Source organism: Sarcophilus harrisii, chromosome 2 (assembly GCF_902635505.1).
Source record: "Sarcophilus harrisii chromosome 2, mSarHar1.11, whole genome shotgun sequence".
Classification (NCBI taxonomy): Eukaryota; Metazoa; Chordata; class Mammalia; order Dasyuromorphia; family Dasyuridae; genus Sarcophilus; species Sarcophilus harrisii.
Genome location: NC_045427.1, coordinates 134,140,732 through 134,284,910, shown reverse-complemented (window position 1 = coordinate 134,284,910; position 144,179 = coordinate 134,140,732). Strand labels below are relative to the sequence as shown.

Sequence of the window (144,179 nt, the reverse complement as noted above, 5' to 3'; positions counted from 1 at the left end):
AAATATTTGTATATTAGAGAAATAGGGTGGCAGAGTAGAAAAAGCTTTTGATTGCAAGTCAGGAGACAGATTCTGATCTTGGCTCTGAAGCTAACTAGTTATGTGACCTCAGAAATATTTCTCTTCTATAGGACTTGGTTTCACTACTTATAAAATGAAGGGGTAATACTTTTTGTTTTCTTTGTCTAGGTTTCTTTTAGCGCTAACATTCTACAATTATAAACTTATTTTCCTGAGAAGATTGATCTAAATTTTTTGAGCCTGCAACTCTTCATTTTTTGTGTGTCATGGACTCTTTTGACAGTCTAGTGAAGCTGAGGTACCCCTTATCAGAGTAAGATTTTTAAATGTATCGAAAAGGTCATCAAAATATTTTTAAAAATCCCTGCACCTCAGGCTAAGCATTTATACTTTAGGATGACAGCCAAGACCCTCCACAATCTGGTTTCAATATACCTGTCCAACATTACATGCCACGAATCCCCTATAAAGAATCTTCTTTAGCCAAATTAGTCTGTTTTATAGCCTATTAAACTAATTTTGTACTTTCTCACTTCTTTCCATTCCTTCTGCTTAAAATGCTCTCTCCTATCATCCCTTTTTGTCTTCTTTTGCTTCAGTCCAAACCCCATCTTTCCCAAGAAACCTTCCATGAGCAGCTCAACTCACAATATTACTCTTCTCTTCTGAACTGTGCTTGAAATTACATAATACTCACTACTCCTTACTTGTGTGTTGATAGTTGTTTTTTTCATGTTCATTTTCTTATCCCTTCAACTAGATGTCAGCTCCTCCAGGGCAGGGATTATGTTTTGTAACTTCTTTGTTCCACTCATAGTATAACATTTTTACTTCTCTGGGTATGGGTGAAGATGAAGCCAAAAGTTAAAAATTATTCCCTTCTCAGCCCCCCTTCCCCCTTTAGAATGTAAGTGTTGCCATGCAGGACCAGTCACACCTTTTCCTTTTCTGTCAGGTTGTTCTTGCCCTCCAGTCACTACACTATATTCCATTCCTATAGGGAGTTTTTTTTTTTTTTTTTTTTTTTTTTTTTTTTTTTTTTTAGCACACCTGGGGAAAAGAGAGGACTATTGAATGAGGCTACGTGACCTGACAACTCATTTTTGTCCCCGAATGCAAAATAGTGCTCTGTCTCATTTTAGCTTGAGGGGTAAAAGGAAATCCTGGATCCAATTTTTGGGAAGTTCATCCAAAATCAAAAAATCAAAATAAGATTCTCTTCCAATTTGGTTTTCCCTCCAGGCAGGATAAAGTCTGGTACATTTGGAATAGAGCTTAAACCGTGATCCTCTCTCTATCTCTATATATCCAAACATTATTCTTCTCTCCTTCAAGCCCCTGTTTGCAATTAAGGAAATAAACAAATAAAACCCACTTAAAATAGGTTAAATTTTATCTAGAGTGTGATGGCTTTTAGAAGCACTATTTAAAAAAATAAACACATAACTTCAAAGACCAGAAAACTGAATTATACATCTATCCTCTTGGAAAGAAAGGGATTGGGGAAGGGGGAAAGAGACTTCATTAGTTGCTTAATTTCTCAGCTCAGGGAAAGTTCACTAATGATTGGACACTTCCTACATTCTTTTTTTTTTTAAGCTCTCAGCTGCCATTTTTTGGGATCTTCCATACTCTTTTCTTTATACTGGCTCCCCATATACCTTTCCAGTCTTTTCTTATCTTTGTCCCTTCCATAATACTTTGTAATTCAGTAAACACTTGCTTCCTTGTTATTTCTCACATACAATACTCCATTTATACTTTGTGTAGGAGGAGGTCGATTTCCCTTTCCATACCTTTAAATGTCAACAATGATTTGCCATTAACAAAATCAAAAGTTCTTCTTTGTATTAATTTGGACCAAGGTTCCTAAGAGGCCTTTATTCATTTTGTGATTAAACCTGACCCTAGCTTAAATTCCTAGGATTTCCTTGGTTCTTATAATGTCATCCCTTAAGGGTATTATTACCCTGGTTAGGTCTCTTATTCTGTAAGGCTTTGCATATTTAGTTTTTAAGTGAACATCCTCACTTAGCCTTAAAGCTCTCATGCCTGCTCTACAATTTTTGTTCCTCCCAAGAGGAAAAAGGAGGACAGTTTTATTATAGTTAGGATCTGATCTAATCAATAATAGCTTCGCAGTATATTGTATTAATCCTGGTCTCTTTATATGCTTTATATACCTATTCTATCATGGCCATTTTAAATATTAGTTGTATTGCCTGAGGTATAGATTTCCAAGGTTTAACAGTGTTTTCATTATCATGAGATATGGGTCATCATCTTCTTCAAGCCTGAAAAAGTCAAATGCAGGAGAATATCTTCTACGAATCTTCTATCTTCCACTGGTATGGTTTTAATAAAATGAGTTAACTTTCATCCTTACTAATTATGTCCAAACATTTAACCTCCCCACGATCTGATCTAATGGATTTACCATCTAGTTGATAAACTCTAAATAACCAGACACTATCTGTTTCTTTATGTTTTTAAACAAAGTCATCATAAAATTGACTGTTTGTTTCTGACATAGGTTCTAGTTTTTTAGCTAGTGGCTATTTTCTTTCATTCCTTGAACATCTTCTGGGTTGATAAAGGACAAAAGATCCATCAAGGAGTTATACATATCATTGTATTTCTCTGACAGTGGATCACTTGACCCACTATCAAATGGATTACTATTTGATCTTTGCATTCTAATTCTTTGTTCTGGTTTCCCTGTGTCTGAAGACTACTTGACATAGTGCCTCTAATAAAATCAAATCATCTATTCACTGTTTTAAATTTTTTTTCTTTGCTTATTTTCTATTTTTATAAGGAGAGATATACTTTCCCTTCCCCAAACTATAAAACCAGGTCTATTTTTTAACTTTTTAAATAGGAAATTCTTAATGTTTTGCAAGGGGGTATTAGAAATTTTTTTTTTTTTAGCAGTTTTGACTTTATTAAAATCATTAGGTTTCTGACCACTACCCATTATGCTTGTTTTTATCACTGATGCTTTATGGAGCATTTTCACGTTCTGTATTCTACTGATGCTGATGCTTATCTCTATTCTTCCTGGAGAAGTAGGTTTAGTAGGATACTTTAAGTATATCTAAGCGTAGACAATTCTGCTTTTAGTGATATATATGAGTTTGCTTTCTTCCTTCATTTTTATAATGCTGGAAAAATGGGGTTTTATCTTCAAAGAAAATTTTAAATGAGAAAGCAAATTTTGTAAGATGTTTTTCTTTCAAGAACCCTCTCTCAAGATTCAAAAATTCTGTTTTGAGCTAAAAGATATAGTATTGACTTCAACCGAAAAGAAAGTTACCTGTTACTGGGACATGGTATTCAGTGACTGTCTTTATTATCTAGAGAGGACTGGAGGTGCTAGCCAAGTTGTTGAACTTATCTACAGAGGTTTGTCTGCCAAGGAATTAGTCCCAGTCTTCATCAATGACTTTATGAATCTAAATAGAAATAATCTAATGTCAAGTTTGACCTAACCTCTCTTTTTCTCTCTACCCTAAGAGGAAGCTTTTACCAGGAACCATCCTTGTCACTAAATGTATGTACTAAATCAGTTTACTATTATGTATATTTATTAGGGATGATTGCAAATTAATAAGACAAACTCATCAATGCATTCAATTTAAATTTATTAGCTATTTAACAATACAAACATCAGCCCCTCTAGAAACAAATTACCAACTTTATTCCTAAAGATCCGTCTAAGTATGTCTTATATCCATACCTCATGACCAAGTGTCATTTCTGCCTCACCCGGGGCTATGTCTCCCTCTGAGATGGCATTCTGACAATTCTCTACCAGTCAGCACAGTGAACACAGAATGTATGAATTTCCAAGTGAAGGGAATGCAGGAATCGCTTCTGGTGATTGCCCAAAAGCAGGTGGCTGGCTGGGGTATTTATGGTTCTACCTAAGAACATTTACAATTTATATATAAATTATGATGGGTAATAGATTATCAAAACTTTTGATAAAAGGAAGTTTTAAGTTCCTGATATTGCTAAGAGTTATTTGTTAAGTTGTTAACTAAATTTGGGCAATACACACTTCATTAGTAGTTGTTTACCAGATTTGAAGAATATGCAAGTGCATATGAATATGCAAGGAAACAACTTACACAAAAACTATTTAATCACAAAATGAAGGCTTAAAACAAAGTGGAGCTTCTAATTCTGAGATAAAATGCTTATTCCAGAATGCTCAGATCTATGAAGGATGAGCTGAAGTAGGGAGTCTGATTAAAAAACTGTTACAATAATCTATATAGGAGGTGATGAGGTCTTGAACTAAAGTGGTGACGTATGAGTAGAGAGAAGAAATCAGATGTGAGAAAAACTATGGAGGTACAAACAGAATAATCTGTTAACTGATGAGAGAGTGAAAATTGAGGATCATGGCAAAATGATGAATCTGGAAAACTAAAAAGATAGTGGTGCTTTCAACAGAAACAGGAATACTTAGGAAAGAGGTGGGTCTGGGAATAGATGGTAGTGTTTGGGACATATGAAATTTGAGATGTCTTTGGGTACATACATTTTGAATTGTCCAACAAACAATTGATGGAAAGGGATTGAATGTCAGGGGAGAGATTGTTTTTGTTATATATATATATATATCTGAAGATATACAGATATAGATAAATGACTATGTGAGGGATAGAAAATCCTATCCAAAAATGACTACTCAGAGACCTCTCGAAGTAAAAAGAAGAAAAGTTGTTTTATTTAATAAATTCTCATGAGAATAAGCAGTTCCACTGTGAGGAGGGAAAGAGAGAAAGCTCATGATAGAAGGGCTAAAGAAGGGGATAAGGTGTACAGTTTTTATAGGTTTTAGATACAAAGGATTACATCATGAGTTAGAGAACATTAAGAGATAGGTGCCCCCTAACCCCTTAAATGGATGTTATTTGTGCCAGAAACAGCAGATTCCCTAGTTCCGGGAGGAACCATACATCAGGTAACTAATTGTCCAGATGTCGGTAACTTGAAAAGCAATAAATGTCATCATTCGAGGTTAAATACATATGTCTAAAATCTAAGTACATATTGGCTACCACTCAACATACCCACACAGGTCACAGGGACCTAGAGAAATTAAAAATACAGAAGAGGAAGTTAAACGTTCTTGGAAGTTCAGCTACTGGAAGTTCTTCACCTTATCTTTACTACATACAGCTACTGGAAGTTCTTCACCTTATCTACTACTACTACACACACACAGATGGATAATTTGGCAATAATCAGCACAGAGATTCTGATTAAACCCATGGGAGCTGATAAGGTCACATCAAGAGAGTATATATATATATATATATATATAGAGAGAGAGAGAGAGAGAGAGAGAGAGAGAGAGACAGACAGACAGACAGACTAGGACTGAACTTTGAGGAACTCCCATCATTAGTGGGCATGATCTGGATGATAAACCAAATAAGGGAACTGAAAAGAAGACTTCAGATAAGACAACCTAGAGAGAGGTGTTGTGAAACCTTGAAGAGAAGAGAACGTTGTGGGAAAGTGGATGATCATTAGTGCTAGATGCAGCAGATAGGTGAACAAGAATGATGATAGAGAAGAGACCATCCGATAAGGAAATAGAGAAATCATTGACAACTTTCGAAAAAAGAGTTTTATTCTGGTATTGAGTTTGAAAGTCAAATTTTCTTATTTATTTATTTATTTATTTATTTTTTTTATTTAATAGCCTTTTATTTACAGGATTTATACATGGGTAACTTTACAGCATTAACAATTGCCAAACCTCTTGTTCCAATTTTTCACCTCTTACCCCCCCCCCTCCCTAGATGGCAGGATGACCAGTAGATGTTAAATATATTAAAATATAACTTAGATACACAATAAGTATACATGACCAAAACATTATTTTGCTGTACAAAAGAATCAGACTCTGAATTATTGTACAATTAGCTTGAAGGAAATCAAAAATGCATGTGTGCATAAATATAGGGATTGGGAATTTAATGTAATGGTTTTAGTCATCTCCCAGAGTTATTTTTCTGGGCATAGCTAGCTCAGTTCATTACTGCTCCATTAGAAATGATTTGGTTGATCTCGTTGCTGAGGATGGCCTGATCCATCAGAACTGGTCATCATCTAGTATTGTTGTTGAAGTATATAATGATCTCCTGGTCCTGCTCATTTCACTCAGCATCAGTTCGTGTAAGTCTCTCCAGGCCTTTCTGAAATCATCCTGTTGGTCATTTCTTACAGAACAGTAATATTCCATAATTTTCATATACCACAATTTATTCAGCCATTCTCCAACTGATGGACATCCATTCAGTTTCAGTTTCTAGCCACTACAAAAGGGCTGCTACAAACATTCGTGCACATACAGGTCCCTTTCCTTCTTTATAATCTCTTTGGGATATAATCCCAGTAGTAACACTGCTGGATCAAAGGGTATGCACAGTTTGATAACTTTTTGAGCATAGTTCCAAACTACTCTCAAAATGGTTGGACCGTTCACAACTCCACCAACAATGCATCAATGCCCCAGTTTTCCCGCATCCCTCCAACAATCATCATTATTTTTTCCTGTCATCTTAGCCAATCTGACAGGTGTGTAGTGTATCTTAGAGTTGTCTTAATTTGCATTTCTCTGATTAATAATGACTTGGAGCATCTTTTCATATGACTAGAAATAGTTTCAATTTCTTCATCTGAGAATTGTCTGTTCATATCCTTTGACCATTTTTCAATTGGAGAATGGCTTGACTTTTATAAATTAGAGTTAATTCTCATATATTTTGGAAATGAGGCCTTTATCTGAACCTTTGACTGTAAAAATATTTTCCCAGTTTATTGCTTCCCTTCTAATCTTGTCTGCATCAGTTTTGTTTGTACAAAAACTTTTCAGTTTGGTATAATCGAAATTTTCTATTTTGTGATCAGTAATGATCTCTAGTTCTGCTTTGGTCATAAAGACCTTCCCCTTCCACAGGTCTGAGAGGTAAACTATCCTATGTTCCTCTAATTTATTAATAATTTCATTCTTTATGCCTAGGTCATGAACCCATTTTGACCTTATCTTGGTGTACGGCGTTAAGTATGGATCAATGCCTAGTTTCTGCCATATTAGTTTCCAATTTTCCCAGCAATTTTTATCAAACAGTAAGTTCTTATCCCAAAAGCTGGGATCTTTGGGTTTGTCAAAGACTAGGTTGCTATATTTGTTGACTGTTTTGTCCCTTGAACCTATTCTATTCCACTGATCAACTAATCTATTCCTTAGCCAATACCAAATAGTTTTGGTAACTGCTGCTCTATAATATAATTTTAGATCTGGTACAGCTAAGCCACCATCATTTGATTTTTTTCATTAATTCCTTGAAATTCTTGACCTTTTGTTTTTCCATATGAACATTGTTGTTATTTTTCTAGGTCATTAAAATAGTTTTTTGGGAGTCTGATTGGTATAGCGCTAAATAAATAGATTAGTTTAGGTAATATTGTCATCTTTATTATATTTGCTCGCCCTATCAAGAGCATTTAATATTTTTCAATTGGTTAGATCAGACTTAATTTGTGTGAAAAGTGGTCTGTAATTTTGCTCATAAAGTTTCTGATTTTCCCTTGGCAGATAGATTCCTAAATATTTTATATTATCAGTAGTTACTTTAAATGGAATTTCTCTTTGTAACTCTGACTATTGGATTTTGTTAGTGATATATAAGAATGCTGATGACTTATGTGGGTTTATTTTATAACCAGCAACTTTGCTAAAGTTGTGGATTATTTATAATAACTTTTTGGCAGAATCTCTGGGGTTCTCTAAGTATACCATCATGTCATCGGCAAAGAGTGATAATTTGGCTTCCTCATTGCCTATTCTTATTCCTTTAATCTTTTCTCAGCTCTTATTGCTATAGCTAGCGTTTCTAATACAATATTAAATAGTAACGGTGATAGTGGGCAACCTTGTTTCACTCCAGATCTTATTGGGAATGGTTGCAGTTTGTCTCCATTACATATGATGCTTACTGATGGTTTTAAATAGATGCTGCTGATTATTTTAAGGAAAAGTCCATTTATTCCTATACTCTCAAGTGTTTTTAATAGGAATGGATGTTGGATTTTATCAAATGCTTTTCTGCATCTATTGAGATGATCATATGGTTTTGTTAATTTGGTTATTAACATGGCCAATTATATTGATAGTTTTCCTAATATTGAACCAGCCCTGCATTCCTGGTATAAATCCTACTTGATCATAGTGTATTATCTTGGAGATGATTTTCTGTAGTCTTTTGCTAATATCTTATTTAAGATTTTAGCATCAATATTCATTAGGGAGATTGGTCTATAATTTTCTTTCTCTGTTTTCAGCCTACCTGGTTTAGGTATCAGTACCATGTCTGTGTCATAGAAGGAATTTGGTAGGACTCCTTCATTCCCTATTTTATCAAATAATTTATATAGCATTGGGGCCAATTGTTCTTTAAATGTTTGGTAAAATTCACATGTAAATCCATCTGGTCCTGGGGATTTTTTCTTAGGGAGTTGTTTAATTGCCTGTTCTATTTCTTTTTCTGAAATGGGACTATTCAGGCAATTTACTTCCTCCTCTGTTAGTCTGGGGAGTCTATATTTTTGGAGGTAGTCATCCATTTCACTTAGGTTATCAAATTTATTGGCATAAAGTTGAGCAAAATAACTCCTTATTATTTCTCTAATTTCCTCTTCATTGGTGGAAAGTTCTCCCTTTTCATTTTTAAGACTACTAATTTCATTTTCCTCCCTCCTTTTTCTAATCAGATTTACCAAAGGCTTATCTATTTTATTGGCTTTTTCATAGAACCAACTCTTAGTTTTATTAATTAGTTCAATAGTTTTTTTACGAAAGTCAAATTTTCAAAGAACTAAGGAACAAATGAGAAGAGGACAAGTGGTGTGAAAGGGTCATGGTAAAAGATACAAGTTGGTGCAATTGAAAGAGGTCTGGATTTGAATCAGAAAATTTGTGTTTGAAACTTGGCTCTTCTTGAATGATATAGAGCAAATTCACTCACTAATTCTGGGCCTGAATTTCCTTATTTGCAAATTGAGGAAGTTGGGCTGATCTTTAAGATAACTTCTAGCCCCAAATCTATGATTCTAACAGGCTTTTAGCTTTTTAAGGAAGGGCTGTCATACAAAAGAGAGATATTTATTCATTTTGGTCTGAGGGTGAAAATTTGAGATAGCCACATGAATAACAAAGATTTTCTAGCAACTAGAGCTCTCCAACAAGTAGTGAACAAGTAGTGAGTTTCCTGTTTGTTACTGGAAATCTTCAAGCAAAGACCCAGTGGTCTTTTGCCAAGGATGTTTTAGAGCAGTTTTTTTTTTTTTAATCTAGATATGGTTTGAATTAGATTAGTGCTGTCAAACTCAAATAGAAACAGGTCTCTGCAGGCTCCATATTGATTTAGAAACTACAAATTAACATTACCTATGTTGTATTGTATTTGTATTTATTTTGTTAAATATTTCCCCAATTACATCTAGCTAAGGACTGGAATTTTGCTGGCTTGGGACTATTGCCCAAGTTTGACACCTCTGTGCTAAATGACAATTGGTAATTTCCAATTCTTAAATTTTGTGATTCTATGATGATCTTTCCTTTTCCTTTGCCTAGGCTGATGGTGATGCCTATAGTTTTAAAACCAGGTTTGGAAATTCAACCTAGAGTCACCCTAAAGGAAAATGCCCAAGATTCCAATTGGGCTTTCTCCACTCAGTGAATATCAATTAATTAATAAATGAATAAACATTTACCAAGCATTTCTTTGTTGCTTAAGTTCATTAAGTACTCTTTAACTCTGAGAAGCAAATTACGATATTCCTTGTCCTCAAGGATCTTATAGTTCATTTGGGGAAGAAAAATGTATATCTGAAACACTACAAAATAATACATATTAGCAGGTAATTAAGTTTTGGATTGCATAGAATAAATTCTAAGAAGAAAGGGAAATCATTGAGTACTGAAGTGGTTTGATGGAGAAGGTGGGTTGTAAGCTTGAAGGATTTAATAGTAAGAAGGCCCTATCGTACATCCATAGCATTTCTTGGACTTCCCTAATAAAGTTGGATTTCCTTCAGCAAGCATACATTCATGTAACCTGAAAATATGAAGGGCATTTACTCCATTCTGCTTCCACTCCTGCTCTGCTTCTGGCAAAGAACTTCTTGCTACAGAGACATCCCTCCATTGGATCCCCAATGTATCTTTTCAGTCACTGAGTCTTGGCCAGTCCTTCAATTATTTGCAGCCATTTTTCAGGGCAGGTACAGATTGTTGGCTGTTCGTCAAATTTGCAATTAACATGTAATTCATTAGGTGCCTAATGAACAAATTATTAACCTGGCAAGGCATCTTGAGCTCACCGTCTGGGGAAATGAAGTAGCTATTAATAATAAGATTTTAGAATGGCACACATGGTACAGTGGTTAGAACACTAGACTAGAAGTTAGGAGATAAAAATCCTAGGACTGGCTCCTTATATTGGCTGCTTGATTTCTGTCAAATCTCTTAGCTTCACTGTGCCTCACTAATAAAACACATATAATAATTATAAGTCTACTAAAGTCCTCCTTTGCTGTTTCATTATAGCATAGAGAAAACATCTAGTTCTTGGAGGCTATGCCAGTAGAGCTCAAGCTTTGGCACCGGAAAGATTTTAAGACTGGGACTAATATTGGACAATACTCTATGTCTGTTCCCTTTCAACAAACCAATCTTAATTTGCAGTGGCTCATCCTCAATTTGCCTTGAGGATGATATATTTTTCAGCTATATTTTTCTGCTTATGACTCAGGTTTTCTAGTTCAAAACCCAGTAGTCCCAATCATTCTTATGGCTTAGAAGGCATGCTTGTTTCTCTGAACTGAAGTCCCAGGATGCCAGTAAGTTCATAAACCCCTATTATGCTTGTTTTTTCTTGAGATAATAGATCTTACTGAATAAACTCCTTCCTCCTTCTAGAGTTCTTTCTTTAAATCTAAATTCTTTTTTTAATGTTTTCTAGACAACCTCAGAGGTTCTGGCTAGACCTTGAGAGGTGGGTCCAACCTTCCTTGTGGACAGAGTAAGCAGTAGAATCTGTGGAGTGATATGAGTGGATCTGAGCATGGATGATAATGGTACTTCACATTATGTATATGTATATATGATATGTATGTATGCATGTGGGACAACTAGTGAGTGTTTTGGTTGTGTATGTGCCAGTGGGGAACTTGATCCATTTCATGGTTTTAACAAGGGATGGTTCTGCTCAGAATACACAGTTCTGTTTTATTTCCTAGTGCTAGGAGACTGGTTTGTCTTATTTGGAGTGTTTTGTTTGCAGATATGTTTTCTTCTGTGACAGTAGTGTCAAACCTATGTTGGCTCTCACTGTGTCCTCTTCCAGGAGATTTTTGATTATTACAAATATGAACTATCTGAAACTACTCTTTGTCATCCATATGAAGGCAAGATCTGGGTTAGGGCCAAGGCTAGGACCAAGAGAAAAGAGGGGCTTTCTTTGCCACAGGCTTTTACTTTGGTCATTGTGGAGGGATTATATGACTAACAAGTAAGTACAAGGTCATTCACTGTGCTAATAGGGAATTCTAATGAGCTTGACTCTGGCTAATGCATTAAGTCTTTATAGAATTTGACTTTAAAGCTTGGAGCATAAGCCAATCTAGTTTTTATTAAAGTGACTTAAATGGGGAAAAACTCCTTTGGTCAGATTTATCAGTTCTTCCCAAGGAAAGCTGAAATGAGGGGAAGCAGAGGGGAGAAAAGAAGAGAGAGAGGAAATAGAAGCATTTACTATCACTTAGACTATAATGAATGAAATCCAGTGGATAGGAAGTCAGAATGAGAGCTAATATTCTTAGATTTGAAAGATGCAACATGTTTTAGTGAATATTGCCTGACACCTGAAGTCAGGAAGACCCAGATTCAAAACTTGTCCTTGCCATTAATTAAGAAATCATTTAACTTGTCTGTGCCATAGTTTTTTAGCTTGTAAAATAGAGATAATAATACAAGAATCTACATTATTGTGACTCAAAATGAGAAAAATTATGTAAAATTTTTCATAAACTAAAAGTACCATAGACATACCTCATTTTTTTGGCTTCATGATATTGCTTTGTTCTACAAATTAACAAATTGTGACAGTCCTGCATCAAGCAAGTCTGTGGGCCCATTTTCCAACAGTATGTGTCTGCACATTTTGGTAATTTTTGCAATATTTCAAAGTTTTTCATTATTATTATACTTATTACGATGATCTGTGATCAGTGATCTTTGATGTTACTATTGTTTTGGGTTACCACAAACCAGGCCAATAATAAGACAGCAGACAAGTTCTTAAAATTGTGTGTGGTCTGATTGCTCCACCAACTGTTCTCTTGTTCCTGTCCCTCTGCTCAGGCCTCCCTATTTCCCTAGACACAACAATGTTGAAATTAGGGCAATTAATAAGCCTACCAATTGCCTCTAAGTGTTCAAGTGAATGGAATGGCAAACTTCATTGTTGTTTTATTTTAAGAAATTGCCACAGGCACTTCAATCTTCAACAAATCACCACTCCATAAGTCATCAACATCTCGGCAAGATCCTTCACCAACAAAAAGATTCTGACTCTCTGAAGACTCAGATGATAGCATTTTTTTTTTTTAGCAATAAAGTGATTTTTAAATTAATGTATGTATATTTTTAGGACCTAATACTGTTGCACATTAAATAGACTATAGAAAAGTGTAAACATAATTTTTATATGCACTGGGAAACAAAAAAATTCATGTGGCTCTTTTTATTTTGATATTTGATTTATTAAGGTGGTCTAGAACCAAATCTGCATCTCTAACCAACAATATACCTGTACCTAAGTGTTGTTTATTATGTTAGTCCCTATTCTAGGCCAGTTGAGCAAAGTTAGTATATTGCCTTTCTGCTATTTGCTTCAATTTTCTCATCTCCTCCAGAACACCAATGGAGTTGAAATTTTTATTGCATCATAAGAACGATGTAGTCCTGCTCCCATAGGTCATATTGGATATGAACCACTGACTTCTCTAAACAGATGTACTAGGATGATTTCTAACATTCCCTGAGCAGCAAGGTAGCTCCCTGGTATCACTGAGATCATTACCAGGGAAGTAATAACCATTTTTGCACTTGTATAGTATTCAATACTTTTCGAAGTGGTTTCCAAAAATGTTATTTCATCTACTTAGAATGACTTCTACTTCTTCACAATCTTACTGATGGTGGGCCCTGAGCCTTAGAGTAGATACTGTCTTTTAGTTGGGGAATCCTCTGCTCTGCCCTTGGGGTCCAAGTGATAGGATGAGCTGCTTTCTAGTTAGGCTTGAGACTTAGTTCAGGGGCTGCCAGCGGCATTCTGATAAAAGCCTGCCTGGGACAGTGACACTCTGCCCAGCACTGCCAGTCATGGCTAAAAAAAGACAGAGCCCCAGCAGGGACATGCTAGGGCTGAGAGCTCTCCTATTGGTAATAAACAGCAGGATTTGGCTCCTCATGCATTGGCAGAAGCAATCACATTCCCTCCCATCTCAAATCCTGCTGGTGACCTCCAGGATTCTACTTATGCTTGGGCTTCAGGCGATGGAGAGTGGGTGGGGGTGGAGTGGGATAGGATATGGCTGCTTGGACCAAGTTATAGATATCACAGCATCATCCATAAGCTAAGTAAAATATACATGTATGGGCAAGAGGTGGGATAGGGGTAGGAAGCAAGGAAGAAAGGAGAAAATGCTAATCAAATGAGATAATATTTTTTAAAATTGCCTCGCTCTGTGTCTGGCATATAGAAGACACTATATAAATGTTTATTTTCTCCCTTCTTCCCCCAATCTCAGGACTGGAACTTTCATAATTTTTGAGCATTTTTCTTGAGCTTCTATTTGTTCACGCAAAAGCAGAGTAAAATACTCCAAGAACAAGCCCTAATTTAAGGATCTTGCTAGTTGGAAATGCATTTTTTTTTTTTGCTTGTTATATCTATACTTCTCTTTTGTACCTTCTATATTCCACTTTGATTTGAATTGAATTGAATTTTTACTTGTTTACACATGGAGTCCGGAGGATCCTGTCTCATTTATACAACTGTAACAAGGGTGTAACAAGGGTAACAAGGACTTTGCCCTGGGATATTAAATTTAGAAGATATGGACAACACTTGTTTTTTTTTTTTAATTTTAGTAATATAGAAACAACAGAGCTTAACATCTAGTTCACAAGAAAAACAAATTAAGCAAGTTCTAGTTGGGACTGGGTCCCTTCTACCTTTCTTACTCCATTGTATGGAAGTCTCCCTAGCACCTTTTCCCCCCATGGGGCAGTGTCTTGTGTCTTACTTCACATAAAGGTTCACTTCATGTTATGTGTCAAGTAGAGGGAGTTTGTAGTTCTTGTCCAGGTACAAAAAAATCCTAGTAACTGTTCCTCTAATTTATTTTTGTATTTGATCTGAAGAATCTTTGATTTCGTTGGTATGAATACAACCCATTGATAGTAGCTGCTCATAGCTTGTTACATGGTCTTTAAGATTACCGTTGCTGTCCTCCTGGTGCATACCTATGATCCCAAACTCCTTGGGAGGCTGAAGCTGAACGATTTCTTGAGCTCAGGAATTCTGAGCCGCAGTAGCCTCTCTTGATCAGGTGTCGCCGCCTGATGATATGGTAAGCCCCTGGGAGTGGGGCTTCACCTCTGGAGGGGTGAATCAATCTGGACTGGAGCAGGAGCAGATAAAAGCCCCTATGCTCAGTAATGAGACTGGGCAGTGAATAGACTCTGGGAGCTTCCAACTCAGAAGACATGAGGAGACACAGTCAAAATAATTATCATTTTGCAGCCAACCTCTCCAGACTTAGCCAAACTGGTCTGTGGATAAGAGACCTGCACTCAGAGCCTTTCTATTTAACAGATCCCACCAGATCTTGCAGTCTGGTTGGAAACCAGGTTCACCTCCATATTCCAAAGAAGCATCAGAGAAGGACTTTGATGGAGATGTACTGGGCATAGTAGGGCTTAAGAAAGATTTGTTGAACTTGTTCCACTGATATATAAAACAGGATTTATTTAATTCAGTTCAATGTAATAACCCTTTATTAAGCCTTGAGTCACGCTTTGAAGGCATTTAGGGGTTCTAAGAGGTGGTTCTAAGGTGGGGAGGGAATGCATTATGGACATGGGTTATCCCATCTGTGTAATGAAACAGAGATAAGAGAGAGAATTTGTGCATTGAGAATGACTAGCAAGCTGGTTTGACCTAAATGGAGAGAGTCTGTAAAATGAGATAAGGCTGGAAAAGTAGATGGGAGCCAGTTCTTGAAGAGCTTTAAAAGCCAATGTGAGGAGTTTGCATTTGAGGTTAGAGTCAATAGGAAACCATTAAAGATATTTGAGCAGAGAAGGGGCATCCTCAGATCTGTATTCTATTGATTTAGAAGCCGTGTAGAGGCTAGATCAGAGGTGGCAGAAACTAGAAGCAGGAAGACCAATTAGGTGGTTATTGCAATCATCCTGATGAGAGATGACAATGAAAGTCTGAGCTGAGATATCATTTTGCTTCCTTAGGATCCATAATTGCCAGATACAGTGAGAAGGAAGGTTTCTCATATCTAAATACCTATGATCCTTACTCTTATAATTCTTGTATTTACTTACTCTTCTTATAATTCTTACATTTCTGTTTGAATATCTGGCTCACTTTGTCATTGTGCTGAGTTTTTGGTCTCCTGGTTTGTGGTCTCTTATGTTGAATGGTCCATCATCCTTGCTACATGATCTTCCCAGTGTCTTTCTGCCCAATGTGTTTTCACACAAATACCTCCATTAGCCTTCTGCTCCAACAGAATACAGAAGTCTTTGTTTTTTGATACAATCAGGAGTTGTGTACTGATTCTATATTATTGTTCTTTCTGTTGAATTCTGGGTGACCATTATCTTAACTCTTCTATGTTTTCTGTAGACCAACATTTTAATTTTAGAGACATTATTCTGTGCCATTCTTGACTGAAAAAACAGAGCTGAGACTCATTTATGATGCATATACATATATGTATATATACACACATAAGCTTCTCTCTTTTTTCTCTCTCTTTCTACTCCCTCTCCCCTCTTCCCTCTCTCTCTCTCTCTCTCTCTCTCTCTCCCCCATCTCTCCTCCCTCCCTCCTCTCTCTCCTCTCTTTCCACTCTCTCCTCTCTTCCCCCCCTCTCTCCCCCTCTCTCTGTCTCTGTCTGTCCGTCTTTCTGTCTGTTTGTCCATCTCTCTCTCTCTCTCTCTCACACACACCTTTGACCAAAATTACATCTCTGTCATTGAAAAGCTGACCAAAAATTCTATAATTAGAACTGAATTTCTTGATTTTAAATGCAAATAAGATTGGGAGAGCTCACAATCAGATCCATTCCTGAGCTTAGACTTTGAGTTTATTTTTCTTTAACAGAAAACAAATAACAACAACAGGAAACTTCAAGTCATGACAGATTAAATGATTTGCCCAATATTACATAGCTAGGAAGTGAATGAATTAGGATCCAAACTCAGATTTTCTGATGCCAAAACCACTATTTTTTTTTTCTTTCTGGTATAACATGATAACTGTAGTTGTCCCATACTCTTTTCCCCCAAGATACATTTTCTCCTCAATGCCTGTCAATTGCTCTTAATAATTGGCATAGATATGTTCCCACCCTAGGAGGAGGTGAAGATATTACATGCAAGTAATAGAGGCCATTGAGCATTTTTGAGCAGAGGAATATTATGATAATATCTTTGTATAAGGAAGATTAATTTGACAATGCTTTGAAGGATGGGATTCAGGAAAAAGAAACTGAAGGGAAGAAAAACCTGTTAGTAGACTATCAAAATATTTCAGGTAGGAAGTAATAAAGATTTTTAATGAAGGGTTGTAGAAATAGGAAGAGAGAGAGATGCAAAAGATATTGCAGAGAGGGGAGGGGAGCCAAGCAAATTTCCTTTGGATGGCCTCAATTTCAGTGAAATAAGTTGATCACTGATGTAAGGGCCAGGGTTGGGAGGTATAATTGTGGGTTTAAGGAAAGAAGAAATGTTTTAGAACAGCTCAGTGTGTGTGTGTGTGTGTGTGTGTGTGTGTGTGTGTGAGAGAGAGAGAGAGAGAGAGAAAGAAAGAGAGAGAGAGAAAGAGAGAAAGTATGTGTGTGAAGATGGTAGAATGATAAGAAGCAATATAGCTGAGCTTTTCTCCACAAACTCCTCCTAACAGGTCTAGACAATGCTCTAGATCAAATCTTGAAGAAGAGATGCAAAAAAAGTAAAAAATGAATTTTTGGTATGCTCAGTTTGGCAGAGGGAGACAGGGAGGTTTGCAGACACGGAGATGGGTTGAACCAGAAGCATCGCAGAACTCTGTAGCCCTAGAGAGAGGCTCTGTACTAGGACAAGATAAGAGTCCAGACCTGTACCAGAGATTTCCCAGACCCACACTGGCCACTGCCACTAGGACATTATTTCATACTCTGCTATTTTCCTGGACTGTATCATCTCCAGAAACTAATTCTGTAAGATGAAATCACCTCAATGAGCAGGACCAGGAGATCATTATATACTTGAACAACAATACTATATGATGACCAGTTCTGATGGACCTGGCCATCCTCAGCAACGAGATCAACCAAATCATTTCTAATGGAGCAGTAATGAACTGAACTAGCTATGCCCAGAAAAAGAACTCTGGGAGATGACTAAAAACCATTACATTGAATCCCCAATCCCTATATTTATGCCCACCTGCATTTTTGATTTCCTTCACAAGCTAATTGTACAATATTTCAGAGTCTGATTCTTTTTGTACAGCAAAATAACTGTTTGGTCATTTATACTTATTGTGTATCTAATTTATATTTTAATATATTTAACATCTACTGGTCATCCTGCCATCTGGGGGAGGGGGTGGGGGGTAAGAGGTGAAAAATTGGAACAAGAGGTTTGGCAATTGTTAATGCTGTAAAGTTACCCATACATATAACCTGTAAATAAAAGGCTATTAAATTAAAAAAAAAAAAAGAAAATCCTAAAGCACTATTTAAAAAAAAAAGATGAAATCACCTCAGAAACTCATGACTTCTCATATAATTTCCTACCTCAACTACATAACTTCATCATGTCCCCACAGAGTAACATCCCTCCTTTCTCCCATCTTTCCCTTCTTTTTTATGTGTTGCTTCCTCCATTAAATTGTGAGTTTCTTGAGGTCAGGGATTGTCATATACCTTTCTTTATATACCTTTGTATACCTGGCACTGAACATAGTGCCTGCAACTTAATAGGGAATGTTTATTGACAGGTATCAACAGGCAGTTTTGTCATTCCTTAAGCTGGGGTAGCTAGGAGGTGCAGTGGCTAAATCTCTGGGACTGAAATTAAGAAAACCAGAGTTCAAGTCTGGTCTCAGACATTTAGTAGCTATGTGTTTCTAAGAAAATCACTTTAAAATGATTTTTAATCCTGTTTGCCTCAGTTTCCTCATCTGTAAGAAGAACTGAGCAAGGAAATGGCAAACCACTCCAGTATCTTTGCCAAGAAAATCTCAAATGAGGTTATAATGACTGAACACCCAGACTTAAAGCATAGTAAGAAAGGAGGGATCTATATGTTATGTGGAGAAAAGGAAGTTCAGAAGTCAGCAGCAGCAGCAGTATTATCAGTGTAGCAGACCTTAGGCATAAAGCAGAGTATCATTTCTCATGTCTAGCCCAGACTGCATAGAAATAACCAGAACAGAAATACCAGACCAAAGAGAAACCTACAATTTTGGCATCTTGAGTCAATAGAGATTTCCAGTTGGCCTACAGGTGTGGGGTTCAGTGAGCATCTACTTTTTCTCAAATACAAACTCAGATCGGGAATTTTGAGAACTTAGACCAAGGGGCAGCAATCAGACCCTACCTTGGATCAGAAAATTCTAGTAGATAGAAAGTTTTCAGACTGGCCCTGATCTTAGACCTTGGAATAACACAACACTCAATATCCCAAAAAAGCAGCAAGGGGACCAGCCCAGAAATTCCCTCTAGAAGTATAGCAGATCCCAATCCTAACATAAAATCCAAAGTCAGGAAGTACACTGGAAGAACGAGTAAACCAAAAAAGAAATTCAACATAATGAGCTATTATAATGGCAGAAATACTCAAGACACAAATGTGAAAAAGAATGATTCCAAAACCTTCCTCAGAGGAAAATAAAGTTTGGGCACAAACTCAACTAGAATTTTTGGAAGAGATAAAGCAATAATTTAAAAATGTTTTTATACAGTGGAATAAGAGTGCTTGAAGAAAAAAAATGGAAAAGAAAAAGATAAAAAACAAAGAATTGGAAAGGGAATTAAAAACTTGGCTAGGAATTACAAAACTCGGCCAAGCAACAAACTTCCTAAAAAATAGAATGGATTAATTTGAAGCCCATAATTTCACAAGGCAACAAGAGATATTAAAACAAAGTCAAAGGGCTAAAACGAAAATAGAAGACCATGTAAGTTATCCTATAATAAAAACAAATGACCTGGAAAATAGATTGAGGAGAAAAATTTAAAAATCATTGGACTCTCTAAATGAAACAGCTCTCCTTCCCTAAATAGTCATCCTATTTCAAAAAATCTTAAAACTGCCCAGATCTCGTAGAACTAGAGAGCAAAGAGGAAATAGGAAGAAATCACCAGTCACCTTCTGAAAGAAACCCTGAAATGAAAACTCCCAGGAACATCATAGCCAAAGTTCAGAGCTTCTAGGTCAAAGAAAAAATACTGCAAGCAGCTAAAATTTAAGTAACTGGGAGGCACAGTCAAAATCACGCATAACTTAGCAGCCACTACTATAAGGGAGCAAAAAACTTGGAATATGCTATTTCAGAAGGCAAAGGATATGTCTTATAGCCAAGTATAACTCACCTAGCAAAACTGAATATAATCCTGCAGGGAAGAATGGATCTTTAATGAAATAGAGGTCTGCCAAGCATTACTTATAAAAAAAGATCAGAGTGGTGGAAAAACTTTAAATTAAAAAAAAAAAAAAACAGGAGTGAAGAGAAACATAAGAGATGTAAAGATAAATAAGCAATGATGAAGAATTAAAGACAAACTGCTTACATTAAAATTTGAGGAGACAATACATATATCCCCTCTGATCCTTATCATTATCATAATAGGAGCCCAACTAGACAAGACCTGGGGGTGGTTCTGTTATGTCCTGATGATCTTAAAAAAAATAATGAAGAGAGGATGGAGGTTGGGGGAGGGAAAAGAAGCTTGGGGAAAATTATCTCAATTAGAATGTACAAGTATACCTCTATACAAACAAGAAAGAGGAACTAGGGGAAGCATCTGACACTTGAGCCTCTCTCTCATCTGAATGAGTCAAAAGAATGAAAAATAGACACATAGTTGGATACAAAAATACATACCACTCAACAGTGATCTAAGAGAAAAGGGGGAGAAAAGGGGAGGGGAAATTAGAGAAAGAGTGTATTAAGAGAGAGATCAACTCTGAGCAAAACAACTTTTAAGGATGCACAAAAATATTTATAGCTCTTTTTGAGGTAGAAAAGAATGGGAATTTGAGAAGGCAAAGAATGGGGGAAAGGATGAACAAGTTATGGTGTATAAATGTGATGAAATATTACTGTGCTGAATTCTTATCAGTGTTCATCCATTCAGGATTCCAAAGGACTACTGATGAAACCTGCCATTCACCTCCTGATAGAGAGAGGGGAAGAATTGAAAATGCAGAATGAGACAGATATTTTTAGGACATGGTTAGTGTGCTTTTTTTTTTTTTTTTGATTGACTATACATATGTATAATTTGTTTTGTATGTATGTTCTCTGTTTGCAAGGATTGGAGTGGAAGGGTGTGAAGGCAGATCTATTGTCTTATTAAAATCATGTATGTTGGTATGTATATGTGTTTGTGTATATGTTTGTATGTATAGTGATTCCTTCTACATTGTGGAGGTTAGGGTGTGACACCCCCATGACCTAGAAAATCTGTAAATTTTTTTGACCCTCCTTATGTACCTAAGAGGAAGTCTGAATTTTTTCTTTTTCTTTTATGGGGTGTTGACAATATTAAAAGATAAAATATGTTGATGTTATATTATACATATATTTTATGCATTTCTGAGTTTCTCAACTATTTACTCTATCATTTGCTGACTTCCCAGTATTGTCTGCTTCCAATTTTCCATTTAATTTCTTATCCCAACCTGTGATATATTGAAATTGTAATGGGAGGGATAATTCTCTCTCTCTCTTTCTCTCTCTCTCTCTTTCTCTCTCTCATTCTCTCTCTCTCTCTCTCTCCCTATCTCTCTCTCTCTCTCTCTCTCTCTTTCTCTCTCTCTCTCTCTCTCTCTTTCTCTCTCTCTCTTCTCTCTCTCTCTCTCTCTCTCTGTCTCTTTCTCTCTCTCTCTCCCTTTCTCTCTCTCTCTCTTCCTCTCTCTCTCTCTTTCTCCCTTCTGCTCATTCTCTTTTTCTCTGTCTGTCTGTCTCTTTTTCTCTCTCTCCCCCTCCCTCTCTCTAAATATATATTATTTATGTATACACACACATACATACACACACAGATAGATGATCAATCACAATTTCTGAGGCTTCATGATAAAATGTTATCTACCTCTTAACAAAGAGATGATGGTCCAAGAGCACAGATTTTTTTGAAACATATAGATATAATATATACATATATGAATATACATATATGTATATGTATACATACACTCATATATTTTAAACATGGCCAATGAAAAATTTTGTTTTGTTTGATCATACATTTTGCACTGAGCTTTTGTTTCTCTTACTTTCTTTTTCTTCTTTTTTTTCTTCTTTTTTACTTCTTTTTTTTCTTTTTCTGTTTCTCTTACTTTCTTTTTACTCAAGTTGGGAGAGGAAGGAGGGAAAAGAGAGGGAGAAAAGTTTGATCTTTGAAAAGAAAACAAAAAGTTAATTTAAAAAAGATATTATAGAACAGGATGAGATTGGGAGTCAACTAACAGAGGAGAATGATAGTTGGTAAAACTAAAAAGAAAAAAAAGAAAAAAAAGAGAATGATAGTTGAGTAGCAAAGAGGGACTAGGTGATGAATCCATGATGAATTGGACTTTTACATATCTATATTTGCATCATTGTAAGAATTTCTTCTACTAATGTAAATTACAATCCCTCCATAGCTTCTATTTTCAATCACTCTTATTCATGCCTTTCCATATAAAAGATTTGCTCAGGGTACTAGAAGTTATCCTTTAGTAGAATCCCAAGGGTACCAATATAGTATTCAGGCTGTTATTGAGCGTTCCTCATTCTTACTACACAATCAACCCATCTCCTTTTCCAGTTATATGTCCTTGATGACACTCTTCATACCACTTCTTGTGTGCGAGTCATCATTTGTAATATGTTGTAACCCACTCACACCTACCTTGTGTTTTCCCATTGCTTATAATTGTGAATCTTCAAAGCTCTTGGTGCACCATGATTCATAGCCATATTCACCACCAAAGAGAATGTTATTATTAGAAATAACAATGTGCTAACAAAATAAGTTGGGATACCTGAAAGCACTTCATAATTTCCCAAATGTGATCTAGTCTTCCTATTCAATATGGGACCAGTTAATTATCCATCTACAATGCCAATCCTAGTATAAGTTTATTGATCTCTCACAATCATTTGGGTTAAACTTGAAGGGTTCACAGGTCATAATATATCATTATGAATTTGTGCTCTTTCTTCTTAATACTTAGTTGGAAGAATGTCCATTATATAGTAGAAACACTGGATCTGAAGTTGGGAGATCTACTTAAGTCTTCTTTTTGCCACTTGCTATCTGACTAACTGTGGGCAAGTCATTTAACCCAATTGAATCCGTTTCATAATCTGTAAAATAGGGATTTAGATTAGAAAGTCTTTAAGGTCCCTTTTTGGTCCCTTCATGTTTCTATTAATAAAAGTTTTGGAGAGGGATAAGAGGGCAAGGAAGTTGCTTGGGAGAAGTTTGTTTGTTTAATTGAATCAGGATACTTTAAGGATATTTTCCCAGGCCCCAGCTGAATTAATAACTTATGGGTCACAGATCAAGGATCACAGATCAAAAGTAAATTTCCAGAAGGGCAAATAGGTCCCTTCTATAGCTTTAAACCACAATTAGTCTGAAGTTCAATGTTCTTTTATACCCAGATACCAATGATTTATTCATCTTTAAGCCTTGCCTTTATTTATTGACCAGTATTTATTTATATATTCATATATTTATTATTTTATGTTATATTATTGTTTGTATATTTACCATATTTATAAAGATGACTTTATTCTGGCATTGACTTCCCAATTTCTAGGTCCCCAACTTTTTCCTTATAGACAGAGTTTTGAAAAGATTTGTTTTTTTATTTATAAGAGTCAAGTTACAACTTATTTATATAATAAGTAATAAGCTAACTCAGACTGTTAACAAAATAGTGCACTCAGTGCCTGATAGCATGATTCTTAACTTACTAAATCTATGCTAGTTATAATCTAGAAACTCCCTGCTAAACATTTTTAGGATGTGGTCTTGACTTCCATACCCTTGACCCTACATAGTACCCTGGAGGTAGTCCCTCTGGGCTTGCTCCCCCAACTCTGACTGTATTGGTGGGTTAGGAAGGTACTACTTGGGTTCTTGGGCTAACGTTTTGTCTATATTTCTAATCCTGTAGTTCATGAACTCAACATATGTGATTTTCTGTTCTAATTAACCAGGAGACTGAATTAACTTTTCAGAAAAGGCATTTATTCAAATATTATTACAAGCACAGTAGTTTAAAAAAATCTCCTTTCCCCCTCCCCCAAGCCTGAAGTGTACTCTCCCACAAATATACATAGAATCCATGAACTCTACTGGATATATATCCATATGCCAGCAATTTAAAAAATACTGGGTTGAATAAATCAATTGACTACTGGACTCTTCAAAGTGTATGGTGTCTCTGCTGGATGGACTGATGCACAAGAATCCTGGGCTCACTCTTTGATGGGAAGCTGCAGTTTTCACTGTTTTCAGCCTCTAAGTTGGCTGGGTGTTGCTTGTTTTCAGCAAGGATAATGGTTTTTATTCTAGAGTTGAAAGAAGCCTCTTTTCTTTAACTTCCCCAGAGACTCCTCAGGTATGAGTTTTGTCACTTCCAAACAGGAAGTAGAACCTTTCATGCTCAACAATAATTCTGGTTCAGATCAAGGCTCTTTCAGTGAATGCCCTCATACTTCCTTAGGGTAACCATCTAAATTATACTTCTTGGATCTTTTTTAGTTTTATGAAAATGGGTGTCCAGGTATGGTAAGGGGGCACTGTGACTTAAGGGCATTGCTTCAACTGACCTTTTCACATAGATTTGAGCTAATCAAGCCTCAGACACTTTAAAAATTGTGAAGTCTTCTTCATCTGAAAGGACTCCCCTTTTCCATTTTGATGTTACTTCCAAGCTTTTCTAAAGTTCAAAAAATCCACTGATAAGTTTCCTTCCCAGCCCTCTCTCTACTGAACTTCTGTCTATCTCTTGAAGGTACCTTTAGATCTGTTTTAAAACCTTCCACATGCCCATGGCTTATTGGGAGTGGTTCCTGGCATCAGATGTAATTTTGGAGCTTCTTTTATACTGTCTTCAGGTAACCACTCACTTCCAGTTATGTATAACCCAAAGATTACTATAACAGAAGTCCAGCCTGTTTCTTCACTACCAACAAAGTGGGAGAAGGACAGATTGCTTATTCATGGGATAATAAAGTTCAGAGTAACAAGTGGCCTTTAGCATAATTACATCTATCCACTTACCTATCCATCCATCCATCCATCCATCTACATGCAGCTATTAAAATAATGGGTATAAAAAGATGAAACCTTATCTTCTGATGGAGACAACATGTATGCTTCTAAGTATAAACATAATTTATACACAGTAAGTAGGGGCACTAGGAAGACGAGAGCTTTCAGTATGTGAAGGGAGATCAGAAAAGCTTCTTGTAAAAGATGGGCCTTCAGCTAAGTGTCAAGGAAACGAGAGCTTCCAAGAGAATCACTATCAAGGAGGTAAAGAGAGAATATATTCTGTGCTTGAAAGACAGCCAATAAAAAGTCATAGTAAGAAGCAATGATGGTATATATACAGAATAGCAAGAACCTAACCAGTGTGGTTAGATCAGAGTTTAAAGAGAAGAGTAATTTGTAAAAAACTGGAAAAGTAGGAAGCAATCAACTTATAAAGAGCTTTCAACACACAGGAAATTATATTTCATCCTGGAAGCAATAGGGAGCTACTGTGGTTTATTGAGTGGAGGGCAGAGAGAAGAGAGTGTGACAGAATGAGATTTTTGCTTTAGGGAATTTACTTCAGTAACTATATGATGAATGAATTGAAGAGGTAAGAAACTTGGGGCAGGGAGGCACCTATATACAACAATATAGGTGACAGATGATACAATCCTGAATTGGGGTGGTAGTTGAGTAAGTGGAAATGAAGGCATATATGCAAGAAATGTTGTAAAAATACGACAAAAATTTGTCAAAAATCTGATATGTAGGTTTTGTGAAATTGAGAAATTTAGTATGAGTTAGGGGTTGGGAATCTGGGTGCCTGGGAAGATGGCAATATCTTTCAAACTCATAATGAAGCTCCAAAGAATAAAGTGGGATTGGAATTTAGGAGAGACTAGATTTGAGAATCATCAGCATAATGATAATAATTGAACCAATGAGTACTGATGAGATCACCAATGAAGGGAGTGTAGAGGGAATAGGGAAGAGGACTCAGGAAAGAACTTTAGGGCACATGTACAATTAGGAGGTATAATATGGGTGATGAGCCAGAAAAAGAGGCTAAGGAGGAGAAGTCAGATAGGAAGGAGGAGAACTAGGAGAGAGCACTGTCATAAAAACCCAGAGAAGAGATTATTCACCAGGAAAGTCCCACTCTTTTTATTTTATTTTATTTGAATAAACTTTAAGTCCAGAAAAATAAAGCTGAAGGCTAAACAGTAACAGAACTGGGATTTGAAATCAGATTTGCTGATTACAAATATAGCATTCTTTTCACTGCACTATTAAGACCAGGGCATTCCTCTCCAGGGGCAGAAAGAACTCCAAAAGGTCTCAGAAGTGGGAAGATCCTAAAAACACCACTTAGTAATTTTGTTCAGGGCTGACCTTGATCAAAGATAAAAGTGTCACTGCAGGCAGATGATCCTGTATTTATATATTTATTCCTGTGCTCCCCATCCCCATTGGTTATAGTTTCATTAGTTGCCCCAACTGATCTCTAGGCCATCTCTTGCAGCTCTCTTTGCCTCTCCTCCTCTTTCTGGTCTTAACACTTATTTTTGAAAGAAGCCAGGAGGCCCTGTTTGACATGACATGAAGTAATTTACTGGAATTAGGAAGGACCAGAGAAAAGTTAAAAAACAAAGTGGGGGAGGGAAGAAAGGGTGGAATGATTTTCCTTGTTTCTAATTATCTTCCTTTCTCAGTCTTCACCTCTGTCAGAAGCTGGGGAGGTCCATGATGACAGTTTTACTACCTGGAGCAGATTTTAACACCCCCCCCCCCACACACACACCTGAGAGTGTCACAGAAGAAAAGGCAGGTCCTAATGCATTGATCAGCAGCCATTTAAGTGAGAATAGAGGGAAGAGACCCAGTGATATATCCTGAGTCACTAGGAATTATGCTTAAGCTGATGGAAGAGACCAAGATTTCTTGTCTCTCATCCCAAAGGTCCCTGATCATTTTCCATAGTGGGGAGAGTTTCTGGCCCAGAAATTGATTAAGCCTACAGAGATAGGCTAACCACTCCTTACTCAATTAGTTTTTTTCTGGCTCTTTCTTCCCAACACCTTAAATAGATAATTTCAAAAAGCGCCTTCAAATATACTGAACAAGTAATTCCAAACCTTTTGGCTCAGGTTGAGGGCAGCTTGGAAAGTTTTTGAAACACCCTAAAATACCTGCACTTATTGAGAGAGAGAGAGAGAGAAAGAGAGAGAGAGAGAGAAAGACAGAGAGAGACAGAGAGAGAAAGAGAGAGACAGAGACAGACAGACACAGAGAGAGAGAGGGAGAGAGAGAAAGAGAGAGACACAGAGACAGAGACAGAGACAGAGACACAGAGAGAGAGAGGGAAAGAGAGAGAGAGAGAAAGAGAGAAACAGAGACAGACAGACACAGAGAGAGAGAGGGAGAGAAGGAGAGAGGGAGAGAGAGAGAGAGACAGAGACACAGAGACACAGAGACAGAGAGGGAAAGAGAGAGGGAGAGAGAGGAAGAGAGAGAGCACGCGCGTGTCTGTGTGTATGTAAGAAAGTGGAGGATTACGTTCGGGCAGAGGACGCATGAATTTGCGTGCGTTAGAAACTCGAGAACAGCGGCCCCCACACGTAGACTACAGTAAGGGAATGAATGGGGCAACGGGGCTGAGGAAGCTGAGTGTGCACATGTGTGCGTCCGCGCGGAGGTGTGTTTCTAAGTCAAATGCTTCTCTGCGTCGACTAGGCTTGGAATAGGACTGAGCCCCTTTTTACTCTAGCGCTAGCCTTCGGTGAGCTTCCTTAGTTTCCTTCGGTAAGCCGGACGAGGATGATTATAGTTACACATCTATAAATACAACACACACACAAGCAATGACAGAAAAGGGGGCCCACTGGCGAAGGACTTATTCCCATCCCTGTCCCCCCCAAGGCGGGACTCACATCTGCGTTTCTAATAGCTCCCGCCGACAGTAGGAGGGGAGGTCACCATCGGAGAGTGAATGGAGCACTTTACCTGGGCTACCATCTCCCCGCTCCAAGTCCAAGGGAGAAAGGTCCCTACGGGTGTGTGTGTGTGTGTGTTTCTATCCCGAGCCCTTCATATCTTCAGCAGTTTAACCCGTTCCCATTCTCGTTCTCCCCTGCGAAGCCTCTTGGTCAGGTTCCCAAAGAGCTGCAGCCACCTCCCGATTTCCAGTCGCTCCGGGCAGAATGGGGGAGGGGAGGCACTTAGGGCAGGAGGAGAAATCCATCGGTCCCTGCCTGACCCCCACAGGCGCGCGGCTAAGGGGCTGCGGGCCAGCGCCACCATTGCTAAGGGGAAAGTTCCCATGTTCCGCGTGCAGGGCGCACGTGTGTGTGTGTGTGTGTGTGTGCGTGCGTGCGCGTATACAGGATGGAGGCTGGTGTGTGTGTGTGTGTGTGTGTGTGTGTGTGCGCGCGCGCGCGCGCCCGCGCCCGGGGGTTACTCCCTTTGGCTCTTTTCATTTGCTCCCTCTGGATCATACTTCGGACCCTAAGACTAGCCCGAGAGAAGAGGGTTAAATAAATGTGCTTTGGGTTAAGCCAGTCATTCAGGCTGCGCCGCCAAGAACAGCCCCTTTCAGTGCCCCCCGCCCTCGCCAACTCCTTTATGTTGCAGAAGGTGGGTGGCGAGGTCACTCGGGGCTCAGTCTCAGGGCCCTTCAACCTCTAGCTCGGGCATTCTCTGGGGTACCAAGGGATGGGCGTGGGGGCTGAGAGTGCAGGCTGCAGGGGCTTGGAGAGGAAAATCCGCTGGAGGGAGCGGTTCAGTTGAAGGAAGGAGAGCTGGCAGGCTGAAGCTTGAGGCAGTTGGAGAGGTCTGGCTCGCTGGTCAATTTCCGGCTAAGGAGCTGGTCAGTTTCAGGAGGTGTGGGAAAGAAAGCTGCTCAGTAGAAGGCAGACGGGATCGGCTCCGGAACTCACCTTTGCCTCACGGGCTCCAGCTCTCGCTGCAGCTGTAGAGCTGTAGCTGTTGCTCCGTGCTCTCCTAGACTCCCCTTCGCTTTTTCCCAGAGTCTCTTGCTTTTTCTCTCGCGCCGACTGAGATGCCAGAGTATCTCTAGCCTGTAGAAGAGAGCGAGAGTGGAAGGGGAACAGAGGGCAGTGGGAGAGACAGAGATTTGAGTGAGAGACAGTGTGTGGGGGTGAGGGAGGGAGGAGAGAGAGAGAGAGAGAGAGAGAGAGAGAGAGAGAGAGAGAGAGAGAGAGAGAGAGGCGCAGAGACATACGGTCACTGGAATTCCATCAGAAAAAAAAGTGAGGCGAGCAAGGCTTAGCGGGAGAAGATTTTTCTAACCCTTTCTTCATCTTGGTGAGAAAGAAGCGACTCTACTCTGTTTCGACCTAAGCTCCTATTGGATTGCTCCTTGGTTTAACCACCCGTTTTTTGGATTTCTTTCGGTTTTTGCATTTTATTGCGACCCCCGGCCAGTCCCATCCTTCCTTCTCCAACCCTATTCTCTCGCTCCCTTCCATTCCCTAGCCCCGTCTCTCTCATTTGGAGGGGCTCTGGAATAGTATTGGCTGTGACTCGCACATCCCTGGAGAAGGGCTAAAGAGACGTCTAACGGAAGGACTGGGATATCGGTTTCTTTCTTTTTTTTTAAAAATATTTTATTTATTTTTGGGGAAGGGACCAGCGAGAGATTCCCCAGCAGCCCTGCCTTTACCCCCACCCCTTCAACATCCCTTTCCAGCCAGAGGAGAAAATAGCAGGGGCACAAGATCGTCATCTGGTGGAATATCTGGGATCACCGCATTGGATTTGGGACTGATTATTGCTGTTTGACTATTATTGTTATTGGTTGTGTTGTTGTTGTTGATTTTTTTTTTTTAAAGCCCAGGAGGGAAAGGGCAAAAACTGTTGGATTTATTTAACATGATCTTAGCAAACACCTTTTGCATCCTCTTCTTTTTGGGTGAGTAATCGCGGGCTGGAGAGCTAGGTTCCTGGCCAGCTAAAGCCAGAGGGGCCAAGGTGGGGGCGGGGGTGGAGCAGCAAGCTTGGGGAGCGCGGGAGAGACGGAGAGTGAGAGCGAGGAGGGAGCGGGGCCGGGGACACACCGGCGGACAGCCAGACCTAGGCGGAGGGACGCGCGCCACGGGCCCGGGGTCCGAGCAGAATTGGGGCAAGGGGAGCAGAACTAGGGGACTAGAGGGAGCCTAGGGGATTTGGACCGGAGTCAGGGGAGAGCTCGTTATGGATGGACACGTAGAAGGAAGAGATTAAAAATATTTTTTAAAAGGACCCGTGCTCCTCCCTTTAAACATTATCATTACAATCACGAGACCAATTTATTCCCAAACAATGGCTTTTAATTGGGACAACTTTTTTTTTTCTTTTTCTTTTTTAAACGCCTAGTCAGAACGGGAGGCTAGGCAAAGGACTGAGGAATGGAACGTAGCGCAGAATCAAACCTGAATATAGATGCGGGAGATGGAGGGGAGGGCATGGATTCCGAAGCGTATTCCAAAGCTGCTGGTTGACTATCCTGGGAAAGCTCTGAATATCAAGGACCCTCCCCGCTACAGATCTTGGGACCTGCCAATCAATCTTTAGAAAATAATCAGTCTCTTTCTGCTCCAATCCCTTCCCTACAGATCGCCTTTTAAGACTTTGCAAGATACATCCTGCCGACCACTCTTGACATCTCTCGTCCCCTAACCTTTTAACTCCTTTTTGGGATCTTTGCTTCCAGGGTTATAAGTGCTAGGGAGGGATCCTTTTGAAGTGGGTGGGTGGGAATAAGATGGACTTGGAAACGATCCTTTCTGGCTCCTCAGTGAGTCTGAGTTGAGCCTGGGGGCCTGGTCTTTTGCCTAATGGTGGCAGAAGTGGGTGTGTAAAGTTTAGTTCCTTGGGCTACGAGGATCCAAGTTGCTGGGAGCAGGGGGGCAGTGATAGAAGGGGTAGGGGGAAATTGACGATGGACAGCGACAGAAACCACTTTTGCTTTTGTAGCCTTATGCTGGGGAAGCCTACCAGTGCATATGAATCTCAAGGGCTGTTCTCTCTCCATGGTCCCTCTCCCCCAACCTTTTCTCTCACCCCCACCCCGTTTCTCAGAAAGAGGTAACAGAGAAGAGGAAGGGAGGGAAGAGTGCCCAGGGTGAAGATGTGGGGGAGGGGAAGAAATGAATGTTTGCAAGGCCTTCAGTCTGCAGTGACCACAGAGAAGTGGTTCTTGGTTAATGGGAGTTTATATAGAGAGATAAATTAAAACACGCACACAACATACGTATCTGTATCTAATTTTATAGATCCTCATCACATTGGTATTGTTAAAAGAAAAAAATGAGCTAAACATGATAGCTCAAATAGGGTCCCAATGGATTCATGCCATGGTACACCCTTGGATTGGGGGTGTCTGAATAGCATGCCCCAACACGAGGTGTCCTTAGTCCTCTTGGATTGTGGTGCTCATCATCAGCCTAGCACAACAAAGAAGAAGATGTGGAGGTAGATATTGTCAGGGGTGACCATCTCACCCAGGGACTTAGGACAGAGACAAAAAGGACAAGAGGTCTCCTACCTAAGTGGGGAGTCTGAGGCCTCAGCAATCTAGTTGAGCTTTTGCCTAGAGGAAGCTTACCTCTCCTAGGTTATAGTGATCCTACTCTAGTGTACTGACAATCTGTGGGCTTCCTTCTTCAATCCCTCCCAGCCCCACCCTGCCCCACCCCAGAGGCATCCTGCTTTAAGAAGTGAGCCTTTTTGGGGTGATGGGGTCTAGGAGCAATAGGAGATGTGCTTTGGCTTGGTTTGGTCTTTTCACTCACTCCCTGCTCTGGGACATAGATTTAGATTACCATCCACTATTACTCATTCTTTTGGAGTTGAGAGGAGATGGTGGTGGAGGAGAGAAAAAAGTCTCAACTCAAGGATGCTCCTGTGGCTCTTTGCCCCCTTACTAGCCTTGTAGGCTTCCTTTATAGACCCAGGCAGTATATGAAACCCCTGCATGTAGCTTCTTTTCCCAAAGGGTTTTTCCCCCTCCAAATTTGACATTCTCCCATTTTAGTATTTTAGTAACTGGTTGAGTCTCTTCTGTGACCTCCAGGGCACCTAAGAGAGCAAGATTTGACAATACTGAATAATACTGAACTAAGATGGGGTAAATTTCTCCATCTCCCAGAAGAAGGCACTGAGATAGGGCTTTGAATCGGTGAATGTTTTGGGGAAAGGTACAAGATTCCCCCATCCTTTGCAGTTCCTTGGGGAAGATGAAAGGAATTATGAATGCTGGATTGTTCCTTGTGTGTTGGGTGGTGGGAAAAAGGAGTAAGGCAGAGATGGGTAGAAAGGGGATTGGAACTAGAGTCCGGCATTCTCTTCTGATCTCTACCTTTCATTTCTTTTCCCTTTCTGAAACCTCTTAATTTTCTATAGCAGGATTTGGGGTAGGAAGGAAACCACAATACAGGATAGTATTAAGTAGTCTGGGAGTTCAAAGGGGTGCAGATCAACCTAATTTTATAAGAGATCAGATTAATCCCAAGGAAACTCATCTAGGACCATCATTAAGTGGTTTTTCTTAGAGTTACGGCTTCCCTGCAGCTTGAAGAGAAAGTAATCCCAATCTGACCCTTTTTGGGGAATGCAGATAAAGAGGATTCTAATATGAGAATGCAGAGGGCTTGGTGGAGTGTGTTCTAAATAGCTTAATTTTGAGGGGTGCCTCCACAAAGGGATTGGCACCATTAACTGAGTGGCATTTATGTAGTGCTAGCCTCCTGGACTCTCAGTGCTGAATGCTCAGAGTGACTGTGAAATAGAAAAGAAGGCCAGCCGGGCTAGGCTGGTCAGAGGTTCCATTTCTGGCTGGTATTTGGCTTTAGGGGGAAGATACATCACTTCTTCATGGCATCCTCTCACTTTTGGGTTAGTGGAGTATATGTTTCTTTCCTTGGAGAATGTGAACCTCTTCCTGTTCTAGAATTTGAAGCTATCCCAGAAACCACTTTTACCCAGAGCTACACATCTTTGCTTGGTGACTCAGAATCAATTGCATATGCATTTAGAAGTTGTTATCCTTGTGAGGTGTTAATAGGTTCACCAAAGCAATCAGAAGGAGAAGAAGTAGATAGTAGACAAAAGGTGGGTGAATGAAGGAGGAACTAGTATCTTTCAGAGATGATCATCACACTGATCGTCTGTGGCTATGAAACTGGACATTTAAAGGACAACCAAGGCCTCTGCTGTAGACACTAAGGCCCAGAAAGAGTTGCCTTTTGGGGTTCTAGACACTTGTGCAGTATTCGAATAGGTCTGTTTTCCATTCTCTGCACATACTTCCCTGTCCCTTAAGAGAAGGGTTTTCTGAGCACCGAGCCTCTAAGGATTCAAGAATGTATCATTTAAACCTCATATTAGCAAAGATACTTTAGATCATAACCAGGGATGCAGCTTTGAGTCTCCCACGAAGGACTGCCCCTGTAGAGTGCAGGGAAAGGGAAATAAAATGAAACACAGGTCCATTTTTAGTTTTTTCAATTAAACTCTAGAATCTTCTTACCTTTCTAGACTCACCTCTCATTTATCCCCTTTAGGAACTCTTTCCTCAAGCCCAAATAAATAGACCTATTCCTAAGAAGCATCAAAGGTGCTTTCCCTTTGGGGCCATCATCCATCTTGTTCTCTCCAACAGGAAAGTCTTCATCTCTCCTCTCTTCTTATCCAACCTGGTCAGTCTTCAAGGACCAGTTTCTCAGTTACTCTAGCCCACAATGATGTTCCCTCTGTATGAACACATATCACTAACTAGTTATATGTTTAGGAATCAAACACATATTCATTCTCTGCATTTCTTCTGTGATCATCGTATGTTATTTTATTTTTGCACTATGACTTCTAAGTTAGACCATTCACCATGAAGCTTCATATATCCTGAAGTTTCCTAGGATCTCAGAACATGAAATATAAACATAATGGGCTTTTATTTATTTATTTATTTTAATAACTTTTTATTGACAGAACCCATGCCAGGGTAATTTTTTACAATATTATCCCCTGCACTCACTTCTGTTCCAACTTTTCCCCTCTCTCCCTCCACCCTCTGCCCCAGATGGGAAGCAGTCCTATACATGTTAAATAGGTCACAGTATATCCTAGATACAATTCGCGCTGTCTACTCAGAAGTCCCACTTCTCTTCTACCTGGACCAAGAGTCATCTGTATTTTAGATGGGGAGGAGGGAGTGGGTCCTGAAGGGCCAGGCAATCCCACCCTCTGCCTCTAGGTGTCGCTGTCTCCCTGCTGAAGCACCCCCCTCCTCCCCCGCCCTCAAGCAGGGCTGCAAAGGGAAGAAAGAACTGGGGTGGGGAAGGTGGAATTCACGGGGAAATCAGTTTTACTTCTAGTGGGTTTTGATGGGAAATTCAAATGTACCTTAAAGGATGTCCTCTAGAATTTTCCCCTTGAGGCAGGGCCTTGGAGCAGGGAGGGGCTGGGGGCCAGACTAGGGCTGGAGTGAGTAATTCTGCACAGTTAGGAAAGATCAGAGAATGGTCTAAGCAGGGAGCTGGACTCTGTGCGTGTGTGTGTGTGTGTGTGTATGTGTGTGTGTGAGAGCCTGGGAGTCTTGTAATCCAAAGGAAGGTGGTTCGGCCTCTTTGATGATGAAAGTCCAAAAAGAAGTCCCTTCCTCTACTTCCAGCTCTGATTTTAGAGGAAGTGAATCTTTTATATTTGATTTATTACTAAGGCCATTTAAGGGGGGGGGGGGAGAAGGGGCAAGGAGGTGGAGATAGAGAGAGGGAGAGAATGGGAGGGAGAAAAAAAGGGAGAGAGAAAGGGATGGAGAGAGAGTGAGAGAGTGGGGAAGAGAGCAAGAGGGAGAGACAGAGACAGACACACACAGAGACAGAGAAATGAAAGAGAAAAGGAGTAGGGAGAGGGTGAGAATAAGAATACTACACAGAAATTATTTTCCAGCAGGTTTGTTATACATCACAATCAGAAAGAAAAAGAAACATAAAGATAACAGAGAAAGACCAACAAGAGGGAGAATATAGGGGAGGGAGTGCTGTTGTTCTAGTGGAATATAGTAGTGAAGCAGGCGATGGATGAAGAGGATGTCTTGGGAAGGTCCCACAGAGAGTATTATAACAGGACTAGAAAAATAACATTTCTAGGCCTAAGAAGCTAGGGAAATGTGATCTGAGCATTTCTCACATCACATCGCTCATGGCAGCCCTCAGATCCTGGGACTTCTGTCCATCTACCTCAGTGGCTCTGGGTTCTCCGGGATTATATCATGTCCTGGGAGTTGGGTGTCACTAGTGACTATGAGCTGATTGGAGATTTACTGAGGCAGAACAATCAGAACCTCCCTCTTCTAGGTCCAGGGAAGTCCTATAGTTTCTAGCTTTTCTATGAAGGCCATGAATGAACTCTTTGGACTCTCACAAAGGACTTTGTCTCAGCTTGGAACTCAGGACCCAGGGGGAGACCTTTTCTCTTACGATTGTTATTATCTTGTGGTAACCTTGATATGGGTGCTGTTTTAAATACACTGTGATGTCAGATCATCTGGTTTTAATTCTCCCCTTGTTCTCTGCTTCATTCATTGGCAAGGCATTTCATTTCTCTGAGAGTCAGTTTTCTTATCTGTAAAATGGGTGACAGAAATTGCATTGTTACAGAGTTGTTTTGTTTGGAATAAACTGTCTTGACTCTATCCAAGTCAGAATTGTTTTCAGCCATCGGTCTCCCCATCTCCCATGTGAGCTCCATGAGGCAGGAGCCCTGTCTTAGTTGAGCCACTTATCTCTTCTAGTAGCTGATGTAGTTCTTTGCACACAATAGCTGTTTAGTAAATATATGTGAAAATAAGTAAATTGACAAGAGAGTGAAAAGAAGAGGCCAAAGTACCACGGTCTAGCTGCACTAGTTTGAGAGGTGGCGTTCTTGGATTTTGGATGAGAGCTAGTCTGGTGAATGAAAGGTAGCATTCTTGGATTTCTCTTTGTATTTTGGGTCAGAGCTAGACTGGTGAATTTATGAGTCGTGAATCTTCTTGAGCTTTAGAGAATGTGTGTCACTTCACTTTGTGGACAGAATCTCTTGAATTTTTTCCTCCTAGTCTTTCTAATGATTCTCTGTTGAGGTTAAGGGGAGGCAGAGCAAAGAAAGTCTCACTAAGCCTCACCTGTTGTTCCTCTATAATGGGTGTGAAGTCCCTGGTAGGGCCCAAGACCACCTCCCTAGACCTGCTCCCTTGGTCGGTGGTCCTGGCTGCTGTCATTCATACCTCTCTTCCCTCCCTCCCACCCCCAACCCACTTCTCAGACGAGTCCCTGCGTTCCCTGGCCAGCCCCTCCTCCCTGCAGGGCTCAGAGCTCCACGGCTGGCGGCCCCCCGTAGACTGTGTCCGGGCAAATGAGCTGTGTGCAGCTGAGTCCAACTGTAGCTCCAGGTACCGCACCCTGCGGCAGTGCCTGGCGGGCCGAGACCGGAACACCATGCTCGCCAACAAGGAGTGCCAGGCCGCCTTGGAAGTACTTCAGGAAAGTCCCTTGTATGATTGCCGGTGTAAGAGGGGCATGAAGAAGGAGCTGCAGTGTTTACAGATCTATTGGAGCATCCACTTGGGGCTGACAGAGGGTAAGTGAAAAAGCTGGGCTGGAGGTGGTTGGTGGAGGGCCTGTGGAAAGGTTGGCAAAGCCATGGGGAAAGTCTAAGGGGGAAGGGTCTGGAGGGTCTTGGGTGTGTGTGTAAGGGATGGGCCAAAGGAGTAGAGAGGTTCTCTGCAGTCTCTACAGCTGTGAAAGGTGGAAAGTGTAAATGTTGTCCCCATTTTATGGGTAGGAAATTGAGGGGGAATGAACTGCCTAAGGACACCCCCCACCAGCTGAGAAATAGTAAGGCTTGGATTTGAATCTGCATCTTCTGATTGTCTGACCATCACATTTACTTAGAACTGAGAGGGACTGGCAGTGTGCATGCAGAGGGGCAGCCCCTGCCTGATTGATAAGGCTTCAATGAAAGCGGCAAAGTAGGTGAGAGATGATGGGGAACTCAAAGGCAAGAGAGGTTGGAGATATTGGAGGGGAGAGAGGCAAAAAGAGGGGAGCAAAAGGGACCAAGAGGATGGAGAAAAGTCACCAGAGCTATGCACAAAGACATGGTGCTCTTTCCCTCATACAGAAATGATGGAAGGTAACAGGAAAGTAAAATGAGAACTAATGGGAGGAAGGCTGAGTGTGAGGCCCCCCACAGATAAAACCAGCAGGTCATCTTCAGATTTACACTCTAAAGAAAAACAGTTGTAAATAAGGGAAACTCATTCATTCCTCTGTTTAACCCAAACAGGAAATCTGCTATTGGAGATAGATCAATCAATAAATGGATAGATGGATGGATGGATAGACTGATGGATGAATAGATAGATGGGTGGATGGATGGATGGCAGTCAGATAGATGGATAGATGGATAAAAAGATGGATAGGTATATAGAAAGATGGATGGTGGAGAGATAAATCATTTATTAAGTTCTCACCAGCCAAGAATTATACTAAGTTCTGGGGATAGAATATAAACAAGTCAAAGAACTTACATTTAATGGGGGAAGACAAAACATAAAGGGAAACTGGAAAAGAGGGTGGTGGAAACAGCCCAGTGGGGAAACCTGGCTCCACGAAAGATAAGATAAGGGTTCACCTAGCACAGCTGAGGGACACAGGAGGTTAAGGTTGAGGAGAAATTAAAATGGTGGCCCTACTGCACCGTTGTCATTGAGAAATTCTCCTGCTCTCAGTAGTTCTTTTCTCAGTAGGCAACTCTTCTCATTTAATTATCCTGGCTTCAAAACAATGTTTGGTGGCAGTTCTAGGGACTTGAATCATTAAGCTGAGTGCTGTGCTATCGGTACAAGCTGTGGGTAAGCCAGTCCTTGTTCTGGATAACCTCTTGATTTGTACCCTGCCACAATGTTACTCTGACTTCTAAATCCAGTCTGGGGTCTCTCCCAGTGCCGAGTCTCTTTTTGGAGCTGGGAGAAGGGGTTGCTTAGAGGGAAGGCTCAGAAACCTAAGAGATTCATCCAAAATCCCACTTAGGTCAAACCCACCACAGAGGACAGACTTGGGGAATCTAAATTGAATTTGCCATAAAAATAGAAATTGGGGTTTATAGTTGAAAATGATAGTGAAATACCACAAAATACAGTTGCTTTGTTTGTAATTGACTCCAGGTTATGTTATATGGTGATCATTTTCAGAAATAGAGATGCTTAATCTAGGGGTGAGAAGATTTCCTGGGGTTTTCATATAGAAGAGAGATTATAGTGTTCTGCTTGGCCCTAGATGGAAGGATTAGGATCACTTGGTGGGAGATAAAAAGAGTGAGTTAGAGGAAAGGGGAAGTGAACCACTACTGTCTACAATCGAAAAGGGTTGCTTTGGAGAGACAGTGATTTCTTCCTTCCAAGAACTTTCTTCAGAATTCTTGGAAGGAGACCTTAGAGGCTCCCAAGTGCAACTTTCTTTTGATTTGCTTAGGATCACACATTAAATGACTTTTCAGGAGACCCTGCAAACAAATAATAAGTGTCTGAGGCAGGAGCTGAACTCAGAATTCTGCATCCCTCAGCTGCCTGGATGTACTGACCTATGAGGTACCTTATTTTATCATCCTCAATTCTCTGGAAGACAGTTCGAGTTAGCAGTGAGGAAAAAGCAAGAAAGACCTACTATAGATATTTTTGCATCTTATTCCCCAGCAAAGATGGAACCATCCCAAGGCTAAAGACAATTTGACTTAATGTTCCATGTGAATACAATCTTACTGAGATAATAAGCTTAGATATCTGGTTTCTCCTGGGAATTCTCAGTTTTGTCTTAAGTTAAATTGAAAGCAGAGGGGGAGCAGAGTGAGATTGGGAGTTGCAGGAAGGAAAAGAACAGAGAAGGTCTACTTCAAGTAGTCTCTCGTTAACTAGTGACAACTAACCTCTAGAGGGACAGTTAGGTAGTACAGTGGATAGAATGTTGGCCTTGGAATCAGAAAGAATCATCTTCATGAGTTCAAATCCAGCCTCAGATACTTCCTAGCTGTATTACCCTGGGCAAATCAGTTAATCCTGTTTGTCTCAGTTTCCTCATCTATAAAATATGAAGGAAATCACAAACCACTCCAGTATCTGGTATCCATAAATATACTTTTATTATATAAATATAATATAGTATAAATATACCGTATAGAACTCAATGCTTTTGAAAGTGCTTTTCTATCCATTATCTCTGGAGCTTCTGATTGGAGATGCTTCTTTTTTGACTTCTAGAAGGCCTAGAAATAATTTTTTTACTCCCTCGATCTTTATTGAATATAAAGTGGTCAGTGGGTATAATGTTGGACTTGGGGTTAGGAAGAGGAGATTTAAAATACAGCCTCAGACACTTAATAGCTGTGTGATTTTTACTTTATTTGCATCAAATTCCTTATCTATAAAATGGGAATAATAATGGTGCTTACCTCCCAGAGTTGTAGGAATCAAATGAAATCATATTTGGAAAGTACTTCATAACTCTTAAAGTGCTATGCAAATGCTAGCCATTGTTTTTATCATTATACAAAGGAGTCTAACTCTCTAATTTTACCAAAAAGGAAATTAAAGTTAAAGTAGGGAAGTGGTTTGCCCAAGATTACATGATTATGGGTTGAATTAGGATTCAAATCTATGTTTTCTGACTCCAAATCCAATTCTTTTCCTTGTGTGACCATTCTCCAGCAGCCTCCTAAAGCTTTTCTTTCTAAAAATTCTAAAGCATAGTACTAGTTCTTCAAAACTTAACTGCAATGAGATTCTTCCTCCATAATTCTTCGAGTAAATACAGATTTGTCCTTGCTTCCTCTTGTCTATATCTCTCTGTTTCCCCCTCCTTTCTCCTTGGAACAAGACTCTTTTTCAAAGTCAAAGAGGGTCCTCTTCTGGGCCCTGGGCTAGGGATCATTCACCCACTCTAAGCTGGGAGCCTTTGAATGGAAGGCAATTTTTCTGAGTGGCAAGGTTCACCTGGGAGTTAATTATCTATGGACTGGGTTGAATAGTCTCCTGAGGGAAGATCACAGTGACTCCTTCATGCCCCTTAATAGACCTCCTTAAACCTTGTCAGGGTTTGGGCAGAGGGACAGGGAAGAATTCTAGATGGGGGAAGAGCTTACTGGGATTTGGTTTCTTTTCCATCTCTAAGTGTTTTTCACCACCCCCATCTCCTTGATGTCTTTTTTATTGGCAGGGTTAGAGGGGAAAGCTTTATTTAATCTTATTGTTTTTAGCAGAGATAAAGAGAAGTTTGGAATCTGAGACTTTTGGAGCTAGGGAGATGACAGGAAGGTGGTAGAGAAGTGCTGCCTGATATGAATAAGAAATCAGAATTCCCTTGGGTGATGTTACTGTTCAGCTTGTGTTAATCACAGAATCAAAGAACCAGAGAACTAGTAAGATCTCTGAAATCATCTAGCCTAGAACCCTCACTTTATATGTAGGAGAACTCAGGCTCCTGGAGAGGTTTCCTTTGCCTAAGACAGAACCACTACCAACACCTCAGCACCCCATCCCCTTCCAGTGTGGTGCTCTATTTCTTTAGTTATCTTGTGTCCCTTGTCTACTGCCCCTTAAATCATTATTCTTCCTATTTTCTATTATCTACACAGTACAGGTTGCCAGTATTTGTACATTTCACTCAGCTCCTTCTGAATTGAAAAAAAGATGCTTCCACAACTAGGGGTTATACATTAGTCCCAAATGGAAATCGTGTAGCTTTTTCTCACAAAGTCCTCCGCTACTTACTCCCTATATCAGTACCCTGCCACAGTCTGGGTATGGGAGTTAAGTACTGGATTGGGAGCTTGGGTTTAAATCAACTCTGCTTTTTCCTGCCTGTGTGACCTTTGGACAAATGTTTTAGCTTTGAACCTCATCACTTTCCTTATCTGTAAAATGAGAGGGAAAGACTAGTTATCCCTTCTAAACCCTAAGAACCTATGAATCTATCATTGCTAGGTCTTGCTAATTCCCTTAATTTTCTAAGTATTCTCTTCAAACCTTATGTAATATCAACCCTCAATAGAGATTCCCCCTTGCATTTCATAAACAATGGAATTACCCATCTCAGAATGACATGTTAAAAGCCATCTTTTTTTTTTTTTTAATTTAATCTATTTTCAATTATTGAGCATTCACAGAGTTGTGGATGCTGTGGATCATACAAGGATGAATAAGACTCTGTTTCCACCCTCTAGGAGGTTACAATTTAGTTAGAAGAACACAGCATACATTAAACAACAGTGTCATGCATAAAAATAATTTGTATTCTTTTCAGTCCAATACTTTGCTTATAGCATCTTTGTGCTTTTGTAGGTGGTTCCTATTGAGTCTTGCAAATTAGCTATATGATATCTAAATAACAATACAAGGGATGTCAGCAGGCAGTGCAAGCTCAATGCCCACCATGATAATAAAGGTCCTAGGAATTCAGAGCTCCTAGGAATTCAGAGCAAGGAAGGCTCTTGTGGGCTGACTAATCAGGGTAGGCTTCCTGGAAAAGGTGGATCACCAGATGCCAGCCTTAGCCTCTAATGTGCCAGGAGCTTGGGGCAGATTGGAAATGGGTGTGTGAGGCTGTGAGTCATTCCCTCTGACTCTGAAACCATTGATTTCTCTTCTCAGTGCTATCTAAAGAGGTACTTTTCTTTCCAAATGAGAACTCCGAGTTGGGGTAGGGGGGGGTGTGGGAAGAAAGATTTCCAGCAAGTCATAGAGGGAGAGATGCTTTTAGACTAGGCTGCTGGAGGCGCAAATATGCCTGTCTTTTGTCACTCTATCTTTCCCCTGCCCTTCTCCCTATGACAGGGCTTTAGAGCTGGGGGAGTGTAGCGGTATGGGAGGGAAGCAGAAAGACATTCAGAGGTAGTTGATAGATGAAGTTATGGAGAAAAACAGGAGGAGGAAAGGATGAGTGGGGTTCAAGGAGGAGGACCTGGAACAAAATACTGTATGTGTATGTATGTGTATATATATATATATATACACACACACTATATTTGTATATATGTGTATAGTATATATATATACTTATATATAGTACGTAGTACACTGGCATATAGACACTCATGTATATATGTATGTGTATATGTTTGCTATGTGTGTATGTAGTATACTGTATATATATGTATAAACATATGTATATATGTATAGTGTATATGTATACTATGTGTGTATGTATATGCATATGTGTATAGTGTACATGAACACTATATGTATAGTATATATGTATATGCACACCCTCATCTACCTATATATATATATATATATATGTGTGTGTGTGTATGTATACATACAGGGGTTCAGAGAGAATCTGGATTCCTATTTGGTCAATGCTCTTGCCCTTTCTTGACAGCAGAAGTCTATGACTTTGTTATTTTGCTTTTAAAAACATTTTGATAATTCTCTGTTATATTGGTTTCTTTTGTAATACTATTGCATTTTTTTATTGACTTAAAAATATTACACTGAAAATGGGAGTGTAGGTGTCAGAGGGGCCCCTGACATACAAAAGAGGCAAGGTCTCAGATCTGTAGTTGGAAGGGACCTTGGAAAGCCACCTGGTCTAGACCCCTCATTTCACAGATAAGGAGAATGAATTCCAGAGAGATTTGGGTAACTTGTTCAAGGACCCACAAGTGGCAGAGGAATGATGTTGGGATCACACCAGACTAATGGAAAGAAAGCTCGCTGTTCTAACCTCCATCCCCGTACCCTGACAGGATTATCTCCATCCATGTCATTTTCTTCTCTCTCTTTTAGGAGAGGAATTTTATGAAGCCTCACCCTATGAGCCTATCACCTCCCGCCTCTCAGACATCTTCAGGCTTGCTTCAATCTTCTCAGGTAAGTGGACTCCTTGGGAAGCCCAGTTTTCAGCCTGGAATGCCTGGGTTTTCCTGCCCTCTCTCGCCAGCCTCATCTGCTCCCATTTCTGTGGCTATCTCACCATATGTCCCTCCCAGGTGTCCTTGTCTCTTGCCATCCTGCCCTTCCCCTCCACTTCCAGTGCTTTTCTTGCCAACTCATTCTTTCGTTTATGCTTTTGGATCTGTAACTGCTCAGAGGAATAGAGTAAGAGAACAAGTCTTTGGGTCTTATGCTTTTTCTAACTGATGGGCCTGCGACAGGGAACAAGGGAGAAAGGATACTTACTCCTGGCTTCTTCATCCGAGGCTGTCTGTTATTGGACCTGGACTAGATGTATTTTGGTTCTTTCATCTTATTCTCTTCTTGCCCCTGGGAACTAGGGAATGAAAGATATGAGTCTTGCCATGGCTGGAGGGAGGTAGGAACTCTTGCTGGGAGCTGTATCTGTGGGTGTTGGGGCTTAGGAGATATCTTAGATATCTTAGAAGATGTTTCTCAATGGAACTCTTCCTGGGGGAAAAAGGCAAAAGGATTGTACCAGAGCTTTCTTGGTGTGAAATTCAGTACCTAGTGCTGTTAGGCTATCTAAGGATAACTTTGCGGTCTTCTGAGGCTTCAGGGTATTTTTGACTTTGTAAGCAATGTCTTCCAGAATGATCTTGAAACTTCATGAATGAAGGCTTTTCTAGAGGGGTAGATAGGATGGAAATGACAAATGTGTGTGTGTGTGTGTGTGTGTGTGTGTAATTCTGGACCCAGAAGCAGAAGATTGCAGCAGTTCAGATTAGCCAATTCAGGATCTCTCTCTGGACTCCTATTGGGAATACCTCTGGAGACTGAACAAATGGATCATCTAATTTGAGTCCTTCTTTTTCTCCCCGCACTGTGCCTTCACATGTAATGTAATATAAGGGAAAAAGTTCTCTATGGAGAATTAGCAGACCTGGCTTATAGTATTGGCTCTGCCACTTCTGTGACCTTGACCTCTTTAAGGACTTAATTTTCCTTATTCATTGGGTGATTGAACTAGATAATTATTAAAGTCCTTTCCAGATGTGATTTCTTTGAATATTGTTTTAAATAAGATCTTGCCCTTGGGTCTCTCCCTTCCCCTGAGAAAAAGAGGCGTTTTGATAAGATTAAAGCCATGAGTAGCAGTGGCTCTCCTTCTTATACCTGTGGACACTCAGACTGCTTTTACTTGGCTACAACAAAGGTGTTCTTTCTGTCTTCTCTATCCTCTCTGGACCCTGAACGCCAACTCTAATATTAATACAGATTCCAGATGAAGCTTGTAGGTGAAATCAAATCAAAATGAAAATCATGGGAAACCTCTAGGGGAGAAAGAAAGACATTTTGAAGCCCAAGGTACTTGAAGGGGGCTTTGGGACTTTGGAGGAACACCAGGCCAACTGAGGTGGCGTCTGGTGGTCCAGCCTCCAGTGGGCATCAGTGTGCCTCCTTCACTATGAAACAGTTTGAGCCCATCCCAGCTCATACATCAGATGACTCTGAACTTAAGCCCAAGTGTCCTCTTAGTAGAAAATCTTTACTTAATGGACTTGACATTCTGCTAGACGAGGATGTCAACAAGACAAATGAGCAAATTACTGGGTCTCTAACCCACAGTATCAGCTCCCTATTATCTGCTGCCTACAGGCAGCTGGGTCAGACATACATTTTCCCCTTCTTTCCCCCTCCCCTCCCTCCTTGGCCACTTTTATCCGCCTCCTGCCCACCTCCTCTCCACGTATAAAAAAACACTTTAAGGAAATGAGAAGCAGTTTTGCATAGTGGATGCAATATTGATCTGGGAATCAAAAGGTATTGGGATCAAATCCTGCCTCTCATATTTACTGTGTGACCCCAAGCAAGTCATTTAATGTCTTTATGCCTCAGTTTCAGTATTGTGATGGAACCAGCTCTTAACCTCTTGGGAGAACTGATTGTTAAATTTTCAATGTGAGCATTTGTATCTCAAAGTCAGGGATTGATTTAGTGTGTGTTTAATTGTCTAGATTTTAAGGAAGTGTTGGAGAAAAAATTAATAATGTAGAAGAAACTTTAAAATGTGTGCATAAATTTGGACATATGTATATATGTATTTATATATGTGTGTATATATACACTTTTTTGAGAGTTGGTATTTAGACATTTACTGTTACATTCCTATTCTTTCCTTATCTATACAATTAGGAGGCCAAACTGGATTGCCTCTAAGAACAATTATGGCTCCAGATCTATGATCCTAAAAGTGAAGTTTGGACCCTTCTCATCAGGAAGGGCTTGGAAGGAAATAATGTTGCATTTTTATTTATTTATTCATTTATTCATTTTGGAGGCAATTGGGGTTAAAGGACCTGTCCAAGATCATACAACTAATAAGTATCTGAGGCCAGATTTAAACTCAAATCCTCCTGCTGTGGTTGTATTTAGGAGAGATCTCAATTTAAATACTTCCTTCAACATTTACTAACTGCTTGATCATGGACACATCAAACTTCTTTGGGGCCTCAATTTCCTTTTTTGTGTGATAAGGGTAATAATACCAATAGTCCTTTCTTCACAGAGATGTTTTGAGCTTCAAATCTGACAGTACATGTTCTTTGGAAGCCTCGATTAAGTACCTCTGGCTGGTGCAGAGGTCAGGCCTCCCTGCGACTCTTTGATCCTCTGTTTGCCTCTACCAGCTCACCCCTAACTGAAAGCCATCCCTAGGAGTTGGTGAATCAGTAGTCTTGGGTATTAAGTCTGAAGAGTAATGAGGAAAGGTGGCAGAAAGAAGGAAGAAAGGGAGATGATTCTGTTGGGGGTGTTAATCACCCCAGGACAAAGTATATCCTAACAGGGCTGTAGTAAAAGTGGGCATTAACAGCCCAGAGTAGTGGAATGAACACAGGACTAGAAAATCGGAGACATGGGGCTAGGAACCTTTTTGCTCCTAATTGCTGACTATTCCTGGGCAAGTTACTTCCTCTGTGGGTCCCTATTCTAAGTCTAAAAGTCTAGACTCTCTTCAAGGACCTGGGAGTGCTGCCATTTTGTAATGTGATGGAATTGGGTGGGACTTTCTCTCCATGCAAGGGTAAGGCTGCTTAAAGGCTTTCTTTCCACTTTAGTATTACTCTTGGGTATTCATTTATATTCTGGATATATGTGTGGTGCGAATATATGGGCGTATGCAAAATTGAGGCTACATACTGATTGTTTTCTGTTTCAAGGCTACTCTGGGTATTCATTTGTACTCTGTTTAAATGTGTTTTATGACTGTTCAAGTGTGCATGGAATATATTTGCACCGTTATCCGTATTATTCTTCAAGCCTGGGATAACAGAGATTTGGGGGAAAGGCAGTATCCTGGGCCTTTAGGTCAATTGCTCTCTTCTTTCTGATATCTTTTCCTTGAGAACTTTGAATTGATTCATTTAATTATATTGTATTTTACCTGGATCCTGGCAACCTTCAGTTGGACACTTGTGCCTTACTGTCAGGAAATGTGTTGAAATGGAGAGAATGCTGAACCTGGACTAAGGTTCAAATCCTAGCTCAGACATCTAGTTATTATGTGATCTTGGGCAAGTCACTTAACCCATTTTAAATCCATTTTTTAAAATTTGTAAAATGAGAATAATAAGATCTATATTACCTAGCTCAGAGTATCTGGGAGGCAAACATGGGATGCTGTATGTAAAACATTTGGCAAAGCTTGCTAGAAATGACGGCTATTATTGTTTCTTCAAATACCCCCTTTCCCCTCTTTCTCTCTCCCTCTGTCCCTTCCCTCCTTCTCCCCTTCCCCTTCCTCTTTTCTCTATTTTTGTCTCTGTCTCTCTGTCTGTCTCTGTCTTTCTGTTTCTGTGTCTCTGTCTTTGCCTCTGTTTTTTCTCTGTCTCCTCCTCTGTTTCTGTCTCTCTGTCTCCATCTTTCTCTGAGTCTCTGCCTCTGTCTCTCTCTTTCGGTCTTAGTTTCTCTCTTTCTGTCTCTGTCTGTCTCTCTCCATCCCCTTGTCTCATTTTCTGGTACCCCACTAGAATATGTCCATCAAGGGTTTTTTTTTTTTTTTTTTTTTTTTTTTTTGGAATGAAGGTACCCAGATCTCTTCAGAATATTACAAGGAAGTTTGGGGTGGGTAATTTATTTTTCATTCCTCTCTTGTTCCCAATGAACCAAGGCTTGGATTCAGTTATAGGACCTGATATGCCTTGACTAGATGCTCTATTCTTGGGCTCCAAAGTTTGCGAAACAAGTTGTCCTCCAGATCATTGGGGAAGGTTGTGTGTGATAACCCAGCATAATAATTATTATTTTAAACTCTCTCATGTCACATCTAAAAGAACAAAAATAACTATCACCCAATTTTTTGTTGCAATTTAAAGATTTCAAAGTAAATTTCTCATAATAACCATAGCTATTTTTTAGATAAGGAAACTGAGGCATAAAGAATTTAAAGCAATTTATCTTAAAATTGGAATAATGATACTTATCAGAGCTGGAATTCAAATTCAAGTCTCTCCATGCTCAACTCAGAGTTTAGCTGAGAAAGAGAGGGTGGATTGGATATGAAAGCAAGGCAGAGGCAAGAGGAAATTATATCAGAAGAAAAGGCTTTTTAAAGCACAGGGGGCTGTGGTTTTGGGAGAGACAGAGAGACAGAGAGAAGGGGAAAGAGAGAGATACAAAGACACACACACACACACACACACAGAGACAAAGAGAGAGACAGAGAGACACAGAGACAGACAGACAGAGAGAAAGAGAGAGAGAGAGAGAGAGAGAGAGAGAGAGAGAGAGAGAGAGAGAGAGAGAGAGAAGGGGGAACAAAGAATATCTGCTTGGGATGGGTTGAGGTAGGTACAAAGAGCTGGAGGAGCCCAGCCAGAGATCAAAGCTAGGATGAAAGGAATTCTCAGGAACAGCAACTGGGACTCAGCTTTGTGACAGGAGGGAAGAGACAGGCAGATGGTCTTCGCTTGTCAGTGAGAGTTGCCTTTGTATTCTCCTGGAGGGAGGGAATATAGTCATAGATCCCCTTCTTCCTCCTTTTCCTCCACTGGAAGCAAAACTGGAGGTTTCAGGCTGAGTCCTGGCTAATAGTCATAAAGTCATTGGTTGTTTTTAGGGCTGGAAGAGAGCTTAAGGAAAGTCTAGTCTACTGGTGTCAACAAAACTTTAAGAATGGAGTCCTGCAGTCTGTGGATTTTCTTAGAAAATGACAAACATTAACATTATCTATGTTCTATTGTTATTTTTATTTATTTTGTTAAATATTTCCCAGTTACATTTTAGTCTGGTTCCAGACAGTTCTTGGAAATGTTGCTGGCAGTCAGCCTGTTTGATATCTCTGGCCTGGGCCTATTTCCCTATTTTATAGATGAGGAAACTAATGGGGCCTAGAGAAGAGAGTAATTAGCTTGTGTTCCACTGGTCTATGAGCATATTCAGGGTATATGAATTTGGAAGGAAAAAAATTACATCTTGATTTAAATATATATATATATATGTATATATATACATACATATATATATCTATATATATAAATTGATTTCTGATGTAATTCTATGAATTTTATTTGATGCATCCAAAGACATTCTGAGAAGGGGGTCCAAAGGCTGGACTTCCAGAGAGGTCCATGTTATAAAACAAGTTAAGTGCTCCTGAATAAGGTGATTTGTCCACATTTACCCAGCAAGTTTCTGACTAAGCTATTCTGGAACCCTGAATTCCATCCCAATATCTTTTCTCCTGGTTCACACCACAGGCCCTATGGAGTCATGATCTTTCTTGGGGAGGAGAACTATGGGCTCTGTGCTGTAAGTGAGGAGCCCGCTCTGAGGTGGTGATGATTCTCGTTGGATTCAGAGGGATCTCTGAGGGTGGAAGAAATCCCACAATGGTGGACCTAAAACTTAGACATGCCTTAGAGCAGAGGTAACAAATTTGCAGTCTGAGGTATGTGACCCCAACCCAATATAATCGGGAAATATTTAACAAAATAAATATATAGTAAAACATAGATAATATTAATATGTAGTTTCCTAAGTCCACATATGCTCCATAAGAATCCTTATTTATGTATTTTTGTTGTTGTTGAGTCCTTTCGGTTGTCCCCAACTCTTTGTGATCCTATTTAGGGTTTTCTTGGCAAAAATATTGGATGAGTTTGTCATTCCCTTCTCCAGCTTATTTTACAGATGAGGCAAAAAGGGTTCACTGACTCACCCAGGGTCACATAGCTAATAAGTGTCTGAGGCCAGACTTCTCCTGATTCCGGTGCCATTTAGGGTTTAGTGGCTCCCCTTTCTATAGGGGCAAGAAACCATATTTCAAAGGAGATGATTGAGACTCACAATAGTGCTCTTTGGTCCCTTTATTGATGTCTCCCTTTAAAGGACTATCCCATGGGCTGCTGGGTGGTACAGTGGATAGATCTCAAGACTTGGAATCAGGAAGATGGTGAGTCCTTCCTTAAGACTCCTTAGCCATGTAATGCTGGTTTTACCTCTTTGGGCTTGCCTCAATTTCCTCAATAATAACTGCACCTAGATCATAGGGTTATTGCAAGGATAATCTTTGTAAGGCACTTTGTAAACCTTAAGGCCCCATTTAAATTCTAGATCTTATTAAGAGGGGTCCAAGACAGAAGGAAACCAGAGTCATCAATAAACCAGGTCAGGAATTGAGAAACTGAACCTGAGACTAGTTCCTGAACTCTAGGAACTCACAGTTTTGCTTGTGGGGGAAGCAGAATGTACTAAAAAAGATGACTAAAACCAAATCTCTATACGACTGGGGCCAAAGAAATGGCAAAGATAATACATGGGAGGGGAGCCAAAAGCAGGTGAAGGGCCCTGTGAAGGGCAGCGACTTCATGGAGAGAGAAGGTTGTGAGCTGGGGGTTGAAGGATAGATAGGATTCAGAGGCATGGGGCCAAAGTGAAGAGATGGGGATTGGCCGATGGGTTTGGGGGATAGGGAGTGACCTATGTGGTAGGAGTGGGGGAGCACAGAATCAGAGGAAGTGAGATCAGGCTCTTCACAGCACGCTCTGCCCATGGGTGTCTCCCCTTTTCACTCTGAGGTTCTCCTGGCATTTAGTCCTTCCTGCTCAACTCTCACCTACTATATGGCTTTTTATTCTGTCCCTCAGTTTTTCGGAACAAGGTCTTTTCCCTCTCTGTGCCTCTGAAGGGGAATAAGTCCTGCCTTTGTTTCCTCCCTGGGCTGTTTGCAGACACATGGAAAAGGGAAGGCTGGAGAGTGGGGATGGTATGGCCGGGAGCAGTGTGAATGGGGGGTTCCAGCTAATGGGGAGGGGAGGGAGTCAACCTTTGGAAGGAAGAGGAGAAGGAGTATAGAGGAAATCATTAGTCCTGCTCCCTGCCCACCTTTCAACGTGACTGGGGAGATAAACTGCTTATCCTCAGGTTGTCTCCCCAGCAGAATGCAGAAGTGTGTTATTTAAATTTCTAAATCACATTCCTTTTCCAACAGCTATCAGATTCTCTGAGTGTCAAGAAAAATTGGGCTTTAACACAGCTCTGTCACCTCTTGCACCTCTCCCTCCAGGGGAGAATCATCCAGGGGATTGGGGAAGGGGATGGCAGCACGGGGTCAAGAGAGACAAGGGTGGAACTGAGAGATCTGCTCATTTTTTCTCTTTTTCCATCAGTAGGACTTTGAGAATCCTGGGGGTAGTGTGGAAACCAGATGGTGCTGTGTTTATGCTGACCCACTGTGCCCCCTGAGAGAAACCTCTGGGCCCATCTGGGGGGGGGGGGAGCTGTCTGTCCACCAGGGCTGTCTTGGTTGTGAAGCTGGTCTTTGTAAGATGCTTTTCTGTCTCTTCTCTCCCAACCTTTGCCTTCAGGTACCTTGTGAGTACTTACAGGTAGACCAATAAGTTTCTTGTGGGAGAATGATGACAAAACTTTCTTTTACATGTGATGGGGACCTTAGCTTCCTCATCTAGAAAATGAGACTAGATGACCACTGAGGTCCATTTACCTCTAGAACTATGATCCTCATTGAGGTTCGACTCTGCACCTGTTCTCTCGGTCCCATACCCACATTCCTGGAAAATTCGGGTTAAGGACCCTAGGAAATTGGCACTACTTTAGTCAAAGGAATTAATTTCAACTAGTAGAATTCAGGCACAGTAGTGGAAGAGGTGGACAGGTGGGTGGTACAGTGCATGGGGTGGACTTCAAATCTGGCCTCAGATACTTCCCTAGCTATGTGACCTTAGACAGGTCACTTAATGCTGTTGACCTAAATTTCCTTATCTGTAAAATGAGCCTGGAGGATGAAATAGCAAACCAATCTGATATTTTTGCCAAGAAAACCCCAAATGTGGTTATGAGGAGTAGGACATGACTAAAATGCCTGAACAACACTAAGTGGGAGAGATATTTTTGGACTAAGAGATTGAGAGAGACTTTTAAATTCCCTTAAATTACATCACATAGAGCAGGGCTTCTTAAACTTTTTCTACTTGCACCTCCTTTTTACCTGAGAAATTTTTATGTGACCCTGAATATATAGGGATAGAAAATAGGTCTACAAGTCAAACATTTACTGATAATGAATCATAATTTCACAACCCCACATGGACTTACAAGATCCCACATAGGGTCACAAATCACAGTATAAGAAGCTGGGATAGCAAAGGTCACCCATTCCACTACAAACATGTAAAATCAGTGTTGATGGCAGCTGATATATGGTATGATTACTGTCTTCAAAGATCAAAATTTAGCAGGTACCTAGTTTCTGTCTGAGAGTCAGGTTTCTGTACATGCTTTGACCACTAAACAATATTATTCCCAGGGGTTATAACTTCCCTTCTTTGGGACTATTTACCCGTCTGAAGAATAGGATCTAAGTAAAGGAAAAAGTTGGGAATTTCTATATGGACATTATTTGAATACTTTTTGGTGAATTTGGAGGGATAAATGTCTATAGGGTGTGTGTGTGTGTGTGTGTGTGTGTGTGTGTGTGTGTATTGGGGACTAGAAGGGACATGGATTATGCATGGAGGGCAGAGTTTGTGTGTGGAGGCTAGCAGCATGGCACAGCAGGGGAAAAAAAAAAACAAAAAACCTGATTCTATAGTTAGGGGTCTTGGACTCAAAATTTGTCTTTGGGGCTAACTGCCTGTGTGACCTCGGGCAAGTAATTAAGTAATTTCACTTACTTTGCCTTCCCCACTCCCAGTTTCCCTATCTGTACACTGAAAGAACTGGACTAAGCACTCATTGAGATCTTTCTCATTTCTGGATATATGATTCTAAAAGGACATTCATCAGTGGCTTGTAGTTTATTGAGGGAGAAGAAAGGTTGGTGTCCCTAATGTGTCTCATCCTAATGCCTTACCTCTTTGAGGTAAACAAATGTTGCCTTTTCATATCCCGGCTTCTCCTTCTGGTAGGGAGGCTGTACAAAAGGATGGAGTCATTTCTTCCAGGTGCTCTGGGTTGGACTTGGAGAAAGAGAGAGGAATTATTCACAGTATGAAGGAGAGAAAGGAGAATAAACCTAGATCAGTAAAAGAGTTGTTTTTTCCTGCCAATGATCCCCAATTTTGTATGTGAGGAAGCTTCTTATATTTCATTTTTTGGTATGCAGGCTCTTAGGCACCCTCTCTGAGGGTAGTGTGTGAGAGAGAGATGGGAAGATCTGGTTATCCAGCAATTCATATGATAGCTCCCTGCTCTTAATTATGGATTAACACCTTAGCAGGGCTGAAAGAGAACCAGGTGAGAGCAGGAGGCAAGACACAGGTTGGGCTTGGGGGTGGGCTCGGGGTAGGATGCCAGGAGGGAATAAAGGGGAGTCGATGAAACAGACCAAGGACAAACTCAAGGATTCATCATTGCCACAAGCTCCCTCCTCCATCCCTCTTTTTCTCTTTGGGGTGGGGCTGGTAGACGCTGCCTGGTCTCCTGCAGACACAGGCTGGGGCTGGGAAGAAGCAACTTCAGGGGCGGCTGTTTACTATGATTCTCTTTGTTCTGGCAACCTTGCTGACTGCCGGCTGCCCTCAGCACATACTCCTGATGGTGGGGCTCAGGAGATCACAGCAGCATAGAATGTTGGAGATTAGAAAACATACCTTATGATTCAGGCCAGTTCCAATGATCTTGTGATGGAGAGAGCTGTCTGCACCCAGAAAGGGGATTTGGGGAACTGAGTGTGAATGACAACATAGTATTTTCACTTTTTGTTGTGGTTTGCTTGCATTTTGTTTTCTTTCTCATTTTTTTCCTTTTTGATATGATTTTTCTTGTGCAGCATGATAATTGTGGGAAAATGTATAGAAGAATTGCACATGTTTAATTTATATTGGATTACTTGCCCTCTAGGTGAAAGGGTGGGAGGAAGAGAGTTGTTGAAAACTACCTATACATATGTCTTGAAAATAAAAAGCTTTTTTTTTTTTTTTTTTTAAAGAAAACATACCTTACAGGTCATTGAATATCTCCCCAACCCCCCTTCATTTTTCAGGTGCTGCAGATAGGGATGTGGGGAGGATGGATTTGTTTGTTTTTAAAAATAATTTTATTGCTCTATCTTTGGTTTTTATAATGTCTAAATTTCTCCCAATACTCTTCTTTTTCCCCTTCCCAGAGAAAAATCCTAAATAGCAATGAATATGGGATGGTTTTATTTGTAGGCATGGGTGTCTGTAGCACAGATGCACACACATGCTTTGCATGTGTGTATATTTGTACATGTGGAGGTCTCTGGAGGTTTCTACCAGTATAGAGATGTATTTTGAGGGGATGATTAGTATATTGTTTTGCTCTGAGAAAGGATGGCCTATGGACTACATAACCTCTCTTGTCTTTTTGTTTTGGGATCCTAAGGAGATGGTGTTTTGTCATTTAGGAATGATTCATCACGACTGGTTTTAGGAAGAGTTGGGATGAGTTTAGGAAATTGGATTACTATAATGTGAGGGCAGGCTTTCTGCACACCCTCTCTTTCTCTCCTTACAAATATCTCCCTCCCTGACCTGAATTTTCACTTTAAGAAAAAGAGTCCTTTGGGTTTTGGAAGCCTTTTGGTTTTCTAAGAACTCACTGGTGAAATCACAGGGTGAAATACCATACACCACTGCAGACTGACTAAATTAGTACCCTGAAGGGGGCAAGAGGGGAGAGAAATAAAGAGGAAGGGTCAAAGACAAATTATGCTATAAGGATCATATAGATAGAAGGATAAATAAAGCTTTTTTCTGTTTAAAAGCTTTTCCCCTAGGAACCCAGAGGGATCCTTATGTTTGCTCTTAGATAGGGGTAGCTCAGGATATGAGACTTATCCTTGATTCCACAAGTCAGGATTTTAACGCACATCCTCTGAGACCAAATCCAGGTTCTGCTCCTTCCACGGTACCACATGGAGAAGCCACAAACAGACCTTATCCTTGTCTTGCCATTGATGACAGCCACAAGGAAGACAGAAAGTGCCATTCATTTGTCTCCCTTTTGTAGCCTTGTCTGGTGCCCAGGAAAGCCGCTGAGGAATCTGAGAGATGGAGAGGAAGGATAGATTTGAGAAGCTCAGGAAAGGGCAAGATTCAAGAAATTAGGAGTCTCCTTTTTGTCACATCTTACTGATTGAAGTTCTCATGAATGGGGGAAATCCAGAGGAAATTACTAGCCTTAACATCAGTTCCTGAGAATTCTAGCACCTACTTTTTTTTTTTTTTTTTTTTTTTTGGCCTTTTTAGAAACTCTTCCTAGTGACACATTGGAGGTCAGAGGCGTCCCTATGTTTGTTCTTAAGTAGGACACTGATTGATTCTAAGACTCTGGGGACCTGGACTATTTTGTAACTTCCTTTTAATTGGTCTTTCTAGTTCATCCCCCTCCAATCAATCCTCTATTTAGCTACCAAAATGATTTTTTTAAAGTACACTTTTGACCACATTGCCTCTCCTTCCTTCCAACTCAACGGATTCCAGTGGTTCCCTATAACCTCCAGGATCACATATACAATCTTCTGTTTGGCATTTAAAGTCCTTCCTATCTCTCTGATCTCCCTACACTTTGCTCTTCCCAAATTCTACATCCAGCTTTCCTCACCTTATTGTTTCCCACTTCCTATTTCCAGACTCTGGGCATTTGCACTAATTGTCTCTCCCTTTTCATGTTTGCTTCCTTCAAGGCTCAGCCCAAATCCTACCTTCTATAGAAGGCCATCCCAAGTCCCCCTTACTGCTAATTCTTTCTTGCTAACCTTATCTCCCTTTTATACTGTATATATATAGTGTATTCTCATTTTGTCTCTCCTACATTAAACCATGAGTTCCTTTAAAGCAGGGTCCATGTTTTTGCCTTTCTGTGTATAATCAGTATTTAACATAGTGCCTGCCACATAAGTGTTTAGTAAATAAATGCTTGTTGACTGAACAAGGGCAGCTGTTGGCAATATGATGGGTTTGGACAGTTTCTCTGGGGTGGAGTGGGAATGAATATTTTTTCTGTCTAATAAGTGACTTGCGGACCCTCCCCGAAAGATGAAAGCATTATTTGCATTAACAATACCGGAGGAGAAAAAAGTTAGTATCTGTTTGGAAGGAGGAGGAAAGGTAGGGGTAAAGGGGGAAGAAGGAAAGTGTGAAGGGCTGAGACAAAGTGTAGTGATGGTATGTAAGACTGTCCCTCTCTAAGTCTTGGTTCCTTCTTGCTTCTCAGTAGAAGAGGGGAGGTGAAGATAATGAATCAGAAACTGTGTCCCCCGAAGCTGGAAGAATTAATTTGTTAATGTTCTGAAAAGTGCCAAATGTCATTAAAGCATAGACTTTCACCCAGGCAGCTGCTTACCATCTATTCATCTGTCACCTCTGCCTGAGGCTCACCCTTTCCCTCCCTCCACTCTGGCCTTGATGGGAAGCCTGGGAGGCTTTGTGTGGGAAGTATCATGGAAATGGCCTGCTGTTTCTGGTTTCTCTTGGGACAACTGAATTTAGAATTCCTCCTTATGTCTTGGGTGATCTTAGTTTGTTTTGGGTGACCTTTCCAGAATTAAACAGCACCATTCTTCTCTCACATGTTTCCTCTGATTAGAGGGAGACTTGGAGGTAAATGTTTAACTTCCAGCTCTCAAAAAATGTACATGTGATACGCACTTCAGTTTAATTTATAATTAACATTTTCTCTATCATTTTCTCAAGTCTAGACAACCAGCAGTATAAGAAATTAAGCCCTTAAGGAAATATGTTTAGAAGAATTGCATGTGTTTAACCTATATTGGATTACTATCTAGGGGAGGGGAGAAGTGGGGAGGAAGGTAGAAAAATATGGAACACAAGGTTTTGCAAGGATGAATGTTGAAAACTATCTTTGCATGTATTTTGAAAAATAAAAGGCTATTATAAAAAAGAAATTAAGGCTTAATCTGTAGCTTTTGCTGATTTCTGAGGTATAAATGCGCACATTGAAAATTTAACAACTGCCTTTTCTCAATTTGTATGATTTGGCTATGGATAAACCTTTCTGATTTTGATAAAGCGCTTGGCAACTGGTGATAGGCAGGATTTTGGGGGACATAGGACAGAACTGGGAAGTTGGTGACTTTGATGCTTTCCCTCTTTTTTTTTTTAACTGAGGACCCTTTCCTTCCTCCTATTGCTATTCCTCTACCTCCAATCCTTTGTCCTGTTATTGCTTTCAGATGGTTGTTAACTTATCTTTGTACTGGGATCAACCAGTAATTAAAGTGTTAGTTGATATTATAGTGGGACTCCTCCCAGCACTATTTCCTTTTTGAAAGAGAATCCTTGAAGAAGGAAAAGGCTCTAAGAGTGAAAGGAATGAAATTCTAATGAGAAGGGAAAGGAATAACATTTATATAGTATCTGCTATGTGCCAGGCACCGTACTTCAACACTTCACAAATATTATCTCATAACAATCCTGAGAGGTGGGTGCTATTGTTATCACAGTTGAGGAAGCAGGTAGAGGTGGAGTGAATTGTTCATGGTCACACAGCTGGTACGCATCTGAGGCCAAATTTGAAGCCCTCTGCCTGACTCTATCAACTTCATTATTTAGCAGATAGAAGGAAAGGTTGTGAGAACTTAGAAAAGAGATTGTATGTCAGCAGGGAGGTCTTGGTTCTCATTTTTGTGTAGTTGAAAGTAATTTAGGGGGCTTGGGATTGGGGTAAGATTCTCCTTGGGGAGATGGGGGGATCCCCATCTCCAAGGGGAATGCCTTGGGGGCATCCAACCCTGCCTCTTTCTTTATTGGCAGAAAGACTCAACCTGGCCTTGATCCTTCTCTGAGGCAGGTGAGGCAGGTGAGAACACTTCCCCAGTCTACTTATTCTGTTTCATGGGATAGAGAAAAGAGTTCTGTATTTGGAGATCTGAGTTCAAATCTTCACTCTCTCAGATCTGATTGTGGTCTTGGGCAAATCTCTTTTTACGGGAGGCAGCGAGAAGTGAGACTCTGAGCCTGCTAAATGCGTGTTGGAATTCCACTTGGAATAATTGCCAACTGAATGATCTTGGGCAAGACACCTCTGTTTCCTCACCCCAAAATAAAGGGATTGCATGAGATGATCCTCTTAGTTTTCGTCCTGATCTACACTATGACCTTTTTGTCGTTTGGCTTCTTTGAAAGGAAGAGGGTTGGGTTTTAAGAGGAGAGGGTTGGAGCAGAATGCTAAGGCCCCTTCCAGTTTCAGACCTATGAATCTGGGATTGACTCTTGGCGGTTACAAGCCAATTCCTGGTTCTGTTTCCTCATTTGTTAAAGGCTGGGCCAGATAGACTTCAAGCTATCTCCTCGCTAGCTCTGAAACCTATGAATGAATGGCACTTGTTTTAATAGCAAGGGTCTTGCTTGGAGACAGGGCCTGGAGAGAAGGCAATTGTCCTGATGAGCTCTGAAGTGGGCCTCTCTTCTGAGATCAATCAATCAATAAACATGTTAAGTGCTAACTATGTGCCAGGCATAAATTTTCTGGCATAGCTGGGTCCCTTGCCCTCCCGTTCCCCATCCTGCAAGAGGGAGGGAGCTGTTTTCCCGGTAACGAGGCAATTGCCTATTTCTACTGCTTCATTTCCTGCCTTTTAATTTTTTTTGTTTGTTTGTTTCTAGGAAATTTACCAAGTTTTGGCCCAGGGGTTTCCATTTTTCCCCCCCCATAGCAAATGCTTTCTCTATTCAAGCTCCAAATGGAAGCAACTGAGGCTATAATTACATGGGCATTAGCACAGGAACATGCTGAGAGGAGAGGGAACAGAACACCTGGGAAACCTAAAAGCAACCACAGGCCTAAATTAGCTGCCGTTCTCATTTGCAATTGTCTCTCCCCAAGCTCTGCTTCTTCAGTCTGTCTTCTTCACCTTAGCTCTGGGACATTGCCTCCTCCTTGTCCAGAAGCCGCTCTGAGGGTCTGACGGGTTTGAAAGAGCACCTGGTTGCTCACTGACAGCTCCTCCCACCACCCTGGTAGTTGCCCCTTCCCTGGGGAGGCCTTCCTCTCTCTCCATCCTGCCCCTCCTCCCTCTCCACTGCTGGCTGGTGGCGGAGGCTTGGCGAGGCAGCGGGCTCCTTGGGGGCTGGGGAATGCAGGTACTGCCTCTGTTCCTATCACAGCATCCTTTCCCAATGCTCAGAAAGCTGCTTTCTCCCTCTCTGAGGTTTCTGGGGGACAAGCCTGTTGCACACCCTTCCCTCAGTCACCCCCATCCCTGATGCGCCTTTAGCACTTTTAAGACATACCACAAATTGGTGCTTGGTTATCATTTGCCATGTATGGTTTTGTGCTGTTTCATGTGTGAGAGGATGTTAATAGAAAGATTAGTGTCTGGAATGGATAGAGCTCTGGACCTGGACTCAGGAATTCCTGAATTCAAATCTAGCTGCGTGACCCTGGGCAAGTCACTTAACCTTTTTGCTTCAGTTTCTTCAACTGTAGAATGGAATTAATCCTCGTTCTAGGATTGTTGTGAGGGTCAAAAGAAATAATAGTTGTAAAAAGGACTTAATGCAATACTTGGCACATAGTAGGTGTTTAATAAATGCTTGATTGCTTGGCCTTGGCTCCTTAAATACACTCTAAGTCCTTAGAGAAATAGGACTTAACATTTTTATCTCTACAATTTAGCAGCTGGATCTATGATTTTCTTTTTTTTTTTTTTGGTCTGTGTTCTTGTGTGGGGAATTTCTCTTTTGGAATGCTGATAAAATTAATCTATAAGCAATTACTAAGTGCTTACTTGTTAGGTGCTAGAAATACAAAGAGGTAGCTAGATGACAAGTAGAGAGAGGTCTGGGCTTGGAATCAGGAACTTCATATCAGATTTCAGACACTAGTTGTATGACCCTGGATATGTCACTTAACTCTGGTTGCCTCAATTTCCTCATCTGTAAAATGAGCTGAAGGAAATGGCAAACCACTCCAATATCTTTTCCAAGAAAATCCCAATTGGGGTCATAAAGAGTCAGACATGACTGAAATCACTAACCAACAATAGAAACACTAAGAAAAAAATTAAAGTTTCTGCCTTCAAGGAGATTACATTTGAATTGTAAAATAAGTTATATAAAATGAATGAAAATACCACCTATCTGTAGCATAAGACTTTAAAGCATTGTCTTAGAGGGGCACTGAGAGATTAGTTGCCAGTTAACTGCACAATTGACATTTGTCAGAGATAGAATTTGAACTAAGCTCTTCCTGACTCTAAGAGGTAACCTTAGCTGAGGGGATAGAAGGATGGCTGGGTACACAGGTCTCAGTGGATACTGTTCAGTGATTACGGACATGATAAACTGCTTTGTCAGATTCTTGTTTGTGATAATTGGGAGAAGGGAGAGACAGCACCAGTGTGAAACCTCTTGTCAGTAGCTTTAAAGACTCAGAGAAACCACTATCAGAGGATCTTATCGTAGTTCTGGAAGGAACCCCAGGAATCACAGATCAGAGAGCCAGAGCTTTGAGGGATATTAGAGGGAGGCTAGTCCAGCCACATCAGTTTTGCAAATGGAAACACTGAGATCCACAGTAAGGAAGTAACTTGTTCAAGGGCACAGAAGGTAGAACACTAGACTAGTGTTCAGGAACACTCATTTTTCTGAATTCAAATCTGGGCTCAGACACTTAGCTGTATGATAGGCAAGTCACTTATCCCAGTTTCCTCAATTTCCTCATCTGTAATATGGGCTGGAGGGAGAAATGGCAAATCACTTCAGCAGCTCTGCCAAAAAAAATCCAAAGGGGGTTATGAAGAGTCAGATGGAAAAATGACTGAATAGCAGCAATACATTTGTTCAGTCACACAGATAGTCAATTAGTCAGCTAATAAATATTTATTAAGTGCCTACTAGGTAGTAAAGTAAATTCACAGTGAATTTAATGCTGTTCCTCTGAATCACATCCAGTTTTCCTTACCTATCATGTACCAAAGAGATGTAAGTCATTATCCAGCAACTCCTCCTACTAAGATTTGCCAATGGAGAAATGCCAGTTGAGCAGAAAGAGATGACATTTCAGAAGTACCATCTAATTCGACACTTTCACCGACCAGATGAGGAAACTGAAGTCCAGAGAATTTAGGTGGGCTTGCCTAAGGGCACATAGGTGATATTCCTAAAGCACAGATTTGACTGTCACTCAAGCTCAGTAACCTTGCCTCTAAATATAAATGCTAATTATAAATATAAATATGAATTATCTTTAAATATAAACAAGAGTATCGTTTCAGCCTTATACATCTCTTTCCTTCATGTACTCTCTGATCCATTCAAACTGGCGATGTTGCTGTTCATCCACATAAAACTCCCCTGCTCCATCTTCACATAATCTGACTGCCCTGTTTGGAATGAACTCTTTTAGAACCTCAGGTTTTCTTCCAAAAATATCTCAAACGCCCTCTCATACATCAGTCCTTTTCTGACATCCTCCGGGTACCAGGAGTTTCTCTTAAACCCCACATTACCTTGTATTTATTTTATATGTAGTCCTCTGTATACATGCTATTCTCCAGGAGTGAATTTTGGGATTGCTGGGAATTTGATTTTGGAGACAGTCCCTGATACGATATTTGTGATATATCCTCCTTGGGGTCGGCCAGGTAGGCTTCCCAGAGAGGGGGTGGGGCAGTAGTGACAAGCCTTTCGGTCCCACCTCTTGCTTTGGCTTCAGCCCACGTTTGTGGGATGCCCTTGCTCGCTGCTAGGCGGTGCGCTGTGGTGTTATCTCGGATTCAGATCCTGAGGAATCCCCTTACCTTGCTAATTCTCCACAAAATGACAAAATCTATATCTATATCTATACATAGAGAATAACATATTATACATATATTTTATATACAAATTCTTATAAAAATATAAAAAAAAGAAGTTACCAAGTAACTTGTACGTTTCTTACGCTGAGTCCCCGTCAGTTTGATCACTGTTCTGCCCTGGTTGGGGCCACGCAGTTTGTGCCTGGCCCAGGGCGGTGTAAAGCCGGGCCACCAGCCCGGGACTCCTCATTCAGCCGCCGGCAGTTATCTGGCAAATCACTCACCTCCTGGGTTCCTCGTTAGTTGGCCAGGACGGCGGGCCAGGGAGATCCAGCTCCCAGAGTGCGATCCGAGCTCGCTCCGCCCTGTCTCCCCCCACCCCCACCCCCACCCCCGTCCCCGCTCTCAACTGCCCCATCTCTAAAATGGGATCGTCTGTAGAATGGAGGAGTGTGCAGAATGATTGCGAGGACCGTGTGCCGGGCCTGCGAACTTTAGCCCACAGTAACTGTCAGCTGCTGTAGCCGTAACTGTTAAGTGTGGGAGAAGCCGGCTCTAGGGCCAAGGCAGGACCACTGACTTAGAGTTGGATTTCAGAGACATCAGGATGGGGAAACTGAAAATGAGATCATTTATCCAGCTGGCGGAGGTCGAGGTCATAGCAGGAGTCCCACCCGTCCCTCCGCCGGGAAATAGCCTGGCTGGGAAATAGACGCTTGCGGGCATTGGGGACCCGGGGTGATGCCGGCGGGTGCTGAGGCGGGGGCGCTCTGGGGGGCTCGTTCCTGCTTCTGTTTGTGCCCTGGCTCCGTGCTCTCTGACCTCTGACCCCCTCCCCCGCAGGGACAGGGGCAGACCCGGCCATGAGCGCCAAAAGCAACCACTGCCTGGACGCGGCCAAGGCCTGCAACCTGAACGAGAACTGCAAGCGCCTGCGCTCGGCTTACATCTCCACCTGCAACCGCGAGATCTCCAACTTCGAGCGCTGCAACCGCCGCAAGTGCCACAAGGCCCTGCGCCAGTTCTTCGACAGGGTGCCCAGCGAGTACACCTACCGCATGCTCTTCTGCTCCTGCCGCGACCAGGCCTGCGCCGAGCGCCGCCGCCAGACCATCCTCCCCAGCTGCTCCTACGAGGACAAGGAGAAGCCCAACTGCCTGGACCTGCGGAACCTGTGCCGGGGGGACCACCTGTGCAGGTGAGGGGGCCGCGTCGCTCGCGGGGTGGCGGGCAGAGAGTGCGGGGCAAGTGGCTCCGTGTGTGTGTGAGAGAGAGAGAGACAGAGAGACAGAGACAGAGAGACACAGACACACACACACACACACACACACACACACACACACACACAGAGTTTTTGTCTGGAGAGTTATAATTTACAGATGAGACAGGCTTGGGCTGGAACCAGCTCAAAAATGGCACAAGAGCTGATTGTTAAATTTACAGGAAATTGACACATGCTACTCATCAGGATTTGCTTTATGATTTTGTAGATTACTTACACCACATGTAATAACACAGATTAAATTTAAAAGTATATTATGAGTACATTTATACATAGGCTTTTTTGGAGAGACAGTTGCTAAACATTTACCAGCACACCAATGAGTAGAGAGTAATAAATAAGGAAATCAAATTATGGTGGCTCTTAAATACCAGACTGAAGAAATTGAAATTTGTTCTGTAATTAGTGTGTCATTAAACCTTTATTAATAGACTACAGAGTGTCACTCATTGCTAGGGAAATAAATACAAGTTTTTAGAAAAAAGGCAGTCCTTGTTCTCAAGGAGCTTACCATTTAATGGGGGAAGGGAATAACTCATTGAAGGATGCTGAAAAGTGGGGTTGGGAGAGGGAGAAGTACAAGTACTTAGTGTGGGGGCAGGCTAGAGAAGTCCAAAAAGCAGTGTAGCTTGTAGGAAATGGGGAAAAAACAGTCCTGAGCCCCTTCTGAAATAGGGGCCTGCAGCCCATGCCCCCTCTAGTCAGAGCATCCAATCAGAGGGTAGAGGGAGAGCCTTGAGTGAATACCAAGGCTGATTCAATCTTTCAGGATAATGGAATCGTCCAGTGATGAGATCCTTGAGGAAGGAAGTCATGGTAGAGAATCTACATAGGAGATGGGGAGCTGCTGAATGTTTTCAAACTGAGGATGACATGATTAATTCTGTGCATTGGGAAGATGACTCTGGCAGTGGTAATAGGGTGGCTGGGATGGGGCTGGAGCCAGCATTAGAGAGGAGGTAAGCTCAGTGAGGAGTGTTTCATCATCTCTGTAAAAAGAAATGAGGGTAACAGTAAAGAGTGAAAAGGATATGTATGACTGGGGTATTTTAAGAGGTTTTGATAGAATTCCTTTTGCTGAATTCTGAACTGGATGAATGGTTTGCACCTCAAGGAGGTGATTAATAGTGGATGTAACTATGGGGGGAAGTGTTCAGTGGGATGTTACAGGATTCTGTTTTTGCCTCTGTTCTGTTCAGAATTCTTATTAATGGCTTGGAAGAAAGCATAGGTGAAATGCTGATTAAGTGTAAGAGTAAAATAAAGTTGAAACAGATAGCCATTGAGTTGGGATGATAGGAAGGGCATAAGATTTTGACAGGATAAAAGAATGTGCTAAATCTAATAAAATAAATGTAATAGGGAATAAATGTAAAGTCCTAGATGTAGATCTAAAAAATTAGCTGCATGAATATATGAAGGGAGAGTTTTGGTTAGTGTTTCATGTGAAAGAGATGATAAACTCAACATGAATAGATAATGGGATAGTAACTCCAAAAACATCCATGATCTTAGGTCATAGTAATGGGATATTTTATTCAGAATTAAGCAGATTCTTATCCTGTTTTATTTTGTCCTGGTCAGCATATCTGTCTATTATGGGCATCACATTTGAGGACATTTGACAAGCTGGTGTATATCAAGGTGAAGGTGACCAAGATATAAAGTGATTTGAAATGATAAAAAATGGGAAGTAGTTGAACAAGCTCAAGAAGTTTAACCTGAAAGAGAAAATACTTAGAGAAAATATGATTTTTGCATTCAATTCTTTGAAGGGCTGTCATGTAAAAAATAGATTAAGTTTATTCTGGTTGACCCTAAACAATAGAAACAGGATTAATAGGAAGTAGATTTCAGCTCAATATACAGTAGCAAATTCTACATAATTACAGCTATTCCAAAATGGAATAAGATGGCATGGGTGATGATGAAGATTGGGTGACACCTTCTAAAAGACATTATAGATTAGATTAATGATTTCTATTGGGGCTTGGACTAGAAAACTTCTGAGGATACTTTCTAACCTTATGATTCTGTGAAATGCTTTTATGATTGATTGGATATAGAAGGTGGTGAAGGAGAAGGCATTGCGATGACTAGAAAAATGATGGTTCCAGGTATTTTAAACTTTTTTGTGACATGGATGCCTTTAAAGGTCTGGTTAAACCTTTGGATACTTTTTCAGAACAATATTTTAAATGTAAAAATAAAATATAAGACATCACAAATGGAACCAATTATATGGAAATATAGTTCTCAAAATGTTCTCAGTTCTCAAAAACAAGTTTGTAATCTCTGAGTTAAGAACCCAGTTTTGGGGCACTTAATATTATTTCATTTTTTTCCATTTACTCATATAGTTTTCAAAATTCATTCTTGTAAGGTTTTGAGCTCCAGAGTTTTCTCTTCTTTCTTTTCCTTCCCCTCCCCAAGAGAGCAAGCAATTCAATATAGCTTATGTGTATATTATTCTATATATGTATATTAATAACGTTATTTAATATACATGTAATAAGCATATTTGCACATTAGTCATGTTGTGAAAAAAGAATCAGAACAAAAAGGGAAAAGCATGAAAAAAGAAAAAAAGAAAAAACAAATTAAAAAATTGAAAGTCGTATGCTTTGATCTGCATTCAGACTCCATATATTTTTCTATGGACATGGATGGCATTTTCCATCACAACTGTTTTGGAATTGTCTTAGATCACTGTATTGCTGAGAAGAGCTAAGTCTATCATAATTGATCATTGTGCAATGTTGCTGTTATAACGTACAATGTTTTCCTTATTGTGCTCACTTCACTCAGCATCAGATTTTTCTGAAACCTGCCTGCTGATCATTTCTTATTGAACAATAGTATTCCATTACCTTCATATACCACAGCTTGTTTAGCCATTCCCCAATTGATGGGCATCCCCTCAAGTTCCATTTCTTTGCCACCACAAAAAGAAGCTGCTATAAATATTCTTATCCATACGAATCTTTCTCCCTTCTTCATGTGATCCAGATCCAGTAGTGGTATTGTTGGATAAAAGAACATGCACAATTTTATAGCCTTTTGAACATAGCTCCAATTTGTTCTCCAGAATGATTGTATCTGTTAACAGTTCCAACAACATCGTATTAGTATTCCAGTTTTCCCACATCCTTTATAACATTTATCATTTTCTGTCATGTTAGCCAATTTGATGGGTATGAATGGGTACCTCATAGTTGTTTTAATTTGCATTTCTGTAATCAATAGCTATTTAGAACATTTTTATATGACTATAGATAGCTTTCATTGCTTTATCTAAAAACTGCCTGTTCATATCTTTTGACCATTTATCAATTGGGGAATGACATATTCTTATAAATTAGTTCTCTATATATTTGAGAAATGAGGTCTTTATCAGAAACACTGGCTATAAAAATTATTTCCATTTCTGCCTTTCTTCTAAGCTTGGTCACATTGGTTTTGTTTATGCAAAAACTTCTTAATTTAATGTAATCAAAATTATCCATTTTGTATTTTATAATCTCCATTTCTTGTTTGGTCGTAAATATTTCCTACTCTAAAGATCTGACAGATAAACTATTCCTTGCTCTCCTAATTTTCTTATAGTATCATTTTTCATGTCTAAATTATGTAGCCATTTTAACCTTATTTTGATGTAGAGTATTTTGATGTGAGATGTTGGCTTATGCCTAGTTTTTGCCAAACTATTTTCCAGTTTTCCTAGCAATTTTTATCAAATAGTGATTGTTATCCCAGAAGCTGAAGTCTTTGAGTTTATCAAACAATAGTTTACTATAATCATTTACTATTGTGTCTTATATACCTAACCTATTCGACTGATCTTCCACACTACTTCTTAGCTAGTATCAAATAGTTTCAATGGCTACTATTTTATAATACAACTTTAAATCTGGTATGATTAGGGCACCTTCTGTTGCATTTTTTTCAATTATTTCCTTTGATATTCTTGACCATTTGTTCTATTTTTATATTTTTAATAGATTTTTATTTACAAGATATATGCATGGGTAATTTTTCAGCATTGACAGTTGCAAAACCTTTTGTTCCAACTTTTACCCTCCTTCCCCCCACCTTCTCCCCCATATGGCAGGTTGACCAATACATTTTAAATATGTTAAAGTATAAGTTAAATACAATTTATGTATACATGTCCAAACAATTAATTTGATGTATAAAAAGAATCGGATTCTGAAATAGTGTACAATTAGCCTATGAAGGAAATCAAAAATGCAGGCAGACAAAAATAGAGGGACTGGGAATTCTATGTAGTGGTTCATAGTCTCCCAGAATTCTTTCACTGGGCGTAGCTGGTTCAATTCATTACTGCTTTATTGGAACTGATTTGATTAATTTCATTGTTGAAGAGAGCCATGTCCATCAGAATTGATCATCATATAGTATTGTTGTTGAAGTATATAATGATCTCCTTTTGACCATTTGTTCTTGTAGATGAATTTTGTTTTTTTTTTCCTAGTTCTACAAAATAATTTTTTGGTAATCTGGCATGATACTGAATAAACATTAATTTAGGTAGAATTGTCATTTTTGTTATTATTGCCTCAGTCTACCTATGAGCAATTTGGTATTTTTCCAATTGCTTAGATCTGATTTTATTTGTGTGAAAACTATTTTGTAATTGTGTTCATTTTGTTCCTGGATTTGTCTTGAGAGGTAGACTCCCTAATATTTCATATTGTTTATAGTTATTTTAAATGGGATTTCTCTTTCTATCTCTTGCTACTGGACTTCATTGGTAATATTCAAAATTCTGATGATTTACGTGGGTTTATTTTATATCCTGTATTTGCCACAAATTTGTTGTTTATTTCAAGTAATTTTTTAGTTGATTCTCTAGGATTCTCTAAATATACCATTATGTCATCTGTAAAGAGTGATAGTTTTGTTTCTTTATTGTCCTAATTCCATTGCTTTTTTCCCCCTTTTATTGCTAAAACTAACATTTCTAGTACAATATTGACTAATAGTGATGATAATAGGCATTCTTGTTTCACTCTTGATCTTATTGGGAATGCTTCTAACTTATTCCTATTACATATTTTGTTTGCTGATGGTTTTAGGCTAGATGTTGCTTATTATTTTAATTAATGGCATTAACAGAAAACTGTAGGAAAAGAGGAAGAAGCTAGGTGTCTCAGTGAAGAGAGGGCCTAGAGTAAGGAAGATCTGAATTCAAATGTGACCTCAAATACTTACTTATTGTATTACCCTGGGCAAGTCACTTAGCTTATATTTGCCTTAAGTCACTGGGAGAAGGAAATGAAAAATAATTACAGTATCTTTACCAAGAAAAACATATAGACAGTATGGTCTATTAAGTCATGAAGAATTGGACAAGGCTGAATGATAACATGACAAGCAAAAGTCAGAACAACCATATTTCTTTCTATTCTTCTTTCTATTTGCTTTCTGATCTGACGGGCTCCAATGGGGAACCTATAGGAGTTGTTTCTATAGTAAAGATGGTGAGTTTGATGTTAGACATACTAAATTTGAGGTTCAGGTAGGGCTTTTTAGTAGAGAAGTCCATTAGGTAGTTGAAAATATGGACCTAGAATTCAGAAGAGAGATTAGGCTTAAATGTAGACAACTGGAGACTCATCCATCCAGAGGTGAATGGATGAAAAGGAAGGCACCACACTTCTTCATGAAAGAGGTAGCTTGAATCAATCAGTCAAACATCAAACATTCCTGCAGTGTCTGCTATGTGCCGGATACTAGATTAGGAACTGGACAAAGAAAAAAAATCAGAAAATTCTAGCCTTCACAAATTTTAATTCTCTAAGAGGGATATAACTTATTCACAGTGAACAGGTAGAATGGAAGTATTGGAAACTAGTGGAATTAGGAAAGGACTTCAAGGAGAAGATCATAACCATGCAAAAACCTGGAGACAGAATATTATAAAGGGAATATCAAAGAGGTAGGGTTGAGTTCATGAGAAGAGTGATCAATTTAGGAAATTAGGCTGAAGTAAGATTATGATGTGTCTGAAAAGCTAAAGATGTGACATGGCATACCATATCAATGTATGGTGGATTGAAGAGACTGTCTAAAAAAGGTGGCTGTGGTTTGATTAGAGAGATGGCGACAGATCTGAGAAATCTCAGTTAGTCACTTAGTGTTTACTAAACATAATAGATGCCAGATGCTGGTGCTAAGCTCTTGGAATACCAAGAGAGGTAAAAGTCAGTCCCTGTTCTCCACAAGCTCACAGTACAGAATCAATGAAAACTGGCAACTGATTAGATATTGGGTGAGTGAGAATGAAGAGTCTTGGAAGATTCCCTGATTAATGAACTTGGGTCACTGGAAGAATTATGTAAACCTTTACAGAAATAGGGCAGTAATTAGGAGGAGGAATAGACTTAAGGGAAAAGATAATGAGTTCCATTTTGGACATGTTGAGTTTGAACCTATGATACAAACAGATGGAATTGCCAGGAAGGAAGTTGAGTATTGAAGACTATTGTTCAGAAGCAAGATGAAGGATGGGTATATAGATTTGGGAGTGACCTGTGTAGGCTCCCTATTGGAGCCTATGAGATCAGAAAGCATATAGAAAGAAGAATAGAAAGAGTCATGGTTGTTTTAAGTGGTAGTAAAATAGTAGATTGAAGATACTAGGTTCCTAGTTGTGGTTTGGCTGCTAAGTGATGATGTGACCTTTGGCAGGTCATTTCTCTCAGTTCTTTCATCTGGCACATGAGATAGATAACTTTAATGATCTCTAATATCTCTTCTAGTTCTCATATTCTATCCGTTTATCATTGTATGTCAGAGTAGGTATTAGATCCTTGAAAGAAATAGTTTAAAGAGTCAAATAACAACTAAGGAAAAATAAGTATGAGCCAGAAGGGAGTGTTTCAAAAGACTAAAGGTGGGGAACATTAAAGTTTGAGAAAATTCGGGGCTCAGAGTTCACACTAAGTGGAGACACTAAATCCCATGTACCAAGCTTGTTAGGGTAACATTTAGCTAATCCATTCTTTATGTGTCCTTGGATAATGGAAGAGATGTTGCCATTTTTGGGGTTTAAACATTTTTATAAAGTCTTATTTTTTTGTGGTTTAAACATTTTTATAAAGTCTCAAGGGGTTCTGTCCTATAGAAGAGGAATAGACTAATCCAGGATAATGAGAAGGCTATTTCATTTGCTTATAGTATGGCCAGATAAGCCTTAGCTCTTAGGATCATTTATTCTTGCCAAGTTATACATGATCACTGAGGTGGCTGGAGAAAGGTAGGGATGCAATTGCCTTCTGGCTAGGGAGTGGGAAAAAAGTTCTAGAGCAAGTGTTATTAATCTGACATCCATCATACATCTCAAGTCAAGAAGCTCTCATCCATTCCCCAATGGATATTTGGATAGATTTCAGGGTCTCTGTTAATCTGAATGATAAAAGTTACATATTTATTTCAATAGAATGGGTTTCCTTTAATTTCTGACATTTTATTTTATGCATTTAAAAATTCAGAGAAGGGGCCAAAGACTTCCATGATTTAAAAAAAATCAAGAATTGCTTTTATGTTTTATTCATTTGAGATAATTTTTTCTTCTGAAGTTAAATTTTGCTATAGCAAAGTCTAGAGCTGAATTGGGGTAGCAGATAGGAGATAAAACTGATTGCAAATAGAAGCACTACTATTTAATGGCAGGCAGCTTCTCTTCCAGTGGTTTTGGATTTCTTGTATTTAAAAGGAAAGGGTTTGAATGGATAAACTAATCAACAGGCATAGATGTGGTCCAGATGCGGTGTGTAGAGATCACTGTACACAATGATCTCTTTAGGTCTCTTCCAGATCTGAAATTCTATGACTGTATGGTGTCACCAATTAATTTCATCTTCTACTCCACATAGACTTTTGGGGAAGTGACTTTGTTGTAACTTCTCTGACTTGTTAAGAATAAGATTCACCAAATTTGGCAAGACAGGAGTATATTTTAAGTATTTTAAGGGCGCATCACATGCCCATAGGGCTGGGAGAAAGGAGAAAAAATTTTTGGTTTCCTCTCACAGGAAATTTCACACTCAGGCAGTAATGTGCTGGTAAATGTTTAACAACTGGTTCTGAAAAAGGATGCATTAAATTTTTTTCCTATTGCTTTCTTGAATCTTGAAAATCATCAAAATAATAAATTAAGCCCTGGTTCATAGTGTTTGCAGATTTCTGAGGTATAGATACTTATGCTGAAAATATCACCATAGATTCTGATTCAAACTGGCTTTCTCTTTCCCTCTGCAATTCTGCCCTGATCAGGACACTGAGAAGTACACTCATCCTTCCTCCCCCAACCTCTCTAGGAAAGTCCAGGGTACACTGGCTGGAGTCCTGTGCACACCCATTCTAGCTTAGGATGTGTTGTGAATTCCAACTGTGAATCTAGAGAATTCAATATTTGAGTTTGATTCCCAGGTGGACTTGCGTGATGGATAAAAGATGATATGATGGAGAAAAAAAGTTGTATATTCTGAGCTTATCAATTTATTAAGTAATCCATGCCAATCATCTGACCAGATTTCTTCAGCTTAGGTCTGGATTCTAAATACAGAGGGAAATAGACTATATTATACTTTAAAAACAACTAATCTAATAAGGCCACTTGTTAAAAGCATTAGGTAATCTTATTTCTAATTGGATGAAAGATTAAGAACTTTCCAAGTTGGGAGGGGAAGATCTAACAGATGCAATTTCCTGAAATCAAAAAAGATGTTCCACTCCCCATAGTGTCTGTAAACAATCAAAGGAACATGGTTTCTTTGATTAGTTCCACTGATTGCTCAGTGTGGGGTCAGTTTTCAGATAAGACATATGGGTTAATTGAGGTGTACAATCATGAGAAAATACCTTTTATTGAACTTTGGATCTGACTGGGTCCTTAGTAAGGGTCTCTAAGCAGCAGGTAGAGGTAGTTCAGCTTCCCAGCCACACAGGGTTAATGTTTGCTAACTCATTTCCCACAATTGAATAAAGTTTTCTCACAGGACTGAAGTTAGACTAGACCAAAAAGGGAACTGAGCTAGTTGCAGAATTGAGTTGCAAGATGGTGTTGGTGTGGTTCACTTAGTTCCACAATTAACCACTTGTTGTCCCAATCACCTCAATTCCCTTATTATGGAGGAATGGGTGTCTTTCTTCCCTTTTCAGCTTTGTCTATCAGTTAAGCAGCATGATTCCTCCATGAAGAACTTTGTCTAGGTGGCAAACCTTGTTGAGTCCCATGGTAGAAATTGAGAACTGTGATGGTACTGCTGATGGTGGAGGTGGTTGGACACAGAAGGAACCTTCTCCTTTGGAGATGATGAACTGAAGCCAGTCCTGATGAATAACAAACATGTCTCTCAAGATCTGGCTATTTGGACGTGAAGTTTCAATCCTTGGGCACCTTCCCAACACGTGTCTTGTGCTTTTGCTACTCATTACTGATTTTCTTAGGACCACTATTTCCCATCTCCCCTTTAATGCAGGAAACCCACCTGACCTTGCCCAGATATCATTTATAGCTTGGACTTGAAATCTTGGGAAGAAGGCTCTGCCAGAGCTCACAGGGACCGGCCCCAAATTAGAGCTAGTTCATTGATTCGCTGCAAGGAACACCTTTGACAGGTCTAATACATCACTGGGGTGATATTTAGCGGACTCTGCCATGCCATCTTATTAAATGTCACTAACGATAAAGTGTCTAAGCCTTTCCTAAGATCAAGGCATCCGAAGAAGCCTCTGATTAAACATCGACGATTCTTGTTGGAGCTTAGGGGTGGAATGGAAAGTCCAAACCATAAAGCAGAGCTCAAATTCAGTGTCCTGCATGAAGCCTTTTCATATTCTTCCCAGTGATCAACTTCACCTCTGAAAAATTATTTTGTCTCACATTGGAGGTACTTGTATTTGCTTATTTGTGGATATATTGTGTCTTGGCCCATTTTCCTCCCACTTCTTTTCTCTCCCTCTCCTCCCCCCATCCAACACAGAAACCTATATATAGAAGGTTTTTAATAAATGTTTATTGAATTAAATGGAATGAGTTACCTACTTTGCCTTTGAGCTTTCATGCTTACTGACTACAAATGGAGTATGAGAATAAAGAGCAAGGATGTGAGGTAGTTGGTTACCTCTAATTGTAACTCATTTTAAGGTTTGGTTACTCCAATCAAATTTTAGCCAGTATATATGTCCATATGACATTGGGGACTCCAGATTCACATGAAATCAGTGGTGAATCCAAGGAATTGCTAAAAACCAACCAACAAACAAAAAACCCCAAAAAACTCTTTTTTTTCTTGGAAGGATTTACAATTTGGAATCTTGGAAATTTATGGAACCTTTGAATTTAAATGGAACTAGCAATCCTAGAGTGACTCTAATTCTATCCATGCATGGCCACTTACTGGATGACCTTTGTTTTTATCTCACCTCAATTAAATGAACAATTATTAAATACTGGAGATACAACTTGAAAATTAAATTGAAAACAGTCCCTTTCCTTAAGAAGCCTATATTCATGTATATCAATGGGCATTAAAGGGTGGTACATTTTCTATAAACTGTGCTTCTTAAGATATCATTCAGGGTAGGTCTTTGGAAATAAACAATTTGTTTTTCTCACTGGGCTAAGGGTGCAAGATTTATGAGGAACTCAGGGCTGACCCAAACACCACTTCCTGGCATGCTATTTTTTTTTTAAAGCCAGCCACCACAGATAAATATAAACAGGACTCTGACCTGGGGGTAGCCTCAAGTCCCTGAGGCCCTTCTGCAGGACAAGAAGGAGGTGAATGCAGGGATTATTGTTCCCAGCAATGGAATCAGGGCTGCTAGGTGACTGACAGATGGTCTTAGGAATCCTGTGTTTACCTCATATTCTGCAGGGCAATACTTTAAGGCTGCCTCTTATCTCCTTACAGAATAGCTTGGCTGTTGCAGGTTGGCATCTAGAAGTAAGAAGTCCTGCTGGTTACTTTGATGATTAAGTACTAAATTATATGGCACAGACTCTAAGTGTGTTGGGGAGAAGTTAAGAGAAGGGAGAAATCATTGAGCTCCAGAGTGGTTAGAAGAGTCTTCAGTAAGGGGGTAAGGCTTGAGATAGGCTTTGAAGGGTAGGTAATTTTGGGCCAGAGAGAGAGAAAGCCATTCCAAACAGAGGGAATAACATATATGACATAATAAAACTGAGGAAGGAATGAGCTTCGGTTATTAAGGACATACCAAAGACACTCTTTGGCCTGGAAGAGATGTGTGTGCTCTGCATGAGAAATGAAGTTACATAGCCTTGGTTAAGACCAGAGTTCAAATCCCACTTCAGATGTTAATAAACTGTGTGATCCTGGAGAAAAAGGCACTTGGACTCTCTGTCTTGATCTATGATTCTTGAGACAGAATCTTGGAGCACAGCCTGGGTGGGGGGCAGTCCTATGTAGACTTCCCTTACCTTCTCATTTCTGGACAGAGAGTTTTGTAGGACATTCTGATTCTGTCCTAACCTTTTTCACCTCTAAATCCTGCTTTGGATCATCAGAAACTCCATAAAAAGATAGATGCAGAATATTTATATAACTCTTAGTGGCTGTAAAGTCCTTCCTATACCCATCTCATTTGATCACTATAACAATCCTACAAGACAGGTAGTATAAATATTCTTATTCTCATTTTACAAATGAGGAAACCAAGACTCAGAAAGCTTGAAGTGACTTACCCATGGTACCTGGGAAGCTTGGAGTAAAATCCCAGGTCTCCTATTCTAAGCCTATGATACTTTCTACTCTTTTTTTATTACTTCTAACTGGAAGTTTCCTATACCATAGTCTGCCTTAGACCAGGACTTGGGAGAATAGCTCACAGCCCAGGTCAGTGGAAGACCAAAGTCACACAACCTTATGACACTGATTCAGGAAATACTGAAAGGGAAGGAAATTAGGGAGTGTAGGTGAATAGGGAAGGAAGGAACAGAGTTTTTGCTGTGCACAGTATAGCAAACAGTCAAGGGCGTTTTGTTTTGTTTTTGTCAGGAGGTTGGCTGTCCAACAACAAGCTTCCACCAAGCACCTCACCTATTCTGTCTCTGTATCCTCTTTGAACACACTTGTGCTCCCCAAGTGTGTGTCTTTCTGCTTGTGACCTCTCTGTTTGTCCTCTAATCCTGTTGATTTTGGGTATATTTGAGGGAAACTGCATTTCAGGTTTCTGAGAAAATGTTTTGTCACTTCTTTTCTTATTTTGCCAGTTCTGTAAATGCCTTTGCTTTGGGTTAATTGTGTCCTCTACCTGACATCTGTGGGGGCCTCTGAATCATAGTGTTAGGAGTCCAGACCCACAGAACACCTTGAAACTGGGTTAGTGTGATTTTGCCAGGGATACAGCCTGTGGATTCAAGTATGGTGGGGGGCAGGGAGAGAAGTCCAAAAGGGGAACAGCCTGTGAACTAGGCACACAAAGACAGACTAGTATTTGCCCTCAAGAGTTTATGTTTTGTTGGGGGAAGATATAAGATAAGTAAATAAAAATATAAGAATGTAAACACAAAGTAATCCCACTAACCAACTGAAGATTGGGCAGGAAAGGAAGATCTGAAAAGGTTTATATAGCAGGTGCCATTTGAGCTGAACCTTGAAAGGAGCTGAGGTTACCAAGGCTAGATGTGAGGAGAGACTTTTTTAGGCAAAAATGACAACCTGTGTAAAAGTATGGAGCCATATAGGGCACATGAATAACAAGACAGCTCATTTGGCTAATATGTCCTTCGCATGAGGGGAACTATTATGAAACCAGTCTGGAAAGACAGGTTGGAGTCAGATTGTGAAGGATTTTAAAGGTCAAAAAGAAGTTTGTATTGTGTCCTAGAGAAAATAGGGAAGTATTGGAGATTCTTGAGTAGAGGAATGCTATGGTCTGAACTAGGCTTTCCAATGATCAATTTGGCAACTGTGATAGATTAGAGAAGAGAGATTTGAGGCAGGGAGTCTAATTGTGAGGCTATAGCAATAATTCAGGTGAGAAATGATGAGGGCCTGAATAAAGATGGTTGTAGTAACAAAAGAGAGAGGGGAGAGACATGAGTGAGGTTGCTGAGGTAGAATCAACAAGACTTGGCAACTGATTAGCTTGGGAGAGAGAAGAATGGAGGATGATTAAAGCTGTAAACAGCTGGATTGAAGTATGGGAGGTAGGAAAAAGATGGGGGTGAGGGAAGTTAATGAATTCCATTTTGGACATTTTGAGTTTGAGATTTCTGTATAGTCAATAAAACGTTAGATTTGGAATAGAAAAAGATAGTTCAAATGCTGCCTCACTATTCATGTGGTTTGGAGCAAATCTTTTAACCTCTCTGTATCAAATTTGTTTGTTTTTTTAATCTGTACAATGGGAATAATGATTCCTGCTCTACTGGCTTTACAGGGTAGCTGTGATAAAGCTGTGAATAAAGCATTTAGTAAATTGTAAAGTCTATTTAAACGCACTTTATTGCCATTGTGTTGTGCCTGCAATATCTATTTGTTGATTTGGGTCATTCTCTTACGAAAAGAAGAAAATGAAAGTATTAAGCATTGGTCTTGAGGGAGAATGTAGTCTCATATATTGTTGTGGAAAAAACCAAGCTTGGTGGTAATAATAGAGTCACTGAACATACCATATACTCTAGCAATTTTCCAAGACTCCAAGGAAAATAAAACACAAAATACATGGGAAGGATAAGTATTAGAAAATGGCAAAAAAAAAAAAAAATGAATTTAGGATTATGCTATTATCAGTGAGAGGGTTCCAAGGAGGGTCCATCAGGCCTGTCAGAGGATTAGATAGGATGTGTGCTCTCTCTATTCATGGCTGTAGGCTAAGGTATAATCGCTTGAAAACCAAGAAAACAAAAGTGATTTGGAGGATTTAGCTCTTGCTCTGTCCCCTGTTTCTGGCCATTCTATTTTCTAAATATTTTGTTTTTTGGGGAGAGCTTTAAATATACTAAGCATTATACTGAGGATTATTGATTGATATTTGCTAATCTTCCCTTTGGGCAGGTAGGTGGAACAGTGGTTAGTGTGTGGGCATTGGAATCAGGAAGACATGAGTTCAAATTCATCCTCAAACACAAGCTGTGTGACCTTGGGCAAATCATATACCCTTCATGCCTCAGTTTCCTCATTAGTAAATGAGTTAGAGAAGGAAATAGTGAATTACTTTTAGTATCTTTGCAAGAAAACCCTGGTGTTTTGATGGTGTCATGAAGAATTGAATATAACTGAAGCAACTCTACAACAATCTTTCTCTGATTCCAGGATTAATTTAAAATTCTCCAAGAAATGTGCTAGTGATGGCTTCTGCTGGAAACCAGTGGTGAAATAAAACTTGAGGGTGAGGTAGCAGGGATAATCAACCCTCCAATTTTTTTCCTCACTAATAGGAAGAAGCAATTGGAGAATATTTTCTCATAGTTGGGCTAGGAGGGGATGATGCCTGAATAAATAGATAGTGTGAGCTAACCCATGTGATACTGGGCTAACTTTTTTTCTGGCTGGTTGGAATTTCTTACACAAAACCATGATTAGAAAATGATTTTGGCTACTTTATTTTCATCTGTCTCTATAGATATAGATATAGAAATAGAAGACTGGAAACGTAGGAAGGAGCCAGTTTATGCTGGTCCTTGAAAGCCAAACAGAAAATTTTATTTTTGCTCCTGAAAATATTAGGGAGCCACTTGAATCAGTTGTGTTATGCCAGGCTTGCTCTTTAGGAAGACTATTTTGATAGTAGAGTGGAGGTTGGATTGGCATGAGGAAAGACTTGAATCAGGAAGACCAAACTATTGAATAATTGAGGAATGAAGTAGTGATGACCTGTATCAAGGTAATGGCAGCATTGTAAGACAAATATTATGAAAGTAGAAATGACAGGACTTGAAAAATGATTGGAGATAGGGAATGGAGAGAGTGAGGAGGTCAGGATGGCAATTAAGTTGCCACACTCGGTGACTGGGAAGATAGTGGTATCTTTGTCAGGAATAGAGAATTTGGAAGGAGGAAAGAGAATGAATCCATTGTTGAATGTGTTAAGTTTAAAATGTCTATGGGATATCCACGTTAAGTTGTCCAATGAGCATTTGGAGATGTGAGACAGGATTGAAATTAGGGCTGAACAAATGGGAGTTGGTGGGATCACCAAGTGAAACAATAAAGAGGGAGATGGATGAAGATCTGGAAAACCAAGAGAAAGAAATGTCAAGAAAAGAATATCCAGGATTAGAAGGCCATCAACAGTGTCAGTGTCTGCATAGAGGTCAAGAAGGATGAGACTTGAGAAAAGGTCGGTAGATCTGGAGAGTAAGAGACTATAGATAACGTTAAGAGCAATTTCAGCTGAATGATGAGCTTGGCAGCTAGATTGCAGAGTTAAGAAAAGAGTGAGAGGAAAGAATTGGAGGCATTTATTGTAGATGGCTTTTCAAGGAGTTTTGCCACAAAAGGGAAGAGAGGTGTAGAATGATAGCTAATGGGAATCATTGTATCAAGTGATTTTTTTTTTTTTTTTTTTTGAGGATGGGGAGACATGGAAGTGTTTGTAAGCTATCGGGAGGTTGCCAGTAAAAAAGAAGTGATTGAAGATTAGTGACAGAATGGGAATGATAGAAAGGGCAATCTAATGGAGAAGACAGAATGGCATGGGAACACTTGTTCATATAAAGGTGTTTGTTTTGGTGAGGAGAAAGACACTTCATGTAAGGCAGGGGTGAGGGAAGAGACTGCAGTGCAAGGCATCTGAGTGATGTGAGATGAAGAGGAGGGGAGAAGCAGAAGCTCTGAATAAATGGCCTCAGTTTTCCTTTTCCCCCCCAGTGAAACATGAGCCAACATTCTAAGTTGAGAGGGTCGGGATAGGGAGTGGGGAGTAAAGGGAGGTTTGAGGAGAAATGAAAAGATTTAGGGGAGTAAAGGGAGGTTTGAGGAGAAATGAAAAGATTTAGAACAGTTGTTGTGGTGAGTGGACTGTGAGTCAATGAGGAGGTATAAAAGGATTGTCTTGCCTTAGTAAGAATACAGGTGAGATGAGGTAGCACAAATCTATAGTGAATCCCATCAGCACAGCTTTATGATTGTCTACAGTTTCTTTTACTCATTGGGGAGTAGGAGTAAAAGCAGCAGACATTTGGAATAATCCAGCCTCAATAGAATGTAAGCATCATGAGGTAGAGGGTTTCATTTTAGTCCTTGTATCTGTAGCACCTAGCAGCATTTCTGGCACATAGCAGACACTTATAGTAAATGTGTTAAAGTAATTGAAAAAATAAATAGTCCCTGCTCTCAAAGAGTTTACATCTGATTCAGAGAATATGCTATATACACAAATGAGGGAAAGAAGAGAATACTAACAATTTGATAGCTTTAGCTTTAGTTTAAAGCTTGAAGGAAGAGAAGGATTCAGACAAATGGTCATATACAGGGTGGGCCTTCCACACATGGCACATGTGGAGCCAAGTTACCAAATGGTTTGTATGAATGTGGGAAGGTGTGAAATAGGGTGTTAAATTCAAGAAACAGCTAGTGATTCAGTTGAATGGAATGGAGAGTTCATGAAAGGAAGTAGTATGGAATACAGGTGGGAAAGCACCAGCCAGTTTGTGAAGATCCTTACACTAAGGAGTTTGTATCTTGTCGAGAGCTACTGAAGACTTTTGAGCAGAAAAATGATATGGTCAGATTTGTGCTTTAGGAAGATTATTTTGGTGACTAATGTAGATTGGTTTCAAGAAGGTGAAAGGCTGGAAGAAAGGAGAACAATTAAGGATATTATAATCATCCACTTGATTAGAGTGCTGGCTTGAACTGGGATGATGGCGATATGATTGGAGAAAAGGGGACATATGTAAGAGAGGTGGAGATAGGAGTCAATTGAATCCAACAATATGATGTACCTCTCTTTGGAGAGGAACAGTCCAAGATGCTGGGGATACAAATACAAGACCATAATCATCCCTTCCCCAAGAAGCTTTATGACTTGCTATAGCATACACACAGATGAGATAAATACAAAGTTATTCCAGGATGGTAAGATTGGTTGGATGGGGAAGGAGCCAGAAAGACTTTACATAGGAGGTGGCACCTGAACTGAAGCTTGAAGTAGGAGAGGTGGACCAAGGGGGGGGGGTGCATTGCAGGCAAGGGGGAATCTGTTTATACAATGACATGGAAATGGGCAATGCCACGTCAAATTGAAGTTCAATTTGACAGGAATGGAGGATTGCTAAGGCTTGACAACCAATTGGACATTGAGAAGAACATTAAGGATGATTTTGAGGCTATAAATCTGCATGACTTGGAGAATAGTAGTGCTCTTATTAAAAGTCAAAAAATCTAGAAGAGGATAGTTTAAAAAGGAAGAGAATTCTATTTTGAATGTGTTGAATTTGAAACACATATAGTACATCCATGAGGAGATCAGCAGGCAAATTATGTTGCATAATTAAAATTTTACAGGGTGATTGGGACTAAATATATAGATTTTGGAGTTGTCTACACTGAGATGAAAGTTTAACATATGGAAATTGATGAGATCTCCAGGAAAATATGTATAAAAAGAAAAGAGCCTGGGATGGAGCCCTAGGGAGCACAGTTTAAGGGTAGAAAAGATGAATGGTGATTCAGTAAAGGAGACAAACACATAGGAGGAGACCCAGGAGAGAACAATGGTACAGAAATCAAGTATGGAGAGGACACTGAATAGTATCAAAAGCCTCAGAGAAGGCAAAAAGAGTGTGAGAACTGAACAAATGCCATTAGCTTTAACAGTTAAGAAATCATTAGTAATCTTGGAGAGAGTATTTTGAGTCAAATGGGGAGGTTGGAAGCTCTGAAAAGATTCCTAGAGTGAGGCTGTCCACTAAAAGTGGTGCCTGTTAAAAAACTTTGCTATAGTGTGGTACTTAAAGTCTGTCTGTGCTCTCTCTTCTCTCTCTGTGCTTGGCTGCTCTTAATGAATGGAGCTGGTTTAGTGAATCAAGGTTCCATTTTTTCCAAGTTCTCAAACTGTCCAGTTCTTATTCTTGGTAAGGTTCCTTGCTGCCTTTATGGTGAACTCACAATCATTTATGTTTTATTCCCCTTCCTTCTGAGCTAGGACATTAATGGAAGTATTGGGGAGAGAATACCTACCCACTTTTGTCTCTATACCTCCAATATCTTGCTTGATAAGAATTTTCAGCAGGAAGAAAGCAGTTTCTTCCTTTTCTAGTCAATTGTGGATACTCTGAAGTGCAAAGGAAGCAGGGAAGGAGCCAAACCCAGGTCTTTTTCATCCTAGTTTGGTGTTCTTTCTATTACTTCATACTGACCCAATATGAAAAGGGTTCATGGCCCCTATAGGATTATACCTTCTGATGGCAGCTTATTATAGATGTTTGCAGAGGATTATCAGAAGGCTACTGAAAAATAAAGGATTTTGGTTTGGGACATCCGTTTTAAGTGGACTTGGTCCACAGAAAAGAAGAGAGAAGAGTGAGTGAGTGTGTGTGGAGACTTCTATGACTTACAGAATGCAAAACAGCAGAGACATTTCACTCAACCAGTATTAGGGCTATTGGGACCTTGTGGTTCTCAGAACAATATAGAAGGATCCAGAACTAGAGAAGTACTCCCAGTTCTCTGTTTATGGTCATGCTCCTTGTAAATTCTCCAGGCTCTTTGGGTTATTAACAGATTTCTCCCCTGTTAGTAGAGCCCACCCATACCTTATCACCAAAAAATGTTGGCACCTCAGGCAGCTTGGCACCCTGGAAGTTCGGAATCCTGGGGGCGGCTGAGAGGAGGAAGAGATAGTTGTGGGTATTTGGATTTTTGACTCCAGCTCCTTTTCTTCCTGTCTCCTCTTGTCTCTTCTCCATCCATAATGGATTAGGTAGGCATTCTCTCCTCCACCCTTCCACCAACCTCCTAGAGGTCAGTGGCAGAAAAGAGGGGAAAAACAGAAATGATGATGACTTTTTTTTTTTTTTTCTGTCCAAGCCCGGGGAGGGCGGTTGTTTTGCTTCCTGGACGTCAGCGGAGAATTCTCTGCCAGACAATCATCTCGGTGCTTTCATTGCTTTCTGCTGCTCCTCTAACTGCGCAGGGTCGGCTATTAAATGGTCATCAAACCCCAGCTTCCATCCCATCAATAGTCATAAACTTGGGGAGATAAAAGCCATCAGTTTTCCATTATAGCTGAAAGCAATACTGTAGATAGCTATTTTCTGAATGCTGCAGATAGATGTATTTTAACTAGTGCAGGGCTTCCAGCAGTCCCCAGCTCAGCCAGGGCCTGACTTTGCCTGGGATAAACTGCCAGGTGGTTAAGAGGGGAGGAGCCCATCAAAATGAACCATCCCTTTCTCTCCCCTTTCCCTTTCCTCAGGGTCTTCCAAGATGACATTTTAGGATTTTGAAGCTAGAAGAGACCTTAGAAATTATTTAATTCAGGGTTCCCAACCTATGCACTACGGACTCCTGGGGGAAAGGGAAGGCCCTGAGAGGCTCCATATCAAATTATATAGTTCCTTAATCAGTGGATACTAAGAGTAAAAATAAATCACATTGATATATTGCTTTAAGATTTTCAAAGCACTTTAGAAATATTCTTGCATTTTATCCTCATAACAATCCTGGAAGGTAGGTGCTATTATTAGCTCCATTTTATAGATGAGACATAATTGAAACAGACCGATTAAGTGACTTGTTCAGGGTCACATAGCCAGTTTCCACATTCATTGTGCTCTATTATGCTACCTAGTTGCCTCTAAAAGAAGTACTATCATAGGAGTCTGTGACGTTAAGTTTTTTTCTAAAAGAAAACCTTAGTGGGAAAGAATGGCAACTAATGATCTAGTTCTACTCTTCTTTTCCATTATACAAATGAAAAAAAAAACTGAAATCCAGGAAGTAGAGTGATATGCCAAGGTTAGCAGTGGGGGGAATCTTTTGTGTGTGTGTGTGTGTGTGTGTGTGTGCACACGCGCGCGCGTGCGCACGCTCGGTTACTTTGTGTTTTTATAATCCAGAATCTCTAGCTTTATGGCAGATAAAGCTCTCTCTCTCTGTCTCTGTCTCTCTTTCTTTCTCTGTCTTTCTGTCTGTCTCTGTTTCTGTCTCTGTCTCATTCTGTCTCTCTCCTTTTCTTCCCTCCTCTTCTCCTCTCTCCTTCCCTCTCCTCTCCTGTCATCTTTTTTCCTCTCCTATCTTTTCCTTTCCTCTTCCCTTTTTCCTCTTCTCTCTACTCTAATACTTCATGGGGAAAATGAGCAAAGATATTCAGTGTGCTGGTATCAGTTCAAAATGATTTTTGAGAGATGGTTCTTAAATTTAAAGAGCCATCCTTTACTCCTTGGAAGTGAGCAAAGCATACAAATGTGGGCTTGATTTATTGTTCTGTTGGTTGACTTAAAAAAGTGATCAAGGAAATGTTAATAATATAGATTAAACATTAAAGTGTGTCCTGCATACAATTTTTTTTTAACATAAGTACATAAAATGATAAGCTTCAATTTTTTTTGAAAATTTGCTTCTGTGAAATGGCTCATTCCCCAATGATATTGAATTAACAACAATTATAGTATTTATATAATACTAACTTTAACTTCTTTAAACCTGACAACAACCATTGTGATATTGGCACTATTATCCCAATTTTAAATAAAGATACTGAGAGTTAGAATTTAGAGCTGATTGTTAAATATTTACTATCATTGAGAATATTCCAGGTATGGATTATGGTGTGAGCAAAGATAGTGGAGGAGAGTTTGAAAGGTTTGATAAAATAGGAACTGGTTGCCACATGCTAGGTTTGCATCTGACATTAAATCCAGCCAAAAAACGCCATCCTCTCCTCTGAATTCTGGTTCAAGGGCAGGTAGGACAAGAGCCTTCTCCCTTCCTCTCTAGGGAGGAGAATGGATTGTTTGATAGTTTTAATTGCTCAACAAACATTTGTTAAGCACCTACTAAGGACCAGGCATTGTGCTAATCCCTGGGAATTTAAAAAGAGGCAAAAGACAGTCCCTTGCCCTCAGGGAATTTATAATGTCATAAATTCTAGAAGAGTCCAATTACAGTAAAAATTCCTCTCTTTATCTCTGTCCAACGTCCTGACTTGGGGGTCAAACATCTTGCAAACCCCAGAGCTGAACTTTTTAGGAGCATGATCTACCTATATCCTATGTGAACATTTTAATATATATTTGTTATGCCTCATTTAGAGGTAGCTGAGTGACACATAAAGGGCAGCCAGATGGTTCAATGGGTAGAGCACTGAGTCTCTAGTTTAGTCACTTTTTAGGAATCCACTTAATCTCTGCTTGCCTTAACCTATTGGAGAAGGAAAATGGCAAACCATTCCAGTATCCTTGCCAAGAAAACCCCATGGTCCTTGGGATCACAAAGAATCTGATATAACTGAACAGCACCAGGTAGTAGAGACCTTGCCTTGGAATCTGGAAAACCTGATTTTGAATCATGCCTCAGATTCTTATTAGAGGGACAAATAACCTAAACTCTCTGTCTCAGTATCCTTATCTAAAATTAGAATAATAGTGCCAACATCACATGGTTGTTGTCAGGATTAAAGAAGTTAACCTATGTAAAGTACTTTTCAATCTTTAAAGTACTATATAAATGCTATTATTATTATTAATTCAGTATCATTGGGGAATGAGCTGCTTTACAGAAGCAAATTTTCCAGAAAACTGAAGCTTATCATTTTATGCACTTATGTTTTTAAAAATTGTCTTAAGTGAAAATCTTTATAAAACATATTACATACTTCCCCATCTTCTTAAGCAGACAATGCTCATCATAATTTAAGCTTGTCTTGATGACTCAGACTCATTGTTACAAATATCAGGCATTGTACTCATGTTGTAATGCAGCCACATCCTCAAGGGCTATTGAAGTGTGTAGAATTGTTTGTCCTTGTGCTAAATGGCCCTAGATTGCCTTTAAAAAAAGTTGTGGTGTCTGCTTTGAATAATATTTCTGTCTCTTCCTTGTTGTCAGGTTTTTAAAATAGTTCTATCCTTCTATTTATTGCTTCTCATTTTTTAACTGGTAAACCAGATAATCAGGCTTGTTAAAACAGTTTATAAAATAAGAGTCAGGAAGCTGTGAATAAGGACTATAGGGGTTCAGTTTTTTCATGACTGGTGTGAAAGCTTTAATGCCTGGATTTTGTGATATCTAATTTGGCTGCTTGAAAGTCTTTATTGTTTGCTGTAAAGAAAGGTAATTTCATGTAGGGGAAGGAGCATGGTCAAGTCTGATTGACTGGTCAATAAACACTTAAGTGCCAACTATGTGCCAGGCTAAGCTCTGAGGACAAGTAGCAGCTAAAGACAGCTTCTATCCTCAAGGTACAGTGTACTTAGAAGCAAAAGACCAAGATTTCCAGCATGGCTGCTCCATTTCTATAATGTTGGGCTCTCTCTGTGTCTTCATTTCAGCCACAGTAAAACCATAGGAATTGGATTTGATGAGGAAAAATAGTGGAGTCAGCCAATGAGCATTTATTAAGCACTTGCCAGGTATTACTAACATTTATTATGTAACAGCTAAGCTCTGATTATACAAAGAAAGGGAAAAATAGAGTTCTGCCCTCAGGGAGCTCACCTTCTAACAGAGAGGCAACATGCAAACAACTCCATACAAGATATAGACAGTATGACAGGAGATAATCTCAGAAGGAAGACACTATTAGCAGTAATCTAAAAAGGGTTCCCATAGAAGATGGGGATTAAACTGAGTTTTGAAAGAAACTTGAGAAACCAGGACATGAAGGCAAGGAGGGAGGGTAATGAAAAACTACCAAAAAGTCACAGAACTGTGAGATGGCTCATCATGCATGAGGAGCAGCATTTTAGAAGGCCAGTGTCATTCATTGAATTATATAGTATGTAAACAATACAGTGGATAGAGTGCTGAGCCTGGAGTCAGAAAGACTTGAGTTGAAATCTAGCCTCAGATTAATATTTGAATTACTAAAATTTAATTTTTTTTCTTAAAGTATAATTTGAAAATATGAAGTTAAAGTTTAGTCGTTTCTCTTGAATCTCTAAGTAAGTATGGGCAGCAGGGTTTTTTCACCAATGTTGAAACCAAACTAAGAATGCTCAGTTATTCTCTTCATTTGTTGTTGTTTTGCAGAACAGAAATGTGATTTCAGTGGTCGGGTCTACTATCTAAAGAAGGTCAAAACCCTGCTTGGCTCAAAGCAGTATGGAAAAAGGCAAGAGGGCCAATTGTGGCCCTCAGGCCTTCGTTTTCTTACTCTGGTAGATTTCCCAATGGGGAAACTTCTTCCAGAGCAGACTAGAATTTGTTTTGCCCTGTATAAAGGGAGTTGCTTGGGAGGCACTGCAGACTAGAATTTGTTTTGCTCTGTATAAAGGGAGTTGCTTGGGAGGCACTGCAGACTAGAATTTGTTTTGCCCTGTATAAAGGGAGTTGCTTAGGAGGCACTGAGAGATTAATCTGGCCAGAGTCACATAGCTAGTATTTGTCAGAGGCAGATCTTGAATCTACTCCACTTGGTCTTCACTGATTAAATTATAAAATAGACTTTATATTTGAAGAATGGTCTTAAATTCTTAAAAATGCCAAGGTAAGGAAAATTAGTTGGGTATAAAAGGAATTGTAGTTATTGCAAGAAATTTAACTTAGTTGCCAATGTAATCTAGAAAGTATTTATAAAATGCAAGAGTTCTAATAAACTCCAGTGACTCCTTATTACTTCTTGAATCACATATAACTCCTTACATCCTGACCCCTTCCAATTTTTCCAGTCTTCTTACTCCCTTCCATGGTCTAGTCATAAGTCCTATTTGCTGTTTCTGTCACACAATATTCTCTCTTCCAACTCTATGCCTTGTAGTAGCTGTATCCTTGATGCCCAGAATTCTTTCCTTCCTCATCTCCATCTCTTAGAATCTCTGGTTTCCTTTAAGACAGCTCAAATTCTACCTTAGTAGAAGTCAATCAATCAACAATTTGCTAAGGCTTACTGTGTGCGAGCCACAGAGCTAAGTCCTAGGGATATGAAAATAAAATTTTATATATACCCAGTAAACAAGATAACTTTAACAAAGAAAGTACAGACATTTGGACAGACCAGAAAAGGTTTCTTGCAGAAGGTAGATTTACCTTCTTTCTCCTCACCCCAAGTGGACAGTTAGGTGGCTGAGTAGATAGAACAGGGACCTGGAGTCAAGAAAATCTGATTTCAAATCTCACTTTAGATAATAACTTAACAGTTGTGTAACTTGGGCAAATCACTTAATGTTGATTGCCTCCCAAAACAATAGTTTCAGTGTCAAGAGGGGCATGAAAGAGAGAGAGTAAGATGCAATATATGAAACTCTGTTATTAATATATTAACACAGTACAAGTTTGGCTTGGTTACCATTAGTGTTTTGTTATATTCACTTGGCTTACACTGTAATTATTGATAGGAATGTGCTGGTAAAAGTTTAATAACTGATTCCCCCAAAAAATGTATACTCTACCAGAAGTCCTCAAACTTTTTAAATAGGGGGCCAGTTCACTGTCCCTCAGACTGTTAGAGGGCTGTACTATAGTAAAAACAAAAACTTTGTTTTGTGGGCTTTTAAATAAAGAAACTTCTTAGCCCTGAGCGAGGGGGATAAACTTCCTCAGCTGCTGCATGTGGCCCGCAGGCCAAAGTTTGAGGACCTCTGCACAGTTTTAAGTTTAATAGGATTATTAACATTTACTCCCTCAGTTCCTTAAGTTGAGACAATCAACAAAATCCTAAATGAAGTCCTAATCTGTAGCATTTACTGATTTTCAAGGTGACACTGAAAATTTAAGTTGTCCAGCTAATTTTAGCATCAGCACACCCGTTACTGGATCCCATTTTCAAAGTAGTTAAAAAAAACCCTGGTAGTTTTTTGGTCCCAGGGTTAAGTAAGTTTAACTGAGAAACAGCTAGATTTATGACTAAAAAAGAGAGGTTGAATAAAGGCATTATTTTGTTATGCTATCAAACAAAGAGATGGGGATCATAATTTCACAGTCATTAAAATTGCTTAAACTACATCTCCAAAGCTGTGCTAAACCCCAACTAGTAAGTGGTGACTTATTAAAAACTATTAGAGAGGTGACATGGAACTACTTCTGGCATGGTGGGAAAGCTGGCTGGATCTGGAATGAGAGAACCTTTGCTACGCTAGCTTACTTCTGTGATCTTGTTTCTTCAGCTATAAAATGTAAAGTATTGTACTGTTCTGAATCTGGATTCTGAGGCCAGCTTTCAATCCACTATATCACGTTATATACTTATTAGTAATTATTTTATTTTATTGTTGGTTTGGACCTCTAATTTCGCTATTGTAAGGAGCTCCAGTTGGGAATCTTGAAAAATGTAGCAACCTGTACAGAGTTACCTTCTTAACTTTTACTGGCATTGATTGGTTGGGACCCCAGAGAGTAGCTGACTATCCTTCTTTCAAGATTCTAGGGGTAACCTTGAAGGATTGTGGCTTCTGGTACTGCTGCTAATGAGCCCCCATCTGATATGCTCCTCATTGATTATTAATTAACCAACTAGGATTAATTAGCTTTCAAAAAAGGGTATTTACTAAGGTGTTGTATTAAGAACAGTAAGTACAAAGCCAATCCTTGCAAAAGTCTGAGGCAAACTTCTCTCTCACAGTTACACATAGGGTCTGTGGGGGAAATAAACTCAAGGTTAGAGAAGAAAGGAAGGAAACACTTGTTATTAAGGGCAAACTCTTGCAAAAAGAAGACAGTCTCTGTTCTCAAGGGTCTTATATTCTAATGGGGGGAGGCAATAAATAAAAGGAAAATGAAAAGGGGAGAAGAGGGGAATTGATATTGGAAAGGGTAGATATGAAGTGTGTGTGTGTGTGTGTGTGTGTGTGTGTGTGTGTGTGTGTGTTCTATGTGGAGGAGGAGGAGGAATAATAGAAGAGTGAAGCCTTAAAGAAGATGGAGTGATTTTCATGTAATTTTGGTTGATGTAATTAGATTCTTTTTAGGAAGTTGTCAGTTGGGTATTCAGTGTGTATGTTTTGAGTCACATATGTTTATAAGAGTGTGTGAGGAAAAATGTCAAAGTATAATGGAAATCATAGCTATAAATAAGACATTTGGCATCTGAGGCAAGAGGCAGGAAAGATGGCCCAGAGTTATATTGTTTTTTGTGAAGGAGGAAAGGTTGAGAGAATCCAATCAATCAATAAACATTTATTAATCACCTTTTATGTGCCAGACACTGGATTAAGCACTGAGGATACAAGGAAAAAAAGGTGAAAGACATTTCTTTCCCTCAAATAATTCACAATCAGATATGGGTAGCAAATAAATAACAATCAAACAAATGTGTGTGTGTGTGTGTGTGTGTGTGTGTGTGTGTGTGTGTATGAAATTACATTCAGGAGAAATAGTAAATAATTAAGCGAGAGAAGGCACTCAGATTTAGATGGGTTAGGAAAGGCTTCCATAAAAGACAGAATTTTAGTTGGAACTCAAAGGAAGCTAGAGAGGGAGGTGATTGAAGTGGAGGAAGGAGAATATTCCAGGTATGGAGAGGCAGCCAGTGAAAAGGCCTGGAGATGGAATGCCAAGAGGCCAGTATCATTGGATCAAAAAGTAGGTAGTGGAGAGTAATGTGTAAGAAGACTGGGCAGGTAGGAGGGAGGTAGGTTGTGAAAGCCTTTGAGTGGCAGAGCATTTTTTATTTGATTCTGAAAACAATAACTAGAGTTTATTGACTGGGGATGTGTGTGACGTAATCAAACCTGCAATTTAGGAGAAAACACTGAATGGAGGATGGCTTGGCATTGGGAGAGAGTCCCAGCAGACTGGGAAATGAGGAATTTGATGTTTACTTCTGGGGCTTTTTTTGGTAGATTTGGTAGATTTCACTCTGACCCAAAGCAATGAGAATTTGTAAAGTATATTCTCTGGATTAAGGCAAAGATAAAAGCAATAAAAAGATTCAAAGATAAAATAATTCCTTCCCTCCCTCAAAAAGCTTATATTCTATTATTGTTCTGTAAGAAATGACCAGCAGGATGATTTCAGAAAGGCTTGGAGAGACTTACATGAACTGATGCTGAGTGAAATGAGCAGGACCAGGAGATCATTATATACTTCAATAACAATACTATATGATGATTAATTCTGATGGACCTGGCCATCCTCGGCAATGAGATGAACCAAATCAATTCCAATAGAGCAGTAATGAACTGAACCAGCTACACCCAGTGAAAGAACTCTGGGAGATGACTATGAATCACTACATAGAATTCCCAATCCCTCTATTTTTGTACAGCAAAATAACTGTTTGGACATGTATACATATATTGTATTTAACATATACTTTAACATATTTAACATGTATTGGTCAACCTGCCATCTGAGGGAAAGGGTGAGGGGAAGGAGGGAAAAAGTTGGAACAAAAGGATTTGCAACTGTCAGTGCTGAAAAATTACCCAAGCATATATCTTGTAAATAAAAAGCTATAATAAAAAAAAGAAGAAAAAGCTTATATTCTGATGAAGGGATGCAGACTATAAATAATTAAGTATAGACACAATAATTTGAAGGAGAAATTTTTGTAACAACCAGAGAAATGAGGAAAGTTTTTCCATAAGAGAGAAGAGAAGAATGGAAACTTCAAGGTTGCTAAGGGTTCAGAGTGGAGGGAAGAAGGAAGAGACCATTCAGGTAGGGAGAAGAGTGTGTGCAAAGACATGGAGGATCATGTCAGATTGGCTGGGACTCAGTCCATATGAAATGGAATCATTTGAAATGAGCCAGCAAGATAATTGGGAGTCACACTGGGAAGGGTTTTAAATGCAACAAGAGGAAGAGTTTATATTTTATCTTCAAGACAATAAAGAGACACAAGTTTCTTGAAAGAGAAGAATACCAAAGATACATACATTATTAGCAGTGTCTGGCACATTCAGTCACATCTGACTCAACCCCATTTGGAGTTTTCTTGCAAAAATCCTGGAATGATTTGCCATTTTCTTCTTTTAACTCATTTTACAGATTAGGAAACTGAGGCAAATATTTAAATGACTTGCTTCAGAGTCACACAACTGGGAAGCAGAGTGTCTGAGGCCAGATTTGAACTCAGAATTCTCCTGATTCCAAGCTGGGCACTCTATTCACTACTCACCTAGTTGCATAGTAAGTGCTTAACAGATGTTTATGGTTTGAGTAAAGGCAGCTGCTGTAGTTTTCTGATCTGAGCTTGTCTGGGCAGGGTCACCAGCAGCTGAGACCACTTGAGCTCATTATGGGGTGAGGTATCCTTTAGACCTCTCCCTTTCTCCTTTTCCTCAGCATACAGCTTGTCTCAAGGGGAAATCCTGGATGGGAAAAGTCCAGAGTATTGGAACTGAGATGGCCTAAGGGAATAGACAACTTCTGGCTCAGGCTTTCTCAGGGAAAACCATTGAAGGGTTGGAATTTGAAGTGTTGTTGGTCCTATTCCTCTTGGTTTTCTCTGGCCATTACAATTTCTCTGACATCTCTAGGATTATTTTGGTGTCCTTTATACTCAAGCCACCTACATGATTCAGTGGGTAGAGTGCCAGACTTAGAATCAAGAAGTCTTTTTCATGAGTTCAAATCTCGCTTCAGATACTTATTAATTGGCTGACTCTTGGCAAGTCACTTAATTCTTTTTGCCTCAGTTTCCTCATCCATGGGATGGAGTCATGGGAAGGAAATGTCAAACTACTCGTAGTATCTTCACCAAAAAAAAAAAAAAAAAAAAAAAAAGACCAAAACTCAAATGGGATCATGATCCAATTAGACATGACTGAACAACAATGAAATTCTAAAGTCACTTCCAGCTATGAGATTCTGTGATGAATATGTAACAAGGAATAACACAAACGAAAACCTTAAAATGAGGCAACTCTAGGACTCAGGCAGGATAGAATCTTATTGCTCCAGTGGCCAATGGCAGCTGTAAATGGAGCCAGGAAGACTTCTGTTAAAGTTCTTCTTCAGACACTCACTTGATATTAAGCTGAGTCTATGAACATTTAGAAGCCCTAACTGTGTGTCAGGCTTCTAGTTAAATGATAAGGATAGAAAGAAAGGTTAAAAAAAATTTCTACAGTTCTTGCATGCAGGGTGCTCATATTCTATTGAGGGAAAAAATGTGCAAATAAACACGTATCTTGTAAATAAAAAGCTATAATAAAAAAAAGAAGAAAAAGCTTATATTCTGATAAAGGGATGCAGACTATAAATAGTTAAGTATAGACACAATAATTTGAAGGAGAAATTTTGTAACAACCAGAGAGATGAGGAAAGTCTTTCCATAAGAGAGAATAGAAGAATGGAAACTTCAAGGTTGCTAAGGATTCAGAGTGGAGGGAAGATATAGACTAGGAAAATGGAAGGTAATCTCAGAGGAAAGATATTAGCAATTAGGTGGGTGGAAGAGGAGGGCCAGGAAATATTCTTGAAGAAGGTGAGCTTGAGCTTTGAGACAGAGAAGCCAAAGAGATGGAAATAAAGAGCATTCAGATATGGGGCACAGCTAATGCAGATGTCTGGAGTCAGGAGTTAAGAATAATCATGTATAAGGAATAGCATGAAGGCCAGTGTTGATAAATGTAGAGAACAGGGATAAGGGTGAGTGGGAAAAACAAGAAAACTGGAAAGATAGGAAGGGGACAAGATCTTATGGGCAGTATAACCCTCGTCAAATTATTTAAATTTTCAGCTTCTGTTTCCTCATCTATAAAATGGGGATGATAATATTTTACTTTTCTCGCAGGGTTATTGTGACGGTCAGTTGAGAAAATGCAGTTAAAATGCTCTGCAAAAGCTACTCTAAAATGTCAATTGTGTTATAATTGGTGTTAAAAATAACTCACATTTATATAGTGCTTTGGAGTTGCAGAGTTCTTCCTTGTTTCATTCCATCCTATTAGTAAATTTAGGAGGAGATGGGAATGTGGCGGCCAAAATAGCTGGCCTTGGAAATGGAGGGTGGTTAGGGAGGCCTGATTTGTTGTGTAATAGAAATACCTGTGGTAGAATTTGGAGGAAGTGATATGTGACTTCTGGATGGCTGTAAAAGCTGAGTGACAGATAGATTGATTGATGTGGGTATGCACACAGAACCAGGATATGTGCCTCTGTGGGAGTGTGACGAGAGAATCTTCGTGTCTCTGTGTCCAGATAGTGTGAGAAAAACATCAGGAAGATGCCCTGGTTATGGACATTGTAGCAAGGGAGAATGTGAGCTTATGGCGTGGATGGAGAGGCTACCAGCAATGGAAGAGCTCATTCAGATAGTATATTCTCTGTGCTGGAGCTTGTCTGATGGGGTCTAACTGCATGTATTCATGCATGTGTGTATCTGTGTGTATATATATATACACACACACAGATACACATATGCACAAATATGTGTTTATATAGGCATGTAAATATATATATAGGACATATACACAAAAGTATCTATTTATATGTATATGTATGCATGTCTGGATTATATATCTCCTTTTGCAAAACTCTAAGCACAGCTAAGGGGAAAGAAAGAAGAAAAAAGAAGAAAAGCTGACTTCAGCAGCTGCAGTTTGCTGTATTTTTCATCTTGCATCAGCAAGTTGGGACCACAAATAATCTGGTCTTATATGCTTCACTGATGCTGCCGCTTAAGAATTTCCTATCCTCCAAAGGCAGTATATTCACAGGAGCTAGGGACGAGGGGAAACTTAATTTTTCATCATCTCCCTGCTACCCAGCCTAGCTGCCTGGGCTGGAGGAGAGGCCCATTTGACAGGGCACAGAGTCACAGTGGAAGGGAGGGGAGGAGGAACAGCATTGGGCCGGGAAAGGGGTGGGTAATTAATTTCTGAACGGTTTCTGGAATCAGCTAAACATTTCCTTTTAACCAGTTTCCCCAGCTTCACATCCTTTGTTAGTTCAGGAAAAATGTCATTCATAATGGATGCTGCCTTGATAAATTGCTCCTGAGGAGTACAGCGTTCTCATTAGTCTATATAATGAGAGAGGCTCTGAGCGGTGGCAAAACTGCCCAGATATTTGCTTGGTAGTTTAAAGAAAAAAGTGTCTATACAGTGTGCTTATGTTAGTAAGCTTGGGAGCAGGGGTAACTGGGCTCTCTCTGAGCTCGTGGGCTGTGGTCTGGGGCCCACTGGGACTTTGAGTTAAAGGTTCTCTGGGGTTTCTTTGAAATCAGTTGAATGCTCAAAATCCTGGTTCCTCCTTGTAATTTGTTTTCTCTACTGCCCTTTTAGCCTCTCTTTTTCTTGATTCATTTCAAGAAGAATTCCCCTTTTTTGAGGGTTTATCCACTGAGTTAGCCAAACAGGGGAGTTTGAGCAGAAGAGAGAATAGCGTTGTCTATTCGTGTAAAGAAAAGCTTTCAAGCAATTAGATCCCAGGTTCTTAACTTTTTTTTTTTTTGTCCTGAATCCTTTTGTCTGTCTGGTGAACGCTGTGAATCATTTCTAAGAATAATGTTTTTAAATGCATAAAATACAATACAGAAGACTGCAATGGAAACAAATCTTATTAAAATACAGGTATCAAATAAAATACAGGTATCAAAATATTTTTAAAAACCAAGGTTAAGAATGCCTGAATTAGGGTCTCTTGAATTCCAGATCAGTGCTTTGGTAATGGGTTCTTCCTGACAAGGGATTTTTCAGTGAAGTTTGGATGAACAACCTTTTGGGAATTTAGAGAAGGGATTCCATATAGGTATGTACCTCCACTGGATTAGATGGACTCTGGAGTTCCTTTAACTGAGATTCTGTGGGGGACAGTTGCTTTTTTTCCATCCAACCCTTTAGATTCACTTTCTCTCTCCTCACCCCAATCACAGAAGTACATATTAGAGTTTAGTGAAGCTCAAGGAGGGCTAGTAATTATTTCTAGTTAATGGGGCCTGATTTGGGCATTTCAATTTCTGGAAAATAATGAAACCTCCTTGGTGAATCATCTGACAGAATCTTGATTGATGAAATAGATGGGACTGATTGGGCATGTTTTGTGGGCATTGGGTTAGATTAGAATTTAAGTCCCCAGATCATTGTCATGTTTCCTTAACTTAACTTACAGTGTAGTTTGCTTGAGGTCTTGACCCAAATTTTATTTCCCTGATTTTGATGCTTGGGGGGAGGTATTTTTTAAAAAGGGTGTCCTTTAGGAAGAAAAGTTGGGGTTGGTAGGGTATCTGCATAGAATGGGGGTAAAATTAGAAATATATAGGGTGGGCCATAAATACAGTGGAGTCTTTGTTGTTGAACAAGGGTATTAATATTCATCTGTCTCATAGGCTTTTCCTATATTGGAATTTAAAAGAAAATGGTTTAACTTGAAATTATAGTCATGGAATCTCACAGTTAGAAAGGAGTTTTAGATGTTTTCTATTCTAACATGTTCTTAGGTAGAAATCTCCTATGTAAGATCACCAGCAATTTAGACTGCTAGATTTCTAGTGATAAGGAGCTCATACCTCCCAAGATATCCAATGTTCCATTCTGAGATAGCTCTAATATAGAAAAATTTTCTTTACATTGGTTACTTTCTCCTGGTGGTTGTGCTCTGGGTGGTTAATGTCCTTCAGAAATTATGTGCCAGGAACTGAGCACAGCACTCAACCTATGGCCTGACCAGCGCAGAATATGGCAAAACCAATCCTCCTTTATTTAGGACACTATACTTCTATTAATGCAGTCTGAGACAGCATTGTACTACATTGTAGTTGCCTGGTTATACTGTTGATTCCTATTGAACTTGCAGTCCATGCAAAATCCTTTGTCACATGAATTATTGCAAATCTATGTGTCTTGCAACCTGTATTTGGGTAGTAGATTTAAAAAAAAAATCTATATACAAAATTTTGGCTTTATCTTTATTGTATTTAATTTTACTAGGTTTGGCCCATAGTTGACTGGCAAGATCTTTGTTTCAATTGGACCTTTTCCAATTTTATGTTATTCATAAAATTGATGTGAGCCATCTATGCTTTCATGTAAACCATTAAAGGAAAATGTTTACCCAAATGGGTTCATCCACTAGTCACCACTCTTTGCAACTGGTCATTTAAGTAGTTCCCAATCTACTTAGCTAGTTCATGTTTCTAGCTTTCACCCAAGAAGATCTTAATTCTGAGGGACTTCATTGAATGTATACCTGAAATTTAGTTGTACAAAGTCTATGACATTCTTTTGATCTATAAGTCAAATAGCCCTGAGCAAAAGGGAAATAATATTATTTTGATATGATGGGTTCTTCATGGGTGAAAGGAAGGAAACACACATTTATTAAGCACTTGATTTGACTGTATGATCCTGATAAGTTACCTAACCCTGTTTGTCTCAGTTTTCTCATTTGTAAAATGAGCTGGAGAAGAAAATAACAAACAACTCCGATATCTTTGCCAAGAAAACCCCAAATAGTGTCTCACATGACTGAAAGAACTACGCAATTGTCTTATTTGATCTTCATTACAGCCCTGGGAAGTAGATAGGAATATTATTTTGATTTGAGCATTGAGAAAACTGAGGTAAACAGATGTTAAGTGACCTGCCCAGAGCCAAACATCTATTTAATGTCTGATGGTGAATTTGTACCTGTGTTCAAATCCTGATAAACCAAAGAATCCATCCTAATGATTGCTGCTTTCTTCCCTAAATGCTCACAAAAACCTTTTGAATAACACATTCTAGAATTTTTCCAGGAATAAATGTCAAGATCTTTTCCTTATGTTTTGAAGAATTTATCTTCCAATTTTTGTAAATTAAGACATTATCCACATTTCCTCAATCCTATAGCATTTCTCCCATTTACCATAGGTTGTTTTCCCCCTCTAAAGATCATGATAGCAGCTCAGTAATCATATCTGAAATGTCTGGATTCATTGGGGATAACTAGATATTTTGCCATTTTATCATTTACCTTGGGTCTTAATGGCCTATGAGCCATTTTTGGTCTAGACTTTCTTGTCTGATGATTATTCTCTTTGGTGGAGGAAAAAAAAGAAATATAGGTAGTTCTGAAGCTTCCTCTCAGTTATCTCAGATATCTGTAAATGTCATCTAATCTACCCCAAATAGCAGTCCTGGCCCTTCTTTGATCTTTTCCATGTCCCTAGCATAGTTTAGGAATGAAAAAAGCTCTTTTTGTCATCCTTAGCATTCATTGAAGCCTCAGCTTATGCTGACATTTTAGCTCATGCTGATATTATTTTTATAAAATCTTATCATTCCTTTATTTATTTTATGCCTTTATCAGAGGGCTTTAGCATATGTCAAGATGGTTAAAGTTCTCTCTCATCATTGTGTCATACTCGATCAGTTTGTGATCAGTTTTTCCCAACTTAGCTATTTCCCCCTTCTGACTAGATGGGTTCTAGTTCATGCTTTTTATTTCTCTTCATTGACAATCACCACCATTTTTTTCAAATGGCTTTCTTGGCATCCCTTGGAAGTCATCAGCATCCATGACTCTTCTCTCCTTTTTGTAATCAATGTAGTAGATGTCTAGCCTGTAGATCCTTATCATCAATCTATGGAGCATAATAATAATAGCTAACATTTATAGAGCATCTCCTAGGCTGGGCATGTGCTAAGTACTTTACAATGATCTCATTTTGTCCTCATAACAGCTCTGGGAGGAAGGTACTATTAGGTTTAAATGACCTGTACAGGGTCACAGAGTAAGTTTGAACTTGTCTAGCTGACTCTAGACCTTAAGCTCTTTCTATTGCATCTACCTGCCTCATACATATAGATATCTAGCCTCTTACAGGTTGAGAATCCCCTTTGTGTCTTTGTATTTTCTTTCTTCTTTGTTTTTCCTTTTTAATGCCTTTTCCCTTCTTTAAAGGAATAGTTCACTCTTTGTTCTAGCAAGACCATTATCATGTCTGTATCCCAAAGAGATCATAAACAAAGGGAAAAGGATCCATATGTACAAAAATATTTGTGGCAGCTTTTTTGTGGTGGCAAAGAACTGGAAATCAGTGGGAAGATATCAATTGGGGAATGGCTGAACAAATTATGGTGTGTGAATGTTATGGGATCTTACTGTTCTGTAAGAAATGATGAACAGGCTGAGTTCAGAAAGGCCTAGAAAGACTTATATGAACACTAAGTAAAGTGAGCAGAACCACGGGAACATTGTACTCAGTCACAACAACATTGTGATATGATTAACTTTGATAGATTTTGCTCTTCTTAGCAAGATGATGATCTAAAACAATTAAAAAAAAAAAAAAAAACATGATAGAAAATGCTATCCATATCCAGAAAAAGAACTGTGGAGTCTGAATGCAAATTGAAGCATACTATTTTTGCTTTTCATTTTGTTTTTTCTTTCTTGTGGTTTTCCCCATTTATTCTGATTCTTCTTTCACAACATCATTGAAAATATGTTTAATGTAATTTACTTATATAATCTATATCAGATTGCTTATCCTCTTGGGGAGGGGGCAGGGAACAGAGGGAGAAAAAAGTGGAAATCAAAATCTCATAAAAGTAAATGTTGAAAACTATCTTTACATGTAATTGGGAAAAATAGTATTAAGTGGAAAAAAAATAAAGGAATGCTTAATCCTTCCTGATAATTAGAAACTTAGAGAAACATTTTCTTTAATTCCCTTATCTAATTCTTCTTAGAGGGAGACCAACCTGGACTTTGACACATTATATAGTTATTATTTGACACTGGAAGAAAAGCGAAAAGTTTCAGTTCCCCTCATTCCTCTGGTTATGGGAATACTCTCCTTGCCTTTCCTAATTGCTGATACTGAGGTTCTTAATTGTTTGACACTCACTGCTAACTGCTATGGTGAGATGTCTTGTTATTATTGCTGTTATGTCTATTTGTTGCACATGTTGTGAACGCTTTTCTGGAGGAGTTCCTCATTTAGGCTTTCTAACTTTGCTTTTGGTTATTTCTTGCTTCTAGATTAGGGGCTTTGAACAGATTCCTGCCAAAGCTCTAATGAAAGCACTGACTGATCTTAGCCATTGCCAGAAATGTCAATGTGTCAATGTACAATTTTTAGCATAAGACTGATTAGGCAAACATTTCATCATAATTTTACTTTGAAATAAAAAAATTTCATCTGATCTCTATTTTCTGTGCCTTATGGATAAAAAAAATGTACTGCATCAATTGATTCAGCTTTGTTTTTCAAGGTATTCTCTTTTTTCTTTTTCAAGAGTATTTATTTTTTACAAATACATGTGGAGGGTTTTCAGCATTTATTATTGTAAGACTTGATATTCCAAATATGGAAATGTGTTTAAAACGATTGCACAGGTGTAACCTATATCAGATTGCTTGCTGTTTTGGGGAGAGGATTTGTTTCCATATTTGTCATGTTGTGCAAGAAAAATCAAAAGGGAAAGAACCATGAGAAAGAAAAAGCAAACAAACAGACAAAGGTGAAAATACTATGCTTTGATCCACATTCATTCTCTATAGTTCTCTCTCTGGTTGTGGAGGGTATTTCCCTTCCCAAGTTCAAGATATTCTTAAGTTTTAATCCTTTCTAAGGGCTAGTTATTATCTCTTACCTCCTTCTTTTTCTTCCCCTTTCTTTCTTAGGAATTGAGAAGACATTAGATCCTTTTGACATGACCCTTACCTCATCTCTGTGCCACTGCTTAACATATATCTGCATTCATGTAGTAATTTGCCAAGCTATATTAGAGTTTGGGGAGGTCAAGAAGACAAAGAAACTTTTCCTGAGGCAGGAAGGGATGGGAAATGGAGATAGTAATGTTGATTGAAAGAGAGCCCTATGACATTGAGTTGGAGACTCTCAGATTGTTGATGAGGAAAGAAAAAAAAGCCTGAACATTGGCAGGCTCAGAAAAATGGACCTTTGCACCTGGCCCACCCGTGATGGTGGGACAAATGGCAGAGTAAAGCTGGAGAATTTCAGAAACCCACTGATGCTGGTGCAATTTGACCTGCTTAGTTTCTCTATCCCTGCCCACCTGCTTCTGTTGCTTCTACAAGTACCTGCCATTCCCACCCAAGGGTATCAGACCTTAAAAACATTTCTTTGAGATAGAGAAGAAAAGCAACCTCAAACCATTGGCAGGGACCATATCAGCATTCAGAGAAAGTTGAAAGAAATCTTTCAGCTGGCTGGCTACCTCGCTCAAGGCTAACCACACTCTTAACACAATAATAAGTCAATCCTCACTGAATAATTAAATAGAGAGCCTTCATAAGTATTGACTTAATGTGACAGCAAGTCTATAGTGACTCGGGGTTTGCTTATGTAAACACAATCTCTTGTTCAGCTTACTTAGCAGTTCAATGAAATAGAACAGTCCTTCAATTAAAATCAAATGATGCATACGTTTAATTCTTTTCTCTTTTTACAGGGTAATAATAGGTTTAGAACATAGGTGAAGGTTTGGTGGGGGGAGGAGGGAGCAACAGTATCTGTATGTCGGTATGTTTTTGGAGAGACCATATGGCATTTTGTTCCAAGTCAGTGCTCAGAGTAAGGAAAACACCTATTCCTGTGTTTAGGAGTTGGGAATGGGATTGTGAGCATATGCATTGAGTACAGGCATGCATGTTTGTCTGGGGAGGTGTACATGCACATGTGTGCAGATGTGGGAGGGGAGGAGAAAGGGAATAGAGGAATGTTGAGGGTTAAAAGGATTTTGGATGGATTTTATCGCACTTGGCTTTATTGATTTCTGTGTGTGTTTTTGTGATAGTGCCCTATCAATTGCTTCTGGTCAGCTGGGGTCTTTAGACTCTGCTTCCTCCTCGATTCCCACAAAAATTCTTGTGGTGCTCACTGAATGCAGAAGAGGACCTGTGTAGGTACAGAAGGAAATGGAGAAGTAGGGCGATAATGGATGAAGGAGATTGTGATTTAGTTAGATGGGTCCAGAGAAAGACTTCTACTCATGAGACTCCTTTTGCTTTGAGTAGAACTTAAAGACTGATAACCTGGAAATTTTAAAAAATAATCTACCACAATCCATTTTGGTGATATTACAACAGTAAAGACAGAGAGATGGGAAATGGTGGGGGCTTTGGTTCATTTTTCTGGTGGGTTAGTAAGGCTGGTACTTTGTCTCTCTCTGGGAAGAGCTCCTGAAGGACAAATACAGACTCTGCTAGGTGGTGGGCTAGAGAATCTTCTTTTGTTCTTGTAAACTTAGATTATTGAAGGCCAGGATGACCTCTCCCCATTCTCCACCCCCAGATTTGACTGTAATTCCTGTGCACAACTTTTATTCTTGAAATGTTCTTAATGCTTAACCAATAAATGTAGGTGGTGGTAGGAATGATCTATCAAGTCATGTCAAATGTTTATTTAGCATTTATTATGTGCCGAGCACTGTGCTAAGCACCAGATATATTGAGTTGGTTTTTGCCCAGGTCTTTTTAAATTTATGATATTCTGGCTCCTGTGAATTTGATCTGAAAGTTTTCCTCAAAAGTGGAAGAGAACAGGCTTAGTAGCATTTCCCTTCAGTGTCAGAAGCAGAGATGTACTTAGGCCAAAGCAACAGGGGATTTGACCTAGGGTAATGAATTTAGAAGGCATTGAATTTAGCTGATACTAATAGTACTTGCAGTCCTTCAATAATGTAGGGGGGAATCCCCAAAGCTTAGCATTTAATTAGGAGGAATAATTAGTTAAAATAGGAAAATACTGAGGTGGAACACTCCATCCTGCTCTGTCTTATCTTCAGGGAAGTCTCCCTAGCAGTACCCTCATGTTTGTGACTTAGGGAAGTTTTTGCCCACAATGCTATGTATGTTCCCCATTCCCCTTGTGCTATTCATCCTGGCTACAATCTGTGGACTTACTCCAGACATAGAAATTCCATTTATAGCTCTGGTTAGAAGGCAGGTATTCCACTGAAAGACAGTCTTCTCATTGTTTTGGTATCTGATCTCTTGAAGCAGGTGGCAAAGGGTAGTCTGAGAGGTGAGCCTGGTGACATAGAGGTGAATGCAGTGCCTGCAAGGCAAGACAGAACAGACTTATCAGTGAAATTCACTTTCCCCATCCCTAGTGCCATGGAGCATTGATTCCCACTCTGGTATCCCTTGTGTTCTTGGAGGGAATCACTGGGAAGTCATTATAAGCCACTGCTGTTAGAGTTATCCCCCCTTTCCCTCCCTTCATTCTTGCAAATTATCTATGAAGCTCAAGAATCTGGGCTTCTTGAGAGATCTTTTTTTTCCTGGGCACACAATATTTGCCCATATTCTGCTTGTTTGTACCAGGCTGTATTTGGACTATTCCTGAAATGATCTCTGGAGCTTGTTGCTCTGGTTCCTTCTTATTGCCTAAAGAGACCATGTAGTAGTTGGTAGTCTTCTGGCTAGCTGAAGCTGCTTTTGGGGTAATTGGGTTAGTGGTACTTTGTCTCTCAGCTATCCTAGATTCTTTTTTTAAAAGACCAAAAAAGACCACAGTTCTGGGTCAGATAGATCAGAGCTTCTTCATCTTTTTCCACTCACAATCCCTTTTTGCTTGGGAAATTTTATAGGTATATAAAATATGTATACAAATCAAAGATTTATTGAAAATAAATCATAATTTTGTGACCCTCATGTTCATTTACAAGACCCCATATCGAGTTGTGAACCAAAGAAATAGCCTGTAGAAAAAGAAAAGGGGGGGGGAAATGGAATTCTTGGATGAAATATGATTTTGGGTGACTATCTCTTGTATAGAAGACCTCAGAGATGGCCCTGCCTCTCCTCCCATAGGATGGGATGTCTTAAAGATAAAAGTACCAGAGTCAGAGGGTACAAAGGTGTGTGTGTGTGGTGGTTGCTTATATAATCTAGACTGTGGAAGGAAGCTGCCTGCAAAACCTAATTACAGCCAGGCCCTTTAAGTGAGAGTCAAAGTGCCTCTGATGCTGGTGTTTGAGAAGTGTGGCTGGGAGAAGCTGGCCCTGAGAATTCAGTTGGCCTTGTGGCCAGAGTGATTGAACTGAACAGAAGCAGGGACCAATGTGTGGAGTCAGTTTGGTGTGTGAGACAAGCACACTGCTTGAGATCTCAGACCCCAGGGGTGTCTTTGTGTACAAGAAGGAGCAGGAATACCAGACAAGTAGAAAACCTGGCTTCGCTTACACTGAGCCCAGAAGCAGGAGACTGTTGGGCCCCCAACATAGGGATATCGGTATTGAGAATCGTGATGAGAAAACTCAATTTGATCTTTTATCACTAAATTCTGAGTCTTTCCTAGGGGAAAGAGGGCTTGGGATGAGCAAGGGCTCTGGGTATTACTATGAATGAGTGTGTTTGGGTCAAATTAAGTTTGGATTTTGAGTCATGGCCATAAGGGGAAAATTCACTTGTATTGTCTCCCTCTTGAGAGGGGTGGGTGGAAATCTGGGGATGAAATTTGAGGATTCCTGATACCACAGGTGCCCAGAACCTTCAAACCACTAAACTGTTTTGGAAACATTTCCAACTTTGGTTAATATTATTGTGAGGAGGAGTCTCCCTTTAACTTATTCTGATTTTTTCTATATTGGAATCCTTTTGAAAAGTACCTTGAATGGGGGAGGTGCTCATAAGTGAAACTTGGAGGAGGATGGTCTCATTTATTGTCAGTGAGCACTCTTTTCTCTGTCTAGGTTCTTGGACCTAAAAGAAATTCAGGAAATTTTTCATCAATCTGGGCTGAGTGGCTAGAAGGCTGCCAGTTTCATGGCCTTGGGATCCCCACTTTTCATTCAGGAGCAATGGGCACAGATATCAGAGGAGATTTCTGTTTGATGTAAGGAAAAGCTTTCCACTCATCAGGGATGGATGTGGATGAGTGGGATGGGCTGCCCTTGGAGATGAAGGGTTTTCCTTCTTCTAGCTAGGGCTGGCTGATGCTGTCAGAGAAGACATACCTGTTCAGGGACAGGGTGGATCAGATGGTTTCAGAAGTCTCTTTTAAGTCTGAGATTCTGTGGTTTTGGTCATCCTATTTAAAATAGGATGGTTTCCTAGGAATAAAGCTCATTGATATCCATAAGTGTGTGTGTGTATGTGTGGGTGTGTGTGTATGTGTAGGTGTGTGAGTGTGAGTGTGTGTGTGAATGTGTGTGTGTGAGTGTGTGAGAGTATGTGTGTGTGTGTGTGTGTGTGTGCACGCACACACGCTCCATCGCGCTCTCTTTTATGGAGACACTAAAAGGCAGAAATCTGAGAAACCGTGAGGCCATTCCAGGAAAGGTCTATTCTTGGCAGCTAGAACTACATCCAAGAAATCGGCTAACTCATGGCGTATTGTGGTGAAGAGTGACAGCTGGCTCAGAGATTGTGCAGAGATTACCAGCTGGCATGTCATGTATTATGAAAAGAATAACATTTGCCTTGGAGAACGCTGTCTACCAAGACTGAGGCCATGAATATTTGTACAGCAGCCTTGCGTCCTAGTTGAGCCTGGAACTTATCATGTACCTCAGAGGAAACAGATATTACTCAGTCTCTGATTCTGACAAAAGGTACCCCATATGGTGGACTTTATCATGTCTAAGGAGGGATGTAGAGAGAAATCCTAGTCACCCAGTGGCTCATGGTGGTTGGAGCTCATGTTTTTCCAGCTGCCATCATTTATTTTTCTAGTTTGCCTTGGACTCAAGGGTAGTGAAAATGAATGAACAGAAGGCTTCATCATTTCTTTTTTATTTTGCCTATTCTTTCTGCTCTCTGTTCTTTCTTAATTTTCCCCCTATTTTCATTGAGTAGGATGCCCTTTTCTGAAATCATGGCACTGATAAGATCTTCTGTCGGAGGAAGAAAGCAGCAATCTGAGGAAGAAGGGAGTCGTGTGGCTGGGGAGTCCTTGCTGAGTAGCTAGTGCAGTGTAGGACCCTTGCCAGCTCAAGGGCGGGTTACTTGTGGGATCTTCTCTGCTTCCCTTTCCAGTGTGTCATGAAGAGGGCTTTGATGGTGGGCAATGGATTTTCTGGGTTTGAGTTGTACTACCAGATTCTCTAGTCCTGGACAAGCGGTGAGGAAACAGGACATATCATATAAACTCACTCCTCTGGGATGGCAGATATAGCTTTAAGAGGTTCGTTTCACAAGCAAAGCTGATCCCAAGATTTTCCTCTACATTTACTTACTAGTGTCAGTCAGCAGCCTCCCCCTCTCTTCCTCCCTTTCAATGTCATCTTCAAACAGGGTTATGAAAATAATATTATTTAGCATTTACATAACCCTCTTTGTTTTTTCAAAACACTTTCATTTTGATGATTTCACTTGATTCTAATTGCAACTCTATGAGGGAGCATAGGGCAGGTACTCTGTTCAATGTTTATGAAACACTTATTATATTTAAGACTCTGTGCTTAAGTACCAGGAATACAAAAATCAAATCAGACACCTCCCCTGCCCTGAAGGAGTTTATAAATGAAAAGCCTTATAGTTTGACAAGTGAGGAACCCTGAAGAAACTGAGTGGCAGATCAGGAGCCAGAAGTCAATGAAGAGTAATGAAATGTCAGAATTGAAAGGAAGTTGAGCAGTCAATTAGGCAATCAGTCAATAAGCATTTATTAAGCACCTACTGTATGCCAGGGATTATAGGATAAGGAAAGGCTAAAGACAAAAAACAATTCTTTGACTCAAGGAATTCAGACTAATGGATTGAGCAATACATGGGTACAGTAGACTAGAAAGCTAGGAAGGAATTATTCAGATTTTGAAGAACTTTGATGATCACCAGTCCTGGAGGTAATAGGGAACCATAGGAGTTTATTGAAGGGAATGGGGAGTAACATGGTGAAGTCTGCATTTGAGAAGGTCAATTTGGTGGTTGAGAGGGCTGAAGAGGGAAGAGACTTGAGCTAGGAAAGCCCACCAGTAGGCTATTGGAATATTTCAGGAAGGAGGTGATCAGTTCTGCTCTAGAATGGGGACACTGTCAGAAGTGATTAGGGAGCATAGCAGAGAGATGCTTCCAAGATTATGTGATCATCCAGCCTGTATTTGAAAACTTCCAGTGAAGGGGAAGCCTTTAGCTCCAGAAGAAGCTGATTCCACTTTTAGATAGTGTAATTGTTAGGTAGTCTTTTCCCAGCATCAAGCCTAAATTTGTTCCTTTCCTCTGTAGCTTTCTAGTTTTATCTTCTGGAGTTAGGCAAAATTAAGTGCCCTTCATCAATTGAATTCAATTCAGTTAAATTCAATTCAATTAAACTCTAGGAGTATTTGTATTTTGGTCTTTCTTTCAAAAGATAACTGGTGAGTTCTTTAAATTTCTCTTCTACCCTCAGGTTCTAAGATAGCTGGGCAGCCTTATAATTTCTTAAAGTATGATATTTAAACTCTTTTTGGGGGATTATTGTATAGCTTTCAGGGAATCCAATGATTTTTCAATTATCTTTTTTAAAAAGCATTTATAAAGTACTTACTGTGTGCCAGGTGCTCTTCCAAGACAGATTTTTCAAGTACCTTGATAACTTCTTTCCTTTTCCTCTTCCTCTCCCTAGACTTTTCTTCTCTAGGTTAAACATTTCTAATTCCCTAAAAGGCCTTCATAAATGATTACCTTGAGTCCCTTTGCCATTTTAATGTGGCTCTCCAGCTTATCCACTTGCCTCCTAAACTGAATACAGAATTCCAGAAATTTATACAGCAGGAATCTTGAATTATCCCCCCTTTTCTTAGAATTTCTCTTTCTTCATAAATTATGAGATTACACTACATTTTTTGGGATTGCCATATCATGCCATTGCCTTATGTTGAGTTTGTAGTCTTGTCGAAATTCCAATTTTTTAGACAAACTGCTCTGTTTTATGAATTAGATTTTGGCCTTGAGTGGTCTTTCCATTTAGGTGTGTGCTGGTGTTGTTATTCTTGATTCTTCCTTCTCAGAGAGGATCAATGACATCATGAATGCTTAACTGTAAGGTATGTGTGTGAGAGAGAGGGAGAATGGACCTCAATGAACTCTTTAAGTGTAACGTGCTAACATTTTCTCCATTATTTTCTTAAGTTTAGACAACAAAAAACCAATAATTCAAGCCCTGATTTGCAGATTTTTTGAGGTGTAAAGGGTCACAATGAACATTTAACAATCATCAGAAATCTCATTTGAGGGGTCTTCATCACTCTTCTGTACCAAGCTGCTTGACTCACGGCTTTTGCAATGACAAAGTACCTTTCTTACTCTCTCTTTACTTATTTCATCCTACAAATGGCTTATTCTCCTTCCTTTAGGGTTCTTAGGAAAATGTTTTTCATCCCTTGGAGATTTCATTTATAAGTAAAGTTTTTTCTCTCCAACTTTTACTCCTACCCCTTGAATACTCTTGACCAATAGCTACAACCAATGATAATCAAGAGCGAGAGAAGAGATTGATGGAAGAGCTTGGAATTGAGGCTGCAGGCCAGAGAGACAATCCAGTTAGAGGGAGAATTATGTTGAAGCAAAGAGAGATCTCCGGTATGTCATGCTAAAATTTAAAGCATCTGGGAGGCTTCTAGCTTTTGCAGAACCTGAGCATGGAAGCCAAATGTGATGGACAATATGCTTATTCCCGAGAAGATTAAACCAGACTGTGCTTTATTGCCTCTGATTAACACAGATCATTTAGCTTGAGCAATCCTTTTCTGATGTATCATATTTCATTCCTATTAATCAGCTGGTTCACAAGTAAGTTTGAAATGTTTTTTCTGTATCTGGGCTTCCACCAAGATTGTGGGTGATGCAAAAGAAGGAAAAAAGAACTCGTTTTCTCCTGTTTGGAGTTTACCTCAAAGTTGTGGAGAGGAGACCTTGTAAGTGAAACAATTAGAGAATAATACAAGTCATGATAGAATTTATTGCTACATTGTGTTATTTGATTACAAAGTTTAACAAGGAGGGAGAGACTAATTAATCAACAAGCATTTATTATGTACCTTTGTGTACCAAGACCTAAGCTCGATGTTGAGAAACAGTCCCTGCCCTCAGCAAATCGATAGCATTGGGGAAAGTGAAGGAAGATTTCATGGAAGAGATGGGACTTGATGTGAGCTTCGAATAATGGGTAGGTTGTGCAGATTGAAGAAAGGGTGAGGAAATCATCCTTTTTCCTTTTATAAAATATGGGATTTGGCTAGCTCTTTGGAGATCTTGTTCTTCTCAGTTCTGTTCTTGATCGTTCATTCCTATCTTGGTCTCCTCTCTCTTCTCTTGGTCTCCTTAGAATCTCAGTTGTGTTTCCCAATACAATGATCCAGAGTCTTCTTAGAGCTGGGATCTCTCTCTTAAGTAATCAAGGATCGTCTCCTCTTAAGTAAAACGGATTGAAAGAATGAGCATCAAAACATTGCTAATCTTCTCCTAAGCCTCCAAATACCATCAGCCTCTTCTTGGTTATTATGTCTATAAGCCTGTTCAGATTTCTAAAGGTCAGGAATGTACAACTATTCTTCCTATCATATAAACAATGTTCAAACTAATTCTGGTCTAGCATATACTGCATCTCTCACTTTCTACTTTTGTGACAAAAGTCATACTTGTCTGAGGAAGAAGGCCAGCATGTTCTGCAGAGGGGAAAGAAAGTCTCAAATACTGCTTTTCTTCCATTCTGAGGTCTGATTATGGAATATATAATTCAGGTTTAGAAAGAAGGGATAGAAACTAATATAGGTTTCCTTTGTGATAAGGGAGATGGAATTTATTTCATCTGACTTTTTTTTCCCAGGCTTCCTGGAAGAAAATTAATGTGGGTGTTATATGTAAAGAATATGTTATTTACATGCCTTCACTCAAGCATGCATTGGGAGTTCCCTTTGCAGCAATGAGTATGAGGTTGTCATGAACCATCTACATGTCCTTGTTGAGTTCTGCATCTCCTTATATACTATTATTATTACTGATAGCTGACATTTATATAGCTCTTTAAGTTTTGCAAAGCACTTTGTGTATATTACTTCATTTTATCCTCTGTGAGATAGGCACTTTTATTATCTGTTTTATAGGTGAGGAAAATGAGAGAGAGAGAGAGAGAGAGAGAGAGAGAGAGAGAGAGAGAGAGAGATGGAGAGACAGAGAGAGAGACAGAGACACACAGAGACCAACCGAGAAAGAGACCGAGAGGAAGGGAGTCAGAGACACAGAAAGAAAGACAGAGAGACACACAGAGAGAGACACACACACAGAGAGAGACAGAAAGACAGAGAGAGAGGAGACACACACACACACACACACACACACACACACACACGTTTTCCTGACTCTGAGTTCAGCATGATTTCCACTATTCTATCTCTAGCTGACCAGCCTGGCTTAGGGATTTAGTTTGTTTATGACTGGAAGGACAATTCTGCTTTTGTTATTTATGGGATAAAGTTGCAGTCAATCAGTCAATAAACTTATATTAAGTGCTAACTATATGCTAGACAATGTGCTAAGCTCAAAAAGAGGCAAAAAAAATCTACCTTCAAGGAACTAACAATTTAATAGAGAAGATAATATGCAAACAAATAGTAAAGCAAACTATATACAAGGTAAATAGGACATAATAATAGAGGGAAAGCACTAAGATGGGTTAAGAAAGGATTCCTGTAAACGTTGCAATTTTATTTGGGACTTAAAGGAAGTCAGGGAACTCAGAAGGTGGAATTGAGTCATGGGAGAAAGCCAGAAAAAATTCATGGAATCAACAAATGGAGTATCTTATTTGTAGAACAGGTAAGAGTATGGTGGAGACTAAGATACAAGAAAACTAGAAAGTTGGGAAGGAGCTAAGTTATAAATGGCTTTCAAAGTGAGAGAAGGGCTTACGTTGAATGAGAAGAAAATCACAAATGTGAGTTGCAATAGTTTGGACTAGTGACTAAGTCAGTAGTTAAATTTGGGAAGGAGAAATTTGACAGAATTTGGAAGAAGTTGAAGAAAATTTGAAAAAACATTTCCAGGCTCAGATTCTGCTTCAGACACAACTGCTTGGTTGTAAAAGAAACAACATTAGAGACAAGTAAGGAGGATATAAAAAAAAGAAGTAGGATTAAAGAGAAAACTGGGGGACTAGAACTTGGAAGAAGTAAATTCAAGAAGGATAAGGGAAAGGTAATTGGCAAGTCAAAAAGTCTGCAAATTGAAAGGGTAAGAAAAGATAAACATAAAGATTAGTGTGGTGAACAAATTAATTGAGTGAGTAGGTGGGTGGCCAAATTGTTGAAATAGAAGATTTGTACAAGGCTAAAAGGTAGATGAGTGAGGCTGGGCTTGTAGAGTTGTTGAGAAAACAGAAAGCAATTCAGAATTGTTAAGTTATTCAGAAGCAAAAAAAAATTTAAACTTAGTGTAGAGGTATAAATATCCACAAGTAGTTTTAAAAAACAAACCTGAAAATCACAACTATTATGAACAGTAGGGAAAATTACACAATGCCTGGAATTTAGTGTGTGATGTTTATATTTTTGCTGTAGCTGAGTGACAATCATCTGTGTCCAAGGATAGACATCTCTTTGCTACAGAATATTGAAGGAACTCCAAAGTTGTTTTTCCATATTGTAGGTTGTTAGGGAAAATGGAAGGATCCTGAAGGAAACAAAAATGCAAGGTTTGATTGGGGCAAAAGCAACCCGAAGTAAATGTTGGAACTCTTAACTCTTGTTTGCATGATGGAGAATGGAAGAGTTTTACATAGAGGAGAAATGGGAAGAAAATATATCTGTACAGTTATGTTCTTCCTAAGAAAGAGGTAGCCGATGTCCTGGAGAGGAGGGATTTGTTGTTCTTCCAGGAATGATTTGGTAGAACTACCCAATCTTTCATTAGAGGCAGATAGGTGACTTAGTAGACTTGACTAGGGGATTACTGAATTCAAATCTGGCCTCAGACATTTCCTAGCTATGTGATCCTGGATAAGACATTTAATCTTTGCCTGCTTCAGTTTCCTTATCTTTGAAATGGGGATAATAAAATCTTCCTTCCAGGGTTATTGTGAGAATAAAAATGAGTTAATTTTTAGAAAGCACTAATTAAATTAGCTATATATGTAAGCTATCAGGAGCATTTACAAAAGTATAAAGGAAGAAGGAAGAGTAGAGTTGAAGTAGTTTGTAAAGGTACTCAAGGATACTGAGGTAGTTATTTGTTTACTTGAAGCAACACTAGAGAGGTCTATTGTTTTTCTGTGTCATGTATCCAAGAAATAACAGAGAACCTTATGAAACTTATCAAAACAGATGATAATGATAGGCTTTTGATGATTCATGTGGGGACAAATGGAATCTAAAACAGATACTCAATTAAAAGCAAGAACTGCAGAAGAGAAAAATTAGTTTGAGAAGTGAATAGCTAATATAATAAGATGGTATCTGAAAATAGGACTACTCAGATTTCTGGTTTGTGGCTTACAATATAGGAATGACAGATTCCTGATGATGGATAGAGAATGTCTAATAAAGGCTGGTAAGAATATATTTGCCAGGTGCCTTGCAAATATAATAATAATAAAAAAGGCTTTAAATGAAAAAGGTTAGGGAAGTGAAAACACTACCTGCATATATCCCAAAGATTAGATGTTATATAGAGAATAGGGAAAAAGGACATTTGAGACATCCAAAAAGACATAGGAAACAAAATCCAAGAAAGGAAAGTGGAGGAAACTCATGACTGCAGGGGTTTCTAATGTTCAAAGCACAGGAGATATCAAATAGGAAGAACTAAATGTCCCAATGCAGTGGGACAAATTTGACTTAAGAGATATCATTGAGAAAACTAGTTAGGAAGAAACTCATGACTGGGCCCTGACCCTGGATGAGTATGTAGATTTTTTCTTTTTGCGGAAGCAGTTGGGGTTAAGTGACTTGCTCAGGGTCACACAGCCAGGAAGTATTAAATGTCTGAGTTCAAATTTGAACTCAGGTCCTCCTGACTTCAGGGCTGGTGCTCTATACACTGTGCCACCTAGCTGCCCCAGAATGGTATAGATTTTAAAAAGTGGTGATAGGGAATTGGGTCACATTATTTATTAAGAGGATACACTTATGTAAGGAAATGTAGGAACAAGAGGGAAACAGGATAGAGAATATTTGGTTTAAGGAAGGAGAGATAAGTTGTTTTGTAACGGTAACAGGTCTAGGGTCATTTTTCAACATCTACTATATTCCAGGCATAGATCATCTGGACAAAAAGAGGAGTAAAAGAGGAGTTTGGGAAACAAATCATCAGCCTACCACTAAGATACAATACAGGTTGTCCCAAAGGCTATGAAAGCTTAAAACTTAACTAAGACTTTTGGAACGTCCTTTACAGTGGTAAGGGTGAGAAAGGTGGCTACGTATCTAGACTTCTTATTCTTGTTCTCCTTCTCCTTCTCCTCCTCCTGAGGAAATTCTAGAAAGGATCATTAAAGATTCTGCAATGGATGGAGAGCCAGACCTGGAGTCAGGAAGACTCATCTTTAAATCTGGGCTGAGATACTAAGCAAGTCAATTAACTCCCTTGCCTCAGTTTCCTCATCTGTCCAGTATCTTTGCCAATAAAACCCCTAATGGGGTCACGAAGAGATAATACAATCAGGTAAAATTCAGACTACTTTATTTGGCCATATGCAAAGAATAGTGGTTCAGTGGCAATATGTCAGAATATCTCCAGTGGAGTACCCCAGGGACTGTCCTGCTTAGCACTTTTATTAATGAGTTAAAAGCCTACATGGCATGCTTATCAAATTTACAGATGACATAAAGATGGGAAGGGGTAGAGAGAAGGCTAACTAGTACACAGAAAATGACAAGATATAAAAGGAGCTTGATAGCCCTTAATAAGATGAAATTTGATAGAGTTCTATGTAAAGTCTTGCCCTTAGGTGCAAAAAAACAATTTTTCAATATAAGCTGAGAGATGCATAGATAGAATTGTTCTGAAAAGGATCTGAGAAGAACTGCTGGATTGTAAGCACAATATCTCAGTAGGATGATGTGGTTCCAAGAAAACCAATGAGATGTTGAGCTACGTTAAGGGGAGTGTAGCCTCTAGGAATTGGTGATCATCCCATCATCCTCTACCCTCATCAGACATCATCTGGAGTACTAGGTTCAGATCTATATACCTCTGTTTAAGAAACTAATTAACAATCTGGAGAGTGTCCGGAAGATGTTATAGGGCCTTAAGTTCCTGACTTAGGCGTGTCAGTTGGAAGAACTGGGAATGTTTAGCCAAGGAAAAAAAAGACTGGGAATATGATAGCCATTTTCAAGAATTTGTAGGATTGTCATGTAGGGACTACCATTTATTAGGTATCTCCTAAGTGCCAGGCACTATGCTAAGCACTTTGCAAACATTATCTCACTTGATCATTGCAACAATTCTGGGAGGTGGGTATTATTATTTTCATTTAACAATTTAGATAATTGAGGCAGACAGGTGTTAAATGATTTTCCTAAGGTCATCCTGTGTTTGAGGCTAGTTTTGAACTCAAGTCTTTCTGTTAATAGACTTTATCTACTGTGCCATAGACCTGAGAACAGTGGTGGAAGTTTCAAAGAGGTAAATGTAGACTATAGTCGGGAGAAATCACCACCAATTTGTGTTGTCCAAAAGTAGAAAGCGCTGCCTTATGTAAGAGGTGGTAGTTTCTCTGTCCTAAGAGGCTTCAGGCAGAGTGGGAGGATGTTAAACTAGAAGGCTGCTGAGGTCTCTTCCACTTTTCCAATTCTGTGATTCCATGGTTCTGTGACAATTGATTACAACAAATAGCCCTAGTCCCAGAAGACCCATGCTTGTACCCGTGGAATGGCACAGCTTGAATAGATTCCTGAATAGACGAAGAGGCATTGACTCCAAATGTGCACAGGGACTGAAGGGCCATGGGGACAAGCAAAGATGTTCTCAAGGTCAGAAAAGGAGGCAGAAAGCAAGGAAGATTCTGATCTCTGGAAGGGTTTCAACTTCAGTCAGAGCTTCTCTCAGAGACATTTCCCTGAGACCATGAAAACATTGAGCACTGAAAAATCAGATAGGTTTTTCCCCGAGAATTTTTACAGACTCTGAAGCGTGAGATTTTTCACAAGGTTTTTAGACTGGCTGATGCATGAGCTAGGTGGTGGTAAGGGTGGGAAGTGGGGAGGATGGGTGATTAGGTCAGGTGAAATTCCAGACTACTTCTTTCCTGCCCATTCGAATGGTGTTTCCTTCAAAGGGGGAAAGGAAGCTACTACCTCCAACCAAAGTTGCCGGTCTTACCCCTGATTCTCATTTGGAGCTTCATTGCCATCTTCACAAAGAGAACCATTTGAGTTAGGATTCCTTCCTTTCCTGCCTCCCTCAAGTTTTCAGTGATAATGATGAGAAGCTGAGTTTATTTTCTAGAGTCAGAGCAGAAAGGGGCCTTAGGAATCATATTGTCATTTTAGAGATGAGAAAATTGAGGTTGAGAGAAGGGAGATGACTGACCCCCAATGTTGGTGTCAGGATTTTAATTTAGTTCTCTTATGTTCAAATCTAATATTATTTCAACTATACCCATAGGGTCTCCTACTCAAAACTGACTCTATGGCTTTGGAAGCTGGGGTGGGTGATTCAGACCTGGGATACTAGAACAGGAGGAGAAATTTCTACATAGGTTAGATTCTGTTGTTCAAAATTGAAGCAGAGAGAGACCAATAAATAATATGAATGCTTGATATCTAGCTTTCTCTGAAGGATTATCTCATTTAATTCTTACATATTGTCCTCATTTTATAAATAGGGAAACTGAAATTCAAAATTATTTGCCCCATTTCACTCAGGTGAATAGAGAAGAGGCTGGAACCTGGGTCTCTGCCTTAGGCCCAAGTCAATTTTTCTAGCTCTTCCTGAAGTTAGGGGATACAGTGGATAGAGAGTCAGAAAGATCTGACTTCTAAGCCGTTTTCAGGCTGTCTTGTGCCTCTTTTTGTATCCTCATTGCTTAGCATGGTGCTGGCCTGTGACAGGCACCTAATTAATATCTATTGACAAACTGACAAGATAGGTAGGCAGGGCTCCTGCTTTCAAGGAGCTTACAATCTAGCAGGGACCTCAGACTTACACTCCAACATGAATAAGCACTGAACAGTATAAAACAATATAAAATTATTCCCTTTTACTTCTCTTTACTTCTTATTTTTTCTCTTGTCTTTCTAATCCTGCACTCTTTGGAAGGTATGGAAAAGAGAACTTTCTACTTTGAACCAGATGAAGAAAAAACAAAAGAAAAAAATCAATCAAATCACAGTCATGTTTTTTTTCCTGTTTTTTGTCTTATAGGTCCCGGCTGGCAGACTTCCATGCCAATTGTCGTGTCTCCTACCAGACAACGACCAGCTGCCCTTCGGACAACTACCAGGCATGTCTGGGCTCCTATGCGGGAATGATTGGTAAGCTCCTTGCTGATGTTCCTTGGGATAAAGATGGCCTTTGGCCTTTCCTAGTTTTTTCAGGGTTTAGAATTATTTGTAGGTTGAGTTGGTTACTCAATGGATGTGTGTTGACTTTGTGAAGAACTTATACAATGATGGCTAATAGTGGGGGTCAGAGAACACTCTTTTCTTACTAGAGAACCACTTAGAATTAGGATGGCACTAGCTTTACTATGTAGTAGAGTAGGCTGACTGCCCTTGGGGCATCTAGAGATCTTAAAGGAATACTGAAATTGGGAATCGACAGTTAGAACTTGAAATGTGGAAAAGGATGGAAAGGAAGGATGGCTAATGAAGGGAAGAGAAAGGAAACCGGTATTTACTAAGCCCTAATATGTGCCAGGAATTATGCTAAACATTTTTTACAGATATCTCATTTTATCTTCACAATCAACCTTGGGAGTAGGTTCTATTGTTTCCCCTATTTTACAGATGAGGAAACTGCACACAAAGTTGGAGTTGCCCAGGTTGCCAGTTGGTACCTGAGATCAGATTTGAACTCAGAGCTTCTTGACTTCAGGTCCAACTTTCTATCAGCTGTGTCGCCTAACTGCCCTAGTGAAGGAGAAAGTAAACTTCCTGATGTTAAAGAATCAGGTTTCGTGACTTTTCCTTAATGAGTGAGGAGGAAGTGACTCTTTATTCCTCAATTTCTCCTGGTGGTAATGGAAACAGTGACATCTAAATTAGTATTGTGATCTGATTGACAGCATGTAGGTATGGTGTCCTTGTGTCCCAGGAAGAGAGGGAGAAAAGAAGAAAAACCAGCTGCCATCTTCACCTTCCTCTTCCTTTCTCTACCCCCTTCCTCTGTTTTCTCAGGGTTTGATATGACGCCAAACTATGTGGACTCCAACCCCACCAGCATCGTGGTGTCCCCTTGGTGCAGTTGCCGCGGGAGTGGAAACATGGAGGAAGAATGTGAAAAGTTCCTGAAAGACTTCACAGAGAACCCATGTCTCCGTAAGTTCTTGTGGCCCTGGAAGGCCTTGGCCATCTCTTGGGTCCCTTGCTCTGCCTCTCGACAGCTTGGTGTGGGTCATTTCTACAGGGATGTCTGGCTAAGTCTTTGCAGATTCGCCAGGTATGGACTTTTTGGTCATTTGGGGTTTGTGTTCTGGGGGATGGAATCCATGTTATCTTTTAGTGCAGTTGCCCTGATGGCTTTGGTCAAGTCTTCCATGTTAACTTAGCCGCTGGGGATACTCTTTCCAGCAAGCCACTGTCCATGATGGTTTTTCCATTTAGTAAGTCCATCGTGTCATGGAATCAGCTCTATGTCCTTTGAAAATCATCCAGCATCTGACATAGCAACATAACTGGTACCTCCTGTCTGCTGGTGTCATAACTGGTGGGTGGTGGCTGAACTCCAAGGTCAGAAGATATCGATCACCTTCTGGTGTTTATCTTCATGCTCCTAGTTTTGCCAGGAGTCTAGCAGCTTGCCAGTCACATTTTTCTTTGTTCTCCTTACATATCTTTCTTTTTGCCCTTATTGCTTCCATTTTCTTTTCTTTCTCTTACTTTCAATTCTTTTCTTTTCTCTGTCATATATTTTTTCTTTCCATCCTTCTTTTCCTTCCTTGTTTTTTCCTTCCTCTCACTGCCTCTTTGGAGAGCAAAATACCAGGAATATTTTTGCAGATAGGTCTTGGGATGTTGACATTAGAGGAATTCCCTTTCCACCCCTAGTTTTGGTGCTGTCACAGAAGGGTTGAGGGGAGGGGGGTGAGAGGGGAGTAGCTAGGGGGTAGGTGGTCTGAGGCAGCCACTATGATCTTTTTGTCTCCCTTCCTCTATATCCCTTCTAGGAAATGCCATCCAGGCCTTTGGCAATGGCACAGATGTGAATGTGTCCCCCAAGAATCCCGTGTTCCATGCTACTCAGTCTCCTAAGATGGAGAAGACCCCATCCTTGCCAGATGACCTCAGTGACAGCACCAGCCTGGGGACTAGTATCATCACTACCTGTACATCTGTCCAGGTGAGGAGGTGTGACCCGGTTCATGTGAAAGCATTCCAAGATATGGAGGTATGGCCTAAGAGAGGCATCTTAGGGTCAAGGGACTAAAATGGCAATGGAGTCACTGCAGAGCTGACTTTTAGATGGCTTTCTCATCACCCATTCATTTGTTCATATATATTACGTATTGCATGTATATATATATTGGTGCTCATGAAAAAGTTTATTTGGTATGATGCTGAAATGATTATGGATAACTCTACTATTTTTCTTTATATTAAGTTATGTTATATAACAATACATATAATGTACTATGGACTCCTCATTGCATGGTGACAACTCTGGATTTTTGAAAGTTATGTCAGCAGAACATGTCAGCTAGTGTTTACTAGCAGATTAATCTGGGGAGACTGAATCCAGTCCTAAACTTTATATTTTCCCCCCATATATGCATTTGTTGCTATATTAAAGAATAATTCACTTAGTACCTACTCTGTACTATGTTAGGCAGTAGGGAATATAAAGGATTTAAGAAATATAACATATGAGATAAATATAATATAGAAGAGAAATATATAAAACACAATTCTTTCTTCTGCCTTTCCTCTGGAGTTTATAATCCATTTGGGAAGCCAACACACGCATATTCACACACACATACACATAATAGAAGCAGTTAGGTTGGGCATAAGTAGGAGATAAGGCTAATAGGTAGGGTCAGAGCAAAATCTGGAAAGCCTTGAATGCCAGAATTTGGCAAGGGGAACAACAGCCTGTTTTATACTCTGCCCTTTACCTGTCCCTTGCTAGCAAAAGTCCTTGCCTCTTTTTCCTCTCCTTTCTTTAGTGGGATTATTTTTGACAACTGAAAGAACCCAGGTAGCACTCTATTTCTTATCCTGCTGCCTATTAGTGGAAGGGGAAGGACATTTTTGGAAACCCCAGCTGTTGTTAGCCCTCTGTTAAGGCTGGTTGAAAGAGACAGTTTTTGATTAGATCAGGTATGCTTGAGTAAATCCAGAATTTTGCTCCTGCTCCTTCTTCACTAGACAGCAGGTCATTTGCCTGTTAAACTTCTCTTAAGTAGCCAAAAGATGGTGTACTCAAATTAGGGCAGTAATTGAATATAACAACTTGCCACCAAAATGCATTTGCATTAGCCCCTCAAGTTAAAAAAAAAAAATAAGTGGTCCATAATAAACCTTTTGCTCACCTGAAAATTTTTCTACAATTCTGTCCATGTCAAAGCAATGGTTCTTCTTGTGATGATCATCAGTCACCTGAAGAAGTATAATTGGTATGAGCTATTAGCACTAAGTATATATAATACTTGAATTAAATTTTTTATTAAATTTTTTACTTTTCCCAGATTTCCTTTTTCTTTTTCTCAGAGCTATATTTTTTTACACCCTGATTTCTTTCAGTACTCTGGGTCTAGTGGGGCTTTTCTTTATTTTCATGGCTAATTTAATTCTAAGGTTATAGGAGGCTAAGTCTGTGAAACATCACTCGTAGTCTTCATATAACACACATTGTCACATCTCTGGATCTGGTTTTGAGACCTGTGGTGACCTTGCTGTGGGCAATAGACAGATCATAGACAATTGTGAACTTCTAGCCATCCTTGGAGGACAGAAGAAAGAGACTTGCAACTTTCAGAGCTGCTCTTTGAGTTCTTTTTCTGAAGGAATAAAAGGCTTTGTGGAAGAGAGCTTCTGCTTTCAATAGACTCATTGTCTTCTGAATGTGCCTTGCTCATGCCCACCTGTGCATCTTGGCTTGACCATTTTGGAACTAGAAAAAGCCTATGGCAGTAGGAAGAGGTCCTGTGGCTCCTGTCCAAAGTTTGATAGGGAAATGTCATCAAGCTGCCTGCTCCAGGTCCTCATCTCATTCCCTGTATCTCTGCTCTCTCTCAGATGCCTTGTTCTTCTAGCTCTGAGTTTCCCTGTCCAGATCCATCTGCCTAGCACATGGATTGAGGCTCAGAGATGAGGCTGGTGGCTGCAGAATCACACCAGAAAACAATTTGATTCTGGGAGTATGAGGATCAGAATCCCTCTCTCTTTTTCCTATTTGACAGCTGAGTCTAGAAGCCTTCCCACTTGTCTGCCTGAAAAGTGATGGTGGGATATTTTCTCTGTGGTGGTTTGTGGGGTCCCATGTATGTTCCTTTTATTTCAAAATTGTGCACAGAGTCATGGTGCCCGTGGTTCTGGCTGTCTAACTTGGACAATGCGACAGCTTCCTCCTTTTCCTAGTCTTCCTTTACCCAGTCTTTGAATGGCAGAAACCTTGGGATCTCGGGGATGGACTGGAAAATGGGGTAATCTTGTTATTTTATTATAAAGATCAGGATATAGAGGGATAGATAAATAGGGATATGATCCTTTGAACCAGGGCTGGAGAGATTTCAGATCTCTGGGCTTTTGGGTTGCTGTGTGTGTGTGTGTGTGTGTGTGTGTGTGTGTGTGTGAACTGTTTAAATCTGGTTGGTTGACTTATTTGGAAGCTTAATTATATTGTCAACTCTTTTCTTCCCTTTCTCCTTCCATGTTGAGCTCCTTCCCCTGGGGTGGGTGGGGGAAGAATGACTGGTTATTTGATTTCTGTATTTTCTGTGCTGAGGGAGTTGGAATCTTAGCTCTTAAACTTCCTAGCAAAGTGGCCATGGATAAATTAGTCAGCTTTTCTGGCCCTTATTTGCCTCATATGTTAAGGAGGAATTGTAATTCCTGAAATGCCTATCTCAAAGAGTTATTAGAAGATTCAAGAGATATGAATGTACATTTTTTTCAATTCCTAAGAGCTACATAAATTCCAAGTCCTTTTGTATGTGTGTATGTATATGCATATATTTATATAAATGTCTATATATGTATGGATTCTTTGGTTTATTCTGAATTTTCTGCTGTTATTCATTAATATCCTAGGATAATCTCCTGGAATCTCACTCTAAAATAATCCAATCTGATAAACCTTTATTAAACATCTACTTTGTGCTAAGTAGTGTGCTAAATGTTAGGAATGCAATTAATAAAAAGACAGTCCCTGCCCTTAAGGAGCTTACTATTTAAAAAGGAAGACAATACAAAAAAGGAGGCAGGAAAATCAGAAGGGAATAGGATAGCATGGGATAATCAAGGTGGGGGCATTTTGTTCCTTGGAGATGAAACCAAGGAGAGCAGCAGATGCAAAGTGGAATGGGCCTAGTCCAATTTCTGTCCTCTGTAAAGGAAGACATAATGAATAGTTTGATACCTACCTGAAACAACAACTTCTTAATTTCTTAAGCAAGTTCCCAACTGGGTAGTTGTACACACTTGCATTTTGTCACCTTGGGAACTTGTTGGTTTTGCTGTACTGGGGTAAATGGGACTCTTGTCATTTCCTGCTTGAGTGAAGTTTTTATAACTTTCCTGGATCAGTCAGCTTTTTGGATGCAAGTTTCTGGGGGGCCCTGAAATTCTGAATCAAGTTAAAGCTTTTTTTTTTTTTTGCATTCTTGCTTCCCTTCCCAAAGTTCCCTAAATCCAGGAGAATCCTTGACCAGATGCTGTATTTGTTTTTCTTGGATCCAAACCCCAATCGATTTCTGCTCTCATTCTTTGTTGCCAAATAAGTCCCTGGCAGAATTATAAATAAGTTTGATTGGACTGTAGGGCGTTAGCCCTCACCACCATCAGAGACTGCAGCCAGCTAGCCTCTTCCTGCCCTGCTAATGTTCCCCAGTGCCTGTAATGAACACTCCTCCAGAAATCTCCACGAGAGGCATTAGCCAGCTTGGCTTTGTAAGATGATTTAACTAGAAGATGTTGGACAAGGAATCAAATAAGCAAGTATAATGAATCTCATGAAACTGAATATGGGTGGCCTCCAGCTTTGAACAGGGTGTGTTCCAAAAATTTGTAAGTTGGGAAGTTGTAGTGCATTTTCCCATACACTGTTATCTTCAGTGTAGACTCCTAGATGCTCCACAAAGGCCCATTTAACTTACAGGGTGATTGAACTTTGGTCCTCATTGTGCTGAGTCTGAAAAAGCCCAAGTGGTCTTAGAGTACAAAATTGTGTGCTTCTCACAGTGCTCGAAATATAATATGTGCTTTAAAATGTTTATTGAATGATTGAAATGTAAAGGATATTAGCAATCATCTTGTGTAATAGATAAGGAAACTGAGGGCTAGAAAGAAAAATATCTTTCCTTTCTATCAGGGGAATGGTCTCTATCTTCAAGTCATTGAGTACAGATTACAGAGCTTGAAGAATCACTAGCTGGGGATATGGTATCTGAGAGAGTCTCTGCTTAGGAAGGGGTTGTACTAGATAGCGTCTTAAATCTTTTCCAATTCCAAGCCTTTTCTTAAGTTCAGAGCTAGGCCCAGTTCCATTTTAAAATTAGGTGAAGTTTGTCTTTGATATCTTTCCATCCCCTGCTTTCTAAATCTCTCTATGGTGAAGCACTTTCTCCATGGACCATGATACTTAGGGTCTTCCTGCAGCTATGAGTTTGCCATAACTATACCCCACCCTAGCCTATCCTATCTCCCAAAGGGTTCTGTTTCAAAATAACTCCTTTCCCTTGCCATACTATCTCTACCCAAATTCTCATTCCTTCAATTCCCTTAGGATCTTAACTAGCAGTTAATGTGAATCCCTTCAAGGTGTTAATGACTGATGCTAGTCTCTGAGCCCTCCTATGGGATATTAATATTTTTAAAAGCAGAGGCTTATTAACCCAAATGCCACTTTAAATTTTGGAATTTCAGGCAGTGTGGAAAAGTGAAATAAAGAAATTCAGGTTATGTGGAGGGAGGTAGGGAAGGATTTTGGGGATAAAGGAATTTCCAAGTAGGCAGACCTACCCACTGGATCAGCTTCCCCAAATTCTGCTTCTTTGTGTAGCAGGGATGATGGGGACCCCTTTATTTGCTGGAATGGGGTGCTTCCCTTGGATTTGGACATGTGCTGCTCTAGCCCTTTGTTAGGACAACTGAGTGAACCACTCTGGTCTTTAGTGACTGGGGAAGATGGATTGTACCAAAGCTAATTGGTGGAAAGGATGGACCTTCTCCCAAGGAATCTCTTCCTCCTGAAATCTAGGAGGAAAACATGAGAATGGTTCTTTCTTTCACTTTTGAGATTTCTCTCTCTTTGTGCAAGCTTTCTCTTTTTTTTTTTTTTTTTTTTAAATTTATTTAATAGCCTTTTATTTACAGGATATATGCATGGGTAACTTTACAGCATTAACAATTGCCAAACCTCTTGTTCCAATTTTTTACCTCTTACCCCCCCCCTCCCCTAGATGGCAGGATGACCAGTAGATGTTAAATATATTAAAATATAAATTAGATATACAATAAGTATACATGACCAAAATGTTATTTTGCTGTACAAAAGAATCAGACTCTGAAATATTGTACAATTAGCTTGTGAAGGAAATCAAAATGCAGGTGTGCATAAATATAGGGATTGGGAATTCAATGTAATGGTTTTAGTCATCTCCCAGAGTTCTTTTTCTGGGCATAGCTGGTTCAGTTCATTACTGCTCCATTGGAAATGATTTGGTTGATCTCGTTGCTGAGGATGGCCTGGTCCATCAGAACTGGTCATCATATAGTATTGTTGTTGAAGTATATAATGATCTCCTGGTCCTGCTCATTTCACTCAGCATCAGTTCGTGTAAGTCTCTCCAGGCCTTTCTGAAATCATCCTGTTGGTCATTTCTAAGAACAGTAATATTCCATAATATTCATATACCACAATTTATTCAGCCATTCTCCAACTGATGGACATCCATTCAGTTTCCAGTTTTTAGCCACTACAAAGAGGGCTGCCACAAGCATTCGTGCACATACAGGTCCCTTTCCCTTCTTTATAATCTCTTTGGGATATAATCCCAGTAGTAACACTGCTGGATCAAAGGGTATGTGCAAGCTTTCTCAATGAAGGGGGTGAATTCCCAATTCCACTCTCCTTCCCAACCCCAACCAGCAGTGGCTGCTTATAAGACAAGCACATAGGATTGGAGAAAGGTGATTTCCTTGGTGAGCCTGAGATCAGACCTGGAACGCTGCCCCTAAGCACCATTTGGTTCTATGGTAGGTATCCCATCCAGAAAATCAGGCAGCCCTATTCATCCCTGCTACATTTACTTCTTTCAATTCTGAATATATAGATATGCTAAAGATTCCATTTTCTTGGAAATTCATGGTTCCCATGTTGCCATGGTGGCAGCATTGTGGATAGAGAGGGGAGGCCGGTAACACCAGGTAAGGATCAAAGTTAAATCCAGGGTTAGGGCTTCCCTACTGAGATCTCTAAAAAGGATATAATGTCTGCTGTGTTGTCTTTTAGAAACAGAAAACTACAGCTGGATGGATTGAAGACTTGTCAGCAAATGACTTGTTCAATGTCATGTGGATTAGTAAGAAGCTGATGTGGGTTTCAGGGTTCTTGGGTTTTCCCCTCAGCCTGTCCTTCTAGAGAGAGGACCTGCTCTAGCTGGAAACTTCAGCTTCCTCCAGGAAGCCTAAGATAGGGGATTTTTCTCCCTTCAGTGATGAGCTGGTTTGCTAGTTTATTGACTAACCTTTTGCACCATTCTTACTCTGTACTAAATCAAATTGGGGTTTGTATGTGGGACAAGGAGCATATTGGGTAGGACTTGCATCTCTAGCTCCTTGACACCGTGTTGAGAATTTTACTGGTATTTTTAAGGCCAGTAGGATTTATCAGTGTAGAGGAATGAAAGCTAGTATTCCACTTCACTAGGCAATCCATTTTCTTCCTCTTCTCTGTTCCCTGAATCCTGCAAAATACTTCTATTAAAGCCTGAGATATTTAGGAGTCATGAATTTGCTTTTCATCCCACCACCAACTTTACCCTACTAAAGGGAATAAATGAGATTGCCAAGGGAGAAAACATAGGAGAGAAGAGAATCATGAACAGAACTTTGGAAAGTATTTCCATTAAAAGGCCAAGAGAGGGACAGGAGACTGGGAATATCAATGATCTGAGGGATAAGAGGAGAATCAGGGTTGTGTAGTATCATAAAAATTAAAAGAAGAGAGATTCCAAGTAGGAGAGGGTTGTCAGATCAAATACTGCAGGCCATTTTTGGTGTAACATCATCTCTGTATCCATGGAATTGTAGAGTGGGAAGGACTTCTGTGGCCATTTAGTACAGCCTTTACCTAAAAAGGATTCAGTGAATAAGCATTTATTAAGTACCTATCATGCAAAGTGCTAGTAAGACAGGAAAGGTAAAAAATAATCTCTACTTTTAAAGAGCTCACTGCCTAATGAGGAAGACTACATGTAAACAACTATGTATAAATAACTTACAGAAAAATTTGGATGATCTCAAAATGAAGGCACTGGTAGTAAGGAGAATTGGGAAAAGCTTCTTGCAGAAAGTGAAATTTTATTTGGGACTTGAAGGAAGCCAGGAAAGCCAGAAAAAAAGCCATTTTAGGAAATGCCCAGAGTTAGAAGATAGAATGTATTACTCAGGGAACAGAAAGGAGATCTAGGTCACTAGACTGAAGAGTATTCACAACATACTGAACAAATAGTCATCTAACCTCTGAATGAAGATTCAAGTAAAGGAGAGCCCATGACTTTTTAAGGCAGTCCATTCCACTTTCAGATAGCTCTTATTGCTAGCAAGTTTTTCTTTAAATCAAGACTAAATGTTTATCTTTACAACTTTCAAATGTTGCTTTTGTTCCTTTTGGTACCACATTAAATGTGTCTAATCCTTCTTTATATGACAATGTTCCCCATGCTCAAAGGCAATCTTAAATTTCTAATGTGAAGTCTGGGTTAGCTCCCTGTTACCTCAGGATCAGCCAGAGTCAGGATCAACAAAAGTCCTTGGTCTTTATTCTTGGTCTTTAGGGGTAGAAGTGAATTGGATGGACACAAGATCTCCAAGACCTCTCCTCGTCTACCGCCAAAGTGACTTTGGCTTGTTTTACTCCACCCCCGAATCCTTCCCACAATTCTCTGTATACACCAAAAGACTGAACCAGCACAGAATAGTGGGAAGGGCCATTTTCCAAGCATATACTAATAGAGTATTGTCCAATCGGTATTAGCCTTAAATGCTCGCTTGTCCGACCTCAATGCATCAATTTAGAGTTTCAGCCCTTTACACTCTTAAGTCTTCCCTTGCCCATGATAAGCATACCAGTTTCTTCAACCAAATCCATAAAATATAAATTGAACTCCTTCACCCTTGAACCCTTCACTTCATAAAATGAACACCTTCATTATAGTTAGTCTTGGTATTCTCCAAGTTATCAGGGACCTTCCTAAAAGGAAGCATTTGGGCATTCAACACAATACTTCAAATGGGATCTGACCAGGACAGAATTCAGTGTGACTCTGGCTAAGGACTATACCACAATATGTGATTGTGATTGAATACTATTGTTCCATAAGAAATGATGAGCAGGATGGTTCAGAAAAACCTGAGAAGTCTCATATAGCTGATGCAAAATGAAGTGAGCAGAACCAGGAGAACATTGTATACAATAATAGGAATATTTACAAGGATCAACTGTGAATGACTTAGTTATAGGATCAATAGAGTGATCCAAGATAATTCTGAAGGATTTATGATGAGAAATGCTTTCTGTCTCCAGAAAACAAACTGAAGGAGTTTGAATGTAGATTGAAGAATACCTTTTTTACTTTTTTTTCTTTTTTCTCTTTTGGCAATATGGCTAACATGGAATTATGTTATGTATATATATATATATATATATATATATATATATATATATATGTTTCACATGTAAAACTATAATATTTCTTACCTTTGTAATGAATGGGGGAAGAGGAGGAGAGAGGGAGAGAATTCAAAATCTAAAACAAAAAAAAGTTAAAAATAAATAAGAAAATTAAAAAATAATAATATAAATACACTGAATTCTGTTTTAATAGCCTGAAATAGTTGATATGCTTTCTTATTGTCAGTTCTTATGTTATTACTAGGAAGTGAGTGACCCCTCCCCTTCCCCCCCAAAATAACTATTTGATTATGTTCTCTAACAAGTTCTAGTTAGCTTTCCTGGCTTCCATGCTGAAAACTGTATCACCCCCTTATTGGGGATATTACAAATGGGATTCATATTTTGTTTGGGGATGGATAGTTTCCTCTGAAGTCTTCCAACTCTATGAATTTTTGATTCTATAACTTAGGTAAAAAAAAAACAACAAAAAAACCTTTATAGAACTACTTAGAGGCTTTTGGTGGCCATGGGGAGGGCAGTTTCAGTAGAGTGAGAAAAATGGAAATCAGATCTTTAAAGGTCTTTAAAATTAGGGAGGTAAAGGAGTGGGAGAAGAGTATAGAATGATAGAATGTGAACTCAAACTCACTGCTTCATTTTTTGTCTTTGTATCCCTAGTGTCTAATACAGTGGCATATATTAGGTATATCACCAATGCCTGTTTAATTGTAGATGATTCTTGCTAGGAGATTGGCAGCAAAGGGAAGGAGTAAATTGTTTGCAGCACAACTGAGAAGTTCAGGAATGATCAAGGATCTGCAATAGGAAAACAGATTCCAATAAGGACTCTTCAGTTCAGACATATGAAGGTAGAGGATGGTAGGAAGATTGATCATGAAGGATGTGGGTAAGCTGGACATGAAATTATTCACTCAACCCAAAAGTATTGGAACAACCAATTTTCTATTGAAGCTTGAATGAGATCATTTTAGGACAATTAAGAGAAAACAATATGTGACTTGTTATTCTTGATTGACTGGATAGATGGTAGTAATTATTGATATTTGCATTGTGCTTTACAGTTTACAAATAACTTTACATACACTAGTAGGAATCTCACAACAGCTTCATGAAGTAAGTATTGTATATATTGTTATCCCTATATTTCAGATGATGGTCAGATGGGGGCACTGGGCCCTGTGTCAGGAAGACTCATCTTCCTAAGTTGAAATCTGCTCTCAGACACTTATTACCTGTGTGACCCTGAGCAAATCACTTAATGCTGTTTTCCTCAGTTTTCTCACTTATAAAATGAGCTGTAAAAAGAAATGCAAACCACTCTGGTATCTTTATCAAAACAAAACAAAACAAAAAAAAACCCAAATAGAATCATGAAGAATCAGACCTGACTGAAAATGACTAAGCAACAATTTTCCAGATGAGGAAACTTAAGCTCAGAGAGTTTGGGGCATACAAATGGTCACATGTTGCCATTAAGTGTTAGGAGCAGGATTTGAGTCTAGTTCTGATTCCATTTCTAGCACTGCTCACCCCTTCAATCCATGCTTTCCTTCTGCCCTCTCCCTAAATCTTGGGCTGCTTCAACCCCATAGTATCACTGAGTGGAAAGATCAGCATGACTGGTCATGTTCCTTCGATGATATATATCCATTTGATATGATCAACCACCAGGTCTTATCATCTGACTTCTTATTATATCTTAACATGGTCTGGCCCATACCTTATGCCCTACTTCTATTGTCCCAGACTCCCAAGCACTTCCATTTGGCATCCTGATGCCATCCAAGGATTCAGCGTCTTTGCCATTCACATCAATTCATAGGGCCTTTCCATTTACTTCAAAATTGAATTCGTCATTTTTGTGTTGTTTCCCTTAATTAAAATGGAAGCTCCTTGATATTAGGAACCTGTCAGGACCAGCCCTGAAGTTAGGAGGACCCCGAGTTCAAATTTGACCTCAGACCCTTAACACTTCCTGGCTGTATGATCCTGAGCAAGTCATTTAATCCCAATATTAGGAACTGTCTTTTTTCTTTTTCTTTTTCTTTTCTTTTCTTTTTTTTTTTTTTTTTTTGTATTCTCAGTTTTAATACAGTGCATGATACATGGCAAACACTTCATATATGCCTTTTTATTCAATAGTTCATTCTTAGCAACATTAGTATGTTTAAGTATGGTTCAGATAAATTTTGAATCTGTAGGAAGGAGGACATCCTTATCTTTCAGAGGTTACAAGTGAAAGATAACCATTTGGTCATGTGGTCCTAGATTTCTTAGATCCACAACCTGTCTTCTGTTTTTTTCTATCGAGAATGCAATCTTAGGCTGAGTGCATTTGAGCCAGTACATGTTATCAATATTCTTATGACTGTGGATCAGATGACTGGAGTTATGCTTTTTTCTTCTTTACTATCTATTCTTCCTGGGTTTCCTTCCCTCCTTCCTCTTTTCTTCTTTCTCTTTTCCTTCTTTCAATCATTCCCTCTTCCTTTATAACCTTTTCCCATCCTCCAGTATTTCTCTTTCTCCATCTTTTCTCTTTCAGCCTTTTCTCCACCCCCTCTCTTTTGAAGGCTCCTAACAAGTCCTGCCAACATGATTCAATCACGTGCTTGGCTCCATTCAGAATACATTATATTCAAACTTCATTTACATACACTTTGCTCAGCTGCTTGCTGCGAGATGGCAGAAACTTTGCCTGGATGACATGGCGATGGCCCTTAGTTTTTCTTTCCATAGGTTCACCTAGACCTTGCAAAATAGACTTGATCCCTGGGTTCTTAAGAGACACAAAGCTCTTGTTGGGACAGATGTTAGAGATTACCTAGTGTTGAAGAGAATTATCCCCAGGTATGCAAGAGGATGGATTCTAATCTAGCTGGTTCTGCCACATCTTCTAATTTAGTCTACTGTTCTTTTCTATCCTAAAGTGCCTCCTCAAACTGTGAGAAATAAGGTTGGATAGTGAGCTAGGACTGGATTATCAAGCCTAACAATTCTTTGTATTGCTTTGACCTCAATCTATCACTGCCTTGGATAGATTTCCCTGTAATATTCCTATGGTACCAAGAGTAGCCATCATTACCACCATCATCACTGGTGACATTATAGGTATGGTTCTCTCAGGGACAGCTGGAGACCTCATTTAGCTGTCCAGATGCCCTGTGCTATAGCATGCATATAATGTCCAAGGACTTGTCTATGCTCCTGGCCAGACCAACAGCCTGGGTATGATTTCTCAGTTTTTCCTAGTTTCTGATGCTGATAGCAATAGAATATAATTGCTGCCACTCTCCAGCTGTTTTACCTTAATCACTATTAATAATGTGTCATAATTTATAAAAGTATGGTATAATGGATAAAGTGTGTTAGATTTGGGATAGGAAGTATCTGAGTTCAAATCTTGCTTTTGACAGCTTACTACAGTGTAATCACTAGTAGAAAATCACCTGAGGAAAATCTTCAATTTCTTCATTTGTAAGATGGGGTTACCTTTAATAACACTCTCAAAGGTTTGTGAGATTTAAATGAGATAATGTGTAAAGTGGTTCAAAGAATTTTAAAATTCTGTACAAATGCCAGTTTTCCTTCTCAACATAAAAATAATGCTTTCTATAGGGTTTATGCTTTCATTTGTAATAACCGGTAGAGAGGAAAGGTTGTATAAACCATTTGCATTCTTTCAGTCTTTGTTTCTCTTTGTTTCCTACCATACTTTGTGACTAATAGCACTCGGTTTAAGACATTTGGATGGAGTGAGGGAGATGCAGTATATAGTCAGTCTGTGGAAATAAAACAGCTTGAAGCTAACTAGTCCATCCAGGGAGTGAGCCCTTGAATTCTGATCTCAGAACTTTAGTATTTTGTTATACAGTATCCATAAAAAGAGAAGATACTGAGCACAAAATTATCCAAAAAAATGGATAAAATCAGCTCTCTACCCATAGGTAGGAAGAAGCAGAAGAGTGGTTTGGGGGTGAGGAATCAGAGGAATTTGTTAGCCATTGTAGCCCCTGAGAGGGGTTGAGTATTCTGTGAACACTTCCTAGAAATGGTGAATGTAGAAGATGGATTTACTGAAGGAGGTTGCCATTTTCTGTATGCTGGTAGGGAAAGATCAAATCATGTATGAGGAGAAGAGGAAGGAGGACTCTAGGAAGGAGGGCAGGGAGATGTCTTACATATAGAGAAAGAGGTATTATTGTATAGGGGAAATAATTGTATTAATAATCACATTTATATAATAGTCTAAGGTTTGTAACTGTGAGGTAGGTATTATAAGTATTCTTATTCCTATTTCATAAATGAAAAAAAAGAAAAATCAATTGAATTCACTTTGATAAACATTTATTTGTGCTTACTATGTGCCAGGCACTGTATAAGAGGTGCTGCTAAGTGTTCCCTCTAACTCAACATTCAGCACTCTGTTGATCATGTAACTGCCTAAATATGAGACTGCCATTAGAAGAACTGGGTTCAAACCTACTTGTACCACTTTGCTCACCTCTAAAATGGGGGTGAGATGACTTGACCTGCTGATATGAGGTTCAAGTGAGAGAGTGTTTATGAAAATGCTTTGTGAATAGTCAGCAGCCCTCGGAATGTTAGGAAAAGTGACGATAGTCCTGAAGTCCTAAGGCAGAAGATTGGGCATGATATTATTCTTTGCCCAAGTCCTTGACCCAGGGATTCAGTTCTTATGGGTTGTCTTTTCTTCCACAGGAGCAGGGACTGAAACTCAACAAGTCCAAAGAGCTGAGCACATGCTTCACAGAGGTAAGGAGGCAGGAGAGAAATGGGGGAACCAGGGGAAGGGAATATCTGGGGAACCATCCTGGCAGGAAGCAACCCTGAAGATGAGGTCAGGCTGGTCCAAGGACCCAGGAGCATCCTAACCCATTCTCTTCACACCCTGTTAGGCCTGTTCTAAGGTTTCAACTCTAAGTTGGATAGGGACTTTCTCTGCTATCAGTGAAATCAGAGTGGGCAGTTTGCTTTGGAAGACAGGGAGATGTTCACCTCTAGAAATCGGGGGTCTAGAAGTCATCACATAATGGAGACATGAAATTTGACATCAGAGAACCTAGGTTCAAATTTTGCCTCTACTGACTATTGTCTCTTACTTAAGTTTGCCTTCCATTTTTAAAATGTGGGAGTCTAAATAAATTATTTTTGAAGTTCTTGTCAGCTTGGAGATCCTGTGAACCTACTGCAGGATAGGGGCATAAAGAGCCTGAAGCCATCCCTAACAGGAGAGAGACCATTCCCATTGTAGTTCTTTTCTCTTCTCAAACTTAAGAATCACTTTCTACAGGAAGCCTTTCCTGATTCCCCCAACTGCTAGTGCCTTTGTCTTCAAAATTGTATTGAATTAATTTTTTGTGTGTATACATGTATGTGTATATAAATAAATAAAAATATATACACGTGTAAATAAATAAATAAAAATACATATATACATGTGTATGTGTATATGTATATACACGTGTGCACACATACACACACACACACACACACACACATATATATATATATATATATATATATATATTGCCTTTCCTGATAGAATGTAAAATTTCTGAGAGCAGAAATTCTCATTTTTGTCTATGTGTCCCCAGAGGCAAGCATTGTGTCTACCATATAATAGATTCTGAATGAATGCTTGTTAATTGGCTATTAAATTAATGACTGTCTCTTGTGGCCAAAGGCATAAGGCAAAGGTTTCTGGTCTCAAGAAGCCTGCTATCTAGTGGGAAGCAGAAACAAGACATATACACCTAAGGTAGCATATGATGATAATTATCAAATGAGAGGTTATAAAAACCAGAGAGTTCCCTGAGGACTAGGGTGATCAGCAAAGGCTTTATGGAAAATGTGAGCAAGTAGAGAAGTTTAGAAGGATGGTCATGCAGAACCCAAGGAAATGGGACTCAAGGAGATAGGATTATAATGGCATCTTCCCTACAGATATCTGGGGGAGATGCTAATATAACCTTCCAGTTTCCACTATCCTTATTCAAACCCAGGACCAGTGAGATGCTTTTCCCTCTAATTTAACCTAGCCCAAATGTTGGGGGCAGAGAGGGGGGGAGGAGAAGAAAGCCAATTTAGTCCGAAGGGATCATCACACTCCTTCTGCAGACATTGAGCCGTAGTAGCCAGGATGCAGCATGATTGCCTTTAAGAACAGTCCTGAGCAAGGTTGGTCCCTGAATTCAGAGCCTCTAGAGTAACGTGGTCTAGTCTAAAAGATACATCCTGCCCCTGGACTTGGGAGAGGGGTCTGGTCAGGCATTCTTTCCAGGGTCTCAACCTCTCCTTGTCCCCAGCAGGAATCACTAAAAAGAGCCTTGTTGCCTTTGCAGTGATACTGACTTCTGTTTTTCTTGTCTGTATTGGGCTCCTCCTGTCTCATGCATACAGCTCACCACGAACGTCATCCCAGGATCCAACTTTGTGGGATCTCCTGACTCAGTTGATGGCCGGCCCAGACCTGTGATCACCCTGACTGCAGTCACCTTCCTATTGCTGACACTGGCATTGTAGGTGATGGGGAGGACCACATATGAAGATTTCCAAAAGCTACAAAACAGCACACACACACACACACACACACACACACACACACAAACCTGCCTAACAAAATGGAAACAGACATATGTACAGACACATACCAACACACATATTCCTTGCAAAAAAAAAAAAAAAAATCACCTGTCTCTGAACTCCTCTCCTCTCAGCTTTCTGCTCTGGAGAATTTTTTCTAAAGCAAACAGACAAAGCAGCTGATTGGCCTGAGAGCTGGTGCAGGATCTCCCCAGAGCTGGGGACTCAAAGGGCATCTAAAGATGCCCTTTGCTTTTCCTCCAAATTCCCTTTCTCCCTCCTTTTGTGGAAACAAGAGACCAAGGTGATACATGAAGCACTTGACTCTGGAAGGACCCAAAGCTGTGACCAGAAGAGGCTGGAGGGAGATGTGCTCCTGTTACATTTCTACCTTTGGAACTTGCCCATGGGACCAAACTCAGCATCCTGGTGTGTGTGGCCACTGAGGCTGGGGGGGGAACCGGCAGCGTGGCCAGGGGAATCAGCTCAGCAGCCTTTAGCATTTCCTCATGGCGCCTTCAAGAATTGTCTATTTTTCTCCCTCTTTCTCTCTATCTCTTTCCCCCAACTCCCATGCCCTTAGAGGGGCCGGGCATTACCTGTTCCAATTAATCTGTACTGCTGGTGTTTTTGCTCCCTAAGGAACCTGGGAAGGAGAGGTGTGTGTGTGTGTGTGTGTGTGTGTGTGTGTGTGTGTGTGTGTGTTTGTGGAGGGCAGGGGCTGGGAAACACCTTCTGAGCCTGTGATTCATCACAGCAGGGTGTCTCTGCCCAGACTAAGGGGCTCAGCCCCGCCTGTGCTTAGGCAGTGGGTACTGAAACAAGCTTTGGCCTCCAGGAAGGCGGGGGAGCCTTACTTCCACCTTCATGGTGAAACTTTTACAAAGCAAAGCAAGTACATATTCTGTTTCTAGTCGGTTCATTTGGTGGGTTTTTCTTTAGGGAGAGGAGCAAAGAACAGCAGGAGAGGCTACAGTTAGAAGTCTATAGGTATTCAACTCTCTCCCTCTCTTTCTTTTCTCCTTCCCCAGTCCCTCCTGAGAAATACATAGACTGTATGTATATAGTGAACTCTCCTTTATTGACATATATGTATATATACATCCCATATACATATACTGTGTGTTTTCCCCCTTCTTTCCTTTTTTTAAGAAACAAAACAACAAAAAAAATTCCCAAAAGATGAACGAAATGTATTATTGTAAAGTTTATTTTTTTTAATAATGTTGTCTATAATGGAAAAAAAGGAAATTTAACCCCCTTGTATTCCTGGTCCAGACTCACCAATAGGGCTGGAAAAGGACGGGGGCAGCGACCAATATTCACGCTTAACCAATGGTTCCAATAAATGTACTCGGAAGCAATTTGCTTTCAACTTCACTCTAGGTGTCTGTTCCCTGCCTGTTAATGTTTTTGTTTTCCCCCGGGTTCTTGCCTGAGCTCCTTAGAAGGTCTGGACAAAGCCAAGTTGGCTATATGTTTCTACTATAGGTGGTTGGATAGATAGGTGGTTGGATGGGTTGAATTCCATTCTGAAGTTTACTGGGAAGAGATAGTTTCTATCTATTCCTAGCCTATATGGCCGGGGCAATCTCTGAAACCATTTTCTGAACAATTTCAGAAAAGAATGCAACAACTGAAATTAGCCACTTTCTACTTCCCCTTTTTCTTTTCTTTTTTATTATTTCCTTTGGGATAGTGTTTCTACTTTTCACTGAACTGAGTAGAACCTCTTTATGCCCCAGTGACATATTTCTAGGAACTAGGAATCTTTATCCATGACTTGTTTCTGCTTCTTGGGTTCTAAGGGAAGAAAGAAAAATAGCTATTAAAGATGTGACCAAGAGGAAAAAAAGAGAACAACTTGCTCTTTATTCCTCCCCTTTCCCTTAGTTGTCATCACCACAGCACCAAGACCATCAGATTTGATATCTCCCTTAAAGAGGATTAAGAAAACTGTTGCTGGAAGGGTGAAGGGCACTGCTTAGGGAATCAACATTCCAACTGAGGAGGACCCAGACCAGATGGTTTCAAATTGACCATGAGTGATTCCTGTGGCCTTCAACAGCTGTACCTTTTTTCCTACCCAAATGCATCATCATTAAGCTACTTACATCATCTGAAAGGGAGTTGGTCCAGGTCTCAGTCCTGTGAAACCACTGCTACTGTTAAGCATAAGTCAAGGATGAAAACATCCAATTACTATCCTCTGCTTCCCTGTGCTGAAAGCATAGATAAATTGCAGTGAGTTTGCTGGGCCACCAGAAATGTTTATCAGACTGCTCTTGGCCAGTTCTGGGTAGCTTGCCATTTGGGGAGACGAGGCAGCTGCCTACATGGTGTGATTGCAGCCAATGTCTGAAAATCTTTCACCATCTGCCTTCCTAGGTATGGTGGTGACTGTATTGTAAGAGGACACAGGTCCTTTGCCAGGGATAGACTGGGGCCAACTTGATCTGGAGCCATTTGTTAGTTTTTCAGTGTGAGCATTTATACTTTGGAAGTGAGCAAAGGCTACAAATCAGTGCTGGATTGTTTTGTTGATTATCTAGACTTAAGAAAGTGTTAGCAATTCAGATTAAACTTAAAAAGTGTGTTTGTGAGCACATCTCTCCCTTCACCTTCCCCCTCCAAGCCAGTGGTTAAATTTATACAAAAGAAACACCTCAGATATTCACATGGACTCTTTGTGCCTGACTGTGGTAGAATATTCTGAGCTTGTCGTGGTGTGTGATTAGCCAGAGTCAGAAACATTTAAGTTAACTCTAGCATAGTGATGGCATTTTGGTCCTCTTCAAGAACAAAGGACATCATGTTCTTAGCCCAAAGGAATGAATCTTTAATAGTTGAATTTTAGCTACTAAATGCTCCTATTATGGATTAATTTGTTAGTTTGGATTATACAAGAGCTCAGGAATGGGGTAGATTCAGGGCTTGGAAGAAACAGGCAATGATCTAAAAAGAAGGAAAAGAGCATAGAAAGGATAGATAGAGAGTATGGAATCATAATAACCGTACCTTTGATGTAATAAAAGAGTGCTTTCTTCACAATACTATGGGATAGGTGCAGGTATTATGCTCAGTGAGGATGAGGAAACTTCGACTTAGAGAGCAGAATGATTTACAATCATAGCTAATAATCAACAGAGCAAAGAGCTTTAGGCATATCATCTAATGCTAGTCTCAGTAGTTTTACCACTCAAACTGACTTTGCTTGCTTCACAATTATGCTTAGGGCCAAGTCTTTTCTAACATTCTCTATCTATATTCTGTAGACAGTAAAGTTCATGTAATCAGTCTATTTTTTGGGCTACCTGTACATTGAGAATTGTTACTGGCCCAGGGCATGAGGTTATCTGAAAGGATGTTTCAGCTTTTATTCTAAGTGTTGTAATAATTTGTGAATCATTACAACAAAACAACAGGGAAATTTCACTCTCATTTTGACCTTCAGAAAGGATCAGTATAGGGAAACTAGGAACCAGCCTTCTCTCAGGCCAACAATAAAATTATCCTCATTTCCCTATTTATAATACTGATTTTAATAATATCTACCTTTCCTAGATCTCAGGGATAGCAGAGAGGGTAAGGGAAATTCCTCACTATATTAACTCAGGTTAATATATCTAGTCTTCAGCAGCTTTTTATGTCTGTATTGATAATTTTTGTTTGATTTGGGTCTAGATTTCTGAGTTTCAACAAATGAGAAACTCCTGGTATAAAAATTCCTTTCCTCCTTAACTTAATAGAGTTGCCTTGGACAGTGAGGATTGGTGACTTTGTCCATGGTCTCATTAGTCAATATGTGCCATCAGCAGGACTTGAATCCAAGTCTTCCTTCCTAAGATTAGACTCCTATCTACAGTGCCATATTACCTTTCAATTTCATATATAAATAATAGAAATTGTGTTTTTAGAAAAAATATATACTTGCAAAATTCAAGCTATTTTAAAGTTTTAGTCAACCACAATATTATTGCCTTCCACATTGGGAGAAGGCAAATAACAAAGGAGGGAATGCACATGGAGAGATGGTACATAGGCAAGAATCCTGCATTTGGAATGAGAGATCCTGAACTTCACTCCTATTATATCCACGTGACCGTCAACAAGACACTTATTCCCAGTGGGCCTCAGTTTCTTTAACTGTGAAATGAAGGAGCTAAACTAGATGATCACTAATCTCTTTTCCAGCTCTAGTCTATGATCCTACCATTAGTAAATAAATTTTGTTCTTTTCCCTCTCCTAAATAAAAGATATGTCCTGGGATTAGTAGGAAGACAAGCCTTCTCTCTCTTAATATCTTTGATGTTTCCATTTGCAATCCCAGGTAATAATGATAACAATGTACATTCATATAGAGTTTCCCAACTTGCAAAACACTTGTCAACAATCCTATGAGCTAAATAGTGGAGAAGTCTCATAATCCCATTTTACAGATTACAGGCTGAGAGTGAAAAAGCTAAGGGTTACTCAAAACAACAGGGCTGTTCAGTGAGAAAGCAGAAGCTGAATCTGGCTCTCCTTACTTTCACACCATAATGATGCTATTTGGGATCCTGCAAGACCTTATATCATGAAAGAGAATCAATTATGAATGAAAGGGTGGATCAATGAATGAATGAAAAATCATGTTTAGCATTGTGCTAACTGGGCACTTTGAGTAGAACTACAAGAAATTCTAAGAAAATCTCTGTCCTCAAGGATCTTACATTCTACAAGAGGAAGACAACACCTAAAGGGATGGTACAAAACGTGAGGGAAATTATAAATGGCAGCTTACAAAATGGCATGAAGCACACTATTAGTTGAAAAGAAGGTTAAGATGATGAGCTATTGGAAGGGGAGACAGAGGATAGTATTCTAAGAAGGCTAACAAGAAGGACAAGTTGGACAGGTGCTCCCCCTAACATCTGGCAATTTCTCCTTTTCACTAATCATGTATTTTTCCCCACAAGTTGAGGCAGGGGAAGAAATGGCTGGTAAGTTTATTGGAGAGATGTCTTAGTGGACTCTAAGCTTAGTGCAAAAATTAGGTGACAAGGAAAAATAAAGGCAATCCTTGGGACCACGGATGTGCCTAAAGATGAGCTTGGGCTCCACCTGGTTCACTAATTATTCTTGTTCAGATGCTAATTGATGCTAATTGCTAAAGAAATGCAAAGGCTGCGTCCTCTAAATTTGATATACTGCCCAAAGCCTCGATCCTTTCTTCCTAGTTATAACTGTAGGGTTTGAATGACATGGTTCCCAAGGGTGGGCAGGGAATGTGGCAACATCTAGGTGGAGAGGAAGTGACTTCATAAGATAACTGGTGGGAGAGAAGTAAAATTGGATGTTGCATTTGAGAGTTGTTTGTTGGGTTATCCATAGGGAAGAGATGTCATCCTTGATGGACCAACAATGATTGGCATGTAAGGAAGATCATGCATTGATCACAAAATCTGGGAGTAACAGTGGGCTCACAAGCAATGGGGAGAGAACTGAACTAAGAATTACAAGATTGGGGTTCTAGTCCTCTCATTAACATTTTGTGACATCAGGCAAGTCATTTCTCCTCTCTAGAATATAATTTCCTCTTTTATAAAATAAGGGGGTGGGACTAGAAGGGCCCTTCTAGCAATAACATTTATGAGTTTCTGACTATCAGCTATTTCTAAATCCATTCTGCCTGCCCAGCCTGAAACGGCCTGGAATGAGACAAAAATCAATCTCCCTTTCAGCAAACACAGCTACTCCGCTTGGCTTGGTCCAATTTCTCAGCCTGCCTTGTGAAACAAGCATGGGCTTCCACAACAGCACTCGCTTGGGGTGAGGCAAGGAGGGGGCATGGATGCATATCTCCTTACTCCTAAGATAACTATAACTTTGCAAAACAAATCAGTTTCTATCGGCCCAAATTCAAATCCCAGTGTGAGCGTCAGCCTGCCTCCTTTTGACTAGTCTGAAAAACTAGTCATTGACCATGTTGGATTACTCTGAAGTCAAAGAGTGATAGAAATGTAGTCAGTCAACAAGTGTTTTTTTAAGTACTTACTATGTGTCAAGCAATATTTTAAGCCCTGAGATTGCAAAGAAAGGCAAAAATAATCTGTCCTTAATGAGTTCATTTTTATGGGAGAACACAATATGTAAATAATTATGTATAAACAAAACAAATGCAGTGGAGATAGAATGTAATCTCTGGAGAGAGCCATGGGCAATGGTGGCCATGGGGAGGAAAGGCCAGGAAAGTCTTCCTGAAGAAGGTGAGCTGTGAGATGAGTTTTGAAGGAAACTAGAGAGACCAGTAAGCAGAGGTGACAAGTGAGAAGAAGAGACAGGTAGGAGGAACAACTAGTGAAAAGATACAGATTACAGAGATGTGATGAATAACAAGAAGGCAGATATCACTGGATCTAAGAATACAAGGAGGGAAGTACAGTGTAAAACTGAAAAGGGAGGATGGAGCCAGGTTGGGAAGGGATTTAAAAGCCAAATAGAAAATCTTTGTTTTGATCTGTAAAGTGATAGGAAGCTACTATACTTTCTTGAATGGGGATGGGGAAGTGACTGGCATTTTAGCAAAGTCATTTTGGCATCTGAGTGTCAGATAGACCAGAAATGGGTAGACTTGAGGTAGAAAGAGCCAACATCAGGTTATTGAAATAGTTCAAGATCGAGATGATAAAGGTCTGCAACCGAGTGGGGCAAGGATCAGAGGAGAACCGAGGTATATAGGAAAGATGTTGTGAAGATAGAAATAGTAAGACTTGATAAAGAGATTAAATATGAGAAGTGAAAGAAGGGGAGGCACTGAGGATGGCATCTAGTTTGGAGAGTAGGTGCCTAAGAGGATCGTGGTTCCCTGAATAATAGAAAGGCAGTTAGGAAGAAGCCAGGGCTTGGAGGGAAAGATAATGAGTTCAGCTTGGGACATGATTATTTTTGAGCCTCAGGTTTTTTTTTTAGCATCACTGGAAAAGTAGAGCTATTTTCTCCTCCTTAGGACTGCCTCCTTAGGAAACTGCTCAGAAACAAGGGTCCTTCCTCTACAAAGTCCTGGCCCTTAAGAGGCTTGCCCTAACTCACCAGACACAATGACAGCTCTGACTGACCAGGACCAAAGTCTAGGTCCCCTTTTCTGACTTCACCAGGCTCTAGGAATGTAGAATTGTAGAGAAGGCATTGTGGATTCCATTTCTCATGATACCGGGAGTGAGAGGTTTTTCTTCACAAGTGAAATTAATAGAATTTCATAGAAAATTATATGTGAGTCTGTAGCATAGTGATGCCCCTCTGTACCAACTCTAGGAGAGGAGGGTCTGTAATGTGGGAGGTTTAAAAAAAAGTACTTCCTAGATATTACTTGATAGTCTGGCATGTGGTGAAGCAGGCGTAGGATCAGAAGAAAGGGCAGCAAAGTGGAGACGAAGCATATGGCTTGAACCTGACTATAGCATCCCGATTCTAGCATCCTGCCTGGACCATAAGACTATCTGGGAGGATTGGGACAAGTGACTTCAGTGTTGAAATGGCTTTGAAGTTGGTCAGTCATTCAATCAACAAATATTCTTTAAATGCCTGCTTTATGCTAGATATTTTGCTGAGGGCTAGGAATCCCAAAACAAAGAATGAAACAATCCTTTCTCTAAAGGACCTTACAGTCTAAAAGGGAGACAACTACATCTACAATACCAAATAAGTATAAAGAGTATAAATTCTAATAAATACAATGCAGTTGGAGTGAGAGGGCACAGGTTATTGAGAAGAATCAGCAAAGGTTTCAGAAAGAAGGTGGGACTTGAGCTGAATGTTGAAGGAAGAGAGGGATTATATGAAGCAGAGAGAAAAGAATATGTTCCAGAGACAGCCTGTGCAAAATCAAGGAGATGACAGACATAGTGTCAGAGGTGAAGGGCACAGAGAGAAGACCAGTTTGATTGGCTTGCAGAGTGCAGGACAAAGAGTAACGATCAACAAAATTGGAAAGATAGATTTGGGATCAGGTTGTGAAGTTCTCTGAAAACTAAATTGAGGAGGTAATCTCAAAGGTAATAGGGAGCCACTAGAATTAATTGAGTAGGGAATAACTGAGGGAAATAAGGGGTATAAGCACTTATATAGCACCTGCTTTGGGCCAGCCCCTGTGCTAAGTACTTACTACAAATACCTCATTTCATCCTCACAGAAACCTTATGACTGAGATGCTATTATTATCCGAATTTTACAGTTGAGAAAATAGGTTTAGTGACTTGCCTAGAGTCAGAAAGCAAGTAAAGGACTGAAATTAAATTTGAATTCAGATCTAGAGGGCTCTATCTGTTACACCATCAGCTACTTCAGTAGCAGTTGGGACATGGTCAGAGCTCAAGGAAAATCATTTCGGCAGGTGTGTGGAGGATAAATTGGAGAGAAGAGACCTAGGGCAAGGAAACTGCTTAGGGAAACCATTGATCCATGTATTGTTAAAGTAAAAATTTAGTCTTGAAAGTTTCCCCCAATCAATGAGGTTGTTTCACTATCAAGTGTTGTAAGAAATAGAATTCAATATGTCCTCTACAGAACAAATGAAAAGGCTGGAAGGATAGGAGGGGAATCAGAGTTAGTTATTTGATTTATGATTGATAGAATTTATGCAATAAAATGGGGATCCCATCCTTTAATAAGCAGGTCCCCCCACTCTTGGATAACTTCCCATTGTCTGGAGACCCCATCAATCCTATATGATTTAAGAGAAGATTATTTTTCTCTTTTAGTCAGGGATAGAATGGTATGTCTATCCATCAATAAACATTTAAGTATCTACTGTGTTCCAGGCATTGTGCTAAACATTGTAAATAGAGTAGATTGAAAGCTAGTCCTCGGTTCAAGTTCTCCCTTTGATATACATTGACTATATGACCTTAGATCAATCTCTAAGTGACTCTGGCAACTTCCTAAGATTTCAATCTGAGTAAGTAGAGGAAATGCTTTCTTAATTTGGATTAGTTGTTTTAGGGGATAAGAGATGGGGCAAGGAGAAAAATAGGAAAAATCTAAATTCTATTAACATTTTAAAGGAAGCAGCATTCCTTAGTTTGCACGTGGTATACCTCTTCTCTCCCCTTTCCCCCCCTCAACTAAAATTCACGGAGCACAAGAGAGTGAATCTCAATTTTATTAATTTTTAAATCTTTGAAAACTGGATGCCTATGGACACACTTTGCGCCTGGCACAAAATAGATATTTGGTGAGTGTTGAGTAAATGCATGTATATACAATAACTTGAACAAAGTTGAGTATCCTTAGTCTAATGGCCAATTCAAAGTGATTTGAAATTAGAATATCAAGGTACCAATGTGTGCAATCCAGGCCTTGGAAGCAATTCTACATAATTGCTTGCTGGTTCCAGACTGGAGCTTTGATATTCTAAATTCAAATTATTTTTATCTGGTCAGTAGACTAGACAAAAAGTAGTTTGGAAAAGATTATTTCATATCCATTATCATATATGATTCCCCTCAACAGGCATGGGAGGATGGGAGGGCCAGTGCTAAAGCATTCTTCCCCTGGTACAGCTGAGGAAACAGCAGTCCATGGAGACTTGTTAGTGGATATGAGAACCCAGGTCTCCTATTTCCTAGCTTAGGGCTCCTCATGTTCTTGAAAACAGTTTCTCTTAAGTAGGTCAAACACTTCCCCTGAAACCTGGTTTGCATTTAGGAATTTGCTTTGCAACACCCATTTCTCCCTTTAGAAGTGCAGAGGGCAACTTTTGGGAAGCCTCATCCATACTCATGAGTTCAGTTGGGGGTATATGACTATCTGGGGAGAATATTGATCACTCTGTGGATGGAGACAGACTTGGACTTCTGCTGAGGGCAGCTCAGTTGGGCTCCTCTATAAGCAGATCTGCCCACTTACCAAGGTGACTGGCATTTGGATTTTTCCAATCTGTTCCTCCAAGAACTGACTTCACTGACCTTCCCAATCTGGTCTCCTCAGAAATGAAGCTTCTAGCTTTGAAATGCTGGCGTTCTGTACGCACACAGTCTGACAGAAGTGATACAGGCTAGATTGTCTGTGCAGAATTGCCACTCTTGAAAAATCCAAGCAGCTGGCACGAGAATTTCTAACTGGGCTTCCTGGGTGGACTTGGAAGAGTTAAGTAAAAGAGCCTGGATGGCAGAAAGGGAGGAGGATGGTTTTGTTTACCAAGGGGAAAAATAATGATAATCAAAAAGAGGAAAAAAATCAAGTCTTGCTGGTTCAGGTATGTGATTGAGAGGGGCCATCAGTGGAAGGGTGAGGAGCTTGTTAGAAATCACCAGGCCATTATAACAGAGATCAACAGCTGCCTCTCGAAATGGGAAGGAAATAGATACAATCTCAGGAGGATGATAAAATTGAAAGATTCCAATGTGTCTGGGCAAACAAACATAACTTCATAAAAAGCCTATTCTGTTGAACAGCTTCCTTTATGATAATTGTATCTTGCCTGTCCTCCATGATGGAAAATGAGAACAATGGAGATTAGAAGGTTGGGGGGTGATGCTGGGAATGGGGACTAAGGGAAAAGGCAGAGATGGGAGCTTGGCGATCAGTCTTGGACAGTCTGGTAATCTGAGCTCATTAGCCAAAAGGCAGCTGGAAGGCATAGTGGATCGAATGTGGGGTCTCATGTTTAGGCCTAAGGCCCTAGTTCAAATCCAGCCACATATTAGCTGCATGAACCTGGGCAAGTCACTTAACTGTCTATAAAACAGACAAAATAATAGCAGGATTGAATGACACAATATTTGTAAAACACTTAGTACAGCACCTGGCGCATAGTAGGTATTTAATGTTTGTTCCTTTTCTTTAAGAGACAAGAGGGAGATGCTGAATGGGGACACCACTTTGGGAGATGCTCTGAGTCATAAAATCATGGATCTAGAGTTGAAAGGGACCTTAAAAGTAATCTAGAACAATCCCTACATTTTATAAATGAGGAAAGTGAGACAGCAGGAGAAAGGTGAGGAAGGGGATGTGTATGGGAAGTGTTCAATAACTCACCCAAAGTGACAGAAGTTATAAAGGCCCAGTGGGAATTTGAATTCAAGTCCTTTGCTTTCTACTCTAGTGTTCTTTCTGCCACTCCATGCTGTCCTAGAAGGAAAGAAATTTGGGGAAACTTTGATTATTTAATGCAGAGAACAACATACAAAAAAGGAGAATAATTCATATATTGATTACAATAATGTAAAGGAAAATAGCATGAAAAAAAATCAGAATATACATCAGTGTTGTTACTCCAGAAGATTGATGCTGAAATATAATCCCCTCTTCTCGGTAGACAGATGGTAAGTAGGGGTTATGAGAGAAGGCACGTCTTAATAGGGATTGAATTGCTGAACTTCAAAATGTTAAGTGCCTACTGTATACATAGCATCACAATGAAGTAGCTGGGGGTAAGTGAAAATGGAAAAGGAAAAGCAAACCGAGTCCCTGCTGGCCAGAAGTCAACAATCTTATAGCTCAATCCCATTTGGACACATTGTCAGAGTTAGTTTTACTTTCTGCATTCCAGTTTCTCCACTTACAAACCAGACAAGTGGGGCCTCCTCCAAATAATGAATGCTACTTTCTCTAATTATTAAGATGCTGAGGTTTGGGGCTTTGCACTGTTTCAGAACTTTCTGGCATGTGTTGATTTAAATATCTAATGATAGCTAGGGTGGAGTCTGTTGATCAATAAGCATTGCCAATGAATGAGCAATTAATAAGTATCTACTGTTCCAGACACTGCTAAGCACTGAAGTTACAAAGAAAGGCAAAATACAGTCCCTTCCCTTGAGAAGTTCAAGGAATAAACAAGCAAACAAATATGAACACACAAGCTATCTGCAGGATAAATAAATAAATACAGGATAAAAATACAGGAAATAAGTGATGGAGGGAAGGCATGAATTAAGAAGGAAGAGAGAATGGCTTCCTTTATGTGGAAGGTGGGATTTTAGTTGGGACTTAAGGGAATCCAGGGAAGTTTATTGGGAATAAACATGTCCAGTGTCTTGTTTGGGAAACAGTAAGGACAGGATAAGGGGGAGAAAGGAAAAGTTGGGGGAGGCCCTGGG

The 144,179-nt window shown here is 39.7% G+C and overlaps 1 protein-coding gene across 2 annotated transcripts; it reads left to right on the top strand.

Moving 5' to 3' along the window:
• The first annotated feature begins 29,045 nt into the window (after positions 1–29,045).
• GFRA2 (GDNF family receptor alpha 2) lies at positions 29,046–133,486 on the top strand. Of its 2 annotated transcripts, XM_003758041.4 has the most exons (9): positions 29,046–29,812; positions 36,184–36,498; positions 42,701–42,784; positions 61,896–62,250; positions 114,621–114,730; positions 115,595–115,735; positions 116,584–116,756; positions 130,218–130,271; positions 131,919–133,486. In XM_003758041.4, the coding sequence occupies exons 1-9, from the start codon at positions 29,773–29,775 to the stop codon at positions 132,039–132,041; spliced, it is 1,395 nt and encodes a 464-aa protein (XP_003758089.1). In that variant the 5' UTR covers positions 29,046–29,772; the 3' UTR covers positions 132,042–133,486. The 2 variants fall into 2 exon arrangements, with proteins under 2 accessions (XP_003758089.1, XP_031806688.1); XM_031950828.1 differs by lacking the exons at positions 36,184–36,498; positions 42,701–42,784 and having other exon boundaries at positions 29,054–29,812.
• Positions 133,487–144,179: the final 10,693 nt, after the last annotated feature.

Bases quoted from the DNA above. Each gene is read 5' to 3' on its own strand.
- GFRA2 (XM_003758041.4), top strand. From the start codon at position 29,773: ATGATCTTAGCAAACACCTTTTGCATCCTCTTCTTTTTGG. The intron at 114,731-115,594 runs GTAAGCTCCTTG...CTGTTTTCTCAG, and splicing joins CTCCTATGCGGGAATGATTG to GGTTTGATATGACGCCAAAC. The intron at 115,736-116,583 runs GTAAGTTCTTGT...TATCCCTTCTAG, and splicing joins CACAGAGAACCCATGTCTCC to GAAATGCCATCCAGGCCTTT.